This window comes from Brachyistius frenatus, unplaced genomic scaffold, assembly GCF_029030835.1.
Source record: "Brachyistius frenatus isolate BFR_SWC_R1_liver_20210118 unplaced genomic scaffold, ASM2903083v1 Contig_57, whole genome shotgun sequence".
Taxonomy (NCBI): domain Eukaryota; kingdom Metazoa; phylum Chordata; class Actinopteri; family Embiotocidae; genus Brachyistius; species Brachyistius frenatus.
In genome coordinates, this window is record NW_027210656.1 from 313274 (window position 1) to 457418 (window position 144145).

Sequence of the window (144145 nt, forward strand, 5' to 3'; positions counted from 1 at the left end):
GCCTCAGATAATTACAGTATACATACCTGTCCAGCTCGCTTGCATAAGATTTTGTTAATGCTCAACAACATGCTTAACACACTACAAATCACAACACGTTTGTACTCCTGCAACCTGTTGCCCTGAGCACCTCTTGCGCCTCGTACGGTTATTGGAAGCGTGAGACTGGGAGTGTTTGCAGCATTTTACGAAGCCATGGAGACGAGTGTCAGGAAGCATCCCTCCATGAAACCAACAGCAGGTTTTATGAAATTTAGTACTGGAGATAATGACTGAGACCTGAGAGTCCACTAAATCATCTATCCCGAGGCCAATTGGGGGGGGGGAAATGCTTGCGTTACTTCCTGGTGATTTCTCAGAAGCACAGACAACACAGCAGCAAAGCAAAACACAGCTGATGGTTCTTTCATTTTTCCTGCTGTTGTGTTGACTATAAAAGAAAGTAAGCCCAGGAGCAAAGTGTGACCTTGAGAGAATATGCTCAGTGTGTGTGTGTGTGTGTGTGTGTGTGTGTGTGTGTGTGTGTGTGTGTGTGTGTGTGTGTGTGTGTGTGTGTGTGTGTGTGTGTGTGTGTGTGTGTGTGTGTGTGACAGAGAGAGAGAGAGAGATAGAGAGAAAAAGAGAAAATATGTCTATGCCTGTAGGTCAGGCGTCCTTCAGTGTGCAAAAGTATAAAAATGACTTGCCACTGTAGGACCTACTCGGGTTCAGACCCACATGACATTACAACCTGCAAAACTGTGCTGATGGCTTGTACGTGCATGTGCCGCACAATACAAGAGCTGCAAGGTGAAAGGTGATTTGTGATCACAAAATATACTTCGGGTTCAGCAACGTGTTCCAAGTCATGTGTTTGTTCTGCTCTGTTTTGCCATGTATTTGCTCATGTTACAGTGTGTTACTTTAAATGAGTTATTTTGTGATGCAAGCCGTATTGATTTGAAGAAACTGCTTCTGTAACAAGCAGTTCGGGGAAGACTTTGAAATGAGTGTATTTGTAACCTTCTCTGACCAATTCTGAGAAACAGAAACAAGTAGGACAATAGAAATTTAATCTGCACCGGTTACATAAAGGTGCATGTACAGTACTTCATGCCGGGTTGTGCATGCGTCTTTTTATAACAGATTTATCGTCTGCTTCAAATCCGTACAGGGCAGTTTTTACTTCCCCAACCGAAGCTGTCGTTTAAAAAGTGAGGCACATCAAGGCACAATGCATCAGGATGACAAAAGAAAATAAAAAACTGGGCTACAATTTCAAAACATATCCCCCAAATCCATCAGCAGTGATGCAGGTATTCGCACACACAAGGTCAGAAGATATATTTTCTATCTCAGCATCAATATAACCACCTCTGATGCATATTCATGATAATATAGGTGGGTTAGTCCATAAAAATATGCTTATCTGTTGGGATATATTTTTCACCCTGTTATAAATAAATAAATTGAAAAATATCAAAAATACTGCCACAATAATTTAATGGCATGTCAGCATGGTGTTATTTAGATGCAAACAGCTTGCAAACACATGGGTGATAACAGTATTTTACTCTGAATGAGTTTGTCTGAACCATTTGCATACTGGTGCATGAGACACATCAACAAAACCAGATCTGTAACAAATAATACAATATTTTCTGCTTTTCACTCTTGCAGCTGTTCAAGGCCAAGTCAAGTCACGGCCACTCTAAATGATCAATAGAAAATTGCTGGTTGGCAACACTAACAACTCAAAAGTACTAGTTTTCACTGAAATTTCTGATCAGAAGCCAAGGAAACACTGTTATGAATGAATTGAAACACAGGGAAGAAGTAAATACGAAGGAAAACATCTAAGATTTCCATTCACAGCTTGCCAAGTCCTCCGCACAGCATTAGCTGACAGTAATATATAAAAATGAACATGCCACAGCCCACTGATAGCTGAAGGCATTCATAGCAGAGGTTTTCAGTGAAAACATCACTGTGAAATTGGATCATTCATTTATGCTACGCATATATCATTTGCGCTCAAAATTAAATTTTAAGACAACATAACACGGTTATGTCTCCCACACTGAGTCTCCATTATTCTATTACAGCCCATTTGCGAACACCTATTCATTTGGAAGATATGACTAACTTCATATTCACAATGATGTGACACCTGTCAGGGCAACCAATCATAAAATGAAGGTTTGTGCCTGAAGCTGACACTGTCACTAATGCTGCAATATGTTTGATATACGATAATGACTTGATTGTGTTGGGCCCGTCAAGGACTCCTCGCAACACGCTTAGAGCAGAGGTCGAAACCATAATTAGAATCTGGGAAGCTGACAGACTTGGTGTTAAACACTAACCTTGGATTGGAAAACCTGACACGTGCAGGGAAGGAGGTTGGGAACGTGAAGAAGGAAGGAGGGTAACACAAAAACAAAAAGCGAGTACAACACAGATCTTGATTATTTTTCCTTATTTTCTTACGAGTGAAAATGACTCTAGATTGTTTTCCAGTCTTCACTTTCTTTTTGTCTTCTTAGCTGTTTTTATCAAGCAGCACTGATTTGTTGTTGAAGATATGAGAGTCCCAGACATTGAAAAGATTACCCCAAAACTCATAATCCTTAAAATTTATACACTGCATTTTTTTCAAAGTAGCCATCACTTACTGTATCAGTAGCTTTCATTGTTAGTACGGTGCAGTCCACCATATCTGTGGTGGATTCAATTTATCTTTATTCACAGGAAATCATGTTAGCATTTATCAAATGTTACGAAATTGAACATTTACCAATTTAAGTTGCTAAAGCTAACTGAACATTTCAGACGGATGCAGCTACAGATTAAAGGTCTCCAGCTTGTGAAACAGTCCCCACAGAAAATGCAATGTATTTGCCACTAAGGTCAATGTGAACAGGGGTAAATCCTTTAAAAAATGAAAATTGAAAAAAAAAAAAAAAGAATCATAAAACAAGACATTTACTCCATGTTTTAGTCTGTATCAGTAATTATTGATGGGTGTCATGGGAGCCTTGCCTTTTATGTCATGGGAAGGGAGGAGGAGTATTCAACAGAACAGATCTTTTCTCAGCAGATGGATACAAACTCATATTTAGCAGAAACAACATTAGCTGATGGATTCCACATTCAAAAGCCAAGTATCAAAACCACATGCATTTCACATGTGCAAAAACTCATGTGACTACATACACACGTCATAGTGCACATGTGAATCATACCTTTTCCATCCATCCATTATCTATACCCGCTGTATCCTGAACAGGTCACAGTGCGGGTGGAACCTATCCCAGCTCACTATGGGCGAAGGCAGGGTTCACCCTGTACAGATAGTCAGTCCATCACAGGGGCAACACATGGAGACAGACAAAGACCATTCATGCACTCATTCATCACCCCTAAGGGCAATTTTTTTCAGAATCACCAATTAACCTGACATGCATGTGTTTGGATGGTGGGAGTTGGCCGGAGTACCCGGAGAGAACCCACGCAGGCACACGGACAACGTACTAACTCCACACAGAAAGTGCCACCCCGCAAGGATCCGTTTTTGCTTTGTGCAGATTCCCATGCGAAAACTTTTCCACATATTTCCCATGTTGTCATATGTTGCAACATGCGGTAAACATGTGTCGCACATGTGATCACGTGTCCCATGTGGAAAAGCTGGGAAACTCCGGTGTTTTTTTCTGTAAGGCCTGGCACAACGCTGCCTGACTAAACTGATGTCAAAAGAGCCACAGAGAGCTGCGGAAATATTCATTGTGTGAGGTTGTGCATGATGATGTGGACTGATTTTTACAAAGAAAGAAAAATAAAAAACAGTTTGAGTTTGTTAAATTTATATTAATCTCATTAGCAGTTGTCTGACTTGCGCACTGTAAAAAGATGAGACGTGAGGAAATCACCTGACCTATGTGTTTGACATTGAACAAGTAAATGGGCTTTTTTTTCCCAGCCTGTTGTGTCTCTAGAATATTGGCTAAATCTCAGGAGATTTTAGGGTATTAACAGTTATATCCTTGTGTTTTGTTGCTGGTTATGAGTCAAATACAGTATATTATGTTGCCCTGCTGTGAATTTTAGTCATAGTTGAAATGTTGCCTGTAAAAGCGAGATCTCGTTTAAACAATATACTGTACATTTAGGGCGTAAATCAGCTCTTGGCTGTCAACTTTCCTCCCTGACGCGTCATCATTTGTTCTCATCCATCGGTTTCTGAGTTCTCAGCGAGTTCACAAGGTAAATGATGAGACAGACGTGACAAACAGCCTCTGATATTGCAAAAGCACACTTTGTCATTTTACATGACACCTTACAAACGCTCTCTGTGTTATCTCCTGCTACCACAGAGGTACACTATTTCAACCTGCTGTTAATTGAATTCATAAAAGTATTTCACTTTGAAATGCGGAGCACATTGTGCCTCAGCTATCCCCCCGCGCCTCCGAGTTAAATTATTAACATGATTTAATGTAAGTCTATTTTTTTTTCCTGTTTGGGGAGTATTAAGAATGAGCTGTGCTGAAGGGGATGCTATTACTCTCTCTCCATCCTGTGAGGGCCAGCGGAGCAGGATTATATGATAAAATTATTTAACCTTCGGTCATAAAGCACATCAGTCCAGTGCATTTGTTTTGCCTCTAATGATGAATGCATCACATAAGAACTATAATTCTGATGGGGAAAAGAGAAAGTGTCATAGACACACACAAAAAAGCCCTGAAAATAGATGAAATACAGTTTAGCTGCATGTGTTGCATGATAAGAAAAGATGACTGCTGCAAATAGTCTCAGAGGGATTGTTCAGAAGTTTCCAAATTGCTTTCGTCAAACTGAAAAGACAACTGGTGAAAAATAGGAAATCAAATTGAGACTTTCTTTATATCGCCAAGAATCGGCAACTTTCAAAAGATTAAATTGAAGAAGACACTGGGTGAGTGCGGAAACACAAAATCTTTCAAATTATATATTAAACAGCTGTGCAGTATCAGACAAACTGTTAGATCCTCTTGAAAATTCACTCTCACTGCCTCACACAGGACTATACTGAAGCTCCAAATAATATACTGTATATTTTACAGACAAGCTTTTCATGTATTTGCTTTTTGGTCAGGTGTTGGGTGTTAAGCAGCCCTATTGTCTGTCCTGTATTAGTGTGTGTCCCATAGATGAACCTATCCTTAATCTCTCTGGAGGAATTGAAATAACAAATTCCCTCCGTAGGTAAATAGAAGGAAAAGTGGTCACATTATTACAACTCCTTTAAACCTAACCAGTGAACAGGATACAGGACAGTTATTTGGGCTTTATTTACCAAGCTACTGGAGTCAGAGCAGAATCTAATAGTCTTTATTTTCATATTTGTCAAACCCCCAGGCAACTGAAAACCCTGCAGTTTGGTATAAAGCACCGCAGTATTTAGTTCATTTTCAACGTACACAGCTGGTTTGTGGTGATTTAAAGCAGCTAAAATCAATACTTTAATGGTATGTTTTAAACGTGTGAAATGAAAGGACTCACGCATGTTTACATACGGGTAATTATAGCCTCCATGTTCAGCAAATAAAAGGCGTAAACAGCTAGCGGTAAGCTTAAAAAAAGTTAGCCATAGCACATGAACTTAAATGTTAACCTTTGTGCTTACACTGACCCCAAATGGACAAAAAAAAGCTTCTACTGCAGATGCAACACTGAATTCATCTTCTTAAAATTAAGTTTTATAACTGAATATATTTGTGGTATTTGTTTGACTAGATGACAGCGTACATAATGCTATAAGAGTTGATCAAACAAGAGTGGGGATCAGTAGGTGTCCACAGCTTGTTTGTGCCCCACTGCTTCCACATAGGTTAACATGCCTATGTTGATAAGGACTTGGCATAAAAGAGGCCTTCAGTGTCACCTTGTGTTGCACACTGAGGATGAACAACTAAATTACATAGAAGAACTACAAAAAAAAGGAACTCTGGTCTGTGGCTATAATTAAAGAGGAGAGCCGGGCTCAAACATCCCACGGTACGATTAAAAGCCAGGCTTTACTAAATAACTTGAAACAGTGGCTTTACTTTGATATTAATTCCCTCAAATATGACATTATGTGAAAATAAACAGAGTCAAGGCAAGTCCAGTTCTTCAGCTCATCAGTCCGTCTAACAAGACGAGTCTCTCTTACCCTGCTTGTAGAAAGGCTAATAAATGTTGGTGGGAAATAATTGGCCATTAAATAATCAAAGGTTGTTATTCCATCAAGCAAAACACTCCATCAACTTAATGAAGTGGTTCGCGAAATAAGTACAAAATAAGCAATTTTATTTATGAGCAGATTAAAACATGAGTCCTTCATTATTTCCCATTTTTACCGCCGCCTGGTTGTAATGTGTTACTCCCATCACAAGGTGGCGTTAATGCACCGAACTGCTGTCTGCCAGCTGCGAATGAAACACATGAGGAGAATAAGAACACATTGCTACCAGGCTGCAGAGCTCTGGAAGGTAAAACTTTGTGTGGCGCTGTCAAATTAGATGCCACTGTGAGAACAGCAGAAGTGAGTCTCTCCTTGGCGCTGACAGGCGATTCATTGTCATTTAGTTCAGAACGATTATCAAAGAGTATTTTTGCTTGAAATGCCCGTCACTAAACCTAAGTTTATGGAAATATTAAAACAGGGGATGCTCATCATCACGGTAACAATAATAAACACATTGTTAAGGTTACAGAAACGTTGATTGGTTTGACATCAGTCTCCCCTGTGGAAAATTCCAGTGTTTGGTTGATGCATCCATCCGCCCCAACCTCCTCTGTCTACAGTCTTTGTTAGCTGTATGCCACCTCACTTCATACTTTCTTCCTGTCATAATTACTACGGCCACTAGAGGACACAATTCAAATATACCGTAGTATAATTTGGACTATGACCTGCTTACATTAACAACAAATGGAGTTGTTGTTTTTTTTATGTGAGGAGAGTCTCGATTTTCTGTGAGCACGACAGCATACATTTTCACTTCTGGTATCGGCTTTTTTTTGTGAGGAAAAGAAAAATTGCTCACACCACCTTGGGAGTAGGAGGTTGGTAAAAGTGTGAGAATGACTGTCGGCAAAAACACCCCTAGAGGATGCAGTCTTGCAGATTTGCAAGACAATCGTGATATTCAAAAAGCAGAGACAGAGAAGGAGAGATTTTACACACTTAAAGCAACACATGCTCAGCAAAGTCCTGACAGCAGGACTTCTGGCGAACTCGGCGTACGATTGGCCATGGCCGCACGAAATCTGCTCAAGTTTATTTGTATCAAAAGAGGTGTGCTGCCGCTTGTCTGACTGATTGCCTTTAATGCCTGAGTAAGCTGTAAAACTCCCCATTGCAAGCCTCAACATTTTCCCAGCACCTTTGGGATGTTGTTTGAATTTCAGATGGCTGACAGTGAAATTGAACTGTTTGAAACATAAACAGGATTAAGCGATTTTTCTCCTTCAAAAAAGAAAGCAAAGATAACCCCCCGTTCATTCTCCTCGGCTGGTTCCGCACGATAACACGTGATTGATTTTGATTGTTTGATTATTTAATAATGCTACCTCACTGGAGTGACATAGTTACCTTGAGCAGTTAAAATGCCTTGCTGATTAGAAAGTACAAAGAAAAGGTAGATGATAAATTTGAATATATATTTTTTCATTAGGCCCTGTGTGCATAGTATAGTCGCTAACTCAAGTGACACTTGAGACGATGAATTCTTAATAAGATATATCTGATATTCCATCATATGCTTATATCCTTTTTAATATTGTTACATTTTATTTTTATATAGACAAGTTATTCTCTCAATGATACAGTAATAATAATATGTATTATGCATTACTGGACCTCCATGTCGGCTGCTTCCATGAGGTTTAATATTACGACCGTCAAAATTCAAGTTTACAAAGTTACTTTATAGGCCCACATTAATTTAGATACCATACTTATATACAAATGTATTACTTAACCACATGTGTTGTAACATGTTTTGTAAGTGTTACCAAAATGTTTGATTATAACTTCTAGAATAGAGCATCAAACACTGTCAAAATACTTCCCTCACGTTGCACCGTGTTCCTCACAACAAAAGACGCTAAGCAGGACCAGAAAGCTAAGCCTTTTCTTGGTTCACTGGAGCTCAATCTCCAGCTGTGGAGACGCTTCTGTACTAAAAATAATGTGCGCATACATTAATAGGAATTCACCCTTTTGTCAGAGACATTATCCTCATTTTATGTCAGACCTTATTTGTTTATCTGTCAGTGACTAAACATGATGAGTCGCTCCTGTTTTTCTGCTTTCAGTTTCCATCATCTCTCCTGCTCCTGCAATCCAAGCAGCACTCAGTAAGGACAAACACGGAATATATTTTGTCTCTGTGCCTCTGTTTGTGTAAAACTGTTGAAGTTTTGTCTTAGGATAGTTTGCAATTTGTATTAGATAGATTATCATCTTAAAAAATAGCATTTAGCCTTGTGATGCATCAAAACTACCTGCATGTAATATTCACTACATAACAACGTTACCATTATAATCCATGTAAAGAAGCTTCACATGCATCTTTGAAATCCACCGATTTCTTTTTCATGACCTCCCTTGTAGCATTTTGTGGATGCAATCTTAACTGACAAGCTCAACTGTTTTGCATGCAGGGTGGAAACATTAAAGACTGAGTTAATCCTCTCTGATTCCCTGCTGCTGTCACTCACACAGTCTGGGTAAAAGCCACAAAATGTTCCCGAATCAAATAACACGGCATCGTACCTTTGATCCGCTGTGTAATTTAAGACTAAAATACAGTAATACGCCGTCATTTGAAAGGATTTCAATTGTTTTTGTGGTAATCACCTAAGAGATTAACAGAAAAAAGGGGGCATAGGAGGAGGGGAGGTGGTGGGTTGGGGGGGGGGGAGGTATGTAGGGAGCCCTGCACTAGAACAAAGGGCCAATTAGGAAACAGTTCTTAGCCTGAAAGCACATGAAAGATTTGTTATTTACTGGTTAAACTGCCCACAATGTTAAAGGTGTAATATGTAAGATGCAAGTCCTGTCTTGTAATATCACTTGATACACCAAGAGGCGATAGTGAGTCATTGTAGCGTCCAGTCTAACCTCACTGTGACTGAGGTTGTTTTTTGTTTTTTTATTTAAAACAAATTTTAATAAATGATGACTTTTAACTTAGTTCGCAGTGGATAGATGAACAAAATGTCATTTGGTTGAACCTATAATTCTTGTTATACATTGATTATTTCTGTTTTTTTAGCAAAACCATGGTGCCAAGAAAACCGCCACACCAAAACCACATACTGATGCCATTTGGGATGTTTTTTGTAAAAGTGTGTGGTTATTGTAGCTGCACTAAAGATCTGTTTTTAAATGTCCAAAAGGTCAATACACCTGGTTTGTTTGCTACATAAAGCTGCCTCAGTTTGGTAGCTAAATGGCAAGTTAACTGAGCTTCAAACACCTATTGTATCTGGTCCGAACCAACAAACAGCTAACTTAACAGTTTAACCCTGTCAGCAACGTTATGCAATTGGTTACCTTAATATGCTATTGCATCATCGCCAACATTAGCTTTAATAGCTGTTTACTTATCAGTCTTGAAGAAAGCATTAAACTTCCCTCTTTTCGCATGTTAACTGCAGTCGACATTTGTGCGACACAATACGTAGACAATTTGGACATAAAGTCTTCTAATTCTTCCCATCCTGTGGATATTTGAAAATCATTTTTGAATATTTTAAACAAAAAAAATCTGCTGCACCTTCAAGCAGGCATTTTTTGGGTTAAAAAAAAATAATAAGAAAAAGAAGACGCAGGAGAGAAGAAGCAGAGTCGAAGGCATAAAGTTTGTTTTCTTACCCCTTGCTGAGCTCTCACTGTTATGTGATCAAGGTTCACATTTCAAAGTTCCTGTTGATTATTGTGTTGGTCATTAATCTGATAATTAATCATTTCAAATCTGTTGGGTGCAACTTCCCAATTAATTTGCCGGTAGCACTCTGTTGCAGCTCATTAGTATATCATGCTGCATTCCTTGCCAAATACACTGGTCCAATAAAACGATAACAAGCCTGTCTACATGGAAACACACCAATGTGATTTTGGCAAGTGTAGAACAGTAATGGAATAAAGTAATTTGGCTTGAACCAGGAGCTGAACCTGGTGTCCTTCTGTATATACACTAAAATTGCACTTAATTGCACAGTTGCAGTAAAATCTATATGATTAGAGTGATTAAATGCTTCATGGCACTAATCATAACTCTATTAAATGGATGGAGGCTATAGGATCATAAAGTGGATTCCTTTACATGTGTTTTACTTTACATGTCATGGCTGTGTTTGTGTGTGTGCTTTTTTCTTCTTCATACATACAGATATTCTACACAATTGATCAAAAGCAGATCAGTTTTGGGATTTCATCTAAGATCAACAATATATTTACTGTTCTACATTAATGAATAGACTGTAGAAATCTCTGGAATATAAAATACTGACAGTGTGTATTGCTATTTTTGTCATGCATCCTTTGTTTTTGTTTTTTAATGAGGACCCCAGTTCAGATTTAATTAATTGATTTGTCCATCGCCAAACTGCTGTTTGCAAAGTGTTCTCAAAGTCATCTGTCAGATCAGGAGGTGAAATCCATGCAGCCTTCACTTGTTTACAAATCGTTTGCCTGTTGATGTGCAAATAAATCAAAGTGAGAGATAACGTCAAAGTGATGTAGACTGCGCGCTGCTCGATATATCTTTTAAACGTGATTATTCAGCATCAGCTTAGGAAAGGACACAGACGAGTATCTTTACATATATGTGACATTTAAGTAAGTATATAATAACTTGGGCTGAAATAACATTTCTGTATTTCAGCTAATATGTTTGTGACATTAAATTATGATGTATTTGTTTACTTGTATTAATGATATTTATTGATTGCATTTACATAATAGCTGATGTTACACTGAGTACGGCCCCATCTTCGGCTCATTGTCTATCAACATTTACAGGAGTAGTTTAACATTTTTAGAAATATTTACTTACTTGTCGAAATTTCGATAACGATACTGATACATGTGATGTCAGCAGGCAGCAAGTTAGCTGAGCTGAAAATGAAGATATTGGAACACTGCTTGCCTGCCTTCGTCCAGGTCTAAACAAGATCTGCATGTTAAATTCAAACAAGGTGTAAAAATAACAGGTTTTTGTTGGTGGAATTTGTTACCTTTATGTCCAGATAACCATATATAATTTTGATTTTCCTTTTCTATAAATATAAAATATCCCATCATTTCCTGTATCACAAATTACAACTCTTGTCAAACAGCATTTTATGTCCATTAAATTAATAATGGTAAGTTCTGCTACAAAGGGAGGACTAACGGACAGTTACATTGAAAACCTAACGCGGTGAGGTGCAGGTTCAGTGACTATACCTGACATTTGTTTTGTTAAAGTAAGATATCTATAATTTAATGACCTTACTTAACTGCGACGCATATTTGGCGAAAGCCAAATCTCTTAGAAACAGAAATATACAGCACTATAGACAATCGGCAGCATGTATTATTCAAGGAATTCTCTGTTCCGTCTACTTTGTGCACACTGAATCTTCCTTCTCTTTCAGTCTCAACCCTGAAGTGTAACTCACAAGGGGCATGGTTTAGGATCTGGCTTCATTGTTTTGTAAACTTTAATTTGAACCATTCCTTTGTTTCCACCTAGAAGACGTGCAGAATCCGAGAACCGCAAAATAATAGAATGAACTAAGATCATCAACGACATCTTATATAACATTAAGACACGCCCACAAAATCACTGAAAAAAAAGTCTGCAAATGTATACATTTTACATACCATTCATCCTGCACGTAGTCATCTACATGTGCAGAATATCCATAACTGGCTCGTGTAACTGATGTTGGTGTGTGGACTGGAGTAGCCTGCAGCTTTACATTAAGCTATGCTAAAAGCTTGCAAATGATACGATCTGTTGTCTAACAGGCTGGCTTGTAAGGTGGCGTCTTGGTTCCTCATTTCCACCGAATCAATTCTAGAACCAGAACATCGGCAAATATAGCAGTCATGGACATAAAAATGAATTGTAGACTTTTACAATATATGTAGTTACAACTTAGTTATACTTTCCTGTGAACCACGAATATTAAATGGTACAAATACTATAGATCTGTTAATAAACACCTAAAATTATAACTTTACTATTATATTTGCCATTCATTTACTGATGATGAATACATTCAGTTCAAGTGCCACCCGCTTGGGTATATTTGAATTTCAATACTGGCTTAAAGGATATGAGTAGCATCACATACATGTTATAGTGTCTCTCCCAAAATGTGTATTTAATGTGTCATGATAACATAATAATTTGCCTACGTGCATATTTATTAGACAAATCAATACAGTAAGTAGTATATTTGAGTTGAAATTGCACAATATTTTATGTATTAAACCTCATTTAGACTACAGTGTTTGTATAATGCCCATTGTTTATACTGACATTTTATCCTGAGACTAAGTTTTCTCTTTAGTATTACATTACTAACAATTAATAAAAAGTACAGACAGCAATATCCCTGATTATGAAAGTGAAGATGGATGCATGCTCAGTCAAAATCCCTTTGAACTAACAATTGAAATAATGTACGGTCGCCTTCTTAGTCTGCTTTCTGTCCAATTATCTCTCCACACTTCTTCTCTATAACATCCTCACTTCCTCCCAGGGCCCACAAACTGAGTAACTCTTTGAAATGTCTAAATGTGGACTCGACGAAACATGCATCATCTTCATTGACCTTTAAAGACAAATCCTTCTGCGTGTTCGATGGCTAGAAGTGGTTCAATAGTCCCTCAGAGAGTGTGTCTCATGATGGCCAAAATCAATAAGCAGTTTTCGTACAACATTCATCTTGGAGTTTACGTTAGCCTAATCAGCAATAGAAAAATCACTGACTCTCTGTTCAACTCTCATAGGCCCCGCTCGGTAATAATTCTGTGTGCTAATGCTAATCTGTTATTTCGTGTGCTCTGGCATTTTCTGCTGCAGAGCGCCTGTTAATTGGTTGAGCTGCCCTGATGTTTGCTTATTAAAGCTATGGCTTTGGTCTTCCATCTCTTCTTCATGTCTTTAATTTTCACAGACCCTTTAACACACTCTGCGATTTGCATATCCGCGCAGCACTGTTAGGAGCCTTTTATGCAATCATCAATTTACGTTCTGTATGTTTCCTTAACCTTTTAAAAACACACCTATTTTTTAGGCCTCTGCTCGAAAATTGCATACCCATAATAAAAAGAGTATATCTCTGCAACCACAAGGTCGATTTGAATACTGTTGGTGTAATAATAAAGGGAACACTTGTGAGATGTGTTCAGATGTGGAAGTCTCAGTATATATGTCCATATTTTAAAAATAGTTTTGCTAAGTCTTCTCCCTGGCCCCCAATTGGAGGCCTCTAAGGCTTAAAAGGTTAAGGCGTGGACATATTATGACTGGAATAATTATTGGTCTTTGTGCAGTCAATTTACCTTCATGTATATTCACACATGTGCAGTTTATGTCTCTGTAATCATGAGGTGCACAAGGAATGTATTTGGTAATTGCTTTGGGTAATGTATGAAAAATTGGGTTCCATGAATATATTTCCTCCTGGCTACTATTTCTCATTAGACAGATGTTTACAGGGAAATTTTGCTTAGTGAATATAAAACCCAAAATAAAATTAAAATATTCTCCAGTGCATGTCTTCAATGAAAAGTGGCTACACGTTGCATTTTAAAGGAACGTGTCAGAGAAATCAGCCTCACCAGCGCTTGTCGACGACCGATGAAATTGAACAAGGTGGAAAACATGATTGGAAGCATCAGTGTTGCCGACAGAAAAACAAAAAACATTACTGAGAATGACGCTGCGGGACTGACTGTCTGCGCACCCAAGGATGGAGAACACAGAAAAATGATTTGATCTGGCGGAGATGCACTGAGACTACCGCATCTGCATGATTATTCCAAAGAATGATTCACGCTTTTTACTTGCTTATTTACATCTACATTTCTATATCGTCTGATCTCTTTGCCATGGTACCATCAGCATTGGGCCTTTCACCGATGTCCAGCGCAAGGAGCCACAAAATTTCAGTTTTCAATCAGCTCTTAATCATTGACGCTAGTAGTGGACCAGCGATATGTCTCCTAGAGCATCTCGAATGGCTCCTACGGTCACGGACCCACACATGATCGATGCCTCCTGCTCTGTTCCTGTCGCAGAGGCTGAGCAAAGGTAATAACCAGACCATGACCCCTCTCAAAGACCTTTCCTTTTGTCTTGAACACCTCCTAATCCCGCAAACAGTCAGACCCCAGCATCCACACACACAGGGAAGAAATACAGTACATTCACAAACATACACCCCCATCCTCTGACAAATCAGAGCTGTGAGTCAGCTATTGGAAATGTGGCAACTAAGGCAAACACTTGATATGCAGGCATCTGCTTTGTGGCTTATCTCTACTGCTCAACTGTGCAGAGCAATTGCTGCTTGGCTGGCCCAGCAAAAAAGCTTTCTCTTTTCTTTTCATTTCCCTTTCCCTCATCACTTTCTCTGCCCTCTCTCTCTCTCTCTGCTTGCCTATGGCTTCACTGCTCTTAATTGCTATTTTGGAAAGACATCATTGGAATCATTTCCAATTATGTCAATTGCAATCAAATGGATGATTCAACCTTAATCTGAAAGATGGTCCAGTGCCATTCCAAATTGTGTTAGCTTTTAGGAAGTGTTGCTGATAGGAGGATGAGGGCAGGATCTAAAGCGTGCAGGGTGGGGAAAGAAAACTTCCTGATCTGAAGTACAACAGACACACCAAGGGGATATAAAACCAGACGTAAACCAGACAAATTATACAAAATATACAAGTCTTTATCTCACTACATTACATATGGTCACTAATATGCATTGGATTTAATGGTCTTGACCTACTCAAGGTTTTCTTGAAATCACATTCTATTTTTCTTTTTTCTTTGCCATTTTCTCATATTGATAGAATTTCTGCAATGCCTTTTTGACTTTGGACTTTGGGGAATACGAATACAGAACCGTCGCACTGTTTTCCGTCGGGGGAAGTTGTCGGCTGTATAACAATGTTTCTTTAACATAATAGCGTTTGTCTTTTGTGGCATGCGAGCTGCTTGTTCTGTCTGACGACTGAAATATGATGATTTCTGGTTCAACCACAGGTCAGACTCTGTTTACCAGACTCAGTCACTTCAGTTTTCTATACACTACGTTCTTGCACACACACCAGAGGTTCCATCTTATTGCAGTAGCCTATTTTTCATACATTGAGCTGAAACTGAGCTCTGTAAAGTAAAGAGGAGCTGCAGATTCAGGTGATAATTCTATGATAAGTGTTTTTATAAAAATATCAATTATAGCCACTTAATGGGCCCACATTGGTAAAATGTTTAAACGTCATTTTTTGACATAATCATAACCCCTATTTCAGCCATTGTTTCCCCAATTCATTATCAATCATTTTTTACACATAACTTTTAGGGTAAAATATATTGCATCCTGTAACACTTCTTCACCGGCTTCGAATGTTAGCAGCCCATTAAATAGTCGTTTTCCGGTGTCATCTGGATTATAGATATGACTCATAAAGGCCTCCTCCACATTATAGTCAGGTCAATAGGCTGTTATCAACGACCTAGTTGGCAACAGGCATACTGGACCTTTATTGCCATGGTAACAACAATAAAAAACAAGTGGCTGCCATTAGTTACATGATTACAGTTTGGTTTGGTTTAGGCACCAACTTGGTTAGGTTTGGGAAAAGATCATGGCTTATGTTAAAATAAGTGTGTTACTTATGTATGTACATCACATAAGTTGTATTACGAATGTTACAGATGTTAAATTAGCAACGCAAGTTAAATCAAGTCCGTGTTGACATCTGTTTTCATGAACAGCAGTCTCTTGGGTGAAAGTCTTGTCTTTGATTCATCCAACAGCCAGCGACCTCCTCCCACTGGGCACTTTCGCACTTTTGCTCAACGTTTGCTCAGCCACTCTGAAGGGCGGACCGATCAGATACCAGTAGTGGTGGTTAAGTGCGATGACGTTGAAGTCAAGTGTTTTTTTCCCAAATGTAGTTGCAGCTGATAAGTCTTGGCGCATACCGATTGTTTAAATACAGCTCAAATACTCTCAAAATTAACCCGAGCGCCAAGCCCAAGCAGGATGCAACAACTGCAAACAATTCCTTATAAAACATACCCAGACCCATGTAATCACACAATAAATTTGGGTCTGGAAACACCAGGCTAGTCGTAATTACCAGGGCCAATAGAGGCTGCATAGTAGGTGCAGTTGCCCAGTCTGAAGCATAATTATGTCAGTGATGACAACTGATAACAGCAATTTAACGTGAAGCTGTTAACTTTGAAATTGAGTGATCAGCTACTTTGTTAGAAAAACAACAGAAGAACAATTGGTGCATCTGTTTACAGCACAAACAAACTAACTGCTTTAAAAAAAAAAAAAAAAAAAGTCAGTCAATTAGAAGTGAAACCACATATGGCGCAAGTAATTTTCCACACAACAGCAGGGCACAGTAAATCTGGTTACAATGCTGAGGAGTGGGAGGGGAGCATTATTTGTTTCCTTTGAATCTCCTGTGCCTCGGTTAGCAATGTGAAGCCAGTATCGTATTGACAGTCTTTGTTAATACCAACACAAATTACTATATTGGTTAATGCATCCCAAGGATTGTAACTTTAATGACCTAGTTAAAATAAAATATATTTTGAATTCAAATCAGAGGATTACATGAAATTTGTGCTTTACGTTGGTTTGCTCTGCACATCATTTATAGTCAAGCTTTTATTCATTAGGACAATACAATGAAAGAAGTGCTTTACAAGCACTCGTGGTCTTCAGCTGGTTGCCTCTCCCTCTTTGATGGTGTAAGCATCAGAGAACCAGTTCTCTCATCCCATTGTGCATGGAGCAGATCTGAAATGTCATTGGGAGTGTAAATAATGATCAAGCTCAGGCAGTGGCTTAAATAAGAGATTAAAATATTAAAGTAAAGTAAACAAAAAAAAAGTTTACGGTTCTGCCTGCATGGGTGAGAAATGTTACATATCCAGAATCGATGGAAATCTGCACCAGTTTTGTAAAATGCATTCAAACTGCTAATTATTTAAAGGTCATAGGAAATAGGAGACCAACACCTCTGAGGACACAGGGGGGCTCTTGTACATTTGATACTTGGACTTCACATCTGTCATTTCAAATGAACTGCAAGTCAATGTAATTAAACTGTATTGAGTCAGAAATGAAAGGGATCATTGTAGGAACAGAACAAAAATCCACTCAGTACTTGTTCTGCACATAACTGTATTTGACAGCATGAAAGCAACCCATAATGTTTATAATTGGCCTTTGCCATGACATACAATAGGTCATTCATGAAAAGGAACTCCAGGGAAGCGGTGAAGAGCTGGCCATGACATATTAGCTCATGGCAAAGCAAAGATTTTCTGACAAGCTTAATGTAGGATGAGAAACACAATATTTCTTGCAATTATGTTTTTTTATTTTAACTGTCCGTGCCTCGAATTTCTATGTCATTTGATAATCGTCATGATGGTTCAGTAATTCACCCTCAGGTGTGACTGAATTCACTCTGGAGTATAACTGAATAATGCTATCATTATCATTAAATACCAGAAGTGAATTATTTTGTCGCCACTTTCTCAGCATAATTTCCAGCCTGCCTCAGGTCTATCTTAACCTCAATGTGGATTCATTCTTTTCTGCCTATGTACACTTTTTGTATAACCTTTGAATACCTTTCCTTTTATATTCCCCGGACCGTGTAACAAGGAGAAAGTAACAGACAAATGATAAGGACTATTTGTCAGTTATTCCCAGTTCACAGCCATCCTATTATTTTTTTATGAGGGCTTTTGACACATTGCCTTCTGCCCACATCTATCATTTAAGGTTTTCTTATGCTCTCCAGCAATAATCAGGCTGCTCGCACACACTATATATAGTTCATTCAATGTCGTGAAAGGACGGGAAGAGATATCCATAGTGTAAGCATAAAATGAAAGTGGCTGTTAAAGGTGGTGTTTCTTATGTAGCTCTATATAAAGACACTCAAACATGTTATCAAAACCACTCGTCGGGTCATAATATACTTCAAATTGAGCTTTAAAAGCCATCTACTTGTAAGGAATGTAATTAAAGCCCTCTCTCACTCCTCTACCTGCTCTCTCAATCTCTTTCTGTGTCTCTTACTTGATGTCTGTTACACTTTGAACCATTTGCAATGCTGCCTCTGATTACACATTCTGCTGTCATTATGTATGTTTAATGAAGAAATAGATTCACAGACACCATTAACTTCTCATACACGCCCAAATGTAGCTCTCCTAATTGCAATGAGGCTTAAATCACACTGTCTTAGGGTGGCAATTTACATACTTCCCCCTCTCACTGTCCATGGTGTACTATATAATACAGTTATCCACTGACTGTCAGACTAACAGTTGGTTCAGAGAAACAAGTGACATTGAGTACCTCTCTAAAATCAGATAGAGTGCCTTGGGGAGACTTTTAAGTGCATAGTGGCTGGCTGAAAAATTGTTTGTTGAAATGTGGTCAATATAACTGATGCCGTCATACCTAATGGAGCACATCTCATGTTTCACGTGACATTTGTCAACAAAAACACAATGAGGATTTTTTTTAAATGCAAAGATACGATGCATGGAGATTTACTTGAAGATAAATAAGCACGGCTTTTTGCTGCATATCAATCCACCTGCGCGGCGTCCATCCCATTTGACAGTGGTGGCATGAAATATGAGCGCGGTCCAACAGCCTGTGTGATTGATAATTGCTGTACGGTGGCTGCCTGCCTGCCAGCCATCTCCACTGTGGCCTGCCAATTCATCAGGCATCAGAGGGAGATTGGACTGATGACTAATATCTACATCGCCTGTGACAAAACCACAGCTATACTCTTTCAGACAGTACGCTACTTGCAAATCTGGCTTATTAGTGAGGTGGCAGTCCAGTGCTTCAACCTGGCATCAAATAATGATATAAAAGGGAAAGGGTTTGTTTGAAGTGCCTAACCCTTCGAAAACTTCAAAGGTGAAAGTAGCACGAATCACATCTTAAAGTTTTAGCTACTCTGTGTGCATTTTTTTTTAACATTTGCAACAAGCCTTTTAAAAACTGTATTCCTAAACATTTTGTCTCTACTCCTATATATTTGCAGGTGCTGACAGTCCCTTTCTACACACCCCTTGTGTTAATGAGGCAAGGATATGCTCACCCTCTCTGTCCGCTGCTGATTGACTTCCTATTTCCATCCCTCATTCTCAGATAGCGTCTGTTATTAGGCAAATGAGTTGCTGCTCTAGTGGGCTTTGCCATCAGATAGCCGTGACTGAAGGTTAATGACAGTGTTGTTCAATGGGGAAATAGGAGTTCAGGGGGGACCTCACCGAGCACGACGCCCTGCTTTGTACATGTGCCCCTTGACCCCGCCGGGTCTTGACTCCCTTAGGTGCACGGTCTGTGAGAGCAGGCGGCGCCAGATGCTTGATGCGTAACAGAAACAACGTCATTAATCAGGGCAGGTAAAGGTGTTCTTGGTTTACTTTTCACTTGTGTTGTTTATTACAGTAATGCAAACCGAGCGGCCAGGACGGCTGTCATGCAATACATTAGCTATCAGTCAAAGCTGAGGCACCCGAGAAGCAGAGGCTGACTCATATGTGCCTCAGGTTGTTTTAAATTGAACACCTTGCTAGACTGTAATTTACAACACAGTCTCACACAGTAAGTCCCAGGATTGTACTACTCATTATTTCCTTACGTTAGCTGTAATATTTTTGTGTAAAGATACATTGCTGCTGGCAATATGGTAATCGAGTGAGTGCTAAAGTATGTAGTGACAGGACACACTGACCTCAGAGCTGCGCTTGAAACGTGTTTTACACAGCACAAATGAATAGCAAACCCTGTTTGATTTACTGTTGCTACTCTGTGTAACTTTCCCTCTTGTACTAATGTATTATTTAACTCTATGCAAGTCCTTTGCATTGGTAAATCCACTTGCATCTGGTCTATAATTAGTTTTTCTGCTTTTCTCCGTCAAACCAACCAGCAGCTAAAAAATATTGCTTCTGTTTTTTGACAAGTCCAGAATCCGCACCAAAAATCTTTTGATTAAAGGTTAATTGCCACGTTTGAAAAGTCATTTGCCGGTCTTGAATGAATCCCTTCTTTGTCTCCTGTGTGCCAAACATCAAAAGAAGAAAAATAAGTAAATCCTAAGGGCTGGCAGTGCCAACAGACTTTGTGCTTGGCTTGGTGCCTGGTTTCAAGAGCAGATTCTTTCATTTGCAGCAGGCTTTCCTCACTCAACAGGGGGATAGCGTGGGGGATAAAGGTGGATGTTCCTGTAATACTCCAGAACATCACTCTTTTAATTTGAAATCTGGGTATTTTTTGTCACTTGTGTTTTTAGTTAAGAAAGATGGCAGCTGAGCGGCCTGATATACATTTTATTCAATTTGGTTATAACAGTGTAAACAAGAATTTAGGACGGTTCACGTGACTGTTTAGGTATTATTTACCCTCAAACTATATTAATCTCAGTATTTAAAACTCTGAGAGAAAAGCAAAACAGATGATGTTTCACTGTGGAGATTAGTGGTTACACTACAAAATACAGCTACCAGTAGAAAAGGTACATTCCAAGACCAATGTGTAAATATGTGGATATATAATAATGCACATATTATTAAAAGTGTCAATAATAGAGAATTTTAACAAATCATGGACTAGTTATTTTCCAAACCTCGAGTTTGCTATCGTATATCATTTCTCCAAACGTAACCTTTGTGATTGTGGGCAAATAGCTCAATTCTAAATCTCATCTGTCCACAGAACATGTTTCTACAGTGGCTCTGTCTCAGCAAAGTCAAAGTCAACTTTATTGTCAATTCACCATATGTACAAGACATACAGAGAGGTTGAAATATTGTTTTTCACAGTCCCACGGTGTGCAAAAATAATGCGTAGTTTTGTGATGAGGTTGCACGTAAGGTGTTTTTCTGATGATTCTTCTGCGTAGACCCTGTTTGTGCATCAATGCTGCATAGTGGTGCACCGCCATTCCTGTGCCAGCTACACCTTCTTGCAGCACCTTTGCAGACATAAGGGAGTCTGTCTGTCTGCCCAGCAGATGTGCAGTTTTATCTGAAAGATTTATTTGACTTGCAGAACTTGTCAGAACGGCTTGACTTCAATTTAATTTTATAGTGACATTTCAGTCAAGAGTCTTCGTGATACTGGCTGAAAATTCTACACAATGTTACAGCACAAGTGGAACCTACGTATGTTTACCATGGCTGTTCTGAGGTTTGAGGCTGACGAGGAACAAAAAAAAAAAAAAATCGAAAGAGCGGCATGAACAATTGCAGATGTGTTTACGTGCATGACTCTCTGCTCTGCAGGGGGACCAGGTTAGCGTCCACAAAAGGCTGGTGGAAAAGGGTGAATACTGACGCAGCTGCAGGTGTTGCTGCTGACACCAGAAATGGCTTCTGCGTCAAAGAGGCCGTTGTTCAGCTGAAAAAGAGCAAAACGAATTCTCTGTTCCTTTTGGCTCGCTTTCACACCGAACACAGCCATCAGTCAGCAACCATCCCAGTCATTTAAATTATACATTGGAGCTTTTTTTTTTCTGTAGCAGTGGGAGGAGGGAGACGAGGAGGAACATCTTCTGTTGGGCCTTGCATTGTGTTGAGAGGACATAGACATTGATTGCCAGTCAGAGATGAGCCTGCCAGTCAGTCCTCATCTCCATATCCTAGAGAGAGTTGGCAGTTCTAGTGTGACGAGAGCTTTTGCTCATTTCTAACACTCAGGTGCTGCTTTAGATCTGCAGATCATTGCTTTTATTTGGCATGCAGGGCCAAGTTTGCAAGCCACATTATTAATTACTTGCTTGCTGGTTAATTAGAACAGATTAATAGGTAAACCAATTAAAAATGTGACTGAATGCATGTTTACATAGCGCAATCAATAAAGCAGTTAATAAACAAAATTAGCAAAAACATTCATTCATTAATCAGTCAATTAATTATTCATTACTATGGCTTTGAGCACTGAATAATATGACAACATATGAAAGGAGTGTAAAATTAGTTTTGGAAACTAATATTGTCATTCTAATTTAACTATGCAAAACATATTCAGCAGTTATTTGTTCAAAGTTTCCTTTATTGGATAAATTATAATGTCCTGAAGTCTTTTCTGTTGCATTAGGAGTTTGATAGAAATAAATTAAGTGGCTGTCGAATATTTGCATTACACTGCATCTAAAAAGTCTTAAAGGGATAGAATAAAAAAGTGGTCACTGTGATAGAAAACACTTAACTGTGATGGAAGGTCTCCTACTGGAGAAAACGTGAATTATTTTACCTTTAAGGTTAGAATGTCAATCACACTTGAAAAAACCCCAAAAGATTTTATAATGCTTTGGAGCCCGTAACCATTTGTATCAAGTATGAACCTCAATTAGCATTCATACTTTATGCAAATTCACCTGTATGTGCATGTTCCTCTAATAGCCTAAAGATTAGGTTGTTGATAAAAGTAAAATATTTCGTTTTAATCAGGTCAGCTTTAATTTCTGTATTGGTTGTATTCAGCTAGTACCATCTCCGACTGGCTTCTTCTCTGTCCCAACGGCAGCTGCGGCAGAAAAAAAGCTGGAGGTAAAAGAGAACTTGCAGAGCGTTCCACTCTTCAACAATATGTCAGGTTATATTTCCAAAACGATTAGAATGACATCAAAATACGCTTGCGATCATACTGTTTCCATCCTTTCCAGCATGATCCTTATAAAAATCAAGCACACTCCAAGTAAATCTAAGTATAAGTCTCTTTCAGGTTGAAGTGCAAATTAAGAGCAATCTTCAGTGCAGCCTCTCACACCAAAAAATAAATAGAACATGAGAGGCTCACCTCAAACATGACTCATTGTGAGGTCTCCTATGAAACCACAAGTGCTTCATAAACCTGCTTGCTGTATTAAGGCTGAGCGTGTACATGTGTATCCCATAGATTACACGTGAATGTGGATTGTGATAGGATATTGGTGTTGTATTCCTCGAATGTCCTATGTTTTATCACTGTTGGACTTAACTACATCTACTAGATTTTGAGATGCATGGCAGCCTATTTATTGGGGTCAAATGCCCCATCTCGCAATGAAAATGCATTCATGCATCCACTCCAAAATGTAATGGAGCCCTCCTTGGCCCAAACTACACCCTTCCACCATGAATTTCATTTTTCATGAAAATCAGGCCGGTAGTTTCTCCGTAATCCTGCTGACAAACAAACAAACATAACAATACCTCTTTTGTAGCGGTAATACCTGAGATATGGCGATCATTGTTGGTAGAATCTTTAACTAAACTGTGTAGAAGTGGCACAAATGAACATATTTTTTCACTTAGGTTTGAGGTATGTCTTGGTATATTTAATAAGGTACAAGTAGCTGTTAAAAAAATGGATCTCGGAAGTTTTGACTCAAAATGTCTTGAAATGAGTGCTATGATTAAACCATTGCGGATACATTTTTACATCTTGTTACTAATCTCCATTTTGTTGTTTTTTGTATAACAGAGTTATGACTTAAAGACGCTACACAAGGGATGACATTTTAAATTGCATTTTCCTCTTTCAATTTGAAATTAATTACTTAGCTAAATGAGTTACTCCATTAGATTCTACACCTTGTTACTCAGCTATCTTTTATTGGCCATTTGATCAGTCATCATTGGTTCATTGGCTGGCTAACATTAAACAGACAGCATCCACAGACGGCGGAGTCTGCCCTTCAGAAGTGAGCCTTCTGCAAAAGAAAAGCCCCGGAGTAATGATTATGTCACAAGTTATTGCTCTATCTTCTTTGTTTCTTTTCTTCTGGCCTTTTCCAGATGAACTGAGTTTGCCAGCACAACATCCGTGCTTTGGCCCACAAGTTCAAACATTTCATCTCCCAGTGAGGAAGAGGAGCGGGCAATCAGACCCATAAATAAGCGAGACGCCCAAAACCAAAGGGAGCCAGGCTGCCTGTTTTGTCATTGCACTGGGTTCACAACAAGGTTGAGTGTTTATGTGGTCCATCATCCTGAAATAGCAGCGCTGTGGTGAGGATGTCCAGCAGTTTATACACCAAACATTACTGTGAGAATGCACATGCCACAGCCTGAAAATATCATCTGTAATGATTTATGTATAAGTTTCCGTGACAGCGTGTTTCTTGCTGTCAGAGTTGACCTATTTATCACGCCCACTGTGGGCAATAAATGATGTCTTGTATTATTAACGCTGTATCCAAAGGACAATTGTCACCCGTTGAAACCCACCATGGAGTGTTGTTCCCAATGCATAATTTATGCTGTGCAATTAGTGAGATCAAGCAAACTACTCTTGGCTTTTCCAAATGTCTGATACTTGGGTCTGCATCCTCCATGTAGACCAGATGTCACTATCAAATATGATAATCTGATGCAAGAAATGACTTGAAATCATAACATTTTCTTCCAAGTGATCATTTTAAAAGTGAACAGCTTTCAGCGTCTACTTTCAATCTCTGAAGCTGCACTTAAGGCCTTTCTCTTATCAAAACCAATATATTTTATAACTTGCAAGACTAATCAGTTTAATCCGTGTAATTCTTGTCCAGTTATTCTGAACTAAATAAGCTTCAGATCTTACAAACACCACTCTGTCAGACCAGAGTGACAGTACAGGGGTTCAACAAAGACTGAAGTAGAAAGTTAAGGCGGTGCATCACAAGGACAGGTTGAGCTTCGATTTGGCCCACTTCTGACTGACCTTTATTGCCAGTGTGCTGTATGTGTCTGTACAGCAGTGGCTGACTATGAGCTACAACAAAGCAAAGACAGAGGCCCTTGGGGATACAGACTCAGTATCATGAGGGTCATGGTTGACCAGAAGGAATTCTAGAACTCTTTATCACCATGGATGGGAAAGGACAGAGCAGGAGGTTGGACGCCTCAAACCACTCAATTTCTCCTGCCTGTCCTGCTCACATTTATTCTTTCATCTGCTCTATTCATTACTGGGGCCACTTAGGCTGCAGGTTCATTTTCATAGGATCATGGTTTTTGCATGGGATTGAGAGAAGGCACGATCATGGGAGCTAAACTTGTAGTGGTTGACTTTAGTCTTTAAATCTGCAGTAAGTGACTGAGCATTTGGAGACAGTGAAAACAAACTAACACTGACATACTGTGTCACTTTATACCGTCTGTTGTTATGGTGAACTTGTTAGGAAACAGTTGGTTGTTGACATATTGAGCAGATATAATACAACACTAGTATTCATCTGGGGTCTTATCTGTGTCCATCTGGCGAGTGCAAGTCCAATATTCATTCTCCTTTTGTGTTTTGCTCTGCACCTCCTGAGGGAAATATTTGGCTCTTTACCTGCTAAATGCTCCACTGTGTTCCCGAGCTAGTCTCTAACGTTTGTGTTTGTTGCTGAGCAGGCAGTGTATAATGGGTTTTTAGAACATTTTTGCTGAAAATAGCTGCCTAGAGTAAAAACCATACTGTGGGGGATGAGAGTGCATCAAAGGAGTACAGCCAGAAAACCAAAACAATGAGCTAAAATATGGTAAAATGCTCCACAGTGTATAGGGGAACTGGGCAATAGTTCTTAGGGGCTTATAGATATGTATTACTCCTCTGTGGTGCATAAGTACAAGTGACTTTTATGTTCAAGTAGTCATATGATACCGGTTCAAAAACAAAGAACAAATGATTTAGTTATTTTCTGCACGCAAATTATGGATGTTGAGACTACTTCATGATTTACTATCACTACTTAATAAAGACTGCTATAAGGAAGTGCCATCTTTTATAAATAGTCTCTGGCAGCACCAAATTTATGTTCTAACTTTGTGGAGGCTTCAGTACACAGTGTAATTTCATTTTGTGACAGCAGTGTATTCTGCACATACTGCATAGCAACCTGTCAAGCTTCTGATACCAAACAACATAAGAACATACTTACAGAAGGTACTGGAAGCCTCTCTACCTGCGACCCAGTCAAGCCTTTTCAGTATGACCCTTCTAAACAAAGAGGAAGCATTTTCCTTCTCGGCAGGTTGAAGTTCAAAATAAGAGCAATAGGTGGTCACTTTTATGAGAAAATATGTATCAATATTTCAATATTATTTTTTTCTGATGATGTTTTTCATTTCAGTACACCACCCCCTGCCATCATTATAATTACATTACAAGTATTAACATTTGATACCCCTCACAACAGAGGAATATTTGACTTTGTTATGATGTAAGCAGATATATTAATTCAGAATGCACTCTGTTTGAATGACTCAAATTCTTAAATACCCAAACAGTGACTTGATACAGGTTCAGTGATGAACTCAGAAACATGTCTTCTTTATACTTATCTATGTCAGATACGTGACAATATCTTACACCTGTCTCTCGTATATGATCATATCAAATTTGATCAGCTTTTTTCTTGTCAAGAAGAGAGAGCAGAGCAGAATAAGATGTTCAAAGCAAGAGACACATTTAATCAGCACTGCACTTATACACAAGGCTACTTTTCTTTTCAATTTTTTTCCACAAGTGATTTCATGAAGTCAATAATAAGATTCAATTTCCCACTACTTAAAAAGTTAATGTGGTCATAAATTCAAGTTATTTTTCAAAATACCTGAATAGTAACCTGATCTGGCTGTTGTCATTCTACTCAATTATCTTCACACATCCGTCCCTAAGGTCCCACTGAAATATCCAGCTTCAGGTACACTGTCTCAGCTGATCTTTTTGATTCAAACAACACATTTTCGATGACTTTAGACTTCTGGAAGTGAAGTAAAAACATGCTGCCTCTCTTTTTCACAAGCTCACAATGGAGAATCTTGAGTCATAGTTAATCTTGAATCATATTTCTGTCAGAGATTAGAATAATTTTACTCACATTGGTTATAATTCAGTGTATGAAATTACAAAAAGACATCTACAGATTAACTTTTGAATTAGGAGTTCCACAAGGCAGCGTTTTTTTTTTTTTTACTTTTTACTTTATACTTTACATTTATTGAAGTGAATTTGTGCCAGTGGGTTTTATAAGCAGTAGATATGTTTTATATAACACAGTTCATAGTTAAAGAAGGGAAAATTGAATTACCAGAACAATAGTGTTACATATTTGGGATGTTAACTGAGTCAGTATTTATTTAAGCAAACTTTATTTATTTATATTATTATATTATTATTATTATTATATTATTATTATATTTATTTATTTATTTAAGCAAACTTTTCTTTTTTGTGTTTTACATGAGCATCTGTGGCCACAGTATTGTCCAACCTCAAAAAGATACAGCACTACACATCATATCATTACCATATTTACTGCATTTTACCTGCTCTTGCAGGTCACAAAAAAAAGTTGATTGCAGCCTTACTTACTTATTTTCAGACTAAGTTTAACCCAATAACTTAGAGACATTTTCAGGAGATTGCAAAATCATGTATGGCAATTTCATGGCTGTTGTATTTTCTGTGAAGCTACATTTAATTAGAAATCATTTCAGTGTGAACAATATCAACAGCAAGTTCATTACAGGATTACAAATTGCATTTAGAAATCGTTTAACAAAAAATGCTTATTTGATACTTCATTCCAGGTTAATTTTTGATAGATGGAAAACTATCATCATTATTCCAGGCAATAATCAGAATTTATGTGTCTCCATTGTCTGATTGTTTTACACACTCATTATTTCTAACAACCCAAAAACAACACAGGTGACTCGAGACACATGATTAGTGGGAAAGTAAGAGCAGATTGTGAAGTTAAAAGTGTGTTGTGTGTGTTGAGTGATGAGTTCTATTAGTTAGTCAGTTACAGGAACATCTGAATGAACAGCACAAGAATAAAGAAAGCTATTTATCATTTAGAGCTACAACTAAGTAGGTAATAATGGAAAAAAAAAATCATGCATCTTAAAATTGACTGAGGGATGGTAACATGTCCTATTTCAGTATGTTGTCACCTCTGATTTAATAGTGGTTTTAACTGGGATTGTGGTTAAATGATTGAATGAGTTGGTAAATACCATTAAAATAATCTCCATATTGGAGTGGACTGTGATTCTTTATTAATTATCAGCTTCATCCATCTCTTCTGACCCTCTCTCCAGTTGCTCCCTAGTTTCACAGGAACCTCTTTATCCTATTGATTTCTCATTAAACATGAAATTGCAGTGCTTCCGCAGAGTTTTCTTTTTCTTTTTTTCCCTGTTTGTACTGTTATTCTCTGACGATTTTAGTTTGTAATGAGTTCTTACTTCAAGGTAAAATGGTTACTCACCTCAGACCTTTACATCTGCGGTTTGATTCAGTTTCACTCCTGACCCTTTTTGTTTTCGAGTGTGTGTGCACTGAAGAGAAAATAAGCAGTGAAAGCGGGAAGACAGGAAGGAGATGGAAAGCTAACCTCAAATATACACTCTCAGCCACTGAGACATTGTGCCTTGCGGTTAGCGGACAGCTATGAGTCAGCCGTCATAATGACTGCAGACCTTCAAACCTCCACAGCACTGAGGTGTTTGTAACCTAGCTACCTACTGGACCACAGTGTGTGTCATTTGTTTGAGGCTGCAAGTCCAAATGACTTATTTAAAAAAAAAAAAAAAAGAAAAAAAAAAAAGGAAATAAGCAATAACATCTCATCAGAGCTGTTACATTCTATCAAAAACTGAAACGACCTAATACCTCGCATTTCTAATACTCCTCATAACAAAACATTACTGATGCACTAAATTCCACATACTGTAGGGTATAGCCATCTTAATACCAGGAATTTGGTCGTTGGTACCAACACTGTTGAAATCCACAATACCAAAACTAATTAAATCGCTGAAATGAATGTTTGGTTATTAACAGAAACTCTTATTTAAAAAAGAAAAACTGCTGCAAATAAGTTTTTAATATTGACCTTTTGACTTTACTTGGTGGTAGACTATTCATGGATATACGGACAGGTAATGAGGAGAGGAGAGAGGGGAATGACATGCAGCAAATTTCTAGATGACTTCAAGTCAAACCACGGACGTTGCAGTTTTTTTGTGGTATAAACCTTCGGTTATTGAGTGTCCCGTGTTTGCAGCAGTTTTTCTTTTTTAAACAGACTGAACTGTAATGATGTTAGCCGACAAATGTTCTGAGCATCACCCAAGACTCATTTTGTGTTTTTGCTACACAGCTAACATTAGCACTCGTGAACGTTGTGTGTGGAGCATTGCCACAACATATGCAGTTGTTGCAGCTCTCGAACAAGAACAGTAGTGTTTCAGGAAATCAACATTCTGACATGGTGTTCATGTTAAGTGTCCCTGCATCCCTGTATACAGATCAGAAAGTCTGACTTTGAGGTTCTCAGATAAGTTTGAAGGGTTCCTTCTTTTTGTTTAAAATAATCTGGGACACTGTTTGCAATCTGGCTTTTGGTTGTCGAGAACGTTTCTCTGATCATCCAACTCAAACGCAAAATATCTCCATATCTAACTCTAATTCCATCTTTTTTTTTCTCCACAAGCTAAAGTGGACCTGTTGCTGTATCTACGCTGTCCGCTGCCACATGTTATTGTATCTCCAGAATCTATGGCATCCATCATGCCTTCGGTACCTTAAATATACAGAAAAGCACAGAAAAGCAGGTACTGTCAGGGTCTCTGAATTTTGGCATTGACTTGATACTGTAGTATCAGTTCTTGTGATATTCCTACTAACAGGCTGAATAATGTGATGTACTGGTGCATATGTGCAGCAGAAGATGCTTAATAAACCTGAGGTGATAGATAAATGCATGTAGCATTTAGACTTCTCCATAATTTCCACTACTTGGTGGTGTGTATGTATAAATTGATTTGTATAAAATAAGCCCTGTGTGTGTGTGTGTGTGTGTGTGTGTGTGTGTGTGTGTGTGTGTGTGTGTGTGTGTGTACGCATGTAAGGGCTTCCACATCAAGTCCTTTGACCCCAATAGTTTGAGTTTGTAAGTGTTATGAGGTGGGTGTTTTTCCAGGACCCAAATGCAAGCTCACAGACTCGAGGTATAAGTTCCAAAAATACAGTCTTTATTGTCCAAAAAATAAACAAACAAAAAACTACAAACCAAAAGGTGGCACCGAGCGTGTCCACTTTACGTCCAGTCGGGAGGGCAACTCAACCGACAGCTCCAGGGGGACACGGGTAACAGGGCAGCCGGCAGACCAGCGGAAGGGACGGCGTCAACAATCTTCCAAGCCGGGAGGGCAACTCCACCGACTGGTGGTTTTGACGGGGATATCCGCAGGAGACACAGAGGCCGGAGGAATGGGAACAGGAACAGGACTGACAGAGAGCTGACGGGGAGCAGACGGAAGACGGACGGGTGGCTAACAAAAATGCACCGACAACCAGAGTTGTGCAGGGGCAGGTTACATATAGTCTGGGGAGGTGATCAGGGAGATGCAGCACACCTGCAGGTGGTGATCAGGGGTGAGTGGCTGCATCTGCTGGGACTGGTGAGGGGCGTGGCCACGGGAGGTGAGTGGCGTGGCCACAGACAAAGACAGGGGACACAGGAGGAGAGGTGATCGGGGGCAAAACGGAGGACAAAATTGAACTCCTGACAGTAAGGCTGTTGAAGACAACACAAAGGACTGCAGAGGTAATAAATACTCGAAGGAAATGTGGGCGGGCACTTTCAAACAGAAATGTGTGACAGAACAAGCTCTCGACAGCTCAATTTCAGCTTTAATTTGTTTCCCGCATGGTCATATCTATAGTGTACAGGCGTTCTTTTCTCCATCCGCTCCTATAACCAGACAACTTTATTAACAACAAGCAATGTTATTTGAAAAGCGTCAACTCAAAATTGGAGCATCTTTATTTGCCGGAGGCAGAAAAACAGACCACAGATGGGTGTACCTCTGTCATAACTTCTGATTGCTGTTTCAGCTGCCATATCTGCTTTAAATCAGATATTCCTCTTTGTTGCTCAGTGGAACAATTAAAGGACATCCTTACTACTTTTTATTATTACTATAATCACATATTCCTCATCACGCATAAAAGTGGCGGGGCAGAAGGAAGCCTGTGCCCGAGGGGGATATGTTCAACCTCCTGGACATTAACAGTGGCTTGTTGGCTGCAAATGACAGCCGAGCGCTGTTTTTCAAGGCTGTCATGGCTGGAGATGCAGGGTGCTTTTTAATATGCATGGACTCACTAATTACAGCCCTCTTACTCTAATGATGTGGCCTTGAGACCGGCATGCAGAGAAATGGGCTCACATATGCATACACACACGTTTGCTCTCTTTGACACACACAAGTCACAAAAACACAACCCAGTCTGTTTAACTTTGAATCAATCTGAGGACCCCCTTGAGCAAATCGGTTTGCGAGTGGAAATTTGAGATGGTGGTGCGGAGGATGGCACAGCACATATGCCATAACAGATCAAATATGACACCAGCACAGTAAGAATAATTAAGAAAACAAAATGTGATGACATAAAAAGTCGATGTACCTTTGGAGATATCAGCAAAGAGATCCTGACAGATGCACACTGAGCCAAAATTACTAAAATACACAAGCCATGAACATGCCCAGAGTAAATTATAATGTCAATTGGCAGATCAAATGGGTAATTTTGGTTTTGGTCCCTGAGGTTCTCATGCTGTTTCTCCTCCAAAGCTTGCAGCAGGACACAGACTGGGGAGGTTGCCTAGCACACTGTCACCCAGTGTCAGTGAGTAATCCGAAGTCTTTCCCCCTGCCTCCCTAATCAACCAACTATTACACCGCTGTCTGCAGCTCTCCGGGAAAACACTGCCACCGCTCACATGTGCATTCAACCCTTTCTGTACACACACAATCGTTTATCTGCCCTGCGTCACCATTCAACAGTGCGAGCACAAAAACTACACACACCTCCCACAATACCTTTGTTTCTGTGGCTCTTTCTCACACATGAGCACGCAAAAGCAAACACGCTCTCTGGCACTTTCCAAAGGCACTGTAGGAGCTCGCTGTGGTAGAGACTTTAAACACATGGAGGCAAAATATCCTGTTTTGAGCCAGGGCAGACTGACACAAACCCACAGTGACACTCTTTGATGAAGCTCCAGCTGAAATTTAGAAAACATATCTCAGCACAAAATGCTGCACATTCAGAAGCTGCCCCTGTGTCGTGGGAAGTGTTTGCATTGTGGTTGTGAAATGCAAATTAATAATTCACACAAGATGTGTTTGCTTGTGTGTTTGCATAACCATGAATTGTGCTGGATTAGTTTACGGAGGGGCAAGCCTTTTAATAAAAAAAAAAAAAAATGTTTTATAGAGGTATTGTACGAAGATGTACTTGCAATTCCCCTGAGAGAGCTCTGGTTGAAATTGAAAGCAAAGCATCCAAATTGTTCCTCGGCCCTCAGCAGGGCCTCTGCTCCTGAAATTCCACAGCTCCGTGCCGCACCGTGGCTAGCAGAGTGGGAGATTACAGCATTGTGTATGCTTTCTGAAGCCGTATCTTCACCCTGCTCCGCGGGTGGTTTTCACACCCACAAAATGGATCAATTATCCAGTCACAGACACCCATCCACACCACTCTCACACAATTAACTGAGCCTGACACATGACAAGAGGACTGGATGATTTGGGAGCAGCTTCCACAGTCATAAAATCGATCTAAATGGATGCCCTTTCAACCCTCTCCAAAAATAACAAATCTGTCGTTTTGTTTTTTCCTGTTTTACTCCAGCCCGACTTCAGCTACAGCACAGCCCATCTGTGGCTGTCTCAGCAGCACGGGCAGTAGTCCCTTAACTTGAGCAAATGCAGGAACTCCAGACAGTTTGGACTTAATTAGACGCGACTAAATCTCCACACAGTTGTTTGTACGGTCTCCAGCACTGACCCAATTGGCAAAGTCAAATTTGCAACAAAGCGTTACGCTCTGAATGTGAATGCCCCCTGTGGTTGTGCTCATGTGGCTGACATAAAACACGATGTTGCTTTAATTGCTGTTTTGTTCTGTGCTGAGATGTAGAGGACATGCAGGCGGGGACACATTTCATAGGCTAATGCTTAGACAGTGTCATGTTTTGCTAAAATTCCTACTCGACCCACTATAATCACAAGTTGGTTTTTTTTCTGTAAACAAACAGCAAAAGAGCGGGGTAAATGCTTTTATGAAAGACACTGAGAAGAGCCAGCATGACAGTGTAAGTCTAAATAAGTAAACGCACGCCCACACAGACAGACATAAGGATTAGTGTTGAGTAATAAAGCATTACCGACGCATTACTTGTAACTTAGCCCAGCTCATCAAAGGTCCCTTTAAACAACTGCAAATCCTCCCGACCCACAAGTCACATATTTTCTATTTCACATGTAGTTCAACAAACACCTGAGCCACAGTAAAAAAAAAAAAAAAAAGAAGGTATTTACCGACCAACAATAGCTTAACAACAGCCCCAGTGACTGTACACCACACTCCAGAGATCCTGTCCTCACAGTAAAGCCACAAGGTTAGACACACACATATATAAAATAAAAACCTCCCTCTCAGGCCCACGTGGGGGAGGGGTTTAAGGGTTCTGCTCAGTATCTAGCTGTTCCTCAGTCTGTGCCCTTCTGGAAAGAGACCTCAGATGTGCTCCCGAAAAACTTCTCTCATTTTTGGGGATCCCAGCCACTAACGCTTTAACTCCCACTGAGACCATTCTGGATTTCATCTTTTCACATCTGTTCCACTTGTTCCTTCAACCCCTGGTGCTTCTCAATCTGCTCATATTCATTCTTCCTGATGTAACTGACATATCTATCACAACTGCCGTCGTCTGCTCCTTATTAAACACCACTATGTCTGGTTGGTTTGCCGGCAGCTGCTTGTCAATCTGGAACTTGAAGTCCTCCAAGATTTTCTCTCTCCATCACTCACATGCATGTTCCATTGGGAACCGGGGACTTCCAACCCATCACAAATGGTCCTGTGCACTTTCCCAGTCACTTATGGCTCTGAGCTCTCATCTTGCTTCTTACCCATCTACTATGTGCTGGACTGTCTCAGGCATCTTCGCACAGCCTGCAGATTGGCTCGTGTCTGCTGTGGTAGACCCATGACTATATGGATCTGATGTTTCGGACCTGTTCTTGTGATGCCACGATCGGATCCTCTGTGCTGTCCTTTAGCCTTTAGCCTAGCCACTGGCAGGATTTCTTGATGGCAGCCACTTCCTCTATTTGCCGATGGCAACATGAACAAGGACAGAAGATATAGATAAACGATAGGTAGGTAGGTTGACCGATCTGTACACAGATTGTGGGGGACAAAGAGTGGAAAAAAATCTGAACACACTCACGAGCTGTAATTGTGACTGTTTGCTGTTGGTGAACGTATAAACCTATGTGACAGTAAAATCAGCTCTCTATGTAATGACGTGATCTTTTTTTCCCTGACTTTTATTGTAAGTACAGCATGTGGCTGCTACTCTAAATTGCTTGAAGTTGCCTTTCTCAGCCTTTTGTAAAGCTTTTGTATTTTTGTTGTTTTTCAGCTGGCTTACTCTTTTTTTAAGTGATCATTTGCATTCAGCTGGTTTTGTTCAGAGGAGTGAACTTGACTTATGAGACTGGGGCCAAGGTTTAGTTAGTTGTTCACAACCCCGAAAGCATTGGTTGGCTGATTGTTAAACCACATCACCTTATTTTCTCATCCTTTTTGTTACATAAAGAAGATACAACATCTGGATGGAGAGACATTGGAGCAGTTTAAAGACACCATTAAAGGAACTGTGCTCGGAAGCGAAGGTAATGCAACATTATTTTTGCTGTTTAATCGTGAGTAAAACCGCGTAATTACTTTTTTAGTAATGTGTAATTAATTGCCTCAAGTTTACAAACAATGATAAGTATACACATAAACTCGTCAGCAGACAAACAAACACCTCTGATATATCGTTGTACCTTTCAACCCTGATTTTGCCGGCAAAGGTAAACAGCTTGCAGTCATCCATCGTGCAGCCCACCATGAACTCATGTGTGCTTGCGTCTGTGTGAAGGTAATGAAAAGAACGAGCGGGAAAGACGGGGAGAGAGAAAACTCCTTGGCGAAGGACGAAGCTGCCTCAGCACTCTGGAACTCCAACAACCTCAACCAGGTAACCTCATCACGCTTGGGGGTGATCATCACGCTGCACAAACAGGAATAACAATATTGGCTTTACTACATTCAATGATCCTTACATGAATTTATAAATGACATAGTCACATGATGGCAATTACTTTGGGACAAACTTTTTAGAACAACTCACATTTCCATTAGCATATGTTCAGCCAGACATTTTATTGCCTCCCTCGATTTTTTTTTATTGCTCCAGCAGATGTTCTAGTGGCTATCATCAAAGAGATTTATGCAAGCTGATTACAGCCAAAGAGTCCCCAGAACTGAATAAACATATTCAGGCCGGAAATGGACCCAGGCTCCTTCTGTACCGAAATAAAGTCTTGTCTTCTTTGGTCTGTAGTTTATACTCCATGCGAAAAGAGACTGGTTAAGGTCTGGGTAAGTGAAAATATTAGAAATCTTGCTCAAAACTGTGTGCTGCTCTTTAAAAGTAGACCTTATAATCTTAAAATCAACTGTATTATGTACAAGACCTTGTATTTTTCTGTGTCGTTAAAATGCAAAACAGTCAAATTTGACCAGTTGGCTCTCTTTTCTGCATACAATGAACAACAGCACTATTATAATCACAGAGCAAATAAAGGTCAACCGTGACATCAAGGAAACAACTTTTTGGTTGCATTTTGATGATTTATTAACTTTATTCCAAATCGGACTACTCCAGCAGTGTTTACTCACTCTATGTACTGTAACTCCCAGCAATCCAGCAATTAAGATGGCAGCAAACTATTTGTCTTGAACTGCACTTCAGTCTCCAACATATACAACTCCTGACTCTATTTATGATGTCTACAGGGAACAGGGCAATTCATACGGCAGCTTTAATTCACTCTGGGGTCAAAAAACTCACATAGGCTATCAATCAGTTACTGACGACAAATTATCAATACTTGACAAAAAAATATGCTGCATTAAAACCTAAGAAGTTGGATAGAACTGGAAGTTGATACATTTCCAGCAGACCTCAACATTTAAACCATAATATATTTTGTGTAAATTCTTAACTAATAATAATAATAATAATAATCTGAATATTCAGTGACGTCAAGATTGGAGAGTTTGTGTATCAGCTTATTCTCATTCCAGGGCATCAAATATTGCCGTTTTGTCAAAACCACTGGCGTCTCAGAGACACCTCCAAGATGCCCTTCGGCTTTGGTGTTGTGATCTCCTGATTTCAATGAGTTAGAGTGAGTTGTATGAAGAATGAGAGAGTCTGAATATGGATGAGGCCGGAGGTTTTTTAATGGTTGGTTTTGAACGCAATCAGGAGAACAGTGTTCATCCATGTGAATGCAAAAGTCAACATGGACTTATTTTTAATAGTGAACATATGTAAACTTAGGTGACATATTTAACTTGTGTAACACACATGTGTAACTTATGTGATGTACATAGATTATTAAATTATTTTGACCCAAATCTAACTACTACTAATACGTAGTTTGACTCCTCACCACAGGGCACCATGTGTGTATATGAGACACCAGCAGTATTTGAGGCCCAGGGAATGAGAACAGGTTGGTGTGTACGCCTGCCTAAATGTGTGTGTATATTTCCACAGGTTCTGTTGTGTCCTGGTGTACCTGCTGGCAATGTTGGAGTCCGTGACTGTGAACAGCTTGGGCCAAAAGTAGCAGCTGACAATGTAATGTGCTTGTTTCCCCTCTATGCCCGCACTGCTGAAGGCAATGAATTAAGCAGAAAATAAGCTTCTTGTCTATTAGTGAACATTTAATTAGAAACTTTTGACTGCATGTTTTTCCAAATAAGCACACAGTCCCAAATGGCCTGTGCAGACCAGGGGCCTGACCTGTCTATCAGTATTCAACTACTGGAAACATTCAAGTCTTAAATTACAGCAATTCTTTACCAACAGACATCACAGAGGACCACGAAGTCTGCTGCTGTTGTCTCCTGTGTTCGGAGTTATTAACATGAAGGACTGAGAAAACAGAGGCAGTCCAAATCAGCAATTGACAAATAACCTTTTACATTAATTTAGGGCCAACTCTTAAATCAAATTGGAATAGTAAATACCTCACGCTGTATTGCTGTCATGAGTGTGAAATACGTGCAGCACTGGGTCATTGACTTAATGGATTCTGCTCTGAAACCAGAAGGAATTCTACAGTAGTATGATAATCAGTGAGGATGGAAGGGCGTTTGTATGAAGTCATATTTTTAATTCCCTCACATTAAGTCATAAAATGGAGGAAACCTTTTAGTCAAGTACTGCTGCTTTTTTAAAACACTTTCGACTTCCCAGTGAATTTGGGAACATAGATTGCAGGTGCTAGGCAAGACTCAATGGTGATTATAGTTTGAAATAATAGATCTATTTTTAACAATTTATATTAAGGAATTTTCTTTTTAAAAAAAAAAGGCTTTTATTGTTAGTTTATCAAACAAGAGTGACGCCATTTTCAGAAAGCTGAATAGGATTTCTTTACATTAAAAGCACAATTATAAATTGTTTCCACTTAACTGCTCAGATGTTCATTAGTTGTCTGATGTGTGGGTTTTACAACATAAACGTTTTGTTCCAACATCAGAGTACCCACTGAGCAATTAATGTCTCCTATTAGCGAGCAAAAATCGTATCTGTTACTGACACAGCACTATCCCCCTCCGGTCCGAGGGGATTCAGTTGCTTTCATGATGAGCTTTTGTTGAATGCTAAAAAGATTGATTAAAACACCAGAATTAAATGTCTCGCAGAACCACTTAAAACATTGATTTTCTGAAGGTCGGTTTAAGGGAACTTCTGTCATCATTGATTATTTGTCTATTCCAATATGTTGATTATTTCACTTGATTTGAAGCTTGAGTGTGATGACAACTCACCAGTGAAATTCCAGTTGTGAAATTAGACTCATCGAATTTGCACACGAAATAGCAATAACAGTCAAGCTGTTGGCAAAATATGGTTTTGGTAAAAGGATGGTCAAATTTAAATTTTTAGGGTCTCAAAAAATGTAAGTAGCGTAGTAATTGTGAGCCGGACACTATGTATAATAGCTGTACTTACAGTAGTAATGCCAAACCAAAAAGTAGATAATTAACTACATTATTTTGTGAGCTTGAAATGGGATATCAAGCTCATGTTTGCCAAACGCACTCTTTCTCTTGTAACTTAGGAAGTGAAAACACTTTGAAAATATAAACATTAAACCAATAAATAAAATCTAATTAACATGTAATTATTTTGTTTGTTAAATGCATTTTTCCCTGATTACATTGCAGTTTATGACTTGCCCTAAAGTACAAAAACAAAGCTGCTCCTGCTTCATCACATTGTAGACGTTCGCCTCGAACAGCTTTAATCCAAAAATCCCAAATCAGTTATCTTGTGCTTTCGTCTACCTCTGTATGAGATCGACGACCGGTTGTTACAAAGATTATTGAATATTTTGAGTGTGAATGTAGCACTGTCACCACTGTAAACTCCATACTTCCTGTTCAGGATATAAGCAAAGAGGGGGGGGGGGGTAAGCAACCAGCACTGTTACTGTTTGGAATTTTCAATCTGTTTTTTAATATGCTGCAGCACATATGTCTATTTGTATTTAACTGCAGTGAAGCTCATGAATGTACAAACACAAGTCCACACACACACACACACACACACACACACACACACACACACACACACACACACACACACACACAAGCAAAAGTTGGGTCTGAGTTGGTATGGGCTTGTGAAGTGCCTTCTACTCCCTGTGGTCTCCTGCTGGCTAAGCCTCTGTTAATTTCACTAACCACCTTGGCCCATCTTCTCTACAGCCATCATTAATCATCTCTTTCTTCTCCTTCCCTTTCCTCTTCTCTCCTCTACCCTACTCTCTACCCTTCCCCCACACCCTCTCCTTCATTTCCCTACTCCACACTACCGCCGCTCTTCTGCTCCTTAGTGCTCCAGCATTTGTGTAAGAGCTGCAGTGATTAGATAACGCCAATAGGACTAATGGCGAGAACGCAATAAAGTTGACAAAGAATCTACTACATACAAGTACACAGATAATGAGCTGCTGCACTGTTAACAGTAAAGTGCTGTAAACCAACTACATCAGGAATGTAATCTATTTTAAAAGGCTGCAGACTAAAATGTTGACCACTGCACATTGTGTCAATGTTAGCTGCCAGCCTCTTTCTTACAGAATAAAATAAATGACAATACACACTAACATAATGTTTTTTTTTCTCATATTATGGTCTCAAATTGTAGCAGTCAGCTCTTGCAATGAAACAGGCTGGCGTACACTGAATTAAACTAGACATTCAAAACAATTTACCACTTTTAATGACATAATTGTCTTTCGTTCATTCTGAAAAAAATAAATGGGAATATGATGTGAAATCTGTTATTTTTTTATGAGAGATCACAGGGAAATGATTCTTACCAGCATGTTTTGAAGTGTACATGGCTTGAGATTCGGGCAATATGGCAAGAGCCCCCTCAGATGAATTATTTAAGTGCCATATTGCAACATTTGGACAGTCCCATGATTCACTCATTGATCCATATGCTGCCATTTCCTTTTGTTTCTTGCTAAAATAAATCTTGCTCTTCATATTCACTATTACGTTGCATTGTTTTTAGCCAATGTGAAGGCACCCAGAGAATATTTGACCACCTCCATCAGCTCATCATCTGTCTATCTACCAAACATGCAGTTTAATGTAGCAAACAAACCAGGTGTCTTGGACAATTAAAAACAGATCTCAGGAAATGACAACACAAATTGTACCAAAAACATTCCAAATGGTGTCGATATATGGTTTTGTTGTGGCTTGTTTTCTTGCTGTTGTCTTGCTAAAACCACAGAAAAGCAAGCCACATTGTAAACATAGATTTAACTAAATCCCTTTTTTGGTCGTTCCACTACTGGATCCATACAATCTACAATCATCAGTTATAGAACTTCTCAGTTGGAAATGCAAGAATACGCCAACTTGGGCCTAACTGCTGAAACTCTGAGAACCGGACACAGGGCAGACTGAACTATCGCCTCTTAACGCACCAATCGGTATTACAAGACGGAACTTAAATCTGACACATTTCTCCTCTTAGGTTAGGGAGAGATTGGGGTTTTGGTGCAGTATCGAAACAAACATGACTTGAATCATGAGACATGGTCTGTTCACTTTATTAATATTTAACCTGCTGCAAAAACCTCACCACATGTGAGAGTGCAAACTCTGATGTCTATGCTCCTTCACTCATAAAAATTTATTCCAGGACTCAGTGAAGACAGAATAAATTACATTTGCCTTCAATTGTATTTGACACAAAGTAATGTATTAGGTTAGTATGTGACAACCAGGGGTCAGAACATTTCATTGATAATAAACTACAGTAAAAGACATTCAACATCAACCAGAATAGTAGAGAATCGAATTTTATCCTTTGTGTTTTAGGTTAGATTTTGATTTTTCTGGTCCAACCAAGCAGCAACCAACCATGAGGCGTCACTCTGGTTTGTGAACTGCCATTCTTAAGCCTATTAAGTTGCCAGCATCTTGTCATTTTAGAGTCGGAAGTTCCCATATTTGGACAAAGTGAGAAGCGAGTGGTGAATCGGACTCAATCTGATTGGGAACCTGAGGACACGCCCACCGATAGCAGAAACCTGACTGCATATCAGGCGTGTCAATCAAACATGCCCCCAAACGTACCTCTTTCTGAGGCCAAATATTAGATTAATGATAGATTAATGGTATTGCAGTTTAAGGCATTTCAGCATTGGCTTTAGTATTGAGACCCGTAAGGTACGTCCACTTTGATGTTGTACAGTCGATGAGTCCAACCATTGTGAACACGCCAGCACAATGCATTTGTTTCTAACAAATAGACATACTGTTCGTAATGAATACTGGATATTTCATGGACACATATGGAATTTATGCATTTTTAAATAATTTTGCTTACATAAACGCAAGTAGCATAAAAGATTAACATGACATCTACAATAGAAAGAGAAAATTGTCTTTTACCTCTGCACCATCTACTGTACGAGTTCAGATATCCTTCCCCACAAAATCAAACGTGAGATTTAACTTCAAAGTTTGTATAAAACTTTATTTCCTCTTTCATTGAGACAAAATCGTTTATTCTATTGTATACATTAATAGCTGTCCTGTGCCCCAGAAAACTGACTTTGTCACACATCAGTGGTTTGACTACACATGTCATTGAACGGCTTCAGACCTTTTCACATCACACAGCTTCTACTCCAGCAGTGCCTGTAAAAAAGATGAATAAGCTCTTGTTGGCGAGTCAGGTCATCTTTTATAACTGTTTCTTACATTTTTACTTTTCATGTCCAATTTTTGCTTTGAATGAAATTAAAATGGCAAAGGTTATACATCGAATTGAAAAAAAACTAAAAATCGGATTTGAGTTTGCAAAAAAAAAAGTGGATGATCGCTGCAGTGGCTAGATTTAATTTTTGATTTCTGATTCGAGTCATTTTTTTCTTCTTCAAAACAAAATTCCTCTATTTCATTCTGACTTACTTCCCCAAAGAAAATAAATACTTCACTGTGACATTTTCAACAACAACATCATTGACTGCAGTATAACCAAGTGAAATGTAGCAGGCGCAAACACTGTGGTAACTGACACTGTGGAAATGGAGCAGGGATGTTTAAGGGTGAGAGGATCTCAGCAGCCCCGCTCTGTCTTCAAACACTGGGGCAAATACAAAAGGTCATCTCTCCCCACTACACAGAGCCCACCTGGCATTTCTGCAGAAATGATCTCTCTCCATGCCAGTTTTCTCTGTAAACACAGCATGAGGATGGATTATATTTTTACCATTAAACAGTTGGGAGTGAAGAAGTGTGAATAGTAAAAAATAAAATAAAATACATATTTGTAATGGTTATTAACAGAATGACCTCAACGCATTATTTTAGCTGACACTAAAACCTTTCCCAATTTTGCAGTTTTGATGCAGTTTGCAATTATAGCAGGGACAAATGTACCACTCAAGATTTGTCATTTTAAAACAATGGGTCTTCAATTTCTTAAAAAAGTAAACAAAAGCTGGCTTCTTAGTACTAACTAATGACCACAGATTTCGTAGCTAACTAATCTAAAGTAATGTAAATGCTAAAAGTCATTAAGTGGGACAAAAAAAAAATCTCTCTTTAGCTGATTTTTTAACTGACTTTCCAGTATTTTTTTTAATTTTTTTTTAAAGGAGTCTATACTGTGCACTTAATGGGTACATACTCTGAGTAAATATGACAAATAAGGCTATCAGTATAACCAGTTAATGATCCATGTACAAAATATGTCTAGTATATATCACAAATTGTAACTAGAATTTGAATAAAAAATAGAATTGGTTCTAACCCTCAGCTCATTGGTTACTGGAGAAAACAGTAGTACAATGTTCATTTTTACATGAGAAGAAATTTGGAGGTTGGGGAATGTGCTCGCTTTTTGAGTTTTATCAAAGCACACTTTTGCATTCTCTTGTACTAATTTGCTGTCTGACAATAGTTTTGGCGTTACCTCACAATACTTTTCTTCCTCTGATTCAACGTGACCTCTCTGTATATATCCTCCAGTCCAGGACGTGTTTTTTTAATTTTTATTTATTTTTATTTTTTTAACATACCTTTTAATCCCACAAAATAATGTCATTACCTAACGACATGCCCCATGTTTTTGGAATTAGTTGGTGCTAGATTGGACATGTGTTCTAAACTCTAAGCTGATGTGATTGGTTGTAAAGTGTACACTGCTGTGATAGGGTGTTTCGCCTTCGGTCAACTGGCTTTTAACCTCAACCCTTTACCTAACCTTAATCTCCCACAAATTTACAACCAATCACAGTCCAAGCATCCCTCCTGCTGATCCAATCTCGCACCAGCCTTTGCAAATAACACCAGGTTATGACATTGATGACTGTAACGCCCCCAACTGGTGCTATTACCCACAGAGTGTCACTCCACAGTGTCCATGGCACACCCCCTCCCCCTCCCCCACCAAGTGACTAATGAGGTCAAATGACAAATTACACAGTCTGTTTAACCAAAAGGGGCTCTGGACTTCATTCAGAGAGCAGACTGCAGAGAGTTGGCCAGTGTTGTATAAAGCAAATAATGGCTGCCTTCATGTCTGATTGTATGGACAGGAGGGTGGAGTGAAAAGCTTTCAGAGGAAACACAAAAACAAAAGGATTTGCTGAGAGTTGGTAAAAATAATAGCACACATAACTCCTCTCAATACTATAACTGTAGCAGAAATCTGCAGACCAGGCGTAGCAATTCAGCAGATATTTAGGTTCATAGACAGTGCAGCTGCCCCTCTTGGGCTGAAATTAATTGCTGGATGGATAAAGCCACTGTGATTGACAGATGAGTTGCAGCACTGAAGAGACGTGAGAGAGATGAATGTGGAGCAGTTCAAAGTGAAATTAGCACTGAGTGCTTGGAATTCCTCAAAAGAAAGTTTGCTGGAACCAAACAGTCTGAGTTTATTGTGGAAAATCAACAGACCAGTATCAACAACAGAGGGTGAGGTGTAGGTGGTGCAGGTGTTGCAGGTGTTCAGGCTCTTGTTTTTTTTCTAACTGTGTGTTTACGCGTTGACATTGAAAACCCGTCAGTACATAAACAACTATGCAAACATGGACTAATAAGCATTGTGTTGTGATCGGTGCTGTTGTTTTAACCCACATTTGTACAGTCCAGGGGCCTCATTTATAAAACATTGCGTGGGATCCATACTAAAAGTGTACGTGCGCACAAAAAGCAGAAAACAGTGTGCGGCAAAAAATATTTTGATTTATAAAACAGTGCGCACGCACGCACACCTGCACGCAATGTTCCCTTTACAAATCACAATCCACGCTGAAATGTGCGCGTGTAGATCCGCCGCATCCCGCCTTCGACACGCCCACGTTCAACCATCAATGGTCAATGCAAAGCACGCTATAAAGGTTGATGCATATCAGTGGTTCTTTGGTGAATCCTGTAAACAACGGAGAGGAAAACCTGGAAATAGAATTTGTCCGACACAGAACTGGTGTTTGTGGACGAGGTGGAGGATAGGTGTTGCTGCTGCAGTGATAGAAGTTCCACCGCAATGTCTCCATGGCAACATGAGAATGTTAATGATTAAGTGGACCCATGTCCAAATAAGATGTGATATGAAGTGAAATTAAATGTGTGAGAGGCTTCGTTATACGTATCAAGTTGTCTGTCACATTTCATTTCGACAATCTGGCTTCAATTCACCACCTCACCGTCTGTGTTGCCAAGTTTCCCCGTCTCCAAAACGTACAGACGGGTCAGAGTTTGCTTACAGGTGCACACAATTTACCTTCGAGTTTGATTTCATAAATCCAGACTTTTGCGTGGAGAGTCATGGACGCCTTTTTCGGGCCCCGTTTTGTGCATCCGCAATGGTTATAAATGAGGCCACAGGTTATTGCTGCTGTGTCCTTGCATTTCAACATATTAACTCTCAGGTCATACAGCTCATGTTGCCACCATCTGTAAATGCAATTGTGTGCAGAGATAACAAAGCATGTTTGAACTTCTGGATGTTCTGTATCATATCTGCATTTGTTGAACACATAATGAAAAAGGAAATGAAGCACCAGTTGCGCTTCGTTTCTGTGGCCCTGCATCATAATTACAATCATTCTAAAGTGATTACAGCCTTTTCCAACCATACGGTAAACATTTCAGCTGACGTATGCTTACTGTGTCATGAACATTTAATTTGGTAAAAATAATCATTATTTGCACTGTTAATTTGATATATCTAAAATGTTGAGCTTAAACAATTAGTTTAAAATTAAAACAGCAAAAAACTTTCGATGATTGAAAGGTGTTTCTACTGTATGTCATTTCTTTAAGAAAAACATAATAACTCACTAGACTGTGTCATGATCTCAAATGATTTGATCAGTTTTCTTTTCTGCACTTCAGTTTGTGTCCTGCTTTAGTGTTTGAAAGTTACTTTTGCTGTGGTTTGAACCTGTCTTCTGTTCTTTATTTTCAGTCGGCCGTTTCCTGTTTTATTTTGAAAGTCTGTGTGCTTTTGTGTCAGCTCCCTGTGTTCACCTGTGGTTCTCCCTCTGTCTCTCTCTCCCTGCTGTTACCTGCCTGCCACTCCCACCTCACCTGCTTTCTGTTCCCTAATCGGCCCCAGCGGCACTCACTTTCCGATCACCTCCATCAGTCTTCCCGTGGTTTTCTTTTCCCCCCTTGTCAGTTTGCGTTGAGTCCAGTTTGTCTGCCGTGACTGTTTTCCTCGTGTCGCCTGCTTAAACTACCTGCCTTTTCTCGTCTGTGGATTTTAGTTAGTTTCTCAGTAAGTTCATTTGTATCTGTACATTGTTCGGTTATCTTTTGTTACTTTGGTTAAACCTTCGAGCTGAGTTTTACCAGCCCCAGCTTGGTTTGCTTTTTGTTGTTTTGGTTTTGTTACGGCTCTGTTCCTTTGTAGGTTTGATAAATCTTTTCTTTAACTTTGAGCCTAGCGTTTGGGTCCAGCCTTTACCTCAACCCTAATAGATTGGACTTTTCAAAAACAAACTATATTGCTGTTTTTTTTGTTATTGTTGTTGTTCTCGGTTATAGTAAATTGAATAGATTTTGGTTTTGGACCTGTGAATGGATTTGAAGACATTACCTTTTAATTTGGGAAATCATGATGGTAATTTGCTCTATTCTCTTATGCCTTATAGAACAAATCAATTATTGATTAATCTGTAAAATATGCATTTGATTAATGAAAATACCAGTTTTTTGCAACAATGGTATAATGTCATTCCATTATACTAGGATTATTCTTTTAAGTAAGAGTTGTACAAGTAGCAAAAAGCCCTGCTTTCATTTCCACAAAGTCAAAGACTGCTTTGTTGTCAAACAGATACAGAGAAGGCGCCCTTTGGTGTTTGTGCTGTGACCACCAGATTCAAAGAGTGCAAGGCTTTTCCCGAGGAGACCTGTGTTCATGTTAGTGAGAGAGCAAAAGTCAACGCGGACTTATTTTAAGTAGCACAAGTAAGTGAACATGCATAACATAACTTGGGTGATGTATGTAACTTGACTTATGAAAATAACACTTATTTTGACGTAAACCTAATTGACTCCCTGGCAAACTACATCTTGCCTGTATCTGAGATGTCACCAGGTTTTGACAAGACGGCAGTATTTCACATCACGGGAATGAGAACTGTCTGCAAATGTGGATTTGGGGATTTTTGTATCCAATACAATTTATTTTAACCAAGTTGCATCTGATTTTTCACACTTATTCACCTACCTTATTTTGCATGATTTAAAATGATCTCATACTTTTTTGAGACAGCAACTGGAAGGACATTCCAAACTAACAAAAGCAACTCGACACTAATGAAGCCACAGATAGGTTATGAGCTATCATCTAATGGATTTATTTCCCCACTGGCTCCAGGTGCAGGACCAGGATAAAGGCAGTCTATCACCAGAGACCCAGACAGCTAAATGTAGCATGTAGCTGTCAGGTTGGACCAGCTGACTGTCACCGGCTTGAAGACGAGGCCTGTTAACTCGCTCTCCTCTTGAACATAGGCTACTATATGCTATTTCTCTCCTATACATATTACTTTGCGTGTGGATTACAACTGCCACGAAAACTTTCTGCTTCAAAGTTGTTGTTTTTTAAGTTTGCAGGACTGTTGTCGCATCAGATTTTTGAGTATCTGATTCACAAACCGAATTAACAATGCCATTCAACGACTGCCGGCAACTCCAGGATGCAAACAGAAGCATTGCTCACCTCAAAGAAGATCTCTGCACACTGTCCGATGAACTAAAACAGGAGGACATTCTTCTGACCAGTTTCATGGACACTGCCTCAACCAAGGCAAAAAAAGTTAGCTGCGATGAGGTCAGCTGTTTCCGACACCATCCTGTGGGACATTTTGGTGCGAACCCTACCGTCCTCAACCCCAAACTGCCAGGCCGCTTTGACTGAAGTGGCAGTTAGGCCCCGATTGCCCACCCAGCCAAAACCCAGCCGTATTGGGCCGCACTACGGAGGCCTCATGGAGGCCATCGGCTGCTACCACAGATGTGCCGAGGGCAACCGCTGCTCCTGCAACGGCATCTGGCTCCTCGCTGCCATCTACGCGGCCTTCGTCCACTCAAGAACATCGGGTTACCGGGTTACTAGGGTGCTTCCGAGGACTGCGGCTGCAGGAAGAGACCCTCGAGGAGATGCAATCAACGTGGCCACCTTGCCTTATTGTGGGCTCAACCATGGTCCGAGATGTTTGCACGGAAATCTTTTGTTATTCTGGAGCACAGGTTCTCCATATTAATTCAGCTCTCCCTGAACTATACAGAACAACCCATGCACATCTTCACTTGTCACACATGTTGGATCCAATGACATTAAGTGACAACAATCTGAAAAGTTGAAGGATGACCTCAATACTCTAATTGACACTGTGTTGGAGTCTGGTAAACAATGTATTATCTCAGGATCCCTGTTCTCTCCACAGTTCGGAGATGTGAAATTCAGCCGACTGCACCAGCTGCACATCTGGCTCAAAAGAAGTTGCTGTGAGACGGGAATTCCTTTTGTGGATAATTTCACTGTTTTCTGGAAACGACCTGACCTTTTTGCACGGGATGGCCTTCATCTCAAAAGAGAAGGTAAACAGTTGTTTTCCTACAAAACAGAAGTCACACTGAAGTCCTGCAAACCGACAGAAACATGACATCCACGTCACATGGGAATTGGTTGAGGCTCAGTAACATCGCAGCGTCAATCCATAAGATTTGCGACCGATTCCCATCACACTTCTACATTTGCCAATGCACCTATCCTCATTCCAGTTATTATCAGCTGTCACCATAACACAAAGAAATACCGGGCAAGTCTTCACAAAAGTTCAGTCACAGTAATGTGACTCCGATCCCTCTTGTCAGGAAACACAACTTAGTGACAGTCTATCTGACACAGACGGACCACCGTGAAGATCAAACTCGAGCCGATAAAGTTAGTGCTTCTGAACGTTAGGTCCCTCTCCAGCAAGACATTTTATATTCATGATTTTATTTCAGAAAATGGTCTTACCTTTCTATTTTTAACTGAAACCTGGCTCATTTATCCTGAGTCAGCTTCTTTGATGGAATCCTCTTCTCCTAATTTTACCTTTTTTATACTCCAATAGGGAAAACAAAAGAGAGGGTGGGATAGCTTCCATTTTCTCCGGTAATTTTACCTGTAGGAGCTGCTCTGGATCTTGTCACTTTTCTCAATCTCGTTTGAGAGAAGTGACACCCGCGTTGACGGAAATACTCTCAATTTAGTCTTTACTAAGGGTATTGATGTTGACATTTCATCCATTTCAAAGATCCCGCTCTGATCGTTTTTGCGTTTAAAAATTCTTCTTTTTTTTTTTTTTTTTAAACCCTTGTAATTTCTTATCTTATTGTTCTGTTTTATATGCCCGCCAATTTGTTTGGATCTTCGCTTTTTATGTGTGTATGTTGCTCCGACGTGAAGCACTTTGGACTACAGGCTTGTGTGAAAGGTGCTATATAAATAAAGATGAGTTGAGTTAAAGAGCAGCTCAGAATTTCCCCGTGGTTGATACGACCCTTTCTTGTAACTGGGTCCTGCTTAATGAGCTACAAGATACCTTGAATGACAAATAAATTGCTTTTTTTGGGGGGCGGGGGGTAACACGCTCCTCACTCCTCACTGCATCACTAATAAGGTTAATTTGAGTCCCACTAGGCAGGAGGCATTAGCCTAAGTGTTTATCTGCTTTAGCACTGTCCCGTTGGACTGACAAAAAGAACCAGTGCTGGTCGTGTCATTAGAATGACACTAAATAGAAGGTGAAAGCCCAGTTTCAAATGAACAGGATGCAAGCAGGAATTGTTTTGTTTCTGCAACAGAATAATGTGTTTGTTATGACTGTATGTTTTGTATGTTTTAAGTGAAGCTCATGAGCCTGTATGTTTGGGAGGAAAAGAGGACTTGAACTGTAATTTAACTTATGAAAAAAGCAATCAGACCTGTGCACGTGTAATGAATTTCTCTGTTGATCTGTCTGTTTAGTTGTGTGTGTGCTGTAACAAGAATGTATGTTTCTCAGCCTGGATGTCCCATTTCCCCAAACTGATTAGAATTACAAATTTAGGTGAGGCCAACACAGCACAATAGTTATCTCCGGCCAAATGATAGACTTCCTTAATTAAAAATGGCAGACTTTGAGACTGCTGTTGAATGAATTATTTCTCTGCGATTCTCCCGCTGCCTCAGTGCTGCTCCGTCAAAGAGACAGTTTATGTAGCTAAACTGGAGGCTGCTGTTAAATTCACCAGGGCTACTCTTGCATACAGTGGGCCAGATAAGCCTCATTTGAATAATTCCCATATAGCCCTGCTGCTTTATCTCTGAGTTTACCCATCAGAAATGTGTGTTGTTGTGCTTATAAAGTCGTCAGACGATGCAGCACCACTGTTAATCAATAACAAGCTTTGGGCACTGCATTGTATTTTGGTGCTGATATTACTGACATCCCTTCAGACTGTATGATCTATAATAGGCTTTGCCTTTGGAGAGAAATTGACATTTTTAAAATCTTTTCAGCCACACACTTTTTGTTGTGTTTGTGAACTTTTGGAGAAAGCAAGAGTGAGCTCCACTACGCTGCGGGTTTCTGGCTTCAAGGGAGTTTATTGTACAGCAGCAAGAAAAAGTGAGTGGCTAAGCTTCAGTTCATGTGTAGGGGGGTCTAAATCCCAAGTCCATTAAATCACTCTATATAACAGATTAGCAGGAGCCTATTAGTTGAATAGAGTTGAGATTTCCCACTCCCACACGTGTTCTCGAAGCCTGTGTGGCACCTTCAGAGTGTGCATCACCTGCTATAAAACCAAACTCTTTTAGAGTAGTGACTAACAGGCCAGTCTCTGGGACAGGATGTAATTAAGAGGCAGATAGAGACCATTGTAAGTCTTTATCTTGGAAATCTCAGGAGGGTTTTTGCTCTAGAAAGAGGGAGGCAGAACAGCAAAAAGGCAAAGTTATACTCAAATCTGTCATATTGCTATAGATTTTTACAAAACCACCCCCTATTTTTAACAGTTTGTTTTTAAACTGTCGAGCCAACACAAACCGGTAACATTAACATACGCACAGAGTAACTGAGTCCAAGACTGCCTCTGCAGCAGGAGTATCTGAAGATGGATATTGTCTGCTGGGTGCCAAGACTATTTTTGGGAGCCCGAGCCCCTGAGTTGTCCCTGGGCACCCTCTGATCAGCTTTGTCATCAGGTGTGAGAGCGACTACACACTCAGAGTGTGGATACATCAAGACACACACGTCAGTAAAAGTAGTGGGTCTTTGTCACTTTTTTGAGGAAAAAAAACAAGATAGAAAAGTGCAGTTTCTCTGCCGACATCATTTTACCTCAGTGTTGTGTAAGAAATTGGAAACATGGAGGGGAATTTCTAAGATAGTTACCCATGTGAACTGTTAAGTGGGTTGTTATATTCTGCGGGACTATTAATGTGTTTTAAGATGCATCCCAAATACAGCAGAGAGGCAGGAGTTGTAGATTGTTTAAGTAAAACACGAAATGATTTGAGCCTCTATTTGTTTGTGGATGACAGCTCCGTATTTCTCCAGTCTATTTCACTCTGCTGGTTTTCCATGTTTGATCGGGCTGATAGCACATGTATGCGTTTTCACTTGTTTATTCCATTTCCTATCTCTTTGCTTTTTCTGCTTACCTTTCCATTTTCGTTGCGCGGCAGATGCGCGAGCTGAAATTAATTCTGCAGCGCTGCTTTATTGTTGAAAGATCCACACATAGACACACACACACACACACACACACACACACTAGTGCTTCCTCACTTTTGTGCGTGTACATGTAGCCTGTGTGTGTGGATGAAGTCGTGTCCTGGAGAAGTTTTGAATGCGTGCGTCAAAAGTACGTGAGGATTGTGGCGCATTGGACGGCTGTAGTCAGAGCTGAATGAACGGGAGGAGGAGGGAGATCATACATTAACTCCTGCTGGCTGCGGGGACTCTCCACTTGACAGAAGCCAAGGCAGAGGCACACACTCACAACAACACTGACAGCTTTTTGAGAAACACAGGGACGACAAATGAAATCCAAACGAAAATCCACTTAATTTTCTTTTTTCTTTTTTTGGACAACCTCTTTGTTTTTCTGGAAGATTTTTACGCAGCGCAAGAGTAAAGAAAACGCCGCAGAGATGAGTGTTGCGTGGTTTTACGTGCTCCTGAAGGATCCCGTCTCCTGATAAAGGGACCAAAGAGGACAAAACAAGGCTGTCCATGATATTTTACAAAAGAAGATCGCAAAGGTGGAGCGATTAGAGAAGGGCTGATGAAGGGACTATTAATCCTTTCAGTGCACCAAAAGCACCAAAGGGTATTAGAAACGTTTGGATGGAAATCGGGCGAGTGTTTGGAACTGTTTTTGGTTTTATATGAAACTGGTGATTAGTTACTGTGACACATCTGAAAGGATTTTTATTTTTATTTTTATTTTTTATCTCACTTAAGATTTCAATAAGGAGTATTTTTTTTTTTTTCATTTAAAACCGAAAGGCTGTGGCATGAGCGGTTTCTCGGTGTGAATCCTCAGAAACTCTCATCTCTATCTTTGTTTTTCCTCTTCAAGTATTCCTAAATCTAAATGGAATTAGTTGAGTCTGAAGCCGTTTGTGAAAGGAACAGACATGGTACATGGGCACAGCTTCCATCACGGTAAGACATCCGTATTCATCAGCTGAAGCACACTTGCTCAAAAGCGCTTATTGCTTGCCTTACCCCAACGCCAAGGGAGTATAATAATCCTTTAATCAGTTTAGAGGGACTCTAAATATCAGAGCAACAGATCAAACTGAAAATAGGAATAGAATAGTGATGACTTGAGGGGGAGGGGGGGGGACAAATGTGATGAGTTGTTACACACTGCATCCTTCAACCTGTAAACTCACTCTTGAAGGTCACAATGTAAGTTCTCTTAGTTTTTTTATTATTATTCTCCAGTTTTATTATTGGCAGGTAATTCTCCTGTGATTTGAGAGAATGTATGATGTAGGTGTTTCTGTTGTCCATTTTTATCATTTTAAAAATCATGTTTAAAGGGTTTGGGTAAAGCTTATAGCCAGAGGTATAGTAAAGCTTGTAGGTTTGTATGTTCTGAGCAATGTCATTATTATTTCAGGTATTTTACTATTTTATTTATTTATTCATTATTTTATTTTTTTATTCTTCAAGCTAAAACTCGGAACAGGTTGAGCATTAGCACAACACTGATGAATAATGTTTCTTGCTGACTCAAACCTCAGCTAAAGAGAGAATAAGAGAAAAACAAGGCACTAATGTCACAGTTCTTCAATAAATAATATTTATCTTTCTGTTCTTACAGTTGTTGCAAGTCTTCTCATACTTGGGTTGTCTGGAGCAACAAAGAAGGACACGGCAGGTACTCTCCATCACCAAGAATGTCTGTTCAACCTAAATGTCCTCTCTTTTAAGCTTTAATCTTTTGACTTTTCCTTTTTATGTATTTTTTTTTAGTGAAAAACAATTCTGGGGTGAAGCCTGCAGGTCAATGTGGAACGTGGGTGAAAGAACCAGAAGGAGGGATCTTCACTTCCCCCAATTACCCAAGCAAATATCCCCCAGACACAGAGTGTGTTTACATCCTTGAAGGTACATTTTCTCCTTTAAACACTGCAGCGTTTAAAAAAAACAAGGTGATTGAGGTATTTTTTCTCAGCGAAAGCATCTCTGTAGTTCTCCTGAGGGGAAAATCACAGTAACTACTCAGTAAATGATGAGATGTATTGGTTATTAGATATCAAGGGGACAATTCTGTGGTTTCTTTCTATTTTTTTTTTCCAAGTAAGAAGATCATGTAATGTGATTAAAATATTACTGAAGTGAATTGGAGCTAACAATTCTGGTGCTATAGAAATGAATTGACTAACAGACAGGATTGGAGGTGGGTATTGAGTGTGTGGGCGTGCTGATAATAAAACAATTTGAATGTACATCAATGAAAGCATGGCTGACTTTTTACTCCATGCGTTTTGCTAGTTGGTAATTATTTTCATTGTATCTTCCAGCTCCCCCTCGACAGTGCATCGATCTACACTTTGAGGAGAACTATTCAATCGAGTCCTCTTGGGAATGTAAATTTGACAACATCGAGGTTCGGGATGGACCCTTTGCCTTCTCCCCAATGCTCGGACGCTACTGCGGTCAGCACAGCCCGCCTGATATCAGGAGTAGCGGCCGATATCTGTGGATAAAATTTGTTACAGATGGCGAACTGGAAGCGGTGGGATTTTCAGCAAGTTACAACTTTACTGCAGGTATGTTGTGTTGTTTTTTTTTTAGTTGCTGTTGTGCCTTCTGTCAATTCATTTCTTTCTTTGTAAGCATATACTTTCTTGCTCTTACAGCGAGGCTTCAAATGAATAACAAGCATCATCCAGGGAGCTTGGCCTTGCGGGAGCCTCTTGCAGTTTTATTGATTGTCTGTCTGCACACAGCCACTATTTCCATTTGCGATATAGTGTCATTGGCAGGGACACTCTTGTGACTGGTTAGCCTGTTGTTTCTTTTCTCTCTATATTTGGACTGATGTAGAAGAGTATCATCATCACATCTCCTCAGTTTGTAGGGAGCAGCTCACTCATCTGTACTGTTGAACACAACCGTTGTGATTATAGTTGCGTGTAAAACCTTGGTTTTCTTTATTTGCCTCATCTTCGGTTGGTATCCCATTACGGAAACAGCGTGAGGGTTGATGACAAAGAATCAGGGCATAACAATGATTTAATATTCCTTCATCCACACTTGACTGGGTTTAATAGCACTGTCAACTTTTTTTTTAGTGTGTTTGAGGCTTGAAAGGCACGGAGCCAGGAAACATGAAGGGTACGCCAGTTTCTCTTCACATCCACCACACCTTCAGGGGCATTTTACCTTTGGATATTGTTGCGTATGTCATTGTTTATAGGAAGAACACGTACGTGGTACATCGACCTTTCATCCGAAAAACATGCTATTAGTTGCAGGGTAGTTAAAAGAGGAGCATCGAGGTGACTAGGTGCTGTAGTTTTATCAGTGGCAATGAAATCTGGTGATGAATATAATTAAGGCCTTGCAAAACTTTATCAAGGTAATCACAGTGTAAGTCGAGGATTACACTGTCAAATCTGATATTTTTTATATAATTCAGAAAGCAGCTGGAAAGGAAAAATAAAATAAAGTGCAGGAAAACTAATACTTAAATCGAAACAAATTTCCAGAGTGTCAGACATGGTTATATTCCTTAAGAGTCTGTCTGCTGAGGCATGAACCTCTTAATATTTATCTGTGCTTTAAACATCAATTGCTCTCTCAACTTCACTTTAAGTTTTCCTCTTTAGAAATGGCCTCGTGATATTTCTGATGTGTTATTTGGTGCTCTCCAGCAGCATGGTCAGTTGAGTGGCGCTTACTAGGTGATGATATGATGGGTGGCACTTCAGTTCAGAATAACTAAGCAACTGTTGAATGAATAGTTCAACATTTTGGGAATTACTTACGCTTACTGAAACTTCTACTCAGAATTACATAAAATAAGAACATCAATACCACTCTTGCCTTTTTAGAATTGCAATGAAGCTCCTGACTGTAGTTAGCTTTGCTTAGCATAATGACAGGGCATAAGAGGAAACAGCTGCTGCAAAGTGTTTGTCAAGCAACAGAAGGTATCAAAATCTTTCCACCACCACATTAACAGATGTGTTCAAACAGAAAGTTTTCACTCTGCACCTTTAAAAATTTTTTTTTTTTTTTTTAATTTAATTTAATTTTTTTGTACAAATCAGACGTTTTGTGTAGTCTGTGTTGATTCCCATTGTTAACTTTAAGCTGCATTAGCAAGAAATGCACACCCCCACCCTGGGTATGACAGTGAGTGTGTCAGCTCAGCTTCTGATCGATCCCAGAACTCGTTTGTTCCCGTTGTTTCCCTCGGCTTTCTCTCCTCCTTTCCTCTCGTCTCTGTATATTGATGCGGTAGCCCGGGGGTGAGCACTAATTTTGCTCAAGGGGGAACACTTCCATTTCATGCTGACGCATCTTCACACCACGCTAATCTTTCCCATCACGTCATTCTGTTGACTTTGCAAGCCGTCGCGCAGCATCCGTAATTCGGCTTGTGTGTGTGTCTTTGTCTCCACACACCAAAAAGTTCTCTGATTCACACATTGAGTTTTTGTTTTTTGTTTAGAACAACCAAAGTTTGGTGGCTAATCTTCTGAGCTAACGAGCTGCTTCGTATTTACCATACAGAGAGGCATGTCGGTCTTTTGATCTCTTGACAAGAAAGCAAATAAACTCCAAAGTTTCAAAATGTCAAATGTTTTCTTTTATCATAAATGACAGCATTAAATTATTGTATTTTTATGTTGGCATCTACAGTATATTTTCTTTAAGGTTTGATTTTGATTGAGTTTGCAATCTAATTCCTAATGCAGTAAAGGTAGTCAAAACTGTCTTTCTTAATATGTATCAAGAAACATTTTATATTAATGCAGTTGAGATCAAGACTAACTTCCAAAAATGCTCAAAAAATAGAAGTACGTATGAAGGATCTTTTCTTTTTTTTTCTTTTTTTTTCTATCTTACCCATACAGTCACAGATACAGAATCCAGAGCACTTTTCTTGCAAATGTGCAGTTTGAGTATTGTTTCTTCTTCCTGCTTCTCTCGGGAGTCTCATTGAAATTTTGCTAAGAGGAAAAAAAAAAAAGAAGAAGCTTTGCCTCTTGACTTGATAGGAAATATCTGTGGCATATGATTTACATAATTAAAGAAGATAAAAGTCTTGAATTCACTTGACTTGATACCCTGAAATCTGGTTTTGTGAATAATGTCTCACATCTGCAGCTGCTCTGCTAACTAAGCTAATTCACACGACCCTCCTCTGATGAATGGGAGTGGAGGAGCAACAAAGGTGACATGAATCAGCTCCTCTTACTCTCTTTCCTCAGTCATTTAAGTAGCAGAGAGATAAAAGAAAAAAGAAAAGAAAAGAAAAACACCTCCTCTGCCTCTTTTCACATTCAGAGAGGCGGGCCACTGATGACTAATGCAGCCAGTGAAAGAAGAACCAGTAACCAGAATAATATCTAGTGTGAGATCAGATATTGATGTACTTCGACGAGGCATATAAAGTATGCAGATGTATTCAGTCATAAATGTGACATCAGAGGAAGTAAGAGAAGCTGGTGTAACAGACACTCGAGATTAAAACGGTGACTAAATGAACTCGGCTGCCCCCAGTGATGTGATGCACAATTTATCTGTCTAAGAAATTACACCCAGATGCCTCGTACTCTGCCTCTTCTTGCATCACAGAATGTTTACAGATGTTTTACAGTCTCTTTTTTTTTTATTCAAGTCTGCAAAAGATGGCATAGATTACTTTTTTACAAGAGGATGAAGTAGAAAAAAATGTGTATTAGAAAATCATGTGTTCATCATCTGTTTCCTATTAAAGTAATTACAGTTACAAAGACACACTTTTAGGGTTTCTTAAAATTAACAGGCCGTGGCAAAGCTGCATGTGTGACTCATTTTAGTAACCTGACAAACTAAACACACCTTTCACTGTGAATATATATGTCTGCTCTACCACATATATAGATGAATTGTAGCCACTACTCGTACAGATGCTGTCCAAATGACCTGCGCTCACGTCTGCTCTATTATACTTAAAGGAGTGGTGTGTAGGATTGAGTGACCTCTAGTGGTGAGGTTGCAGATTGCAACCAGATGATTTCCCCTCGCCTCACCTGGCGTGTAACATAATCTACGGAGGCTGTAAAACACAAGACCCTCTCCAGAGCCCGTGTTTGGTTTGTCACTTCTGGGCTACTGTAAAAACATGGGAGTGCAACATGGTGGCCTCCATGGAAGAGGACCCACTCCCGAGGTAGATGAAGGGCTCATAAATAATTCTTACGTCTAGGTGATGATACACCAATGAAAACATAATTATGAAGACTGTATTCAATTTCTGCAAATACATTCCTGTAAATTCTACACTGAACCTTAAAAGGGACAACTGGACATTTTGGTCTCTTTTTTTGTTGTTGCTTTCTTGGTGACAGATGAGAGGATTGATGCTCCTATTGTTTCTGAACGGTAAAGTTAAAGCCAGAACCTGGTTATTTTAACATGGCATAAAGATAGGAATCAGCCGGAAATGACTCTCCTGGCTCCTACCACACTTTACAAAACCTCCTTTTCAGCACTTCTAAAGCTCACTAACTCCAAGAAGTTACCCGTCTTTACACTAAGCTAACTGAGGTTAGTTTCATATTTAAGGCACAGGCGTTAAAGTGGCATTGATTGCATTATCCAAATCTTGGCAAGAGAAAAAGAAAATACGCTTTATAATCAAGATAAAAAAAACTATTACTCGAAGTGGATATGAAATGAATGTATCCCAATACTGCTTTGAAACGGCATGCAAAGCTACTGTTAGTGTATAACAGAAGTCGTCGTATTCTACTGCTCAACAAACAAGTCCGTATATAAAAGGCTGTTCAGTCAAACCAACCGCAACAAAAGTGCTCTGGGACAGGACTGGAAGCCTCGGACCGGTGAGAAAAGACTGGTTTTCATTTTCTGTTGTTTCATCCTCTTCTTTTTCATTATTCTACCCAAATATATTTGTGAAGGAACAATAATTTAGTTATGAATATAGTGGAAAAATGTGAAGGTGTGATATAGAGCCATTGTCTGGGTCCTAATTTCTGTAGCATGCTGATACGAATGGAGCTCAGGTTTAATGACTAAAGATTCAGCTGTCTGACATCAAAGCTTGCGCAATAATAAGATTGTTATTGCCTCCCCTGGATTCACGTCATTTCTGGAGGTCAGCAACAAAGCAAACGTGCTACATTGTGGCGGGCGACCTTGTGGTTATGTCATATAATATAAAAGTGCAAGGGGAAGAGTTGAATACAGCGAGTGCAGCAGGGGGAATTATAGAGTGGAGGGACCATGGTGAGTGTATTTCTGCGTATATGTGTGCGTTCGAGGCGGTCGAGGGATTTGAGCAGCATCCTGCTATTCAGGTCGTCCTAGGGTGCCGTGACCTTAGACCCTTGTGGACTGGTAGATTAAGTGGTGTTTCAGCACCTTAAGCCAAAGCCAGAGCAAATAAAAGCTGCAAGTTCTCCTCTTCCTGCTCCCTGATCAATGGTTGTTTGCAGAGCCAAGGCCTTGTCCCGAGGCAGATGCTGCTATATGGACAGGGTTTGTGAGATGTTTCTGCGCTGCTTCATGAAATTGGCATCCCGAATTAGATTAATTTAATTTTGAATTTATGTATTTTGCTATAGTGTATTTTTAAAAAATATATATTTTAATAATTATCCTTTGAACTTGATTCTAACATTTGCAATTTAAATATGTAAATTATAGAAATATGTGCCTATAACATGACTATAAAACTAATATTCATCATTGTGGAAAATATGCATCCCTGGAACAACAAAATGGTCAGAAAGCCTTCTATGTTACCTTTAGTAGCACTGCTGCTTAATGTTTTCTGCTATTTAGAATTCAGGCCATGACTGATCATCACGATGACACTGATTGATCAAAGTGCTTTAAAGCCCAACCAGGCTCTAACTGGGCTGATGATCATTTTGAAATGAGTCAAATGGCATTTAGGATTATAGCTGGAATAGGATATATGGGGCTATCATAAAGGAGGCAGGGTCATGGAATTGAACCTAGATGGGCTCAAACTGGAAAATTGGAAATTGAACCGTGGAGATCGACTCGTCGCTCTTGGAAGGAACGGACTACGGCAGCATCATTGCTGGGGCTGGACAAAAAAGTTCAGCAACTCCCCAGTTTCACATCTGCCTCCAAAGGCATTTGCCGGTGGCATTGCCCGACATTTAAATGTTTGAATCGCATTTTGTTTAATTGCAGCCACTGAATTCTCAGAATTAAATTTCTAAAGACACTGACATTCACCAGACTGGCAGAGAGAAGCATATAATAATTTGTGATCATTGTCATTTACTGTATTTTAAGTTAAGACACCTCATGCTCACATATGTAGGTGCTGTGATGAGACAGGGTTTTTTTTAGGGAGTTTGGCCAAACTGTGCCAATAGGGAGAGGTTGAAAGTTAGATTTCAGGCTTTATTGAGGGCATGCAGGTGTTTCATGGACTATTAAATTCTGGGGAAATGAGCAATAGAAAAGGTCAAACATGTATAACTCTAAACAACCATTTTGACAGACCTTTTTATTCCAGTAAATGGAGATTCACCATTTTCTATTTCACTTGATAAATTGGCACTATTTGACAACAAAAGTTGCAGGTGGGAAATAATAGTTGCCATCATTGAGGTCTGGACTGGTAATGTTCCCCTGGTAACCAATTTTTTTCCGCACTACATACTGGATGGATTGGGCTTTTCAGTATCTAAAAGGAAAGGGGATGATGGATTTTACCCATCACCTACAGTGGTGTGAAAAAGTGTTTGCCCCCTTCCTGATTTCTTATTTTTTTTGCATGTTTGTCACATTTAAATGTTTCAGATCATCAAACACAAGTAAACACAAAATGCAGTTTTTAAAGGAAGTTTTTTATTATTAAGGGAGAAAAAAAATCCAAACCCACATGGCCCTGTGTGAAAAAGTGTTTTGCCCCCTAAACCTAATAACTGGTTGGGCCACCCTTCGCAGCAACAACTGCAATCAAGCGTCTGCGATAACTTGCAATGAGTCTTTTACAGCGCTGTGGAGGAATTTTGGCCGACTCATCTTTACAGAGTTGTTGTAATTCAGCCACATTGGAGAGTTTTCCAGCACGAACCGCCTTTTTAAGGTCATGCCACAGCTTCTCAATAGGATTCAGGTCAGGACTTTGACTAGGCCACTCCAAAGTCTTCATTTTGTTTTTCTTCAGCCATTCAGAGGTGGACTTGCTGGTGTGTTTTGGATCATTGTCCTGCTGCAGAACCCAAGTTGGCTTCAGCTTTAGGTCACGAACAGATGGCCGGACATTCTCCTTCAGGATGTTTTGGTAGACAGTAGAATTCATAGTTCCATTTATCACAGCAAGTCTTCCAGGTCCTGAAGCAGCAAAACAGCCCCAGGCCATCACACTACCACCACCATATTTTACTGTTGGTATGATGTTCTTTTTCTGAAATGCGGTGTTACTTTTACGCCAGATGTAATGGGACACACACCTTCCAAAAAGTTCAACTTTTGTCTTGTCAGTCAACAGAGTATTTTCCCAAAAGTCTTGGGGATCATCAAGATGTTTTCTGGTAAAAATGAGACGAGCCTTAATGTTCTTTTTGCTCAGCGGTGGTTTTCATCTTGGAACTCTGCCATGCAGGCCATTTTTGCCCAGTCTCTTTCTTATGGTGGAGTTATGAACACTGACCTTAACTGAGGCAAGTGAGACCTGTAGTTCTTTGGATGTTGTTGTGGGGTCTTTTGTGACCTCTCGGATGAGTCGTCGCTGCGCTCTTGGGGTAATTTTGGTCGGCCGGCCACTCCTGGGAAGGTTCACCACTGTTCCATGTTTTCTCCATTTGTAGATAATGGCTCTCACTGTGGTTCGCTGGAGTCCCAAAGCTTTAGAAATGGCTTTAGAACCTTTTCCAGACTGATAGATCTCAATTACTTTCTTTCTCATTTGTTCCTGAATTTCTTTGGATCTCGGCATGATGTCTAGCTTTTGAGGATCTTTTGGTCTACTTCACTTTGTCAGGCAGGTCCTATTTAAATGATTTCTTGATTGAGAACAGGTGTGGCAGTAATCAGGCCTGGGTGTGGCTAGAGAAATTGAACTCAGGTGTGATAAACCACAGTTAAGTTGTTTTAACAGGAGGGGGCAAACACTTTTTCACACAGGACCATGTGGGTTTGGATTTTTTTTTTTCTCCCTTAATAATAAAAACCTTCATTTAAAAACTGCATTTTTGTGTTTACTTGTGTTATCTTTGACTAATATTTAAATTTGTTTGATGATATGAAACATGTAAGTGTGACAGACATGCAAAACAAATTGGAAATCAGGAAGGGGCAAACACTTTTTCACACCACTGTATTTCTGGTGAGAAATCCAGAATGTCATCCAGTTTCAGAATGATAACACTTAATTTAAATAGATTTAATTCTTGTAGTGAAAACTGGGCTTGTGAGAAGTAGTCCAGCTTTTTTCTTTTGATACCTTCTGACACAAATCCAATGAAAACATTGTCAAAACTTAGTCCCATGCTGGTATAGCACCTGAGGCAGTGGGAGTAAAATTTCATTTTCTGTGGCCCAGAATTGGTTGGGTTTCAGATTCACAGAGGAGCGCAGAGCAAAGGTAGAAATGGATAATCTCCTGTGGTGCATTTTCCGGTGTTCTCTTAAGAGCTCAGTGTGTTTGCCTGAATGAGCTGCTTGCATATAGGCACTCCTAATAAATTACCTCCCGCCCCCAAAATAAAATAAAATAAAAAGATCTTCTTTCCAATGTTTTGCTCCAATGCTCACTGCCATTACTGCTCCCTACAGTGTAAGTCACACTCTCTGGGAGTTCTCTCCTTGATTATTCGGGCTGCCTACTGTTTCTCTTGATTGTTATGGGTCTATCTCTTGTCTGTGAGGAAAACGTGAAGGTGTACATTACCCACATGTGTAATAATGTGTCCTCAAAGCAATGTTATCAGGGCTTTGGCAAAGAGAAAATACCATCGCTGTGATGGGAGAATAGGCTCCCCAGTGTGTTTTTTTCCTGTGGGCTCTGCATTTTTGAGTTCTGGCTGCCAACTCCAATCTCATTTCATGAAGAACCGCCCGTGCTCATACTGTATGTGGTGAAGAAGAATGACAGGTGGTACGTTTGAGCACAGCTGAAGACACCCTTCTCTCCACACTGTTTTTAGCAAAAGGAGATGGATGGAACGAGTTATCATTCCAGGCACACCTCTTGCAGCTGTGGAAGAGGTCGTTCATACCCTCACTCTCCTCACTCGTCTGTTTTTTCACCTAATACTACCTCTTTTCTGCTCTCCCATCTTTTCTATTCTTCATTGGTCCATGCTTTATGCAAGTCACACCAGATTCATATAAAGGTGGAGCAGATATCGATCTACACTCGCACACGTGCTCTGCGCTTCTGAAAAATCACGTACGCAAAGTCCACCATACGTGTCTGCATTTATTAAGATCTCTAATTTATTAAGATCGGGAGCTGACTTTGGATATTTCACTTAAACACTGTTTTTAGAGTTGTGGTGGCCAAGATTATTGTGGGTGTCACATGATTAAGATAATTTGGCTAAACTATCAGCCTGTCTGATCATCTGAGAGCTTATGTAACTCATGTTGTCAAACTTCTTTGTAGTGATGTTGCCATGTTTCCAGATCTGACCTATTGCTTGGTTAGCTCAATGTTAATTGATATAAATGATGGTCTAAACCATAACAGAGAAACCCAAGTTGTAACTGTTCAAATAGGAATTTTCCTTTAAGCATAAATCAGCTGATAAGGCCAAGCAATGCAAGCAAACCATCTTCACAAAGCTGATATTTGAATGGGAGAGTCTTAAAGAGAGGAAATATGCCATGATTTATGGTGCATCATCCACTTTTAATAATTCTCCCCATGTAGAAGTTTAGCTTCTAAACAGTTCAGAGACAGGAGTCGGTGGTACAAATGATGAAGGGTGCTCCGATCATCGCCATTGATTGCGATCAGCCGATATTAGCGCTAAAAAGTTTGATAGTCTGTCTCCAAAAAGGCCGATCACATGACGTAAAACTGTCCGCGCACGGCTAAATGGCTTCACCAGTCTGGAGGTTGCTATGGTTTAAGTTTTGTCTCTAAGAGAGAAAGTGGAATATGTTGCGCAATGTTGCCTGCCAATAAATAAACATTTGTCAATTAATGATACTTTATCATTTCTTCGGTGTTATTAAGAATAGTTGAATAAATAAATAATGCTTCACAATAAATGCAAAGTTTCAAATAAACCCGATGATCTGTATCGGCTGATACTGCTTCAAGTGATCGGTCATCGGAGCCCCCTTACAAGTGATCAACACCTCTTGAAAGCTAATGGCGAGCTAACGGACAACTTAATGCAACAACTGACAACAAGCTGGCCGGCTTGGTGGACTGTCATTTCGGACTGGCGCTGACACGTTAGCGGTTAGCTTGCCAGCGAGTGCAGTTCACCTGCTAGACTTGCAAATAGTCGCTTCATCACAAAGCTTGTCAAACTGCATTCTTTGCAAAAGGTGAGATGAATTGGCTGTTCCATTTTGCGGTGTGACTGAGACTTCATTCTGTTCTTTTGTCCTACTCCGCTCTTCTCCCATCCATTGCTGTGATATCACACCTTGCTCCTTGTGGCTCAGCAGAGGAGTCCAGGCACAGAGTGCTCACCCAGCTTATCAGACAACAAGCCTTCACTCAGGGGACATCCAGTCAGAGTTTATCGCTCCGGTGGAACTTAACTCACTATCACGCCGGATAGCTGATATTTACGTCCTCTGGCTGCTTTCAGACGCTCGTAGCCAATTACCCTGCAGATCAATCAGTGGCTCAGTCTGCCTCCTGCTTCCATCCTCTGTGGCTTTTTTTTTTTTTTTTTTTTAGCCAGGCCTGCTGTTCAGCTACAGATGCTGTGGGGGTCAGGGCACTGCTCCGTTGTAGCTGGAAGTCAGCAGTAATGTAAACCATGCTGGGTGTGGAGGTCAAATTGTGGCCTGGTTTGAGGATCGGAGTGTAGGGTGTGTGTATATGTGTATTCACTGTAAACACACAGCATTTGTATCAAGGCCCTTGTATACATGCAGTATGCTGAACCATATGTAGCTATTTGTGTGTATGTGTTTTTGTCTACACTATGCGTCTCTTGGCTGCTTTTTTTTTCCCAACCCCTGTGTCCTTCCTGTGCTACATCCACAATGGAGTGATCTATTGTGTATTCACACAGTGGTTGCTACACATGCTGCATATGGTCATTGCGCTCCGAGCTGCATTAGAAATGAGCTTGATTGTTGTAAATCCGTTTTTCTTTTTTTTTTTGGTCCCTTGCTTTGTACGCACAACAGATCGCCTTGGGCTCTTTGTTTCATTAGCCTATAACTGTGGTGGATCCTTGGCTGTCATGCTGCGAGCCCGGCTCTCTCCATTATGTATTAGGCAGCAATGAGATTGAGCTGTGTGCGCTATCTGTGCACACGTTAGGGCCTCAACCTGTCGAAAACGTCTTAGAGAATGATTCTCTTAAGAATTGATTTAAAAGGTCTTTTCATTTTTGGAGGGTGAATGAGTTTTGTTTGTTCATCGTTCCTGATTTGTACCTCTGATTTCAGAGGACATCCCAGAGCAGATTGCTTTCCATGCTTGACGGGTTTTACTTTTGTTTTCATCCTCCCATCAGTATAAGGACGTATCCTTAGGGAGCTCACATATTAACATACAGGGATGCAAAGTCCAATAAAGTTCTCAAAATGAGTATGAATGATGAATGCTCTCTTTTCATTATCTACACCCTTTCCCCCAACGTTTTTGTACATCTTGTTTGTCAATGGCTTGAACTCCACATTTCCATCTTATCATCTAAGAGCAAATGTCTGATTTTAAAGGGACCTAAATCACATTTGACATCAGGGTAATCTAATAGGTAATGGCAGGCTTTTGTTTTGCTGCTGGGAGAATGATGGCAACATTCAACAATGAAGGAGAGCAAGACTGTGATGGGATTAAGAAATGTGGAGTTGTCAGTAATCCTCACAACATTTCTGAATAATAAAAAACAGTTGTGGATTCAAGCGGACGACCAACGCAATATGTAATATTCGCTTATCGGAAACGACAAGGACATGAATTTATGGTACGTTTCGTGGAAGAATAGTGCAGATAGGGTCATATACCAGCTATCCCATTGTACTTACTGTTGGGACTGGGTTGGAGGTTTAATGCATATCATTACCGTTTGATAGGCTTATAGAAAAGCCATGACAAGTGGTTTACGCTTTACAACTGACTGTAATTCTACGGCTCGTCTCAGTCCCACGTGGTTTATTTATTCTACGGTTTCCCAAGTTCATCTGAGGATAAATACGAAGCACAAATACCCAGTATTATAACAATGGGGAAAAAAATTAAAGCAGAATGCAGTAGTCTGTATCGGCCTGTATCTGTGCTGGGTTTGGAGTGGTGATTGAACTGATGCCTCATCAGCAGCTCATTCATAACCCTAATAGCATAATTTTTAAGCAGGCCAATGCAACATTTTCCTTAAAAGACCTGCTTGGTTCACCTGACTTCCCCTGTTTTCCCACACATCTGTTTGGAGGATTGCTACTGCACCCACAGGATCCATTACATGAGCTGGTAGGCTGCGGAACAGCTCCTACAGGAAAAGACCAGGTTGAATTTGAACGTTTATTGCTTGATGTCCTCAAGGTTTGTGTGACATTTGGCTTTCTGGAGGTGTGAAACAGATTGGAAGACGTTCCGACGCAGTTGTTTCAGTTCACTTTCTGTCATTTTGCTGAAAGTGTGAAGCATTTGATTGGCTCTGAATGCTTTAGTCGCAGAGGCTGAGAGAAGTGTCAGGATGATAGCGCAACAAACACAACCATGTCTTTAGCAAGTTGTTGGTTTCCATCAACTTTTCTCGCACATTTCATCTGCTCTCATCCGTTTTAAAGCTCAAATTGCTCACCCATCTAAGATTATTGAGACGCAGGGGGTTGTGAGAGCATTTTATTCCCTCCTCAGACCTATGATTGTACACCAGTGGAGTCCAGCAAGTCAATTAAGACCATCTTCTTCCAGTGAACGACTCGAGTCTTTCTGGCAGATTGCCGAGAGCAAGGACCTGGAAAAGTCAGGAAGTCGATCATGTGTGTTGCTCTCTCAAACAAACACTAACAGCCTACTGAACAGTGCGGCCTTACTGGCATTTCATTTTCCATTTGGCAAGCTCGATTAATCACAGCACTCCTATACAATGCGACGCACATGGCCACCCGCCGCTGCTGGCTCTCATTATTCCCAACACAGGAAAATGTACTTCTAGGAAAAAGTGAGGTAGATAAAGAGCAAGAAGAACACTACAGAACCTATACGACTGCACATACTATATGTATGAGTGATAAAAGTAACAGGTACAACAGAGGAAGAAAAGAAAGAGGGATTCAGCGATCCAGAGAAAGATTTGGATCGCTATGAATAGGTTACGGCCACGCTGTGAGGAAGACTGATAAAAGATTGGGGCTGCTCCATGTCCCCTCAAGGCTCTGCTTCTATCTGAATATTCATTGAGCTGACACTGGCTTTTCTCACCACCGTCTATAAAAGGATGCCAATTGGCTTTTACCTTGTGGCTTCTAATAAGCCTCTGTGCCTAACATGCATACAAATGAGTGTTCATAATACACAAACACGCGCAGCTGTTCCTCACGTGCAGCCTGTGCCGTAACAGTTTGTTTCTGGATGTTTAAATTGCTGTGCATAAAATTAAAAAAAAAAAAATGCATTCAATAATATTTTTCTCTGTGACAGTTGCTTGGCTTCATATCTCCAGGAAAGCAATTGAGACTTGCTGACTTTATCTTCTTTCATGCATGCATTCTGATTGTTTATTCATTCTGTATGATGAAATGTCTGATCTGACGCAGGGGGATAAACTTGTTTTAGGAAATCCTTCAGTTTGTCAAAAAGTAGATTAGTCATCCATTCAGCACATTTATTTAATTTTTATTTAGTTATGATCCCATACAGTCACGTTTACAATGAAACAACTTGTCTCATATTACACAGGACAGAAGAAATCTTTAATTCTGAGCCTGAATCTGAAAATCTAATCCCTGCAGTTACAACGTCTTTCTGTGTAAACAATGGAAGTACTTAATCAGACGTCATTGCGCATATGTATATAGTCATATCCCTCCAAACACAAAATTGCTCTTATTTATGTGTCCCAACATGCAGAGAGGACATTTTTCATCCCAGAGTCGAGTCAATCTGGATTTTAGCTTGGGGGGGGCGGGGGGGACTACTCAAATCTGTATGCTGCTCCTAATCCCTGCGCACAAACACAGACATACACTCTGGACCTCCACCGAGCGGCTACATCTGAACCCTCAGATCAAAAAATCCTTTTCATTTTGTACGCCGGTTCATTTGTACCCTGGCAGTAAAAACAGGCATGTTTGCAAATAAGAGGAGAGCGTGGAAGAGGAATACAACGTGAACTCGCTTTATCTTTATGTGCAATACACATACAGTGCAGTGCTGCACACATTTTGTCCAGATCCCACCAAATACTTATTCATAACCAATCTCATGTACATTGTACAATCTAAAATATTCAGGCATAATCCTTTTACGGCTCTTGTGGTAAGATGTAGAATTCAAGTGAGATTGAAATCACTGTCCTTTCCCGAGATAACTGTGTGCCACAAGGACATAATTTTCTTTTTCTTAAATTAGAAAAGATGAGGTGGAATCTGCAGAGCTCGGCTGAAATTTTTTGTCACCCTCTGGGCAACACTTTATCTCAGAGTATTTTAAAAGTCTGCCAACTTTACCTTGTGATTTAGTTGATATTTCACAGCCTCTCTGTAAATCTGTCTCTTTGGTAAAGAAGGGTGAAATACAGTATGTGTTTGGATGCTGCATTGGTGATTCATAACACAGGGAAGTAGTTTGCCTTTGTGAAAAATGAACTTCACTCGTCATGTTGGGGACCTTTGACTTACTTGAATACTGTACTCTTACTTCCCCTGCTAAAATTACTTGAAAACATACATTCTGCCCCACGCACAAAGCATAATTTTTTGTATTTCTAATCACACATCACAGCCACATGCCTTCCAATCATCACAGCACCATGAGGAAAGAGGGCTTGAAACAGCATCACAAGGTCACACATTAGATGGAGAAATAAAGAAAAGTGTGGGGGTGGGAGATGGGATTAGATTTAAAGCCTCCTTAAAAAAAAAAAAAAAAAAAAATCCTCATTGTGTGTTTATAGTTTACAGGAGAGATTGACTGTGATCAGGAGGGAAGTCTGAGTCATTGATTTTTATCATGCTCAGCCTCTGAAGAGCGAGGCTTTGTGGAAACTTAGATTGTGGTAGAAAGAGCTCAGCGAAAATGCTTAAATTGAGTGTGTGGAGAGGAGGGCTTTGGTGTGGCTTAAATATTCATTTGCTGGTGGCACTGGCTCTGGAGTAAGGTTTTAGCTCCTAGCGGTGGATCTCTTGACACACTATTTGTCAAACATCTGTGATTTAGCCCTTTCGGCTGAAGCAAAGCTGATTTAAAAAAAGAAAAACGAAAAAAATATGTGGTTTGAGTGCTGAGTTGCAAAGCTTTTATTATTTTCCAGTTAAGAATGAGGAAGGTGTTTTTGGTGTAAAACATTGACTTGTTGATAAAGATGTTTGCCTCGGTTATAAGTGGTGTGTTGGTAGGTGGGTTCTTTGCTGTTTATAGCTTGAGTGAGATTTTGCGCATAACATATGTCATATAGTGGTGAATCCTGATTGTTTGAAAGGTTGCTCCAATTGTTTCAAAATTTAAATAAATCTGACCAAAAATGTCCATTAGGATGCAACAGCTAGGAAGAATCCTCAGTGAAGCATGGTCAGACCACAAAGTAAATTTGGGTCTGGTATTACCAGGCTAGCTATTTGACACTAACCCTCACTGGCTTCCCAGCACACCTGTGTCCACCTCCACCTACAGTATGTTGGTTGAAATGCAAAGCCCAGCTTCAGGTACCGCTTCTTTGGACTGTGCCCTGAGTGTCTGTGATGCCCATTTGCCAGCACTACACCACCTCATAAAGCTTTATTTGAAGGTTAAATCCATAACTTTCTGCTCAAAGTGGGCTTTTTCCAGCAGGAAAGGTAATTGTACCGATGTTGCAATGATAGGATTTGCAGTAATGAAGGCGGTTGTTCGGATGGTCATTAGGGCTTACACTGTAGATGTGCATTTGAATCAGCCTGTGCTACAACATAGCTTAACATAGCTGTCCAACCATGTTGAATTTAATCTCCTCCACTGTACAAATGGCTGTACTGTCTTAATGATATATTAATTAAACAACACTGCAGATACCGGCTTTAAAGGTTAAGTGTGTCTTAACCAGGAGAAACAGCAGCAAAGGGAGTCTTGTTTCCTTAACAGTGTTGTGTTGAATTTCTCTTGGCACAGCTTGTGTTTTGTCACTTTGAAATCTCTTTTGGGTGTTCTCTGTGCAGTTTTGATTGGGACTGGGTTTTTCATTTCATTTAATGTGATAGGGATTTCATCAGCTGGAGGCAACAGTTTGCCGGGGGTTAAGATGTGTGAAACAGCAAGAATTATTGTATTTTCCTCCCCTAAACTAACAGATGGGATTATGGGAGAGGCATTAAACCCTGAAAGACAAAAGAGTTTACATGAGTGCAGGACATGTAAACCAATGTGTCCTTCTTCTGTGCCAAAGGTTTATTACATGTGTTATAGCAGAGGGGCAGTGAGTACGAAATCATTTCATCCCACCTCTGTCACTGCACCTTTTTTTTTTTTTTTTTTTAACTTTGCCGTAACTCAGCCGGCATAATTAACCATCGCACCTAAGAGCAGTGTTTCATTACATTGGAGTGAGATCTTTATTTGATCCTACTCTTTTTAGCACATTTCCCTGTTAATACCCCTTCTGATGTCTGATTAACACTCTCACAGTAATGTGCCTACAACCCCCACCCACACACATACACACTCACACACCCTCTATCAGACACAAAAAGCCAATTTGAGAAAATTAAAAATCTTTAAAAAGGATGTTGTTATCTCGCCCTTTTCCAACGGACATTTTTATGTAACTCAATTGATGCATGACTGCTTCCATTAACTTCTGATCCCTAAGTTGGTATAAATACTCTTTTCAATTTAGATAGTGATGAGCGGTGAATGGGCCGTTGCGTTGGCGTGCACATAGAGTGCCGACCTCCGCCAGACTTCTTGACGAATCATTCGCTCTTTTATGATTAAGCTGATGTTACTGCTGCAGCTGTGCCTTTACAATCACAGAAAAAAGATGTCTCCAGTGACACAGATATACATCTCTTAATCTTTCATGGTGAATACAGGCCTGAAATTGCACATGTAAATCTTTTGTAACACATCCATGTGTCATTATCAGATTTTTTTTTTGTCACTCTCATTGTCAGTCATCTCAATCAATTTGCCTTTCCTTTCTGTAAGCACTTTTATCTTCTCTCTTGTCCACTACTTCACTCACTTCCCCGGGTTTTATGCAGTGTCAGAGCAACCTTGTATTTTTGCCCTCGAACCCATTCCTCTGAGGCTCATAGCCTGTAAGTGTTTGCGAGAAAGAGAGAGGGAGAGATAACGACACCCTAATGGGGTTTATCAAAGTCAGCCTGAATACTCTAACAGTCTGGGCCTGAACATCAAAGCCTGCTCTCCAATCCACTGCCAACTACTCTGGGCATCCATCAAACACCCAGGCAGGGGAAAGCCTAAATTGACTAAATTGGTTGACGGAAATGTTTGTATTGTAAGGACAGATACTCTGATGACGGTCTAATCCCGGCCTGTCAGTGTGACTGTGAATAAACGTGACATTTTGGGGAGTTAGCTCGCAGGTGTCGCAAGAAGCTCTTTTCTGTTTGAAACCGTGTGAAAGAGTCGAGGAGCAGCCGCCCTCATCGGCAGAAAATGCCAGTATGGTGTAAGGTCTGCTCCAACATACTTTATGACATGTTATCGATTCAAGAGAAGATGAAAGGAAATGCTGTGTGATTTAATTTCTCATTCAGGGATCTTAATTCCCCCTGACACGCATTGAGAAACAGACGGTCCTTTTGATTGCAGTGAATCTGACCAACAGGGTTATTCTCTCTGGGAGATCAGAGTGTTTCTCCCCATTTTTATTAGACTTCAAAGGTTACATACAGAAATAAATGCAGTGCATATACAGTATATATATTCATCTTCTTGATAGCTATGGACACACTTTAATCCATCATAAATCTGTATGTTTGTGTGTGTGAGGCTGTCTATTCTGAGAGTCAACGCAAAGCGATGTTTGCATACTTTCCTGGCATTGACAAATGAAACTCTACTTTTATAATAAAAAATTTAAAAAAAACACTGATGCTTTGCGCAGTAAAGCCACATAAGGGGTGGAAATACATTATGTGAATTGCACTTTTTCATCTCCAGGGGTCAGACAAACAGATATTTGTATAAAGCTGATCATGCTTTACTTGGTATTGCATGGTGACAGATCATCGCCTCAGCAGCCATATTTTGCCACTTTTAAATGGAGTTTTCTAGTTAACGTTGGGCACCAAATTGAAATGGATTTTGATATGATTCTGCTGCTCAGTGAGATTACAATCCCCCTTCTGGGATGTATTTATGGCCATAAAGTAGTGAAAGGAGTGTTAGAGATGAGATAAAGGAACCACATATTGACCATGTGCTTCAGTTTGTGGTTAAGTGCAATCTGTCTTAATTAGTGAAAAGGATTTCCAAAAAGAGCTTACTAATTAACATATTCAAGGTCCGTCTACATTAAACCTATTTCATGCATGTTTTTGAGTGGTCTGTGTCACGCTCATGTGACCGAACAAATAGGCTCCTATTTTAATCAGATAAACTGGCTTGTATTTTAGTTGCACTATATAATAATATACTTTATTATTAGTTTTCTGAGGCTTCCTCCAGTAGAATTGAATTGATTGAGTCGAGTTAACCATCTCCACGATTTCCATCATAGAAAGTTGAACCTGTTGAATGTGCTTGATAGAGTGCAATGTTGTGTAAAAGCTGATAAACTGTTACACAGGAAACTGGAGGAGTCCTTAAATAGATATTCTGTGGACCATGAATGTCTGTAGAAAATTCTGTAACAATTCATCCAAGAGTTGTTAAGATATTTCAGTCTATTAGAACTAGGCCGACAGGCTGATGTTAACCAATTGCAAATATGTTGCTGTTGGGGCATGCATGTGCCAATAAATGACCAAAAAATGGCAGAACAGAAGTGCCAACCTACAATTGAAAAACTTTGTAAACTGGGCCTCCATTACATAGTTAGTCCACCAGATCATTGGCGAGTGGACTTTTTACTTGTAAACTGTTTCACTCAATATACATTATGTACATTAAAAAAAAAAAAAAAAAAATTATTCTAAGGGATCTGCATTGCTAATTTAAGATAAAACCATAAAATGACTATTTACCAATATGGTATATTGCTATCAGATTTGTAAAACTCTTATTTAAACAAAACTCTGATAACAGCATGCTTTTGACAAATCCAGTATCAGTCAGACTGTCTCAACCAAACGGGTATATCGACTGACAGATACACGGACATCCCAGGCTGCTAGCATCACTAAAAGTTGTAGACGAACATCCTCATCCACAAATTCACCTCTAATTCACGTATCATTCCTATCAAAATGTAGCTACATACAATAGGTGCAATGTAAGCACAATTGCAATGGCCAATGCGGAAGTAACACACACACCAGTGTGCACCTGCACCTTAACTGTATAGTTATTGATTGCTCCTCTCTATTTTGCTGAGACAGATGCTGTTTCTCCCAGGATGGTACTAGACCACTTGGCTGGTAGCTGGTTTCTTGCTAGAAAGCTATTCTTCATTGCAGGGACACACACACAGACACACACACACACACACACACACACACACACACACACACACACACACACACACACACACACACACACACACACACACACACACACACACACACACACACCCATACACACACCCATACACACCCTCACCTCAATTCGTCACATCACTACTAATCACCTGCCTCTCTCCTCTGAATGTAGACAGCTTGCAGTCCTTCACGTTTGTCGTTTTTCCCCCATCTCTCTTTCTGTGCTTCTGTCAGGCACTGTTTTGCCTCTTCCCCATCACTGGCTTTTTCCATTCTTCGATACTATTTAATAGCCTGCATTCTTTCACTTCCCTCCATCCCTCCAACCCTCCAACCCTCTAACCCCTTCCCTTTTTCCTACTCCAAAACCCTTCTTTGTCTCTGTCTCTCTTCTTATCCCCATTTCTCGACAGTCAGGGCCAATTTTTCTCGCCCGTGTCAGTCTTTGTGCTTCAGCCTGTTATTGGTGTCATTGTGTAGTGGACAGGATCTACCCTGCCTCTGTCTCTTAGCACCACGCTGGGCGACGCACTGACTGTGTCATACTAGATGATTTACCAAGCTGCTGCACGGCTTGTCTTCCTTCTGACCGTGACACTGGTATTTCATTTTAGTCAAGAAGCACATAACATGACTGATGTATTATGTTCCATTATTGATAAATCTGTCTATTATTTTTTTTAATTCCACAGAGTGAATGGATTTTGTTTTAAGATATTCAGAATGAAAGAGGCACATGTTGCACACTAGCCTGGCAGCGCCGACTATCGCTGACAGCTTCAGGTTTTTTTGCTGGTAACTCGCCTCGTATTAGCGTTTGCACAGCGGACCAATCAACGACCAGTTTCAATGGTTAAGGGCAATGTCCCGCCCCTCCTTCACTGTGATTGGACAGCTGGTGACAGTGACAAGCGCAGCGTTAACATTTTTCAACTCCCGGTGATTGAAAAAAAAGTTAAACGTTCAGCATTCAGCATAGAATAAATGCTCAGCACCTCATCAAGCTGTTGGTTCATTAAAAACTATTTTTTAAATACGCTGTGCTCAGGAACAAATGCTCAAGTGGACACGGCCCCTGGTAGTTGCAGCGGTGGCAGACTGTTGGCCGGTTTTGGCGGCCGCTGATTGGTTCAAATTAACCTGAGGTCTGCGTCCAGTAGGATGGAACGACTGCAAATGATTCCCTATGGAGCATGACCAGACCACATTTTACTTCTGAATCCTTTTGGATTCATTTTCAGGGGACAGAGTGTTTCATTAGTTGACTAAACGTTGCAGCTCTAAACTGAATACAATGCAAGTGGAAAAACATGGATTTTGACACTTTCGTGACAGGTTTTAATACCCGTATCCTTATATTTAAAACAATGACTAATAAGCTATTATGATCAACAGGGCAAAGCTGTAAAACATGGATAATGGGAAAAGCAATTTTTCGTTCTATATTTTGTTTACTCATGATAATCCAGACCAAACAACTTTCATTGTAAACAACAGGCAGAAAAACACGGATTTGTAAATGCTTCAGGACAAAAAAGTGTATTTAAATGTAAGTGCTTTATATCCTATTTTCATTTCTATTATGCACTGACGACCTGTATAGAATGTTTATACTGCAGTATCCAGAGTTGCACTCAGCAGTTCTTCTGAAAGATCTCCCACCAGGATGGGAGTTGCTGATTGCTTGGCATACTTTTGACAAGCACATACAGACTCAGGTGTAGCTTTCACTTGGTTCAGCAAGGTGCTACTGAGCACTGCTGGGTCTTTGACATATTTGTGTTATTTAGCTCAACCAGTCCCATGATTTATGACAAATATATATTTTGTTGAAAGTCGGCAGCACTGCCAGCAGGTTTATAACACGGGAGCTTGTTGGACAGCTGATGAGTGAAAACTCAGACTTTCTTTTAACATTAGACTACCTTAGAAATTAAGCTTCGTGATAATACAGTTGTTCACACTGAGCAAACAAAAATCTGCCTAATGCAGAAAAAGTGTTCTGAAGGTGTACATGGATTTTAATGAAGTGATAAAACTACAGTACACATTTCATTGTTGTTTTATTTTTAAACAATTTAACTTCTTTAACTCCCTCCTAAAAAGTACTTGTTGAACTTGAGCACTGATTGGGAAGTAAATGATGATGTAGACGCCCTTCTTGTCCCCAGAAGGCTCCGTTGTTTTTTAACAAGTGAACTGTGACCTGTTGAATAATTTGGTTGTGGGAACCACAGTTGGAGAAGCTTAACCAGCAGTAATCTCCTCATCTGGCTGTGTCAAGTACAAGTGGGCTTCCTTTCACTCATTCGTTGGCATCCATCAAAAATAGATAGAACTATTTTTATCTTGGCATATGTGAAATAATGCATGTGAGGAAAGGATAATGAATGATCATAGCAGGTGTCAGAAGTATTCCGGTTTAAAGCCTTGGGGCTGAGGGAAAATTGGACAGAATCTTGTTGCGTTTATTTATTCATGCTCAAATATGGCAGACATGTAGCAAAAGCTACGTTGCGGCACAGCCTTCCTGCTGCTTAGACCCTTACAGCAAGTGCTGAGAGCTAGAGCTTGCCTAGCTTCCTGTTGCCTTCTTTTTGTGCTGGTGGCGGGCGAGCGTCCCATTGCCAAGTAGGCCTTATCCTTCCTTAAAGCAGCATTTATTTTTTGGGGGAAAAAAGAGCACCGTCACTGCTGTTAAATGAGGATGGAGAATGTTTTAACTCCTTCAAACTCCAATTTTGCTATTTTTAGTTTAACAGTGACTCTCAAAGGAGTTTTACCTTTTTAAATGAGTAACGTTACTTCTCAACGACACACTTGTCAAGACCACAAGTTTTACTTGAGTGTGTTTCTCCAAGCTCAAATGAATTCTCATTAGAAAAATGCACAATCCCAGAAATCAGTACCTCTTACTTGAGTAGTGACTGTTAACAGATTTGAATTTCCAATGATGGTTTGAGGTATATCTGCCTCATTTGAATTTATGAATTATAAAAAATTTCCGAGAAAGCCCAAAGAGGAAAAACATTTCAGTTGTACTTAACCTATTTGCTTTTTTTCTCCTGGAAAATAGCTGCACTTTTTTTCATTGTACATCGTACCACTTGAAGTATTACACGCAGTGAGGAGATGCTGTCACAGAAACTGCATCAGTCTCTTTCCCCTGTTATCTCGCTAGTGGAGGTCCAGCGAGGGGGACAAAGTGTTCCTGTGTGTGTTTTCAGCAGAGTTTGGGAGGAAACTTTAAACTTCAAGCTGCAGGGTGTTATTCTCCCTTGTGGCAGCAAAAGGAGTTGGGGATGCATTTAATAGACACTCGCACTAAAATGCAAGCCTTTACTGTGCCTTTATGTATACAGCTGCAGTATAGTACTTATAGACAAATGGACACACACCAATTAAATGCAATGCTGCTTTTAAATGTTTTCTGACAAAGCTAGTCATGCAAACTCGTAAAAAAAAATACTGATATATCGTTGTTGATTTAAAATATGTGGCATTCTGGGATGAAAATGTTATATAGTGAAAGGGTACTCGTATCATTGTCATATCTATATGGCCTGTTGGACGTCATTGGTGTGGAAGACATGTGGAACAGTAATGTAGATCTATAAAACACTCGATCTAAACTGCTGAGCAGATGGTAGTTTGCCACAGCAGTAAACTCAAAGGACTTCATGCAAGTTAGCACGTGCAGCCAGTTCCAGTATAGAGGAGTCTAAGTGGTTTTAGAGGTCATTTGGAAGCCTTGTTGTCGATATAATCTGCTCTACAGCTTCAATTCAACTTTACTGTTCCCCATCACGGTCATATATCAGACAGCATGAAGTATGTGACCGCAGTCAAAAGGCTTGGGCTGAAAATATCTTACAAATGAAGGCATCGCTGGCTGAGAATTGCAGACAGAAAGGTGTAAGATGGTTGAGCTCCAAGTTATTCACACAGACACAGGAGGAACGATCTGAGGGACATAATTACTATACTGCTATAAAATGTGATGAAGATAAACTAGATGACTTCATTTGAATTGAAAAGCACATGTTACTTCCAAACTTTGGGTCATTTTTACATTTATTCTAATCGTGTCAACTGTGTGTATATAATGCAAACGACTCAAATATCATTGCCTGCCATTCAGCCACTTGCCATCATCATGGCTGACAGTATTAAATCAAAGCTAACCTGCTGAGTCGTTGACCACCGGTGGCACTGTGGAGCAGCGTTTTATTGAATGAGTGTCCGTGTGTTTTTTATTGTGCGCGTACACGAGGACAAACATGCGCACATGCAGAGGATTCGTATCCTGCTCTTGTTTGTCTACTGCTTTACTGATCGGCATCAGGTGGCATTAGAGTGCCGACATTGACATAATGCGGCAACAAAGCCAGTGAAAGAAAAAAGCGCAAAAAATAAAATTATGAAATAATAATACATCTAATGCAATAATAAACGTGAAGCAGTCATTTTTGCTCATGTTTTGCAAAGAATAAAATGTCACTCAACATTTTACTTAAAATCTATTTTAGTAATTTAGAAACGCTACATGTAAACATAATTTGTTTTCTACACACAAAAAAACAACTCTACAGGGCACAACAAGCTCTTTCAGTTTGGAAACAAGCTATTATTAATAGATGAGGACAATATTTTACAGCACATCTTCGATTTCGGTCGATTTCCACTGACTCTCAAAACAATATACAGTATATGAGTGTTTTAAGCGCGCTCTATAGGAATACAAAGACATCACCACCGGACATTTGTTGTCATGGTAACATTAATAAACATGTGGAGTTTGGAACTTCTGGAGCTGCCCTTTAATTAGTTATTTTAGGAATAAAAGTCATGGTTTGGGTTAAAATAACGACATTTCTTACATTACGTACTTAACCTACGACCTCATGGGTAACATTTCCGTTTTATCCACCAACCACCCCACACTCTTTACAGTCCGTCACCTGGCTTCCTCCTTTGCTCCCACCATAATTACTTTGACCACTAGCGGCCGCAATAAACGCAAATATAGCTCGCTTTGACACCCTTCAACAATCGACCAGTGTTGTCGTTTTCTGTGTGAGGACAGGTTCACGTTGATATTCAATTAACTTTGTATGTGAGTATCTATTCCATTTAGTTGATGTTTACATCATTTCAATTACATTGTTTTCTGTGGTAACTTTACTTTGCCGCACTAAATCTTGCATACAGTTTGCACAGAGGTTCAAGTGTATGTTCTTTGCTTCCACTCAAGCTTGGTGTCCTGAGACAGATGTCACCCTACTTACAGGGCAACACTCAGCATCCCTGATGCACAGTGATGTGAGGCATGCCTGTGACATGTTGAAATTATGCAGACCTCCGGGTCTGAGTCTGGTGTTTGTAATTCTGGGCTGTCATCATTCTCATGAGTCTAACACTACTGACCTTAGACCTTCACAATGACAGCAGAGCAGAGAGACAGCAGACCTAAAAACCTACACTGAAGCTGTTTAGGTCAAACACATGAACTCCGGGATATGGAGCTCTGATGTTAAAACAGTAACCAACACAATATACCCCCCGTTGGACACTCAATCTGATGGGTGAAAATGTTGACAGCGTGTCATACAATGGTGCAATGACTGTCTGTCTGGCATTTTCAACTCCAAAATGATGGGCAAAGGTAGAAAGATGGAGGAGAGGGAGAGGAAGAGAGGCTTTCCTAACCCCTCTCTGTTCTGCACCATGGGATAGAGAGCACAAGCAGAGAGAGGTTGACAGGACAGAAAAGAGAAAGGTTGGCATGTTGACAGCTGCAATCTCTCTTCCTCTCTCACAAACACATTCACAACTATGCAAATGTATACATCAACAGAAGAAGGCTGATTTTAATATTAAAGAGGCATCTGTGTAAGAGGTCTCACTCCCTTTGTACTATCTAACTTTAGTCAGAGGTCTGGCATGTGGCTCTTCTAATCATTATTTGTTTGAAAAAAAAAACAAACAAAAAACACTAGGTGCCCTGTCAAACCTATCACCTTGACAAGTGAACTATGACATTAGGTTTTTGGATGCAGAGTGTGCCAGCAGTTCCCCGAGGAGCACTGCTAAAATATTTCAGCTCGATAATATTAAAAGTGAACCGCTGGAGCTGATAGAGGGCAAAGCCATCAAAAGTACATAGCATCCATGGAGAGGATCCAGCAACGATTTTTTTTATTTTTTTTATATTGTTTTCAAGATTAAAATCAACCAAACCTTTACAGCAATATTGTGGATGATAAAGGAGTAGTTTGTGTTGTTTTGTGGCTGACAGTGGTTTTAAAGAAATCCCCAAAATGCTTAAAAGCAAAATATGGCTCAAAGGACAATTATATATCGTCCTATTAGGAAATGCCTCCACAGAAAAGGCTGTAGTAAAAAGTTCTGCAATCTTATATCTTTGAGAAAAGAGACTGTTCTATCAATATCCACTTAAACAGTTTCTCGCCTTTTATCTATCCAAGACCGAGGTATTTCAGTGGGGTGCCATCGGGTGGGGAGCTGTGGTTTACAATAGAGATTGGGAAAAAGACAGACTACTGTAGAAGGGCTACATAAAAATTAAACGGGGTATGAATAAGGTCCAAAAGGAACAGAGTTACACTCAGTCATTAGACCTTTTCCCCCTTTCCTCCCAATCCACCAAGTCCTCCGAGTGTCCGGCCTTGGCATCGTTACATTTCATGGACATCCTCAGCACAAGGGACACATATAGATTAGCCCTCAAGGACAGTCTCACACTGAGCCCATTGGTACTGACTGATTATAGATTCAGCTTGACTGTTCAGCTCCCGCTTCAACTAAGGATATCAGTTGCAGGGGACAATTCCACTGGATAGTGGGCTTTCTGAAGTCGCAGTTGAGATTAGAGTAAATATTTCATCAAATGCTATCACCGTTGTCCTGCATAAACTTTAATTCACTATTTACCCCTTTTGACAAGGGCTTTTCTTTTTCATTAATACTCCACTTTACATTCGTATGCAGTTCTAAAGTTTTCCTCCTGCCTGTGAACTGCTTACTACCAGCAGCCTTGTCCTGTTTGCACTCTGCAGCTCCAATTCAAAGTAACTGCAAAGTACTTGGTGACTTGCGAATTTTAGGGCTTCACATTCTATCAGAAGGTGGCAGTAATGCTGTTTTTCGACTGTCATTACACAACAAATGGAAGAGAAGAAGAACACGTCGCTACCAGACCCAGGTGAAACGTGCCTGGAGATGTGAGATTAGGTGCTGCGGTACAAACATGCAATGGCTACTAGAGCCATTAAAAAGCTCTGTGTGCAACTCCTTCAACTTTGGTTTGAAACAGTATTTTAGCTTGAAAGTCCTAACACTGTAGTCATTGGGATTTATTTTCTGGGCAACATGGATATCTGTACCAAATTCAGTTTTAGAGATATTACAGTCTGGACCAAATTGGAAGTCAGATTACAGGGTCAGCATCAGGTCAGACCATCTTAAGAAGATGATATAAGACCGGTGTTCTTGCCAACATCCGACCTGCATTGTAACGCATACCTTTTCCTTATACACGAGCGTTCTGCATAACACTGGTGATGTGCTAACTAATTGTTAAAACGAGAGAATTTTGTTGTTGTTGTTTTTGTGTTAGTGCTGATCAGACTAACACTGGTGCGGGATGGATGTGATTGTGGCTACAGTGTGAGCTCTGGCAGCGCTCCAGTCTTATTAGAAGGCATTTGAGGGGCTTTGGTCGCCTGTAATGATGAGCCCATCACATAAGATGTTTCCATATGGGAGCATGTCAGAGCAGCCATAAAAGCAATGACAGCACACAGCACAACAAAATGGAACATCTGGACTCTCAAAGCAGTGGGACGCATGCAAATCTTGAATACACACAAGCAGCCACGTAATTAATATGTGCGTTTCACATCCAGGCATTTAGACACACAAACACAGGTCGCGGCATCAACTCTCCCTGCTGGGTCTGTTAACGACAGTCTGATCGACCACGACGCCGTAACAACCTCATATCTCACCCTGTCCTCTCTATGAAATCCGTCAGCGCTGACAGCGATCAGTCATGTAAGGGTGTAATGAAATCTGGTGTGTGCCACTCAAGCATCTCTGCCCTGTCGCATGCCGATGGCGAGAGTGGGTGTGAGGAGAAAATGGACACAGTGGTACGGGGGGGTGGCTTTGAGTTGATACTTCATCAGTAGCTCTGTGTGCACGCAGATATTTGCTACTTTGCCAACTGGGACTTAATCAAGTGTCACTGCAGTGAGTAGAGTGAAGGCATATTTATGTCTGCAAACCTATTTGTGTCGGTTTGATAAAGTGGGGGGATTTAACACCTTGTTTAGTTGTAGTGTATAAATCTCAGTCTTTTTTTAATTGATTTAAAGGAACAGTTCGACATTTGGGGGAAATACACATATTCGATTTCTTGTCTGTACAGTAGATATTAAGCTCCAGCCAGCAGCTGATAATCTTGTTGGCAGATTTGGACAGAGCCAGGCCAGTCCCCTTTCCTGTTTTCATGCTATGCTTATGCAATGTTAAGCTAACAGGCTGCTGATGGTAGCTTCACCTTTAACAGACAGACATGGCAGTGGTTTTGATCTTCTCATCCAACTCTTGAGGGGGGGGGGGGGGGGGATGTATGAACATTTTTCCCAAAATGTCAAATTATTGCTTTAATTGGGATGTTTGTGAGCTTTGCAAGCTAGTTCCGATATCTACCTTTCCAACATCTGTTAAACAATCGATCCCTTACGCAGCTACAAAACTAATTAAATCCGCTTTCACTCTTTGCATAAAACTCCAGGCAACTGTATTTGTCATGCGTGTTTACAGTGTGCAATGAGGTGTACACAGGCTTTGAAGTGCTGATATATCACTACTGTGTTATTGATTATTGGCTTTCAGTGAGATGGCAGTAAAGGCAGATAAAAGCAGCGTAACCATGGCTGTAAAAGTGCTGAGCTTTTAGACGTGGATCTGTATGACAGAAGAACTGACAGGTAATCAAACATTGTGATCTGCTCTGCTCCACTGCAAGTCCAGTGCTTTAATCAGCTTTTTACACACAGTGGTGGTGGCTGCAAAAGACAACCCAAACAACATGCGCTATATGTATATTTTGCTTGCAAGACACCTGCGAGATTGTCCAAACAAGTCCTTGTTAGGATTAAACAAGCATTAAGTAGCCATGGAAAATGTGGGACTTTGGCAGGGACAATAAATGAGCTGTTAGTAAACACAAACACAAACACAGTAAAAACACCCCAAGTGAATCTACATCACATGATGGATGCATGCTTGAGTGCTTGCTGTTGCTCTAAACCTGCCATCACTGGCACCTGCCGGGCACAACAAGGTGAAAAAAAAAAAAAGAGTTGTCCAGCCTTTTCCTGCCTTTACCATCACTTCACTTTTTGACCTTTTTATACCATTATTAACCTTAAAAAGGTATAAAATGCAAATAATGGAGAGGTTCAAATTACTGAACTATTAAGGTGGATGAATTTCTAAAGCAAGTCCCATTTCAGTCCAAATTCAAGACTTTTCAGTTCTTTCATTGTTCCCCGATTGCTGGTAAAATGAAGTCTAACACTGCGGTCACCCTCCATTACCCTCTAGTCTGCTCTGCTGGGAGTTGTTTGGAACAGTAAAACCTGAGGTTTCAATGAGCCCATGGAAATGTAATTTCTATTAGTATGTAACTACAGTACCATCCCACCCTCCACCTCTATCCCTCCCTCTCTCTCTCTCTGTTGATTGCATTTACTTATTTAGATGTAATGGCTATGGCTTAAAAATATGCTATGCAGCAAGGAAGGCACTCAGGCTGGATATTTGCCGTCATTATGTTTAACCACTCTGGGTAATTACTTGCTCGGTAATTTCATGCGATTTCATACCTAATGTGACATTTTGGGAGAAGGGAGACAGAACCTATGATGTACACAAAGTGAATTTTCTTTCTCCAAATAGCACCCAGTGAAATGAGAGTTCTGGGGAATGTGTGCAGTTTGCTGCCACTCACTCTGTCAAGATGTGTATTTTGCTGACTGGTGTAAACATTTTCTGGCTGTTATGGCCTTAGTGCACAATCAGGGTGGGTTGGCTGTTAAATTTGTGAGGCTTAAGTGTTGTAGAGAGAGACAGACGGTGAGAGCAAGGCAGAGTAGGAGGAAGACAATGGCTCACAGTTTAGTCCTGCAACAATGAGTATGGTATATTACTTTTATTATGAGCTTATGACTTTGTAGAGAGGAAATTAATCCAACTGAATCCAATTCAGAGTGATTAAACATACCTTTATTGTTTTTTAATAAATTATTATGTAACCGTACATAGGGAGAAAATTAATCCAGTTGAGTTTGATCAAATGTTGAATGAAATAACAAGAGGGTGAAAAACAGCCTTATGTGTCCCCGTAAAGCTGCTGTGTCCAAAACTGGTTGAAGAGACACCAGTCCTGCTTCGATTATCCTCCGGGCTCAGTGGGGAGAGGCTCAGTTAAATGTACCACAGGTAGACCGCAGTGCTGAATGTTTTCATTCTGGTGCAGCCAATTTAACATGCGGTGTATCCCAGCAGACAGGGGTCAAAGGAAGGCAGATCGAAGCTGGCGGGTTCGTGCATGTCGGGGTCTAGCAGCCGGGCTTCATCTTTCCCCATGATGCTCACTTGGCCTGGTTACCCATAGTGTTGTTGTTGTCAGAGAGGCCAGTGTTCTGGCGTAATGAAAAGCAGTGTGTCCTTGGTGACAACAGGAAGCAGCGACTTGAAGCACTAATGTTTTAAAAAGTCGCGGTGGCTATTAGTGGCTGCTGGAAAAATCCCTCAAAGGTCTCTTTAGACCTTACTTTCTATCCAGGGGATGCTATTAATGAGAAATGTTGAAGAGAGGTGGGACTAATGGTGTAGCAGGGATCTATAAGCAACACACAACATGCTAGCCCTAATTTGATGCAGTGTGATACAAAGCAAAAGTCCTAGTTGTATTCAGCACTGCTATAATCAATATTTTTTTATATCAATAAATACGACTTGTTGTATCCAGTTGTTTGTAGCAAGAACCCATAGATTCGGTGTCTCCACTGAGATCTTTTAGCATCTTTCAGCTCTTGTTTTGTTTACATGCCGCTAGCTCCTGTTTTCAGTCAAAAAAATAAAGCTTCAAAATTCTACTCTAAACTCTGTGCCCAGCACCAAAAAGCTGACAGATAAAGCTAGCAACTAGCTGTTGTGCAAAGCAGAGCATTTATCAACTAGAAAAAGAGGTGGTGGAGAGCAAAGTAGAGCTAAAAACTGTGAGAATTGGACATTGGATATTACTCAGGTGGCCAGAATCGAAATGATGCTAATATAGTTCTGTGTCTGCTGAATGTGTAAATAGGTAAGCCGTTGCTAAGTTCAACTTTAAAATATGTCAGTGGTGCATTTTTATGCTTCCCCCAAGTGGCCAAGGAAGATCAGCGTTAATGTAAGAAAGAAGCAATGAAAGAGTTATTTAGCAGTGTAAGGTTTGGGGGCCTCTTAAAGGACACTCTTTTTTTTTTAATAAGCTATTAAAATCATTGCAGAAGGGCACAACATTTAGTTATGGTAAATGGGTAAAGCAAAACAAACCCTGGATGCAACATTTTCTAAACTTAATAGTCTATTTTCCAAAACTTTCCATGCAGCTATCGCATACTGATGATATCGCCAGGGTTTCTCAGACTTGACAAAAGCTCCTCCAGAGAGCACACAGACCACATTACATAACAGTTTGCCTCCCCATGAGTCTCTTTGATGTGTACAGTCAGTGGAGAACCCCTTTAAACGTTCTAACTGGTTGCAAAAATACGCAGCATGTGTTTTTAAATGGCTTCCTTTGCTGGTCTCAGTAATTCATTTTAAATATGCATCAATTTATTCACCACTTGTGCAAAAAGTCTTGCAGTAATGTGGTATTGAAATTCATAAAAGTGGGTTTTCACTGCCAAAGTTAGTCTAATTCAATTATTGTTCTTTATTATGCAAATATAAAACATCTGCGAAACATTCACTGTTTTTTCAAGTGCTTAGTGTTCATAGTCTCTTCTAGACCACTGCTCAAAAATGTGTCACTCTGTGGTGTGTCATTTTCGTGGACTGGTAAAGTGCAATCCACACTGCCAGCCATGTTTGTAGAAAGAGCTCTTAGATGCAGATGGTGTAGTCGGTGTAGTAGCCCGTGTGTTGTATGGATTATGTTCTCCGAGGGAACATGAATGTTGGAGATGTATGCAGCATGGATGGCACTGGTGATTGTTACCAAACCTGTAGATCTTATAGCTTGCCTGCCTTTTTGTCTAATGACCAGTTCCCTTTAGAGCTCCTGGCAAGCTGTACAGCTGCACTGGTGGTGTAATATTCTTAATGCGGCTGGAAATCCTATTATGCTCTTTTTTTTTTTTTTTGGTCGGAGACTTCCTCTCTTACAGATTTAAATGTCGTCTCCCACCTTCACTGCTATTCCCCATCACTTGTCTTATATGTTTGCCTCCTCACTGACTCAGACTTTATTTAAAGGCTACTATTGCACACAATTCTACCTTGAAATCAAATTATTTCTAATCCTAAACCATGTTGCCATAAATGTTACTGCACTAACATGCCAAACAATTTGTTCAGCACTCCTCCCTTAAATGCACTTGTGTTTGTATTGGCTACCAGCTAAAGTGTGTTTGCCTGCAGTTTATCAGCCCACTGGGTCAAATTGTAGCCTGTTGTTGGCATAGAAGAGTCGGCGAGCCATTGATTCCCCCCTGGGTCCTCTGGAGAAGATGCAGAGCGGCAGTGAAAATTGAAACAGGAGTCTGCTACCTCTCATAATTCCATGACAGTGAAATGAAACACTATCTCAAGAAAGCAATCAGACTCTCAAATTACCTTTCTTGGGGGGCATTGTTTGCAGATCAGCAGAACTATCCTCGCTGTGTCCCTTTGTGTCAGTGTATCTCTCTCTCTCTCTCACCCTCTCTCCCTGCCTCTCAGACACTGTGCGCAGTAATGAGTGGCAGAGTGGCGATGTTGTGTTGATTTATTGCATGGTCGCCCAAATGGAACCTGGATGGAATGTGTCTGTCATTGGGACGTTCACTTAGATAGAAACACCTGTGATGCCTAGGGACAACTAACTGCTCCATCAGGAATGGGTTCCATCAGCGTACCTTACACACACACACACACACACACACACACACACACACACACACACACACACACACACACACACACACACACACACACACACACACACACACACACACACACACACACACACACACACAATAGTTTACACGAATACACAATTCATTTCAACAGAACTAAAAACTAAATTTGTGCTCTGACAAACCTGCAAAGTCATTCGCACAAATCTGCTCATCATCAGATCGCCACACACACAGTATACCTGAGGTGTAGTGCTCGACATAATCCATGTCTAGCACTGTGTGTTACAGTGGAAGAAAGATTTGAGGACTTTTTTAAGCATCAATTTGATGCAGCAGAAGTAAAAAAATATATATATTTGTTTTCCCTGCATATCCCTTTCCTTTGTTATAATGATGATGATATTGATGGCACATTGCCTACATTATCCACAATATAATTATCTCTATGAATCTAATTGTTTCAATATTGACTCGGGTATAGTATGCTTGTGACATTACTGGAAGCAGTTTATCAGATTATGTGCAGATCTCTCTGGAGCCACGTAAAATTGTATACACTTGTACACATTAATAATTGAATTGTTCTTTTCTGTTCAATATATGCTACAATTGTAGTACAATCCTAATCCTAATTTAATAATACACACAGATTTTATGAAGATGAAAGGCCACTTATTGGCAGTAGTGTTTGGCTTTGCCACTAGAGTAAATCCATCATGTTAATGTCAATAGATGCTCATCGAAATACCGTTGGTTGAATATTAGAAGTTAAGCGCCTTGAGTTGGTGGTGCTAATTTTCTATTTGTGTACCTTTTAAAGTTTAAAACATAGCAGAAGAAGGCGGCAGGATGCAATGATGATGATGAGATGATGTCAATAAAAAGAGCGTCAAACTTCAAACGGTGCAAAATGACATGGAAATGACATCTCCTGTTTCATCCAGCTGTTTGAAGAGATATGAATGATGCAAGCTGATGATGATCGTGCTCAAATAATTGTGATCAGGGGATTATTATGTAATAAATGTGACAGGCTTATGCACAACTACAAATATGAAGCCAACACCGCAAAGCCCATTGTTAAACTCTGTTAAAGAGAAAGCACTGTCTGCCAATGATTGCATAACACTACACCAGCAGTCCCTGCACCGCAGCATTTTGCAGGTGTTGGTGATCACTGCCATTCAGACCAGGAGATCCTGTCTCCTACAGAGTATGTTTCTATACAACAAATTTGAAACAGAAAACACATTTTGAACCCCTTGGATTACATTTTCTATCGCATAGTTATGTTTTGGCACTGACAGCACTTGGTTAAAGTCTGGGAAACATTATGGTTTGTTTAATACAGAAAAAGTCCACAGTGACTTGTTACATGTGTACCATTAATTCAAACCATGATCTTTCCCTAACCTTAGTCAGAGTGCTTTTGCTGGTCTACAGGCAGGAGTCGGGATGTAAACCCCTTCTCTGGTATGACACCCTGCGCTTTGGCTGCCCACCATCTACCCCAACCTCCAGTTGATTCCGTTCATGCACGAGAATCTTCATTTATTCAAAACAAAGCACTTAAAAGCTCCATAGCATAACCACCTACGACACCACGAGGCCACTGCAGTATGCCAGTGCTTAACAACACATACACACACGTATTCACACAGGAAGGGGGGCATTGTTTTCAAGGTGCTGGAGTAATGTTGATTCAGAATCAGCTTTGTGTCCTTGATTTCCAGGTGCATTTTGGGAAGGAGGGAGGGAGGCAGGAAGGAGGAGAGCAGTTAGCAGCTTGATCAGTGGAAGAGATGGAGGAAAATGTGCACACACACACACACACACACACACACACACACACACACACACACACACACACACACACACACACACACACACACACACACACACACACACACACATGGAGCTATGGGTACAAACAAACACCCAGTCATAAACAGATTTCTCAAATCCATCACTGTGAATAAAGGTGCAGAATGAAGTGAAACTCCATCCCAGTGACCAAATTCCCTGCTGTCCTCTCAAAGCAAAAATCTTCATGGACACTTTTATTTAATGTGGCATATGCGCTGGCAGAGTATACAGTAGCTAACTGCAGTATGCACCAAACACCTAATACTAGATGTGTTGCAGGAGCAAAGCAGAGAGGGAAAAGAGATGAATGAACGAATAAACGAGCAGATTAATAAACAAATAAGAGGTTTGCGCCGATATGCTCAATGGTTTGGAGAGAAGAATGGCATTACAATCAATGCAATGAAAATGAACTAAGAAAGTAAATGAGCAAAACACACAATTAAAAACATTCCAACGCATATATGTATTTTTATAATTCAATATTAAAGTGGTTTGCAGCAATAATTCCCAACCGGTAGTGCTTATACATCAAGGGGGGCCTCTGCAGTTGTTAAGGGCTCCAAGAAAAGATGGCAGAGTAGCTCAACTAAATGATAAAGATTTATATTAACATCCATAAAATGTGTTAACTGTAACGCTGGGATATTAGAAAACCCATTAAGTAGTTGGCAAGTGAGATGATGATACAAGTTATGATGGAAACAGATGGTGAGCTAGAAGTAATGGGTGAATGTTTACAATTATTATTATTTCCAGATTAGTGTCACTCTTAGTTGTGATATGACTCATGAACTCAACACTGACACTTCAACTGTATTGAAATTATAATTACTATTGGGAATGTGATGGGTGGTGTTCATGAAGAGGTAGTGCAGCTCATGTGACAGGGCTGTGGGGATATGCAAGACAAAGTAAAAGCTTTGGATACACTGGTTTATACAGAAATAAACCAAATGACCCCAGGAGGCATGTTTGCCCTGCTGAGGTGTCCTTGAGCAAGACACTGTGTCCCTATCCACTTCCAGAGCTTTTCTATAGCTGCCTCCCTTATGGCGATCAATAATGTATCATGTGAATCTTTAGTCCACACACAAGGACAGAGATCTCACTGTTCTTGTAATTTATATGCCTCTGAAAATACTGTTTCGTCCTCAAAGTGCTGACAGAGGATCTCATTTTTTAAAAACTGATATTTCTGGATAACTGAGCAGCTCCACAAGAACATACTGGGGTTAAGTGGTTTGCACAAGGGCACTTGAGCCATTGATGGTTGAGGTAGGGGTGGAGATTTTTCAGTAGTTTTTTTACCCTGGAGAATTTTCCTGTTTAAAAGCTCGCCTCACTGTGTTAGAGAACATACTTTACATTCAGAGGTCATGGGCAGTCTTTCTGTATGAATGTAAAACAGAGTGAGTTAAACTTCCCGGGATAATTAACAGAAAAAAAGTCATATCACTTTGTGCACCATAAGCACTAGACACTTCTCTGCAGACTAGCTCAGTGCAGTTCTTAGCAGGATCGCTGGAGTGTAGCTGGTGGTGCTCGTGGCGTGGCATTGGGGTACACATCAGTGCTAATCGCTGGTCGGGGCACAGACCCAGCTCACTGGCCATGACACCCAGGGTGTGGTGAATCCTATCAGTCCCCGGCAGATCCTGTGGCCTCCTTTTTTTTCTACAGCCACTGTTCTGTGTAGTTGGGTTGTCATCCGCAGGGTCAACAAAGCAGAGTTGAGTGTGTATTAGCTATATGGCTAATCTTTACAGCACCGTTTCATCAAAAAGAGCTCTTCACAATGGCTTTTTTTTTTTTGCTCGGGCAAACAGTTTGGTACGTATGTTTGTTTTGGGAGTTAAATCGCTAGAATGAAAAAGGCACTAAAAACAGGAAACTGACAGAGACCGTTGCCTTTGCCAGAGCTGTTCTTTAGCTGTGATTGAAAGGGCTGGAAATGATCAAGCTGTGAAAAGTATTTCCTTTTCTATCCCTTTCTCTGTGTCGCTGCCTTTACCTTTTCCTCTGTCTGTCTCTTGAACTCCATCCACAGCTGTGCCTGGTGTGATTAATGGCAGCCATTCATTAACTTGATCAACCACTTTAGAAGAGATTATTAATCAGATGCTTATTTAAATGTCACCGCTGAGCAGCTGAAAGGAAATGAGGCCACTGGGAAATTGAGTTTTTGTGTGTGGGCTGCTTGTCTTTGTGTGTCTGTGCGCGTGCGCGCGTGCATGCGTGTGCTGCATGTTTACTCCTGAAATATTGCCCCAACTGATAAACATGATCTCATTCATATGGTGTTTTACATCCACTCGGCGCAGCAGCTAATACTGAAGGGATATGTCGCAATGGAGCCTAATGTTTAATTCCAAATGAGACGGATTGTGTCTCATTAATAAAACATTGTGTTATGCCTGTATTATGAAGAGCAACACAATACTTATGGGATTGTACAGTTATTAGAAATTTACATCTTCTGACAGCTCTGCAGGGCGATGTTTCATTCCTGTGTGTGTGAGCCTAAAATATATATATATAAAGAACATTTACACAGCCAACGGGGCTGATCAGGACCTACTCATCATTATTTTAAGAATTTTTTAATACAAATTCCTAATGATTATTTTTGGGTCAGGATTTACCAATGCCACCCTGCTAGTAGTATAAACAAGTTTTTTTTAAGAAATATAACATGCAAATTCAAGCTTATGTTTGCAAGTTGTGCATGTTTGCTTCTTGGGGCAATTGCACCTTCAGGCAAGATCGTACGTTTTTGTGCAGCAACACATTTTCTGTTCTTCAGGCTTTGTGCTACAGCAGTTTGAAATAAAATAATGCATTAAATAACTACATTAAAGTCTCTGATCAATTAGTAAGATTGTGTCAATATAGGAACAACAGCATGGGACCAGATGCTTGTATTTTCCCTGGATATGCTGTTTCAGTCTTTTGCTTGTTGTGGGGGTCTCTTTGCCTTCAGTCTGATCAGCAAGTGGAATTTTGCTCAATCAGATAAAGATGTGATGTTGAGAATATTCCACTTATTTGATCTGAAAGACTCTTGTGTTTCTTTGGCCGTATGTTTATGATCAGTTAGTTTTGGTGTATTTGGCTGAATTTATAATAATAATAATAAACTTTATTTGTATAGCACCTTTCATACAAGAAATGCAGCTAAAAGTGCTTCACAGCAAGAGAATTACATGCAGTGTTCCACACAAAAACAGACACAAAGGAACACCCAAAAATACAGAAAAGAAACGAGATAAAACAGATAAAACGCGTAAGAAACAGATAACGTGCATAAATTAAATACAAGTGGCCTTGATTTGGGACGTTCTCTAGGATTAAATTTATGATATGAAGTAGCGTAAAAAGCAGTTGTAGCAGTTGTACGTCTTATGCACTTTTTCTAGAACTTTCCTTCACACAGTCTATCATATTACCCAGTAATACTCTAGAGATGAAATCTCCTTTTCTGCTGTGGTATAAGTAAATTATTTAAGGTAGACTCGTCAGTGTACCTCCAGGTTTCTGCTAAACCTTGGTTAAAAACTCACATCCTGTTTGTACACTACTAAAATTCCCTTTTCCCATAGGTATGTCTTTTTAAATTTTATCAAAATATATAGTCAAAATATAAAATGAGCCATATGCATTTCAAAGCCACAGAAATTCAGGTGCATGGCAGGTGCAAGAGAGCTTCAACATTTGCTAGTTACAGGCTAACGTAAAGAGATATGTTTTTAGCTTTCTTTTAAAAGTATTAACTGAGCAGCTTCCCTGATATTTACAGGTAGTTTGTTCCACAGCTTTGGAGCGTAGCTGACAAAAGCTGAATCCCCAATTTTCTTTCGGCTGAACCTCCAATAAACCAGCAGCAGATGATCTCAGTGTTTTTGAAGGCTCATAGTTCCCCAGAGAGTTAGTGATGTAACTCTGTCTGAGCCCATTCAGATCTTTGAATTTAAGCACAGATAACGTTCCTGTATACCTTTTGCATTCATCCTGTTGCTTCTGTCAGGAGTGAACTCAACAATAGTGTATCGGTTCCATTGGTCATACATGCCCAAACCATAAGAGGCAACATTTTAGTAGATGAGAAATGCTTCCACACTTTACTCTACAGGTTTCATTTTGTATGCATTTGCAAATTGAAACCTGGCCTTACTGGTTTTGAGGTTTATCTGTTTGCATCTTCTATCCTCTGAGGTTGTGGTCATGAAGTCATCTGCCGCGGTTGACAAGGCAACATGTATGCAGTACATCCTGGAGCGTATTCTTGACTTGCTGTCATAAAGTTGTTTTTTTTTCCCTATAATACAAATGATTACCTGCTCATCGATGAGACTTGACAACCCAACTATAGACTTTGCTTCTCTCACACACAACTCTACCTAAGTCTAAAATGTATCTTAAATCTCTTAATCACATCACATGTGAGGTCTTTTGCGCATGAACTAATGCTACAAACAACAGCGGTGTCCCTTTTAGAATCTACATGTCCGATTACTTTTAAGTGTCTAATCTTTGGACCCTGAGGGCTCGATCTAAATTCGGGCACAAAGCGCAATGCAAGTGTCATTGTTAGTTTCATATCAACACACTTGTCATTTTGCCGTCTAGCAGCCCTGTTGTTTAAATAGAAGATGTACTTGTGCCCATTGGAGCAGTCATGGGTGTGTTGGTCAACAATCTATCTTAAGTCAAGTGGCATTATTTTAAGTGTGCATTATTAAGATGTGATATGCCCCGACATAGGTGGATGCACAACACATGTATACTCACACACACAAAGACATGCAGCATCGCACATGAAAAAGATTCAAAATGGAGAGAATACAGTTTGAAAGATTCATATTGTGGACATCAATCAGCTTAATCTCAATCAGTTTCCTCTGCAGAGAAGCGTTCTTTCCTACTACTTGGCAAATCTGCCGTAATAATGTCAATCTGCCAAAGTGCAAGCGCACCTGGCTTTTAAAGCGAATGACTGATTGGTTTATTTAATGTTTTGACCAAATCACACCTATTAATAGACAGGAGACTAAGTAAAACCTCATTGAACCATATGCCTTATTTTGCGCTCAGATTATCTACCGTTAAACTACCAAAACGGGATTTGAACGTAACAAAAATACACTGGGCTTTAGCCTTAAGATTCAGACTAAAATATAGCCCAATGTGTTAAAAGGGCTTCATCTAGAACACAATTTTCTTTTAAGATTGACATAAATTCACGAAAATTAAAGATGAGACTTGTATCCATTATGTGTTGAAAGAGTCTGAAGAACGAGCAATGTGCAACTGTCGAAATATTTACCCTCTGCATTGTAGCTCTGTCTCTGTCTAGCACTGTTTTTATATAAATGTGTATCCTCATTGCACACAGACATAGTTTAATCATTTGGTCAGGATTATATTTTGGAGGTTTTTTCCTCTTCAAGTAGCTCAATATGTGCATGTAAAGTGCATGTAGGACAACTTAAAGTCTGTGTCGTGGGCTTTAAAGTGAGCATTTCTGCGTTGCAAAGGGTAAATACAATAAGCCCCAAAAGATTATACTCTTAGTCGAGCTTTATGAAGAGAGGAGGGGGTGTGGCCATGTGTGGATGTGCTCTGAATTGTGCTCAGGCAAAAGCATTAATACAATGCAGTCCAGAGAGCAGGCAGCAAAGAGAAGCTGCTGTGAACACAATGGTATCAGAGAGCACACATATTCTGCATGTCAACAAGGTGTGATGAAATGTGTGCTCACTGTGGCGTGTTAGGTATTAATTACGACATGTATCTTTAATGTCGCAACATACAGTTATGTTATTTAAGTTTAATATTCACACTAATAAAGTATTGCTAGTGTGGCTGAGCTGAGGCATCCAGCTTAAAATTAACAGGGTTAAATTGTCTGCTGTGAAAAGAGTGCACATACTTTTTATGTAGTTCATCAATCATTTTATCAATCCATGTAACTGATTGAATCGATTAATCAGGAAGGACAGAGAAGGAGAGGAGATGATGGATGGCGGTAGTGATGGAATGTATCTGATTGAAATGCAGGAGCTGGAGACTAAAAAGGTCAAGGGTCGCACTTGAGGCATTTATTGGCATTGCAGCCTGTGAGTAGGACCTTTGTTGCCATGTTAAGTATACCCTTTATCTAAGGTGCATGAACGTGTGTGTGTGTGTGTGTGTGTGTGTGTGTGTGTGTGTGTGTGTGTGTGTGTGTGTGTGTGTGTGTGTGTGTGTGTGTGTGTGTGTGTGTGTGTGTGTGTGTGTGTGTGTGTGCGCGTGCGTGCGTAGCTCTGTACATGCATGTATTCCTCTTGGGTTGCTTGGCCCTGAGATCGTGGTCGGGTAAGTGCTGCCAAAGCCCAATAATAAATCTCTGCCGCAACCAGCATACATGACCTGAAGGTCACTGTTTCATTAACTGTCTTCCACTTTGGTTTTCTCATCCCTCACGTCTGTCTGTTTCCCGGCCTGCCCAGCTGTCCACTACACTACACCCAAAGATGCTCTGAAAGGCAACACATACATGGATAAATGGGGATGCTTCAAGGAATAGTTTGACATGTTGGGAAATATGCTGATTAGCTTGGATGAGCTCTAGAGGGGAAGGTCAATACCACTCTCCTATATGTCTGTTAAATATCAAGCTGGAGCATCAGTTGTTACCACGGTGAGGCTGCCAAGTAACCAGTGGCGGCTCCAGGAAATTATTGCACCCATCCCAAAAATAATCCATCTCATAAACCCCCTGTAAAACCACTTGCGTATAATTATTCTTATGCTTGTAAACAGAGGACATACTGCTGTTTAGGTGTTTTGTTACCTTTTGACTGTTTTCCCATGTTCCATTCTTAATACTAAGCTGAGATAACATCTCCGAGCTATAACTCTTCATTTGTCAAACCCAACTTCCTGCTAATCATTCAGGAATCGTTCAGCTGGTAGCTGGTCATTTTACTGGTTCTATCTTTTTGATGTGAATATTTGTTTATTTTTTGGCCTTTTTTTGTGGCTAATTTGATTTCCAAGGTGTTTTGATTGTTGGTTGGACAAAACAAGCAAAATAGTCATGTCAGCTTGAGTCTTGGGAAACTATGATATGCATTTGTCACTCATTTCTGCCATTTTATAAACTGTAATTGATTAGTTGAGGAAATAATCGACCGACTTGATCTCTAAAATGATCTGAATTGGTTATAAAATACACATTCACTCGTGTCCATACACTTAAAAGTCACATTTAACAATGAGTGAAATTAATATTGTCTGGCATCTGTCTGGAAAAATAAAAGGCTGGACAGCTTTGATTCACTTCTTTGGGAAATAATAGAGAATGCCAGTAAATGCCAGTTTGTTTTTTTGGAAAAAAAATGACTTCTTGTGTTGAAGTACAAAACTCCTGTCACTGGTTTTCCTGAAGCAAAGTGGCAGAGTGGGTGGATTTGTTTGAACTGTACAAGAAAAGTATTGCTTCCCGCAAAAGAAAGAAAAAAAAGTTGTTCACTACCACTTAACTGTCCAAAGCCAGAGGAGCCACTTTTAAAATTGCACGATATTCCCTATTCAGCTTTTTATAGATTGAATCATTTTGAGCCTTAGTTGAAAGCAACAATTAATCAGGAGGGAAGTGTTGTAAAAGCCTCAAGAGAAACTCCAGAGTACACTCTTAGCACGTCTCCTGACTGCTTTTGTGTTCTCGTGAATGTTTTAGGCTGCCGTTCAGAGAGGGTTTTCTGCATCCTTGGAAGATTTGTCGCAGGTATTCAACAGGCTCTCCTTCTTTTTTTTTTTTTGCCAAGGGCAGGTTAACATCTTCTGAATCCCCACTAAAACACAGCTGAAATCAGGCCAAGAATCTCTCTTCTTTGATTATAGGTCTTAGGCAGTGAGTGTCATCATCAAACACATTGAATGCTCATGCTCCTTCATCCACTGCTTCATTCCCTTTTTTTCTTCTGGTGTTCTGTCAGCAGGCTTGCATCGTTCCCAGGTATATGGAAAGAGCTCCTTGAGTCCGGTGTACACACACTAAACCTCTGACTCATGTCTAGACAGAAAAAATAGGCCATACATACAGACACAAAAAAATGGTGACATTTAGGCCAGGTGTTCATGCTGTGCAATCAGACCTCATTTTCCACACTGGGCTCAGTCAGTGGTAGCCATGTCTCGGTTTGGCCAGGAACAATCAGATTTAATATGAAGCCTTTTTTGTGTTTCCTATTTGCACGGGCTCTGTACTCAATTGAATGCAGCCTAGAGATTAAAGCTAAAATGGGATCAGCAGGGATGTATTTCATGGTATGGAGGGTTTTACTTCAGAGACAATGCTGTAGGTAATGGCATGGGGATGAGGCAATATGTGGTGCCATTATAGTAGAACGCTAGCTCAGAAAAATGGTCTTAACAATGGTTATCCTGTGGCTACCTTAATAGGTTAAATGTGTATCGCCTTATATATCTTGCTAAAAAGTGAGACTGAACTGTTTGCAATAATCACATAGTCATAAAACTATTAGTTTGTTTGTAAAATTGAATTCTGGTTACAATTTATATTTAGTTCCAAGTCATGTATGCTTTACAAGGCTGCGTATTTAAAATTCTGTGAGACAGTGATGGACAAAACACACACAAACCTCCCTGCACAACACACACAGCAATGACTATGTGAGATTGTTTAAGAGTCAATTTCTGTCTTGTGTGAAGTCATCTGAAGAGCGATATTGAATCTTTGGGGATCAGAGACGAAACTGTGATGTTGCACTAGCAGGAGGAGGTAACACACCTCGGTGAGACTGGGACTGTTGATGTAATTTTTTGCAACATTATACAGGAAAAAAACTGCTTAAAACCTTTTGCTTCAAGCTGACTTTCAAAACTTTACCCGACACTTCCCTTATCGTATCCAGCTAGCAAAATGTATTGCTTTTACTCGTAAGTATTTTTTTTTGCTCTGAGTGTTTAAAAATGTGTTAAAAGTTTAAATTTATTGTCCTATATTGTCTGTTAAAATTTTCTGAAACTTTTCTTGAGGATATTAAGGTTTTTGCTCTTTCATTTATCTCAGTTATGCTACAGTTCTGTTCTTTCTGACACTGCTGAATGGAGTAAAGACAAGACTTCAATTTAAACAAGCTCAGTGGCGGTTTTACACATATTTAATACGTCAGTACAAACAACATTATCCCTGCTGTACTTTTTTTGAGTTATATATTCTTTTTGTGGGGCCAACCAGGGTTATGACCACATTTAATTTTAGTTTGAAAAGGTCAACCTGTGTTATTGGATTGAATGTTGGCCAAATAGCCCTGGTCTGACCTTGGTTATTGTTTTAATTTGGTTTGTATTACATTGTCATCTAGACTGTAAGTAAATACAGACGTGGCAGTGACCTTATTGTCATGGCTGCATAATTGGACTGGCTGTCACGCCTCCCAAAAACAACAGCTGTCCTGGTTTCGAACCAATGGTTTTTACAGCTGCTTCGAACTAGCAAAATGTATCTGGTGTTATATTTACTAAACATAAGTGCACCAAATTACAGTAAAACACAGCTGCAAATTTGACAAATTAAAATGTTTAATAGAACCCCAAGAGAGCAGCGAGTGCATAAGAGTTTAACCTTGATCTTCCAAATTTAACTGCAAAGCGTTTATTGCCAGTAATTCAGGTCAATGTCTTCTTTTGACCGATGCAGTTTTAATGGAGGCATTTTATATAATATTAGAGGAGTAGGGATACTGTGATGAAGTTATTGTAATGTTCATAGTTTTTGAGTCAAATATTCCTTTAGTTATTGCTTTAATAATTTAATTTGATCTTGTTTAAAGTTTGGTGAGTTTCAGAACTGAAAGAAAATTGTAAATACTTTGGAACGCACTTTTTTTTTTCATTGTGTAGACATGTTGTGTTTGGTGGTGAATGGAGAAGGCTTGAATCAAAGTTTATCCTAACGTGAATGGTCTGGTAGGAGGTTTAACCAGCAATTTGTATTTCGTTCTTTGGGTTTAACTACGATTTGTAAGATTAATTGGAGGGATTTTGTGAATGCATAGTGTAAAGGTCTTCAAAAAGTGCCACAATCATTCATACGCTTTGGACTAATATCACAACAACCTTCTGCAGGACACTCCAAACAAGAAGAAGTAACTGCATTTAAAAATGCCAAAATAATGCAGTGAGCAGCGATTTGTAGTCTTTGCAGGAAGTTCCTAAGCATGTTGTTACACCTGGTTGTTTTTGCCTCTGTGAGATTTTGTAATCATGTATTAAAAATGAATGCCCCCATTTCCCCGTCGCCCCGCTTCTGCTCTCTTCTCAGATCCAGACTTTGCGGACTTGGGAGTACCCCCACCTCTGCCCTGTAGGTATACTCCCTCTCTCTCTCTTTCTGCCTCAGTTTCTTCCAGTCTCTCTTTCTGTCTCACTTGTGTTTACATTCACTCCTTTTCTCAGAGCTCTAGTTGTCTCACTAAACCCTATTTATACCGTATTCCTTCTCGTGACACACATATTATGCTTTTTTTTTAATGTGTGTGTATGTGTTCCATATTTGTGAGTCCATGTTTGTCTTCATGAACTGTACATGTGTGGATATGTGTTGCATGCGTGTGTTTGTGTGTGTGTTTATGCTTATGTGTGTGTTTCAGTCTGTCAGTATGACATGGTTGGTCCAGACGGTATCGTTGAGTCTCATCAGATCACCAGAGACGGGAAGGCTGGCGCCGCCGAGGCCGTCGACTGTAAATGGTACATCCGCGCTCCGCCGCGCTCCAAGGTGAGTGACATAAGCTACGCTCCCAGCCAACTGTAAATTCGATTTAAAGCCAAATTTTGAAATGTCACATGAAATAACGTGGAAATTCAAATGTGCTCCCATCAGTTGGGTGGATGACAGCACAACAGAGTTACATCATCAGCCTGTTGTTCAGATGACAAATACCGTATGCCTTCATTACTATTGCTTGTTGAAATGTTCAGCTTCTACTGAGATTTTTTTTTGTCTTATTAATTAGCCGTTTCCATTCAGTATTTCTTCAAACTTGCAGCCAGATCAGAGCTTGCATCAAGAAGCTTTGATATTGCATTTGTCTGCAGCTGTCAGCAGTATCCTGAGGCGAGTGTTTGTGGCTGCGGGGAGACCTGTTCCCCCCGCTAGGGTCAGACAGATAGGCAGAAGGGTTTACTCGGGGTCAGGCCCATTTTTTTAATCAGCGAGTTGTTGCCAAGAGGAATAGAGGGATGGAAGGAGAAGGAAAGAGATAGAAGGAGAGGGAAGGAGGAGGAGGGGGAAGTGCGGATAGACCGGTCAGACAGAGAGAGACAGGGCGCGTTAGTGCTGATGAAATAGTGTTGCCATGCAGTTTGACCCTGAGGCCTGCAACAGCCTATATTTGTTTTCTCCGCCAGTGTTTGATACGCAACTCTGCATGCATATACAAATACAGACGTGCATACACAATCATACACATGCACACCTTTGCTCCAATCCCTATTACACACTAGACGTGATTCCTTATCTACCAGAGGTACCTGTGCCGCATTAATGCTACGGGATTAAAAGTTTCCTGAGGGTAGAGCAGCAGTGCAGGAAAAGGCCACGTTTTACCAATGTTGCAACCACACATATGAGTCTATATGATCCTATACGCACATACAAAGTCCAGTCGAGGACTGTAGTAAATCTTCTGCTCAAATAGTGTTGGCCCTCCTCTGGGTGCAATAGCGAGGTTTGATTTAGTAGAATAAGGCCAAATTTCTACTTAGACTTTTATGGCTAGAACAGTTATTTCAAGGACAGGAAGTATTATGAGGTCTGCATTTTAGGGATTTTTTTTTTTAAAGGATTGGTTACATTTATAATATAGTCATTGTAAATGGTGAGGTTTAATAGACCTATGTTTTACATTACAATGGCTTTAGGATTGTCATAAAGAAAGCTGGTTTAACATTTTCATTCAGACATTTTAGCATATTTGAGAATGTATTTAAGATTCAGATTGGAAAACCCTTCTTTAATCATAATACTGACATTTCTTATTGAGAAAATTTACACATGAAAGAGTGACTTACTGTACAAAATGTCCAAATGTTAGTGGGATTAATTATTCTGAATCTGTGCCTTATTCAGAGTGAGATAAGGCAGCTCCAATTTCAGCCACTATTTGTTTCACTAAATCAGTGCTTTTTATAGTTCTTCCCTTTTTGTGGCCACCATAGAGACCTTTTTAGAGTTATGCTGTACACATTAGGAAAGCTAAATCGTGCTTCATCCCCGATGAAAATAGTGATTAGATTCATAGTATTTTTTCACACAGGTTTTTCATACTCAGCTGCAGGCTCTTATACTATACACACACGATGTGACTGGCTGATAACATTGGTGTGACTGTGATTCATGGCCACGGCAGTTATTCTTATCTGGCATATTCTTCGGGTCGCATATTTTCTGCTAATGCCCTTGTTTCCCTTCAGAAGTGACCTTCGGATTCAGCTGCTTTAAATCCAAAGGCCACAGGAACTATTGGACTTCAAATCCACCTCCAGATTGTCTTTCAATCATTAGCAATCATGTGGAGCCATACAATAAGTGTTACATGGAAACTGGTATGAGGAGAGACCCTGGTTCTTATTGAAGGTTACGGATCGATTAAAAAAAAAAGTTGCATTCATTTCTTAGTCCCACTAAGTGGAGTGCGTAAGTCACTTATGACATTGCAGGCACAGCACCAAAGAGGACCATAAGTCAGTTTTGTGTGCGTCACATGCACGTGTGTGTGTGTGTGTGTGTGGGGGGGGGGGGCTAAGGATGTGCATGAAAAAGCGACAGAGCAAGCGAGCCTGGCAGCATGATGGATTTTACTTGGTTTGAATGAATGTCATATTTCGCCCCACAGAAGTGCCTCAAAGGGCAAGTCGTGGGCCAAAGGCTGACAGTCATTGGCACTGATGGACAAGACGGCAAATAACATTTTTACTACAAATCTATCTTCAGAGCCACACAGTCCCGAAATTCTCACCTGCGCTGCAACTGTTCACACTTTGTTCCACGTGAAATATATAAAACCTGCAGCATCTCTCTTTGTCTGCTTTGGTTCCTCACTCCCAGACTCACACACATGTATGCTCACATGTTACTGCAGTGGAGGTGCATAGACTGCCATCACCTCCATCCCCATTGCTGTGTATGTGCATGCATGAGGTTGCGATGAATGCAGGGGCAGTGCGTTCATTTCCCCATGCTGATACAGTGCTGCACTGTACCCAGTGTGCCAGAAACAGCAGAGATAATGACATCCTATACCGGAGGCTCTAATTAGACTGCACTGGAGCACTCCAGAGAGAAGGGAGAAGAAGGGGGTACAGAGGAGGAGGAAGAGCGTGAAAGGAGGGGATGAGGGAAGATATACTTAATAATGCATTTTATCGAAGAGCTTAATGTATGGGGACGCAGATGGCAGATGGCAGAGAGAGGGATGGCGTGGAAGGTGAGGGAAGGGGAGACTGACTGAAAGAAATACCTGCCAGTAAGCAGTGGATATCTATGTGTAGTTGCCAGAAGTGACAGTACTGCACCAAATTCAATGCCATGATGTTACAAAAAGTGACCTTTCAAATACATGTATGTACAATAATACCTAACTAAGGAGTTCATTTGGAAGGATAAAGAGACAATCAATGTTTCAATGACAAGAATTGGACACTAAATTTACAAAACTGTCAACCAGTGTCTGTTTTTCTAGTCACTTTTTTTTTTTTTTACTGTTTGGACAGCTGACATAATTCTGCTGACAGCTGTTAGTGAAGTTTTGAGTAATATTTTCAGATACCTCATCATTTTTCTACACACCATTAGATTTTTTTTTTCCCACCACATCTGACTGCATTGACCCTCTGCATCCTTTCATGAAGATAATGGTCAAAATATGGACATTCATTCTGACTGTAATGAACAGCACGTGCTGTCAGAGGCACCTTTTAGCAACGGGGGAGAACATGTTCTTCCCCGGTCAGTGGTGGATTCTGCATCATTATTGGGCACTGCAATCACTGAAGAGGCAGCCTATTTTCCTGCTGGAGCCAATCTCTGGCCTTACAAATTGGTGATTATATCTATCTGATCCATTGCTGTGATTTGGCTTTGTGATGCCATCTGCACTCGGATTTGTCTTCATCATCGGTCAGTTGGAGTTTGTCAAAAGGAGTCGCAGTGAAAACAGCATCAAAAGCTTTTACTACGTATTTTTCTATTTTTCCTGGTTTGCATTTGTCCCATAATGAGGCCCTCTTGTTTACCCACCAGTCAGTGCAAACAGTAACTGTGTCTGTCAGGCAGTGAATTTGTGTGCGACCGCAGATACTACAAAGAATTTCAGTTATGTTTCCAGGTGCAAAACTCACCAAGAGGCGCATGAGAGAAATGGAGACAAAAATTCAGCCTGCGACACCAAAAAAAATATTTAGATATTTTAGTGAAAAGGTCCAAGATCGTAACGTGGTAATCTTTTACAGCACAAAAGAGCGTAGGTAGCATTTGTAGCGTTTTTATTCCTCTCATTACATCTGAGTTGAGTCAGATAAGCCACATATGGTCTGAAATCACACAGCATGTAATACACTGCAATACGTTACAGCAGTGCTTTGAGCTGGTCAGCATGCCAATGCTCAAAATGTCAGTTATAGCATGTTGATGTAAAACAGGCAACATGTTTACCATCACGGCTTAGCCTGTTAGCATGCTAATAAGCACTAAACACAAAGTACAGCTGAGGCTGGCCGGGGTTGTCCTTAGTTTTTAAGTATTTGATCATTAACCCAAATCTCAGAACAACAAATGTATGTACACAATTTATGCCAATCAATCCGGTAGATGTTAAAATATTTCACGTGATTAGTAAATCCATTCATGGTTAACTGAGTTATCCTCACGTGTAAACACAATTTTATGACGGGACATCAGTCTCTGGACGCAAAGTAAACAAAACCAGCCAACACCACCAACGTCATGCACCCAACCAGAAACGGTTATAATGGTCACAATGGGGAGGATTATACTCTTTAATTACTGAACTTCATTTCTTTTATTATCCATTAGCATCCTACGCAAAAAACTTAATGTTCATTTTATCAATAATGTTTTTGCATTTGCAATTAGTCTCCCCTGACTGAAATAAGTTTTATTGGTTACAGATGGCTGGTTTTAATGCATTCTTTTAGCTGCGGGTGGCAAACTTCATGTCTAATGTGCCCGCTACTCGCTGACGATGAGATGACTGGGCCAAGAGTCCTAATTAACAGACTTATTGGTGCTTTTTCCAATTATTTGCCTCTTGAACTCTAAAAAATTTTTTACACAAATTTGGCTGAGAGCACCTAACCTTAACCTTGACCATAACCTTAACAATTCTACATTAAATTTGACATCTTGGCAATCTGTCATTTGGACTGGAGCCATCATCCACCCATTACAACTACTTTGGTGTTAGTGAAAGGGATTTCTGACAGTTTCCTTTAATCCTGTGCTTCCAGTGTTTTGAAAAACGGATCTTCGCAACATTGCTTCGCTACAATGTCAAGTGATGTTTCTCTCAGATCACTGTACCATCCACCCCGCTGAGAGACCAAATTTTAAGCACATATATTTTCAATCTCAAGCTGTCAATCATATTTAAAGGCACTGCACTGGAAATCTATGTAGCATCAATAAGACCACAACAGCTAAAGAAATGTCTTCAGAGCCTCTTACATCTTCCAGATCTACCTCCAGGGATTAAGACATTAATATCAATACAAATCCATACATACTGAAGGACAGATTCATTTTAGGAAAGTCACATACTCCCCATGCGCTGCATATACTGCATTCATCTTCTCACTGTGAAGCCTGCATAGAAATTTAACAGCACTTCATTCCACTATTACATTATGGCAAAAAAGAATGCCCTGTTTCTGGTGACAAAGCCAATTCAGCCAACAGCGTGGCTGAATATGAAGATCTTTTATGAGATGGGAGATTTTTGACATCAATCCGAGACCTTAGGGGAACCGGCTAACTTGTTTTCCCTCTACGATCCGTTTCACTTGTCATGTTGTTGAAGCCGAGTTGACATTGCAAGCTCCATTATGCTTATCCATCTGCAGCTTTCGTCTTTGGCCATTTAAAGCGGCACGTTTCGCTGTCACAGTTCGGGAGTGGTTCGCTCATTGACCGTAATGATGGCGAGTGCCGTGCACAGCGAACCAGAACCGTCACTGTGATTGGGCGATCTCGGGCTGATGAATGAGTGACAGACAATGATGCAGAGGCAATCAGGAAGTGCAGAATAGCTACTGTGAAAAGTCAAGGTGGATAGCAAGGTGGATAATTTCCTTTAACTAGGGATTGTTAGGAAGATAAAATAGTGCATCGACTGTATATGTCACAGTTTACTTGATAATTATTTAAACATAAGGCAAGTCTGTCATACACTGAACATGTTTGAAATTCAAAGAACTTTTAGACCAATGGAGTCCAAAGTAAGTTGGTGACATTTTCTTTCTTGAACATTCGAGTTTGGGTAAAATGTCCAAGGTCTCCTCAAAGTTGAACAAGGTTGTAGGTTTCGTGTAATGCTTTATCTCAACAGATATGGATAATGAGTCGATAGCTAATAGACTCTGTCTGTCTTTGAGTCCTCATTTGATATGCGTATATAATGACTTTGTACTAGCTGCAGTCTGTCAGTCTTATTTCATTACAGGGCTTCTATATCGAGCGCTGGGATAATGAGTAAGATGCACAGGCAATAATAGGAAGAAGCTGAAATCGTATTTGCTCACTCTTCTCTCCTTTGTTTTGTTCACTTGGTTCCTTTGTCATGTCCAAATGTTTCACCATCCTTTAGTTTTCCTCTCTTGATATTTTTCTCCTTGTTTCTCTTCTCCTCTCTGCCTTCTTTCATTGGACAGATCTACCTGCGTTTTCTCGACTATGAGATGGCAAATTCCAACGAATGCAAGCGCAACTTTGTGGCCGTGTATGATGGTGGCAGGTGGGACTTTTTGACATCTTATTTTGATATACAGATCACTGTTACTGCACATTGTTGTTTTAGGCCTTTTATGTGGTAAACATGACCATATATTTATAATCACAAGAAATCAGAGGTTTTGACTTAGTCCGAGTGTGTTCATCTCAGGTTAGTCTCACATGATCTACTCTGTATGGCAGTTAATCAGATTTCTCTTCCCTTTACTTCTGTGTCAGTTTCACAAATCACAACATATCATTGACAATTCCGAGTCCAGATGTAATTCAAATAGTTTTCGTGAGTTAAAGGGAACATGCTTATTGCTTGTCTTGATAAACTTTGGATGGAGAGATTGATACCACTCTCATGTCTATACGATAAATGTGGGCAGCCTAAAGACTGGAAACAGCATCCAGCTGATAAATAGTTTTGCACGTAATCAAAAAAATGTCAACCTTAATTTTTTTTGTTTAGTTACTGAGCTTTACAGGTGCTGGTGGGTGGATTTTGTTACCTGTGGACAGAGCCAGGCTAGCTGCCCCCCCCCCCTTTGTTTCCAGTCTTCTTCATAAGCTAAGCTAAGCTAACCAGCTGCAGGTTGTAGCTCCACATTTTGGACAGACATGAGAGTTGTATTGATCTTCTTATCTGACTCTGTGAGCCACTTTCTTCCCACACACTTATCACTGACAAGTCTCTTCGTATAAATAACTTACTTTTCATCTCACGATAATGACATATTAAAATCCAGAGTAAATAAGACAATATTTGATACACTGAGATAAGCATAGAATTGAATTATTATCTACAATAGCAGGCAAATATGAGCGCAACAGTCTAGCTTGTTATCTTGAGATATCCAGAATATTAAGTTGTGATCACGCGATAACAGGCCAGAAAAAATATGAGCCACCGTGGCTGCTCTGAGATTGTGTTCAACAATGTGGATCATTGAGATGCACAGCGAATGCCCGTGTTACATGATAATGAAATACACATTCTTATCTCTACCTGTCACGTCGCAGTTCGGTGGAAGACCTGAAGAGCAAGTTCTGCTCCACGGTGGCCAACGACATCATGCTGGTTTCCACGCTGGGAGTCATCCGGATGTGGGCAGACGAGGCCAGCCGCAAGAGTCGCTTCCGCATACTCTTCACAACCTACCACGAACGTAAGAGAGAGTCAGAAAACATTCATGCACATGCACTGCTCTATGCTGACGTTTACTGCAATATGACCTCTGTACAGAGGGAAAGCAATTAGCTTTATTCAACAGACCACTACTCCATGAAAACGACGCTGATGCCAAAGTAAAACAGGACATGACTTTAGTGGTAGCCATTAAAGGAAGATGGAGGTGCAGTGACCACATTTATGGCAAGTTATGTCACAAGTGCATCATAGGAAAGGTGCTGTCAGAGGTTTCCATTTAGTTTTATGACCATTTAAACAGCAGCAAGCAGAGAACCAAGGAGCAGGATTTCCATTATTGGGGAATGTTGCCTGTGGCTGATTGTGAATATGACAGTAAGGGTGGATTTGAGCTTTGCCACACTACCGCAGGTGGGGCATCTGCAGTAGCTCAGTCATTTTTGTGAAAACGCAAAGAGATAAAGAGTGAGACAGAGCCTGAGCCAAAAGAATATCAGGATGAGCAACAGTATGTTTGCATCTACCCGTTTTCTTTGAGCCAAACACCTGGGAGAGATTAAAATGCATGCACACACGCACGCTCACACACACACACACACACACACACACACACACACACACACACACACACACACACACACACACACACACACACGCACACACGCACGCACACACTTCCTCTTCCTCTTCCTCATTCGCTGACGTCTCATTGATGAAGCTCGTAGTTTGACAGGGGGCTGCAGAGGGCATTCTTTGTACAAGTGATGTAAATGAAGAGGGTCTGAGGCTTCGTGAGCATACAGTATGTCAGTGTCAATCAGCAAAGATACCAATTCAGTGTGCTAATAAACGTTGCATTTGCATTTTCAGAACTTGAGGAGGATCTTTCTGAATGCGGAAGTTCTGCCAAAATATTCTCTATAAAATTATTCAAATACAAAAATAATATTACATTTTTTAACTTAAAAGTTTATAGTTCCAGTGGAATTTCAAAAGTATTCTGAACCATTGAGATTACGGCTATTAAGAGGAAATAACGATTTTGGACAAAGTCATTTACCAAAAATGGTGATTTAAAGATGAATAAACCTCAAAAGCGTGAAGTCTAATCTTTTGATGATCTTTTCAACCTGTCTGCGTCAGTTATAAGCGTTTATTTTAGCAATAAGATAGTCTCAGTGCCAATAGCTAGATCAGTATAGGCGACAACACTAGCAGCAGAGTTGTTTGTGTTGTGAAGTCCCTTTTGTAAGGCCTTTTCACCGAGCAGAGCCAGGATGTGCTGTTGCCGGGGCAACGCCTCTGCCTAAGTCACTCAGGCGATCCCCCAGCCAGACCTTAGCCTTTGGAGCAGCATCCACCAGAGTCTCAGCAGCACTGCATCAAGTCTGTCAACAGTGAATGCACAGATGTACCAGAGATCTGGAAAGCAGACGCAGCAGAAGAAGTAATTCAGTCCAGTCTGCGGTCTTTACTCACTTGTGCAGCGCCACTAGTTTCACTGTACTTCGTTGGTGCCAGGAGAGTGATTCAATTATTGCAATATGCGTCATTTGTTGCTGTACAAACTATATTAAATGACTTGTGTACAACATGTAATAAGGTGAAACTCGTGTTCGGTACACCTGCTGTAGGTGTGCGTTAATAGTCCTGTACTTGATAGTTTTGACAAATATCGACTTGTGTGAACTTTCCCTTATCTGCATAAAACACCATTTTTTTAAATGTATTTCTAATTACAATTTAGGAAACCGAGTAGAAACAAATAACAATACAACATTTTGCAAGATCACTAGAAAGCAAATTATCTTAATGACTCACTTAAGTAAACAAGTTTCCACATGACATTTGTATGATCAAGTTCTAAAAGAAGAATCCGCCCCAAACAACCCAGTGTAAGCCTAAAAGTACCCGTATTTAATGTTTAATGTACCTATTCAGGCATCTTTCATTCAGTCCTCATTTATTTACATATGTTTTGTCTTTGTTGCATTGAAATATATTAATTAAATGTTCCCATCAAAGTTTCTCTTGACTTAACTGACTTGTTATGATTATTTATACTAAATACTATTCTAGTAAGAAGAGAAGTGGTTTCTTCTCCTCCAGTGTGAAGAGAAGAGTCCCTCTCACCAAACATTGGACTATGTCAGCAGACTTAAAATTATAGTCTTAGTAGAGACACTGTGAAAAAAGCACAATGCTGTGGTAATCCAAAGAGGATGCCAAAGTAAAGCAAAAAGTGCTCAGAGCAAAGAAGTCCAGTTGATATGAGAGAAAACATTTAAGGTGGTAATCGGAAAAGAGGTTCTACTGTACAATAAATGCACTGTGTCTTAAAAAAAATACACAAAGTTATTTAATTAACATCCCGAGGTGAAAACAAGATGCTACTACAAGTGTGTGACTCTGTTCCATGTGCACACAGATGACTTTGCAGCTTAAAGGGCAGTTTTTACAAAAAGTGTTCCCGATCCATAGCAGATCCTATAAGCTTTTGCATATATGTTTTGCATGCTGGTTCCCACTGGAGCCCGTGGCTCCAAGAGAACCATTCACAGCTGCTGACTCCCAGCAAGTTGCTCCAACAGGGAGTGAAAGGTTCCCAAACGCAAACATCTACCTTTATTATCTGTGCAGCATTCACACCCGCTGATACTACCGATCTTGTCCTGTTTCCAGCTTCGCACACACACTTGCCCCGTCCTGCAAGGCATAACTACAGTGTACAAATGGGAAGTAAAAGAAAGTGAAACCTATCTTTACCCAAGAAGCAATTATGTCTTTGTGATAAATGTGCTTGTGTGACATCTCAGCTGTCAGCATTGTTACGCCTCATCCGCAACCCGTCTGCAGGGTTGCAGATGGAAATTTGCTCTGGCTTCACTACACACATCACTTCGCGTTTCTTGTGAAGCTTCTCTACTGTATGCATGAAAGCATTTGAGACCAACACAGTATGCTAATGTCTGTTAGCATATGGATCTTTGTCTTGGATAAGATTATATCATCTGTATGCACTTGTTATCATGGTTGCTTTGCGATTAAGAAGAACGCTGTAGGGAAATTGTAGCATTGTAAAGCCACTTACGTAAGCAAGTACTAGAATGAATGGTTGGACGAACAGATGGTTTGCATCTGCACTCAACGATGTGTGATTTAGTTATTAGTTAACAGTAAATGAAACTTAGTTAACTTGCTAACAACGCTGAATTGTATGCCCAGTATTTTCGCATTAAAATCTACAGTATAGCTACTTTAACATATTACATTTCTGATTAACATGCTGAGGTCTAACAGGATTTTTACTAAGAATACAAAACAAACTGCAAGTGCTGACTAAAATACTATACAGATAAGATGAAAGCAAATATGTAAATCACTGTGACAGACCAAATTAAAGCAGACTCAACACTTGTATTAATAATTAGGGGGCTTCAAGTGCATTCATAAAAAGATGTGCCTTTATTCAGGATTCTAAAGTGGTGACAGATCTGACAGTGAGGGGTACACTGTTGAATAGTTTGAGAGCAGCAATGAACTGGGTAGAGTTACTACAATTATTATCAACCATATTGTTAAAAAGATAGATATTTATGTCAATAAATTAAAAAAAATATAGACTTAAAAAGTGTCTGAAGTCACAAAAAGTAACTTTATGGGTGACAAACAAGAATCAGGTTGGCACTGACTAATATCCCAAATTAGAGATTAGATTTCAGGTGTTGGCGCGAAAAAAATCATTGCAAAAATATGTACAACAGACATATCATCTTTATCTCATGGAAATAGCACATCTACACTCTACAACCACACAAAATACAGAACTACAGTGGTTATTTGATTTAAAAATATTCATAATAACCATGTGTTGCTTATAGCACTTCACTGCAGAAGCCTCTTTGCTGGTGCAGGCTGCTCTGCAGAGACACCCAGACTATTTTCATCAGCCACTCATTAAGGAGTTAATTTATGCTCCCGGCAGCGACTGTGAACGCGTCTGTGTGGGCAAAAGGGCACTTTTATTACAGAATGTCTTGAAATTAATTTTGCAGGAGATTAGTGCGGATCGCGCTCCTTATAACGTGTGCGCTCACCCTGTGGTAAACGGAGGAGGAAGGAGGGTTCAGTAGCAAAAGGAGAAGGACTGGGCTCCCTCTGGTGGCGGTTTACGAAAAGTAACTGTTACAGATTTGCCAGGAGATTGTACTGTATGACAAAAGAAACAGAGGTGGTGGTGGTGTGTGTGGGGGGGGGGGGGGGTGTAAGAACAGAAGTATTAGAACACACACACACACACACACACACACACACACACACACACACACACACACACACACACACACACACACACACACACACACACACACACACACACACACAGGGAGGCAATATGAGTCAGGAAATGCTGGCAAAGGCCCAGGCAGGATGGGTTACAGAGGGAGATAGAGATAAGTCACTCTAATTTGGGGTGTTATTATTCACTTGGGATGAGAGCTGGGATGAAAACAGCCATACATCACTGTGGTAACACTGTCAAACAGTCCCCAGCTCTGCCATACCACTGGCAAGCAGCTTTAGCCCCAGTGCCAGAGTTGTGTGTGAGTGGGGAGAGAATGAGAGATAAAGAGAGACAATGAGAGACATGTGAGACACGAGGGACGGACATTTCCAAACTAAACCGAGCCATCCATTACAAGTTGGACATGTTCACAGGTCAGTGTTGATGAGGACATTTTGGAACGTTCAAGAATTGAAGGTGATCTCAGAATTATTCTAACCGCCACAAAGACCGTGTGCATAGTGGGTAGTATTTATGCAAACGCGTAATAATTGCCATTGTTGAATGGAGTCTTTGTTCCGCTGTGATAGAATATGACTACATTCACACAAGTCTTACACTAAATTAGACTATTGGTATTATTATTCTCTGCTGCTGTATGTTATAGCTCTACACTGGTGCACTCGCTCTGTTGCTCACACTTGAAATGCAACTGCAATAATAACACAATAACACATCTTTATCTTAAAATAAAGTTAAATACACCCTCAAATATCAACAGTTTTATAAATCAACTGTATTCCTAAATGAATTACAATAAAACATCTTCACCGCACTTGTATAACTCGGTTTGGGGCTCCAATTGAACAATGCCAAAAAAAAACTATCTCATGGTGTGACTGTATTTCTGGGCTCCGCTGTATGTTAGCTTTAGTTTAGCGTGCCAATGTTCTTCACTGTGATTGACAGCTGAAAGCAATGAATTGATCATTCAGCTGGATCATACATTAGAATGATTGGTTGTTAAGAGCAAGGGCACCTTGGCTTTAAATTATGTCCTGCTACAGCTACGTATATATGACAACAGAGCCTGTAACATTACCACACTGCTTTTACGACTATGTTCTCCTGATGGATGATTCTAACTCGGGGGTACCCAGCCTTTTTTTGAGAGAGAGATACTCTGAGAAAATAAAAGTGTCCGACACTGTAAAATTTATTCACATAGCTGAGCTCTACCAAACCATCTGAATAAGCTTATTTTATGCAAACAATAGCAAATAGTAACATACAATAACATACCCAACCAGTAACACACTACCAGTAGGTCGTGAGCTACCGGGTAGCTACTGGTTGGAGACCCCTGGTCTAACTCGTACTGTCGTCATAGGAAGGTACAGACGTAGGATGTCTCAGACAGGTCGCCCTGGGAGGGCAGGTGTTGCAATGGATTCGCGTGTTTTAGGACATGCTTATGTTTGTGGACGGGTTGTTGATTTTGTTGACAGACGTTTCCTCACCATGGACAAATAAACAGCATATGGCATAAACAGAAATGATTTGTTTTGGGTTTGTGTGCAGATAATTGTGAAATGTCATGGCAGTCTCCCCAGACACACACACACATATACAGGACACACATACGCATTACAAGAAATTCAATCATATCCACAAGTTGTCTCTGCAAACGTTTGAAGCGGAGAGTGAGGATGAAAATTCATGAAGAACAGATGGGTTGAGGGGAAACGGGTCTGATTTGAGTAATGCCCATCCAAATTTATTTCCTCAAAATCTGGCACACTGCTCAGCTCTACTTCAAATACTGGTTTGTACAGTAGCATATCCAAGCGTCCCTCAGATTTGCTGTTGTTAAGGATGGGAATTTCATGCAAAATTAGTTTTAACTTCTTGCTCAGCTCTTTCTTTGAGCAAAGAAAGCTAAATGTTTCAGTTAAGATAAAGCGATACTACAGAAGATGTCTGTAATTTCTTCTCTTTTATGATAAGAAGCTCTTAGTGTGGTAACTGTGTGCTCTCTCCTTTTGCAGCTCCATGTGATGCAGATGCCTTCTTCTGTCATAGTAACATGTGCATAAACACAACACTGGTGTGTAATGGAATGCAGAACTGTGTCTACCCCTGGGATGAGAACCAATGTAAAGGTGAGATGCTACATTTAACCTCAGTCATTTGCTCCTGTGGCCCCTCATTTGTATGTTTTTAAACACTAGTTGCAGCATTTTACACTGAGAAACTATGAGTGTTTCAGCACCATGGACAGTGACAGAGAGAAACTGCTCCCAATAGCACCTTTTCCACTGCTGGTACCAATGAAATATTTTTTGGTTTTCAATCAGGCAAAAGTTGTGGATAGTACCTGGTACTATTTTTGGTATCACCTCTGTTGAGGATCGAAGTGAGCTGAGCCAATACTAAAAGATGATGTAAAAACATTGCAGACCACTGATGGGTCAGAGAGAATCTTCACAATCACTGTGTCACCGTTTGCATGCATAAACTTGCCAATCTTAACTAGTCAAGCTTCTATAGTGGCCACAATTGTTTTTGTTAAGTCACTGAACTACTCAGTAAATGTCCACAAAAACACACCGTGGTCAAAAAAGGTGTTTGCGGTTTGTATCGCTTAGAAAATGACATCACAGCAGTTTAATATGCCGTTGCTATAGTGACGACATCGCATCAGCTGTGAAAAACGAAATCCAGAGAAGGCATCTAGTACCAAATGCAGGTAGAGTTGAGCAGAGTAGAGCCGGTGCCGGCCGGCAGTGGAAAGGGGTGTTACTGAATGTGACACAGTTACACAGTTTTACAGTTAAGTTTCTAGTGTGTAGTTAGTTGGCATTTAAGGCATTGATTAATCATTTGCTTTCAATCATCACTAACAGCATGAAACCATGCACCATTTAAATTATTGCATCTATAAATTGTGACAGCCTGCAGTGTAGCAGAAAGTGTTGTACATGCCATTAACACAACTTTTTCTATTCCACTGAGCAAATTTTGAGGGTACATTCATAATTCAGACATGAATGTCTGAGTGGCTCGGGAAAAAATGTAGTTCATTGATACACAGTTGTGAAATTCTACTCTGATGCAAACTATGTCTGAAATCTTGATGTCGCTCACTCAAGAGTCATTTATTAAATAATGATAAACTAATTTATATGTAAGACCCTAAGAGTAAAACCCGAATAGGCACAAATTTGAATTCACCCTTGTTTCGGTCCAGGCTGATGTCAGAGAACTGGACTCTTGTGGAAATGTTCTGCTATAATGTTGTTGTTGTTTTTTCTGTTCCTTGAAGGCATCCTTATTTGACCCTGTTTACTTGCCGTTACACAAAGAAGCTGCATTGTGTTCCCTGATTTTGAGATACTGCCAATTTATTTATTTCCTCCGAAGCTCAATCACTTATTTCACTCAGAATTTAAAGCCACTGGATCCATACATTGATCCCAAGTGTCTTGGTACTGGCAGCTCCATAATTTACTCCTCTGAATTGAGACTTTCTCTTTGCAACATCTTAATGTTTGACGCCATTCCAGTAATTAGCTGAGATGTGTGCAATCAGGGAATAAGCAGTTTTTTTCTCTGCGTTATATTGCTCATTAAAAGGTCCTTTGTTAATTGACCTTTCATGACCCATCAATGTATTCTAATACATAAGAAGAACTCTACTTTAACTCCCCTGAGCTAAATTGATGGCATCAATTAGGCAAATCCTGCATGACCTATTCCTCACTCAGACGATGATACCTTTCCACCCTACAGTTTGAGTTTGAAATTGTGCAGAACTCAGCAAGAAGAGGCCATGTTTCTCCGCCCGTTACTCTGTCTTCCTCCTAATCTCCGCTCTAGTAATGCATAGGGTCCACATTTGTCCTCATTAGTGGTAAAATGTCAAGTTTTATTCCTCCCTCCTTTACACGTCTGAATGTAACCATTTACTGTCACAGGAGCTCGGAGCGCTGCTAAACAAGTTTATCCAGTATTTAAATGTCACCGAGTTGCTCTCTACACATTGGCTGTCTGTTCTTCTCTTTGTTGATTTCTTTGTGACAAACTGACTATAGCTGTGACCCAATATAACCTTTTTGTTCATCTGTTTGATGGCTCATATAAGTCACGGCCTTAATCTTGCACATGGTAGGGTCCATTTGTTTGGAGCTATTATCTTACGAGCTACAATTACTCCCTCTGTGCCATTGCTATGGGAATACATAGGTTGGGGTTATAGGGACCCGGAAAAATGGCAGCATCCTCACCAGTAGTCGATCCATGTTAACAGACATGCAAATACAGTTACTTCTAACTTTGGCAAAGGTTATCTACCTTAGATAATAAATTTAACTGGACTTGACGCTTAGAAGTTAAAAGTGAAGAACGTTAACTTCCACTCTGATACAGTAGTATCCAACACCAGCTTCTACAACATCGAGAAATATCATCTAGTGTTTGTGCTAGTTGGACTTTTTTATTAACATAACCTGCAAAATATTGGAGTAAGAAATCCCCTTATCCTTGGAAGTAAAGCTGGGTTAACTATTGTCAACTTACATTTATAATTCATTTGATAAACTTTTGCCCTTGTAATCTTGGAGAAAAAAAAAACACTACCCAAATGCTTGACACACCTGCCATGCTACAGTTGCTATGACTAGTCAAGTGATGTGATAGTAATGATAATCTTCATAAGTCTAGTAAGACATCTTTCAGGGTCGTATTGTCAAATATTGACAAATTTGCCCCCTCTTCTTCTGCTTTTCTTACACTTTTTAGAAAATCAGAAGGCTAACATCCTGGACAACCTGAATAACACAAACGGGACCATCATTGGTGTCACCTGTTGCATCGTCCTCATCCTCCTCATCGTCTCCGTCATTGTCCAGATCAAGCAGCCACGTAAAAAGTACATCTTGCGGCGTGAGGACTTTGACCCCACCATGTTCCAGGAGGTCTTTGAGCCCCCTCACTATGAGCTGTGCACTTTACGGAGTGCCACCACACCCACAGCGGCCTCAGCAGATTTAGTCGACCTGGCGGAAGACTTTGACAACTACCACGCCCTTCGCCGTGCCTCCTCACGCTGCGTCCATGATCACCACTGTGGCTCCTCCTCCAATCCCGGCTCCGCGCACATATCCCAGCTGTCGCTCAGTGGACGAGGAAGCCGTGGTAACTTAAGCGCCCGTGATGCAGCGGCTGCCGCTCTGCTCACTGACCTTCCACAGCCATCCATGGCAGTGCGGCCCTTGTTGCCATCCACAGGAAACCGCAGGAGCATCTTGGTCATGAAGCACAGCTACTCACAAGAGGCAGCAGACAATGGATGCGACCTGGACGACGACCTGGAAGAAGTTCCCACCACCAGCCACCGGCTTTCACGCCACGAAAAGGCAGTACAGCGGTCAGTATCCATAGATTTCTGATGAGGGAAGAACAACAACCCTAGAGTTAACTATGGGGATGTTTGAAATGTGTGAGAGATTTACATTTATTTTTCTGTTCATCTCATTTTAACTTTGTTCTTCCTCCTCTCATTATTTTTTTTAAGATTACGATAACCTTCATTTTTGCACTGATGCTTGTTATTTCCCCCTTTTTCTACCATTAAAAAACATTCATAAAGGGCTAAATTACAATGGACAAATATGTCCCCATCTTGCATGCTCACCTTTGAACATGTCAAGTGCCCCCAGCTAGCTTTCCATGAATGGTAATTTATAGCTTACTAACTATAAACTCGACTGTGCTTTGAGGTTTGTCAGAGATCTTTTGGACCTCATTTTAGCAGATGCTAATTCAGTAATCCAGTAGTCCAGTTTTGACTGTGAACACAAGGGCTTGAATCGGTGCCTCATAGAGATGACTAATTTCAATGACATGAATGCAAAATTATTATAAAATACGCATTTGTATTCATAACTGTAAAAAAAAAAAAAAAATAGATGAATTATATTCTACGTAGAGTTGCTAAACTTTTTGGCATGAACAAGATTTTCTATAAAAAGAGTATTTTACTGTGTACTTGCACCTTGACTGCTTGAAAAGCAACTGTATATGTTTACAAAAAGCACTATGTGAAGGTAACCGAGTACAAGTTTTTGCTAGAAATACTTTAAAAATGCAACATTTTCCTGCATGCACTTTCTATGTGCTCTTTCCAGAGTGTTCCTGACTGTATTCATTTTCTACAACTCTGCATGCAAGGCTCTTAGTGGCTATCGAAGCACTAATGAATTTTATTGCTGTGATGTAGCACAATATGCATTCTGACCTCTCTATGCAAAAGGAGTTTGATATTAAATGAAAGAGCCGTGACATTTCAGGTTCTGCCTCATTGGCTCTTTGAGCAAACATGAATCAGAGTACAACACAACTAGGGTCTAAGAGACAATCTCAAGGTAAGCACCCTTATCCAACGATCAACATCTTTATATGTTGTTGTGTAGTCATCATTTGCCCAGTTAGTATATACTTTTATGTAAGTTATTTTTCCTTTTCTGTAATTTTTGCGCAAGATTATATTTGATATTAAGTTGTTTGTTTTTTGTTTTTTGTTTTTTTTATTGTTCATTTTCACCAAGATGGTTTTCTTGCTTGCAGCCATCTTGCCCTCTTAGTGAGTTTGTTTGAAGTCTTTGTGATGCTCAAGTTTACTGTATGTCCTCTTTCCTTGGTGACATACATTATATCCCTCAGTGGATATTCATCGGCATGGACTTTTCACATCATCTTTAGTTGGCGCTGTTATCAGTTAATATGTCTAACACCTTCACATTTCTCCTAGTAGACCTACAGCAAATCATTTATATCATTAATGTGAAAAAACTTGTTAAGTCCACATAAAAGCACAAAAATGAAAGCAGACGTCATCTCAGATGTCTTCATTATATTACATCAGTGAAATTATTTGCACACACTAAAGAAAGCAAATTGAGAGAATTTAAATATCCTATTAATCTTTACACATTACACAGTTACATAGAAATCCTCTAGATTTGCATGATTTCTGTCAGTAGTAGTATTTGATTTTGTGTTTGGTTAATTGTGAAGCATAGTGTTAATGCCTGTGTGTAACATTTCATGTGTACATGCTCCATGACTGCTTTCATGAAGTTGCAAAAAGCACAAGAGAAAATAACAAATGAGATGCATACATTTGAGATGTATAGAATTGTTGTGAATAAATGTTTTAATTTCATTGATCTTTGAAAGTTTAATTTGGTAAAAATGCAAAGAGAACTACACAAAGTCATGCTGGTCATGCTTGCAACTTCATGCCTGCACATACTGGAGCTGTCACATAAAGTGCTACCCATTGTTTTGTCTTTAAGTATGAAAAATGTGCTGTCCTGATGTGTGTGTGTGTCTGCTTATGTTCTACATTATGTCACATTGTCCCCATCATGTAGACTTCTTGAGAATAGTGCAATCCTGGATCAGTACGAACGGGCGTCACTGACATATGAAAAAGCGGAGCGGAGATTTACACCAGCATGATGATGATGATGATGATGATGATGATGATGATGATGATGATGATGATGATGATGAAGGGACACTTTGACGAGGATACTGAATGTATATTCATGTGCAAAGATGAACACAAAGGACTAGATGGCAATACTTGGAAGTGGGAAGGTTTTGAAAATGAGTCAGCCCTGTGCTCCACATACTGTAGTCAATCCAGATGTTTTGTCTCATTGTAAAGATATGGACCTTTACAATCAACATGATTACTGAACTTCAGATTTGGGACATCAGTCAGAAACATATCTGTCATTGTCACCGATTCCTCACTGATAAAATTAATGTGATCAAACATCTTCAAGTTCATTTTTAAGCATGTATTTTTCAAAATTAGTGGCATACCTATTAATTTAATAGCAAATTATAAATGCTTGCAGTTTGTCAAATCTAGAAAGATTTATTTTAGCGTAAATTGGAGTTAAACTCAACTAATTACTAACCTACTCTAATTTAATAAATTTCGAAATAACCCAAAGCAGTTTAATTTGGATTATAATTCAAGGCCAAGTTATATGGCTTGTGCATGCTTCTTCTATATCCATTAAAAGCAAACATACTAACATCAAAATAAATATTAAAAGTACCCATCTACTAATACATAAGTCATATAGGCAGAAGATGTGGTTTAAAAATATCTTCAAAATGAATTAATTGAATTAATTGCATGTTGTTGCTTAGCTAAACCATTACAAAGCAAATCAATTTACAACATATTAATTTTAACTCTTAACTTCTGTTTGAATATGTTGACAAACCTTTTGACATGCATTTTGATTTAAGAAAGAATACTTGCTTTTTTTGGCAATCATATTTACTTTAAGTCTGTTTGACTTCTAACTCTCTTTTACTGTAGGAGCTTAATATCTTTGTATGAAAACAGACTTTTATACTACGGTAAACTGAAAGGATGACAGTTTTTACAGTTAGCTCTAATTATCTTTCAGGGCTGATTTTACTGATGCTTTATAAAATAAATAACAATGAAGCTTCACATTTTTTTCTTTGTTTTATTGGTTTTTGGTCAGTAGTTCCTCTGTCCACATTGTGTGTCCTCAAACTGTCACCGCACACCATCCACGTCTCATAATCGTACGATTGTTTTTAAAGTTGCTCTGTTTGCTGTGACTGATTTGCTTCAGAGGAAAACCAGACCCAAACCAAAACGATTTCGTAAAATTCCATCAGTTCTTGACAATTTAAATAATTCCAGTTTAATCACGGCATCTGACGGAAAAGTTAACTTGACGTTTGTCCTGATGAGATTTATCTTTTATACACACTGTAGAAGGGAAGGATCAGCCTTGCTCTATAATACTACTGCTGGCAAGCTGGCTTTGTAAGAAAAACAACCTGCATTACGATAAAGTGAGATCAGCACCTCTGAGCACAATGACATCAACACAAATAATTCACACATGCTTGTGTATCTTTTTTTCTTACACTCCATCACTGTCTGCGTACCTATTGTTTTCTTACTGTGACAATTTTAATGCATCTATGTGTACATTATTTTTCTGTGTTCACTGTCATGTCTGTATAGTTTACATCCATGCACTCTTTTCCTTCCATATACAGTCATACACCGACATATATTCCTGCAAATACTGAATAAAATTGTTTTCTTTTCTGTACACACATTGCGCTGGTTGTTCTGTGTGTTGTCTCCCTGCTTCACGATTGTGTCAAATCTTTATTTTAAAAATGTTCATCACAGCTGGCACACAAATACTCATCCATTTCTCGGTCTGTCTTTCTCTTCTTTACTCTTTCTCTAAACACACACACACACACACACACACACACACACACACACACACACACACACACACAAAAAGTCACAAACTCATCTGCCAGTTTATAGATGGAGGCGGACGTGCCGCTAATTAAGTAAGTCTGAATCAATTCGATCACAAGCAGGCCAGGCAGCACATGAGAAAAGTGGGGGGCCCATAACAGACTTAAAAGTAATAGTGTTTTCATTTCTCTGCAGATACATCAGACAGATGCATCATTCGTCTGCATCTTGCCAAGTTTGACAGCATTCGGAGCTAAGGTTTCTCTCCCATGTGCATCTTGAGTGAACTGTTGCCCTGAGCAACTTTACCGACGTAGTGTTGTGATGAGAAAAAAAAATATTAAAAAAAAAACGGTTTGTGATGTATGCATCAAGTTTGTCTTCTTTGCTTTGGACTACAAAGGTGCATTTTCTCCAACCTGAGCTCCACACCTAGGAGGGTTGATGAGCCATGGAGCGCTGATAATTTCAGAAACAAGACTGAACGTTTCTTTCTTTTTTGGAAAAATACAGTACCTTTAATGTAGAGTTGTTCATGGAGAAAAAAAAAACAGAATCAGGTTTTTTTTAAATCATTTTTGTGTAACCATCACAATATTAAATTGCATATTTCAGCTGCTGATTTCACACATTCCTATTTTGATGTCATGTCTTTACAGTACAGAATCAAGTTGTTTTTATATCAAAACAGCAACTGAAAGGTACTGTTGAGAAGACAGACCAGGATGTATGACATAAAGTGATATTACACTTTATCAATGGGTGCATACATGATTCTACTGGCCCATTAACTAAACTTAATTTATTCCCAATTTTACTGATACTTTTACTTATTTGTTTTTCTGTCTTACTCTTTGTCAAAAGTCATTGCATTGTGGTGTTTTTTTAAAAACCATTTGCATATTTATTTGATAACGCATTAAAAAAAAAATGCTGGACCGAATGTTTTCAATAAACTAATGTTTACTGATTTTATTGTGATGACTTATTTTAACAGTGTTAAGTCAAACTTTCCATTCTATTTTCATCAGGATCATGTTTTTTTCTGGGAATTTGTGAGTTTAACCATTTTCAATGAAAATAATGAATAAATTACGAAATTATTAAAATAGAATCATTATCAAAATGATTCCATCACAAGTCATCAAATTCAGGGACCAAACAAGGGGCAATATGAAGAAGTCAAACAAGTCCAAGTCCTCTAGAATTACTTTACGGGCATTGATAGCTGATGATCTGATAGTAAGCATACACAACATATACACAAACATCACACAACAGAAGCTAAACACCGGGAGTTTACAAAGCCAGATTTATTAAATATCTTAACAATAAGAGTTTCATCCACTAGAATATTAAGAATTCACAGACAAATCAAGGACACCTACGGACTGTTCTCGGGTTCAGAACAAAACATGATGAGGCAACATGTAATACTGCTCATATCTCAGGAAACTGCAGTTAATACGTTTTAACTGGGTCAGGCCTCAGTTAACTTTAATGTTACTTTTGGGAGGAGATAACTATCGTCTGTCAAAAAGTTAAAAAAAAAATTCTTAACAAATGCACATGTAAAACAGAACGTGGAAAAAGAGTAACAATTTTTTTAAATTGTTGGAACAAACTGAGATTTGTATTACTCCTATGCATGTCTTACTTTTTTATTTGACTGGGATCTTGGACAGGGGATGTTTAGGGGTAGAAAGCAGGTCAACATTATGTGCCACACAGAAGTGGCAAACAACATATGAAAGGTTAATTTAAGATGTAGCTCAGTAGCACTGCACTAGGTTATTAGGGCATGAGCACCGATGGTGCGAAAGCCCGATTGTTCTTCGAGGAATTATTATTCCGCGTTATTAGTATTCTCCATAAACAACTGCATTTTTGGAGGCTTTATCATATTCAGAAACTCATGGAAGTTGGTACACGTGTCACTCCCGGCGAAAAATTTCATATTTTAGTGGAGTCGCAAATGGGCATGGCCAAATGGTTCACTAGCGCCCCCTAAACAGATGCCCCGCTGGCTACGTTTACCTACATACACAAAATCCAGTGGACGCGTATCACACCGAGATGTACAAAAAAATTCAAATGCACCTTTATGTCAACTCAACAGGAAGTCCACCATTTTGAATTTAGTCGCCATTTTTGGCGATTCACACATGTTGTACTTTAACAAACTCCTCTTACAGATTTTGTTGGACCGACTTGAAATTTTGTCAGCGCACTCTTAACATGTTTGGAAATAAAATGTATCAAAATAATTAGTTTTCATCGATTGGTGTGCCCGTGGCGTGGCAGCCAAAAAGTGACGTTGTCTTTTGGCATGTCGTCCAAAAAGTGACTCAAAAATGACTTTTGGGTCACTTTTTGCTTTAGTATGACTTTTTTTTCATAATTTAGATGACATGCTATAGTACGATTTTTTTACCTAGAATATTTTACCTGTTGAGTTAATGAGACTGCGGTTGAGTCACTGGAAAGCTCTGAGTGAACTCTGTGAAACACTTTCTCCGCCACGACTTGCTCATCAGTGCTGAAGATAGTCCAGCGGTCTATGACGCCGTTTCAGAGCTGGAAATGACCTCATGAGGGTTCGAGCCCTGCAGGTAATCCACATGGTTCACGCAGGAGGAGGGCAAGTCCCCCTAAAGGTAAGCCACACGGTTCACAAAGGGCAACTCCCTCTAAGGGGAAGCCACATGTGTATCACTTCTGGGTCACTTTTTGGCCGCCACGGGCACACCGATTGACGCAAATAAATTCTTTTGATAACTTTTATTTCCAAACATGTTAAGAGTGCACTGACTAAATTTCAAGTCGGTCCGACAAAATCTGTAAGAAGAGTTTGTTCAAGTTTGCGGTGTAAGTGCAATCATACTAATACCTAACCAAAAGTCAAAACAATACTAAACCAAATCCTAATACCATTCAAAAACTCAAACAAAAATAAAAATCAATAATAAAAAATAAAGTGTGTCTACATCTTCTTGGCCCGAATTACCACAAACATTATCCCCTAAAATCCCATTCGTACATTTTAATGCTATAGTATGACTTCTTTTTTTTTTAATCATATTTCGGATGAGATGCTATAGTATGACACAGCGGTCCAGTGGTTAGAGCAGTTGCCTCACAGTGAGAAGTAACTGGGTTTGATCCCCACTTGAGGTATGCATGTTAGATAAAAAAAAAAGAAGTCAGCATCCTCATGTTGACTTGGTGAAGACGCACTTGCAAGTCTCTGAGGGTTAAATGTACCAGTTGTGTATGAAATGTGCTGTAGAAAAAAAAAAACGTACTTTGCCTTGATGCTCCTTCTTCATCTTCTCTTTGTTACATCTGGGTGCTCTCAGCAACTAACTTCCTGCTCTTGACCTGCTCGCCTGCAGGCAAAGAGTCGACTGATTAACATGTTTATTACAGTCTCTGCTGCTGGCACTTCTGTAGATTCTGATCCACTGGTTTTGCCTCTTCTTGAAGGCTTCTCAATGAAATCCGAATTTGCTCCACCATTTCCATCGGTTGTAGCGCCTGTTTGTGGTCACTTCAGGAACTTTGACCGGTCGATCTGACCTAAATGTAATTTCAAGCCGCAATGAAAACTTGGAACCGAAGATCCATTATTAACTACGTACAGAAATGAAAATATCAACAACAGCAGCAAAATATGAACACAACCAATAAAAATCAAACAAAATGTATGTATTTCTTAATTTATTTAACTTATTACTTTTTAAACACGATTTCTTTATTTGTATTTCTGATGTGGAGGTCCTCTGCAATCAACCAGGAGGTGCTTGCAAAAATCCATTATTTGCTGTTTGCTCCATGAGTCTAAAACTCTGTTAATTTTACAAACAACTAATAATAAAAACAACGATTGTCTTATTACGTGAAGGTGTGCACTTTATGGTTTAAAAAAAAAAAAAAAGCAAGTGACGTTCCGATGACGCAACTGTAAGGGCGAGTGACGACAAACGTATGCGCCACAGGAACCCAAAACGACTGATTTGACAGCACCGTTGCAAAAGTCGGTTCGAGTACGTTGGCGTTTTCCGTTGTCCATTCATATCGTATAATAAGTCACGTGTATATAATTATACCCCACGTTAGGTTGATTACTGTTGTTGTTGCTTTAATAGTTTTAGCTGGCTTTCGATCGCGCTAAAGAACAAACTAACTCGGCTTGCGAGCCGTAATCATAATCATGGCGTACACGCAGATTTTGGGAGCCCTGCACCGACACGTCCAACACACGGCGACACGGGTCTCCGTGCAGAAATGCAAACTCGCCCGGGTCAGTCTGCTCATCCGCACACACGGGACGGTGTCGGCGGTGTCCAGACTGACCTTCCGCACAGGAGTCGAGGCCCCTTCGTCTGTCCTGAGCTGCTTTATTCAAGCGCAGCGGAGCGTTTCTCTCACAGCCAGAAATAAAAGCAGCCCGGAGGAAAGAGCCAAGTCGGTCTCCAGGTATCAAAGTGGGAGCCCAAAGCCTTCAGCAGCGCAAAAAGGTATGCGGGACAACACACGTGCAGGTATTTAGAGGGTTGTCCCGTCGCGGTACGTTTACCTGCACGGTAAGCTGTTACCCACTTTAAATTTAGACTTGCATTTTTTTTTTTTTTCTTCTGTCTGCACACTCAAGCCACAACATACTTAAAGTATGAATAGCCATCGATTCTTCCAGTATTTTATGCACTAATTTACTTGTTTTACTATTTATAGAGTGAATCTGAAAAGTTGTCATCACAAGTGTCTATGTGGTCCAAGACCCAGTTTTTTTTTTTTTTTTTTTACTGAATAAATCAAGGTCCTTTTCTCATTTGCGAGACCACAGGCAAAAAAAAAAAAATGTGTTGGTTGTAACATATTCAGAAGTTACGGTTGACTTGACTGCCCAATAAACCCCAAGCTCAATGTCTTCCAGTGAAAGACGCTGGCAGAGACTTCACCTACTTGATAGTTGTACTCGTCGGGCTTGGAGTAACAGGTGAGTACAACCACAAGAGTCGCCCTCACTAGCACGCCAATTTATTATCTTGTTTCATATCAAATGACAAATACAGGCACTAATATGTTGTGTGTGTGTGTGTGTGTGTGTGTGTGTGTGTGTGTGTGTGTGTGTGTGTGTGTGTGTGTGTGTGTGTGTGTGTGTGTGTCCTAGGCGGGCTGCTATATGTGGTGTTCCAGGAGCTGTTTTCTTCCTCCAGTCCAAATAAAGTTTATGGGAAAGCCTTTGACAAAGTCCGGTTACACCCAGAGGTGAGAATGAGATCTAAATATTATGATGGTCTTAAAACAGCATGTGAGTGGACATTATATTTGCATACGGTAAAGTTAAATGGATTTACTGTGTGGCAGTGATGTGTCTCCGAAACAATATCACAATATTCCAGGGTATTTGAAAAATCATCATCATTAATTTCTAGAACGTACAGTTGCCAACAAAATAAAGTGTTGTGGTTTTATACAAACAAACAAACTACATATTACTTTGGTTTGTTTTACATCTGATCTTTTCTAACCAAACGACAGAAGGCTCTCGGAGCCGAGTCCTCCACTGTGCAGCCGCTTTCAGCCACGCTTGTTGTTGCTGTGCATAAGTCACGAATGTAACGGTATGACATCGACCAGTCGTAATATTGCCATTATCGTTAAAAAAATTATACTTAATAGTAATGTGAACAATGCGATATGGCGGATACTGTTGCATTTTGTCTCGGAGCTACTCTGACAGTTGAGTTAAACCTAAGTCTTGCAGGTCATCGACTGAAAATTGTAATTCTCAAAACCATTTTCTATTCATTGAAAACGTAGGTGATTGGTGCATTTGGCGAGCCAATCAAGTGTTACGGCGAGGCCACCCGTCGAGGAAGGAGGCAGCAAGTCAGGTAGTAATTATTGTCACTGTGTCTGAGTGAATACAACTAAAAAACTTCCTTTGTTGCACATTTGAGATTTGACTAAGTTGCTATGTGTCACGTGTGATGGTTCTACTGGTTATAGTGTTTTTATTTATTTGTTTTATTTCTGTGTTTCCACCTCAGTCATCAGGAGTACCTGAAGGATGGACTGAAGCATATGAGACTTAAGTTTTACATTGAAGGCTCAGAGCCAGGCCTAAAAGGAACAGTACACTCAGAATCAAAAGAGGTTGTTTTTTTTTTTTTTAAATCTAAATCATCAGGCAGCCTATAAAATACATGCGCTTACCAAAGGCCAGTAAAAGCAGTACTCTTCAAATGAAGCTGTCCTAATACCAGTGATTTGTAGGCAAGTAATTTAATGTGACAGTAAAGATGACCATTTCTTGTTATTGTCTGCCAGGTTGAGAAGGTGTTTAATCATCCAGTTTCCTTGTTGTCATTTTACAGAGTCCTGAAACTGGAAAATACGGGTTTCGTTACATATTTGTGGAAGTAGACACCTACCCCAGACGGACCATCATTGTGGAAGACAACAGATAAGGAAGATAATGGCCACTCGGGCGTGTCATTTCACTGACTCAGCATTGTATAAATGTGGATAATGTGTCTCTAAAAGGCAAGATGGTGTTGGTAGACAAAAAGGTAAAGATTTTAATTTATAATTGTTTTGTCAAACATCAATAATTAGGACTGATTTAAACTTTGACACAACAATATAGCAGTCCGCATTTGGTGGAGAGATTTAAAAAGCACAGTATTTTTCACAGACAAAAAAAAAAACATTTGACTCGTGTACTCAAATGCAAATTGATTTTTTTTTTTTTTGACTAAAAGATCAGAGGTGAAATCTTGAAGAAAGTTGTTGCTTTTAAATTGTAATAAAAAACGCTGTCCCATCTTTTGCACAGGAACAGAAATGCATCAGAAACCTGCATCAGTGTTTTCTTGTTTACTAAGAGTGAAACTGCAGATGCCATTATGATCTCAGCTTCATTGAATTGAAAATGAACATTGGCAGTTATTTTACCAACTTTAATACCAAAAAAAAAAAAATCGTAGTTTTTTTTTAATGAGATATGTCAAGTTTGCTGTAGCTTGCTTTAAAAAACGGTGACCACTAGATGGAGTCAAAGACTCGTAACGGGAAGGAGTTCATAGATTTGTCACTGTGTTTTGATTATATTTTGGGAGGTGAAACCAAGCAACTGACTTTGAAAACTGTAATAACTGAATATCTAATTTTGAACAATGAACACCAAGGTTAATTAGGGATAATTTGATTCTAACTCAATACACTTTATTTATTGTTTATTCACTGTTCTTTCGATAAGATAGAAAACACTTTACTGATTCACACAGGGGGGAAATTAACCTCTTAAAAACACAAAAGTGGAATAAAAAGTTGTTGTATTGGACCCGTCAGTGGTTTTAATGTGGTTGATGTATTTGCTCCCATTTGTCCGTCGGACTTTTGCTACCTTCCATGACCCTCGGAAATATTAAAACTTAAATTGGACCTCAATGAGTCTCAATAGCAGTGAACTTCGACTTACCACTTTTTATTGCTTTTTTTTGTTTTGTTTCTATACTGCCACCGACATGTGCGAGTTTTAGGGAGTCGAATATTATATTATTACTTACAATGTAGGGGGAGGAGGGGGCTATACTCTTCTGTAAATTAAAAAAATAAAGCATGAAACCTACTGGGTTAGATAGCCTTTTCATTTTTTGCAATGGCAACACGAAATAAGCTCTGCGCTGCTTGATTTTAAACAACTATCATCAAAGCGCCATTTTGATCTAACAATAGCCCCAGCAGCACTTCGACGGAGGGGGGGGGACACACAAAAAAACCCGATTAATTGTAATATTATTGTCTGCGTGAGGGGGAGCAGTTTACGGGAAGCCTTGAACGCAGCACTCGTACAAACACCGCCCACTGTGAAACCAAAGGCAGCATTGAACGGAGAAGCTCGGTCAGTCGGCGCCGGCGAGAAGTCTGTAAGACTTACTTTTAGTTTCTTCAAAGTGAACTTAACAAGTTGCTCGTGAAACAATCTCAGTGTTATATAACACTCGTAAGGTTTGCTGACAAAGTAGGTCCGTTTCAGTCGACGTTTTTCCCGCTCGCGCCGCCGGTAAACGGGAGTAACGGCTGTTGTTGTTGTTGATGTTGTGGCCTTGCTACGCGATAGCCGCGCTAAGATAGCTTTAGCCTCATCTGGCTCCCGGAGCTCCTTTTCGCATCATTTTCTCCCCCCCCCTCCTCCCGAAACGGCGAGGGACATGGCCCACGTGGACAGCTAAGTCGCTAAGTCGAGTTGTCGCTTTTAAAGTGAGTTAACCTTTCTTGTTCTTGCTTTTTGTGAAGTCAGGCAGCTGGTTTGGACCGGAGGAGCTGTCGGTGCTAAACTGAACCATCTGTTTTAAATTACAGAAAGTGCCTAACCTCTCTGAGCTTGCTGGCTATTATACGTTATTAAATTAAACAATGAAATTAATGTTGCTGCTTAGTTAACAATTATTTGAATACGTTGCTGTTGTTTTTTGTTTTCAGGGAAAGTCGTGTTTCTGGCCAGGAACAGCAAGTTACTCCTCAGCTATGAGACTTCCCTCCCAGTGATTCCCACCTCACTAAAATGGAGCTGTATTGGTACATGTGAGTATAAATAACACAGCTTTATAGTTCCTTCTTTTTTTCTTTTTTATTAAAAAAATACATCAAAATAAATTAGTTTTTGTTTCAAACTGTTTTCTCATCGTCCGTGCCCCTTTTTTTTTTTTTTTTTCCCCAGAGTTGTTATCATATTCATCATCATAAAGATCTTCTTCTATGTGTGCTGGTACCGGTCCAGACAGAGGCAGCTGGCAGCATACCTGAGCAACCCACGCAATGCTCAGATAGTCATTGTTGGAGGAAGGGCCTACCTTCATCAGATGTGCGAGAGACAGAGTGTAAGTGCAGATCCTCATTTCCACATAAATACTTCCTACATCTGAAATGCATAAACCGGCTGTCATCATGGTTTGCCTTACTTTTTTTATATATATATATATATATATATATATAAAGAGAATCTCTTCCCGTAGGCTGAAAGACATGAGTATGGCACACCGAGTGAGAGACAGTCAGAAAAGGTCACGGTTGTGCTACATTTTGCAGAGGAGTTGTTTTGCTGTCTCTCAAAAAGGCGTGCGGTTTTCACTCAGTCACTTTTACATCGATAGCCTACATTTCACTTTCAGTGACAGACTGAAAGTTTGTGGTTAAGCTTTAATAGGTTCATGGTTTCTGGTTTGCATGTACTCGCCGCTTACATTTCTCTGTTCGGTTTGTTCGACCTTGTTGACAGAGGTCTGTTCGGGCAGGTCGTCACTTATGACAGTTGTGCGAGTCCACTGTTTCTTGTGAAATTTCAACCGTGCATGTGGGAACTTTACTGTGCAAATATCCTCAGTAAAACACAGAAAGAAAGTCTGGTGTAGACTGATTTGAAGACAGCGGTGTAAGCCCCTTAGACGGTCTCCTAATTTCTCAAGATTTTATTCGTTTTAATTTTCACTAACTGATTTTTTTTTTTTTTTAGTTTTTTCTAGAAATCCTAGTATTTACTGTCACTTGTCTCCTGTAAATAATAATATATATTGGAGAATAGGTTTTGTATCTTCTTATATTTAATTCCGTTATGATTAGTTGTGCTGCTCATTTGATCATTGGGATGACCTTCATAGTTATCTTTCTGTTTGGTTTTATGGATTTTTACATTGTGGTGAAACACGTGCTTTTAATGCTTATTTTGAAACTGGTTGCAAACTGCAGGCTTCTCTTTCATTGTCCCCTTCAAAAGCTACCTGAATGTCATTTTTATTTCTGTTGATGTTTTCAGTGATATATCCAGAACAGTAATGCCTTTCCTCAACATCAGTTTGTATGCAGTCTTTTCTGTGGGCCACGCCACACGTTCAGGCATAATTGTGGTGCTTTCCCCAGAAGCTGTCAACGTCTCTGCCTCTCTCAACCACCTGGAAACAGTCAGACATGATTCAGAACTTTCCCAAATATTCAGTGAATCATACAAGATAGCCTTCTAACTAATTTCTCACTCCTGACCACTTTATCCACTTCTTAGTTATTGGAAAAGATGCTGCGTGAATGACGGATACAAACACATTTTCTATCTGAATTAAAAGTCCGTGAAGTCGTTTCATCTGTGCCAGCTTTTGAGTTATTTATTATTATTGCAGTTGCAAAAGTATTTTTAGGGTTGTTTGGATTATTTGTGCAACAGGAAATGCCCCATTTGTTGAAAAAATGATGCAGAGCTTCGGCTTTTGGCCACGGCTTCCCCTTCACCAGCTATGAGATTCTGTTATCTGAACTGTTTGTCTGATTTGAGAGAACATTCCGTCCAGCATAAGATTGCCATTCTTGGTGTGTTACCGGACACACACACACACACACACACACACACACACACACACACACACACACACACACACACACACACACACACACACACACACACACACATATATATATGTGTATATATATTAGTCCCTGATCTCTCTTTGGTTCGCAACTCTTCCTGTTTGCTCCCCCTTTTTCTCCTACACCTTTCCCTCTTCTCTTCTCATCCTCTCCCCCTTGTTCCCTCTGGTGTCTCGAGTGTATAATGTTCCCTGTTTAGATTTTAATGGAATGTGCAGCAGGGAGGCCCCACAGTCATCCATTACCTGGTACCCTGAAAGTTTTCTGAAACGATGCCAAGACGACTCTGGTCTTGGGTCTAAATGATGACATATCGCTTGCTTAAACTTCTTGGACAATCTTGTTCACCGCTACCACTGCAGTCATGACTAAAAACGTAAAGGCCCTGGAGAGAAATGGAGGTGATGGTTTCTAGATTAGTAGGCTTCATCTTTAATTAGTTTTGGTCCGGGTCTTTGGGACTACATAAACAGTTGCTGTGTTTTTTTTTTTTTTTTTTTTTTTTTTTTTTTTAAAGTGGTACCCAATACCAGGGCTGTGGTCTGGTACTGGAGCATGGGATGTACAGCTGGGGTACAAGGATCCAATTTGATTTGGAAAAAACCTGTCACAATAATTATGTGTCTTTATTGTCTCTCACAGGTAATTTGTACGATATTTACCTTGAACTTTTAGTGGTCTGTCTGTGCTGCATCATTCCTCATCGTTTCCTCACGCCCACGACAACAGGATGGTAACTTTGAACTAATTAAGACATCAGTCTGCAAGGTCCTCAGTCTTTATTCACTGACTTACCTGCTTCACCTGTATATACACCTTCTCTATGTTACCGAACCAGACAGCTAAAATGGAAAAAACACAAAGCGTTTAAGAGAGTTTCAGAGATTCTTTGGACAAAGTAGAAGTGATTTTTGTCCATCTGTTTTTTATTTTAAAGGAACTGAATTTGAATATGATATTAATACTGCAACAATCTGCTTTTTATATAAAGTTAATTTTAAAAGACGGCTGCCGTTTATATTGATGAGATGAACTGACAGACGTCCTCGCGTCTGCGTAGAGCGTACATTATTTTAAAGAGGGTTCAAATAGTTAATTGGGTTTGGGGTGAAAGCGGTTTATGTTGGTCACTTCTGTGTTTAAAAACACGCACAGAAACACAGAAAAGAGTTGTGAGAGGGTTCGTAATGAAGAAATCTGTCCCGCTGTTCTTCAAGAAGATTATCTTGCTGTTTGCTTTGTGATGTTTGTTCTTTGGTGTTTTTAGATTTGTGCTGGCCAATCTTGGCCTGAAGCGAGGAGTTTAAAAGGAAGGTTCATTGGAGAAGCACGGGCATAAATCCAATATTATCATAACCAGCAGCAATCTTATCTCTAGAGATGTGTACACTAAAACCAGCCCTGTTAGTATCCGAACAGCATTCGCACTGTTGACATTTGTGCTTTTGATTTTAGCCAATAGATTTGACTGTCAAAACTGCCATTTTATTTTATTGCATATGTGCATGTATGCCTCATATGTATGCACACTTTTGTAATTTTATTAGCGTCTACTTTTGTGTGTATCATGAACTGTGTATTTCCTTCATCCTGTAGCAAACATCCGTGTGGCCTAGTTGGTATGGTGTCCAGGATGACCTGTCGATAGAAGAGCCCTCCACAGTCCTGCCACCAGCTGCATCCTTCTCCCACTTGGACATGCCACCACCATATGAGGCCGTCTCTGGAGGTAGCATTAGCACACACTCTTAGACACTAGAATAAATCATCTTTGTTCATTAAGCTGATCCACATGTGAACCAGGAAGCCTGCTTCATTCTCTTTTTTTTTTTTTTTTTTTTTTTACTTCTTCATTCATAACTTCCTCTCTGTAACAATTTTTGGCTGCTGCCCTCTTACAAATGTTGTCTCAGTTGTAAGTTTAACATGTAAAAGCCGGTAACTTTCTGGTTCACAGCACCCAGTCATGTATAACCAGATATTTGATTGGTGCAAAGGCTTTACTGAAGTCTTATTGTAGATACCTATGTTGTCAGTTTTAATCGTGCAGAGATGAGTCACACTGGGTTATTAGCACCTCCGCAGCATTCAACTGTGTATGTCAAACATGCTCGATTGCCTTCCCCACAGTAACTGCATTTACATCGAATCGCTCCCACGTTGTGGGGCAGGCGTTGGTGGGAAAGTCCGCTTTGGTTTGTGACGAAACTTTCTGTGTGGTCGCTGTATTTGCGCAGTTTCATATACGGTGGTGCACAGCGCAGGTCACTGAAAGAGGAAACTTTGTGGTGGAAGTGGCTTTGTCAGATACATGCTGTATGTGAAAGTAAAAAAAGAGAAGACAACTGCCTCATTTTAGATCAACTCTAAATAGTCTTCCAGTATCAGAAACACAAGCAGCCGAAGCTGACCAATCAGTGGCCGCGGTCTCCTCGCAGCATGTCCCGAGTTGCTTTTGCTTCGATGGGTAGTTCCATTTTCGAAGAGACACTTCAGCTTCGGCAAAGCTTCAGAGCCTACGACGGTACTTAAATGCAGTTTACTATCGTAGACTTCAGTACTTTTCTCATCTTATTCAATCGAGTTCAGTTGCTTGGGTGCGCACACGGAGTACTTTGTTTATTCGTACATCCCTTTATAAAGTCAGAGTACACTGTGTCACTAACTTAATCAAAATGAAACCATCGACCTCAAGGATTTCTTTTTATATCAGTGGCTTGTGTCTACTGCTCATGTTCCAGTTAAGTCTGGAGTAAACTCGTTTCTCTTTGCTGGCTCTTAAGGGACTAAAAACCTGCGGTCTCCTGTAGGGGTGGAATGATTCACAGAGTTGAAGGTTCACATCGCGGTTCTGTGGTCATGATCTCATTTCAGCTGCGTATATTTTTGGCAAATTGTTGGGGTAGGGCATTGCCAGTGTCAACAGTTTCATTTCCTTTGCAAAAAAGTCAACATCTTTTTGCTGTAGCAAAAGAGCGCAAACAAAGATCATAAAGAACATAAATGTTCTTTATTATTAAATGTTAATGACCAGTAGGCATCAAAGAGATGTTCCCCTAGTGTCACACTTGGGTAGCTCTCAGTAGCCCTGCAGGTCCACGCATCTGTAGAAGCTGTGTTGGACGTATTTGACAATTCCTCAATGTGCATGTTCATAAAGTTCAGCAATTTCTGCACTGCTGAAGTGTTAGCTGGGGGGGGGGGTATCATACTGTGGCTCAGGTACTTTATCATATACTGAAATCCCGCATCCTCCACTGACTGAATATCTTTTTCCATGAACGGCCCCGAAGCTTGCCCTGCCTACAAGGCTATTTCAAAGCTGCAGGGAAAAGGTGTTGCTCTTTCCTACCCGGCTGTTGTTGCACTGTCACGAGACTCACCGGCGTGAGGACCTCTTAAACGGCTCAATGGTTGGAAGTATTGCGACAAGCGTAAGCAACACATGTTGCGCTGTGCCGGCGCACAGTCGCCGTTGTATCCACCACTTCCTGTCGTCATGGTCACAACTCTTAACCCGCTGTGCTCCCATACAGCAGACCACAACTATGCTGGTTTGACTGGCTTGTTGGTGCAACACTACGGATGCTTTGAGAGCCATCGAATCGTTCCCACCTCTTGAGTTTCTTCATTCTATGTTCCCACGACATGCCTTCGTTCTTTGCTCTGAACAGGGCTGTAAATATTCTCAACCTTCTGCGCATTTCACACGACTGGCTACAGATTCATGTTTTCTGACTGCGGGTTTGTGAGTTTATTGATGCGGTCATAAGGCAACCACTCGGGGCGGGAAATCTTTGCATCAAGTTTCACAGCGTCGTCCTCTTCAGCAAAAGGCATCTCATTTGATCTGAAGTGCTCGTTCAGTCTGACAGCAGGATGTGGTTATAGCAGGTGGAAACTGTTACAGCTCGGGTCTAATTTCATCGTATAATGCTGCAGCTTCTATTTTGACCTCACAACTGATCTTTTTTTCTAATCCAAGATAACAGAGGGGTTTTCGGGGCTTCCTGGAATGCAACTATTTAAATTGTGCTGAAGCGTTGAGGTATAATAAGAAACCACACAAAATTGTGTCACCCTTTATTTCCGAATGTGTCTGCACAATTTAGCATTTTATCTTGATCAAATTCAAATTTAGACCATTTATGATAATGAAAACGTAATTTTCTCACGATACTAAACAACTGATAAGCGATGAGAGGGAGCTGCAAAACAGAAGACATGCCGCGCGCCGCTTTGGAAAACGATTACAGGAAATATTCAGGTGACTCCACTGCTCTGGGGATCCTCACTACAACTGGGTGTCCGTACATTTTTCTGCTCTTGCTCACCGTCTCTGTGTTTCCATGCTGGGTTTTAAAAAGCTTTTTTTTTTTTTTTTTTCACTGCACTAAATAGATGCATTTACATCAATTGAGAGTTTATCATAGTAGAATAACACGCACTTGTTATTCATTGACGCGGCTTAGTATTTGTTTGAATGCACAAGTCTCAGCGAGGGGGAATTATTGATAGATAAATACAATGTGGTATAGAGGGATGAATATCTTCTTTTTTTTCTTCTATTAATTCTATTCATATTAATCATATGCGACCCGTTGTTTTGGACATCTGATTAACTGGTGTCTTGTCTCTTCTTTTCAGAGGACGATCTGAAGCCCCCTCCCTACAGTGAGTGCGCCCAGGGCCTGGAGGCCGACGGCCCTCGTCCCTCCCATCACACTCCTCTCATATCTGACGGAGGAGACTCCATTAGCGCAAACGAAGCCCCGCCCCCTTACACACTGTCCCCTCCTACACAGATCAGTCAACAAGACGGCCCTGTAGGTCAGTGAGTCGGAGAGCAGGTCCAATTAATCAATTCCTGATACCAGTTTGCCTTTTTCCATGCACTGCCTTCCTACATTCAACCTCAGCGATCGTTGCCAGCCTAACTCTCATCACAAGAGCAAATGTTTATTTGGATGTTTGCGTGTGTGTGTATTGGCGGGGTTTTTTTTGTTTTGTTTTTTTAAAGAAACAAGTTGTGTTTCTACTTTTTATCGTTTTAAGAAATATGTGGTCACCCGATGAGTTTGGCGATAACGGACGGACATCCTCAGTCTGGGCCGCAGAGTCTGCCTCAAGGATGGTGATAACACCCTCGACCTTGTGAACCTGTGACATACAGACAAAACAAGAGACACGTCAAAGTGTACTTCTGTTTTACAAAGTTGTTTCCTGCTTTTTGTCCGAGGCCACTTCCTTTCGCAGAACTAAAATAATTGACTCGTTCTGAAAGCACATTTGGGGGAATGAGTGGACGCGAGACCGTTTTTGTTCTCGTGACTGTGGAGCAGAATATCTGGGACGTGTCTCCATCTTTGTGTGTCTGTATAGATATTGTTCTGAACACAGTGACTCATTCACGGTCTGTGATACAAAATTCATAGTGCAGAGTAGACCGTCTAATAATAACATTTTGGGGCACCTTGCGATGTAAATGTGCATAATTGTTTCAACTTCAAACTGTGTACTCGACGCTTCATTATTACTGCACTTGAGTGCTATTTGATAATTAATTCACTAATTGTCATAGATAATAACCCAATTATTGTAACTGGTTATGTTTACTATATTGTGGCGATTATACTGGGACATTAGGCAATTCAAGAGACTATTAGATCTGTGAATGGGAGTGAGTGAGGACAAGTAGAAAAGGGAAGTTGAAATAAAGGAACACTTTATAGCAGTAAAAAGAAAGATTTGCTGTGCAGTCGTGAATGACCACACATTTTTTTTGTAGCTAAATCCAGCTGTAAAATAATCAGATTTGTTATCTAGAATTGTATTGTTGCGCTGAAGGCATGCATTGAAAAAAATACGTTGATAAAGGTGTACTTAACCTTGAAAAATACTCACAGGGCTATGAGAAAAGGCTCAAAGTGTGTCACCAACAAAACTCAGTTATTCCATTTTCATTCTCAACAATTGTTACAAAATGAAGACTAACCAAAAAAGTTTTTTTTTATTATTTTTTTTAATTTTTTTTAACCACAGCTTCTGTTTCTTGTAACCTGTGTCAATCTGCCACAGGCTGGTAGATGTCAGCCAACTGTTGTTTATTTTTTTTTTTAGTTTTTCTTGAATAGTATTGCTTTGTGAAGGGTTTGTACTTTGCTTTTTGCTTTTTATTGCACTGCATCTCAGATAACCCGGAAATAACACTGTAAGAAAATGTTTCCAAATATTCCAGTTCCCGTGTTTGTTTAAGCGATGTCATGGTCCATGTACAGTTCCTGAAAATTAGGAAAGAAATTCAGATAGAAAAAGAAAATGAATGCTGTATTAATGTATTTGGGGATTTTGGGAAAGTATATAAAATGGGTTTTTTATAGAGAATCGGAGTTAAAAATGTGATGTGTTTTACAAATAATCCTTTGTATTGTGATGACAAATCTTTCATCACTGATGCCTTTGACCACATTTTCCATGTCGTTCTTACAGTTGCAACAGAGAGGCTCCAATGGTCCATGTATCTTTCAGTCATTTGATTTTCTTTCAGAAACGGGTGATTTAAAAAAACAAAGACCTCGGTCGATTCGATTTTTGTGTTTTAACTGGAAGTTAAAATGCAAATATGAAGCGTTTCCCTTTTTAAGTGTCAAAAAGAACTTTCAAGTGCTTTGATATTCCTTTTCAGTTTCATATTACAAGAAATTAAATCCTTAGAAAATCTAACTAGTTCCTTTTTCATCATGAACAAAGAAACACCTCATCTTTCCATTCAATTTAGCAAAAATCAAATAATTATTTGTGGGTTGGGTTTTTTTGCAATTTTTTGATACTTGATTTTTGAATGAAAATCAAATGACCAGAAGGTACCCAGACCTGCAAATCTGAATGTAGGCTTGAACTCGTTTCACATCACCAACATGGTGGCAGCATGACAATGATTGACCACCTAAACTTTAGTGTTAAAGGCTTCTTCTGTCAGGTACATCCTGATTGTTCACTTCACGTTCATTCCTGTGGTGGTTGACATGTCAGATCTCCACTTTGTAGCTTTGTGAGTTAAGGGGAATTAACTTGTTTTCTGATTGGGAGGAAATACATCTTCTGTATTAAATTGTTGTTGTATATAATATAGCACGTTTCATTGTCTTCTTTTACCTTGTGTTTCAAGCCTCTAAACTATAATTTAGAAGTACTGTTAAGTAGACACTGGTTCACACTAAGTTACAGGTTATTTATTTATAATGATACTTGATTATATTTTGATGTATACAAATTCTGTCTTTAGCTGATTAGCCTTAAGCTGCACTAAAGGGAATTGGCATTGCTCTATAGAGGGCTGGATATCTTGTATTGTATTGTATTCTCTAGTGTGGGTCAAGCTTCAGAAACACCCTACAATTTCCCATAATTCAGTTGTGTTTTTACAAACTCACTCCCTCCATAGGCAGAAAAGACATGAATTCAATAGGCTTGGGTTAAAAAAACAACAAAAAAAAAAAAGCATTATTTAAGGCTATTAAATTAACTACTTATCATTCAAGTGTAACGTGTCAAAAATTTAGACTCAGACAATAAGGTTATATAAACTAAATAACCGCCATAAAACATACGTTTTAACTGGTTCTTATAGACAACGGATAACTACAAAAAAAAAAAAAAAAATGGGAGTTGTGACTTTTCTCCTGCACTTGGAGGATTGCAAGTCATTTTCAGTTTTTTTAGGGTTCACGTTTGTTTTCACATCCACATTCATACTGAGCTCTTTCTAAAAACTTCAGACCGCGCTCTTTACGCTGACATGCAGTACAGAATAACGTTTTAAACACATATTTAAAGGGCACTAACGCAACCAGAACATTTTATACACTTAAGATCGACTCTTTCCCTTTTTTTGTATTAATGCAACTTTATATATCGTTGTTTACTATTAAGGTTTGAATGTAAATTGACTGATTGTAAGACGGCATTCAAAACAAGCAAAATGCAGTTTTGGTGGAGTTGAGTTAGATTTGAAATCAATACTTAAAAAAGATGTTACTGATTGCACGGTGTCAGTGCAGTCAAAGGTTGTCCATATTTAGTGTGTGCTGCCTGCTGTTTAATTTGCTGTGTGAAGAGCTTTGACAAATGAACTTGGTCCTCAGAAATGTGTGTAACGTGTTAATATCTACAAAACGGAGCTGCTCTGTCTTCTAGTGATGAAGACATCCTTTCCAAAAGTCATTTAGGCTGACTTCAGCTGAAACATGGAAAACGTTTTTGCACGTGACTTTACATTTTGATTTAGAGTGTGAACAGCAGTGTAAATATGCAGTGTAAATATGTGAACGTGTGTATTTCTTTGAGGCATGAACAAACCTACAGTGCGACACTAGAGAGCAGTGTTGCACCACTGTTGAGCTCAGCCACATGTTCCTGAGCAGCCTGCACCTGTTGCTGAGCCCACGTGCTGTGCGGCAAACAGGCAGCGCCGCTGCTTGACATCACCCCAGTGCAGATTGATGTCTTTTATCACACATTTAAGTGACAGAAAATTGCATTGACTTTTGTTCTGAAGTTTTGTACTTTTGATGGAAAAAATAATTGGGCTCGATCAAGATCAATTGTAGAGCCCTCTTGTGGAATGTATGCTCAAGGACATTCTTTTTTTTTTTTATATATATATACATATATATATATATCTTAGCCATTCAGCCGCTGCATCGCAAAGCTGCATACAAATAAGCTGAGCTGGAACCGTTCACAATGTATGTGCGCCTGATTATAGACATTTTTAGCAAGCAAAATATTTAATGTATCCGAAAAATCTGATAGGTGGGAACGTATGCAAGCAGCAAAAGAAAAAAATATATATATATTGTTGCGGTATACATATGTGTATTTTTAAAAGCAGTGTCAGTATGTAAAATGATTTTAAATGAAATCCATCCAAACGACAGCCTTCATTCACTGATTCATGTATTCATGCATGAGCGTCTACCTCGTAAATACAGTAAGATATTGTCATGCACTGGTTTTGCTTTAAGTAATTGATGTTTCCAGGGGAAATGTTTGCATTTTGGGAAGCAGGCAATAATCCATCATGTATACCGCTTTACTAATCATTATATCTCGCTATAAACAGCTGTGTAATGGATACAGCCCAAAACACTATGCTTTAAAATGCCCGAGGTCTTGAAGGCTATTTGAGAAACAGAATAGACGGCTCAATTACCCACCGTTGTCTGTCAAAGATATATTGTACTTCTACGCTGTGCAAATAGTTGCCGTTCCCATCAAGTGACACATATTTTGAGGTCGGTGTGTATTCAGTGTCTGTGGAAAAAGCTCCGTATTTTGAATTCGGCAGTAAAGCACATTCCAGGCATGGGTGAGGATGGATAAGATGTCAAAAGTACTTCTGTTATTGATTTCCCACCTCAAAGTTGTCTCAGATGGGGATACCCATCACTAGGTGTTGTTTTTTACACTGTATAAATGATCTTCTTGCTTCAAATTCATATTGTGTCCTCGTGCAACCACAGTGTATCATCACAGCCCACAACAGAGGGGAGTTAATGAGTTTTTTCAGGTCATTTAACTGCTAACAGAGTTCTTCCTTTCTCAGTCTGAACACCTTCATCACTCTTTACAGTTATGTCTTTTTTTTTTTTTTTTACTTGTTAATAATAGTTTGCATGATGCATGCAGAGCATATACAACTCTAAGGAACCACCTTGATTGTAATTATTTATGGAAAACAGTGTGAATAGCTTCAATTTTTTAGCAACCCTTCGGGCAAGTGACTGTCCTTTATTGGTCATATTTATTTCAAAATGGGTGCATTTAACTGTAAAGTGATCTATGCTTTTATCAGCTCCTGCAGCCTGTTTACAAAGAGGTTGGTCTCCTGCCATATGCATATTTTAGACTAAAAGTACATTGAATATGTTTTGGCAGTGCTTAAAATGAGTTCAGCTCGCAGTCTTGTGCAGTGGCAGTTTCACTTTGTGGGAAACCATAAATTGTTCCTTTGGTGTTTCACTGGCAAACAAAACCAAATTCATTGTTAATGTCTGTTTACTTCCCCAGTGAGAAATCTGACTTTTGAAAACCAGTGCTGGTTTCCTTTTTATTCTGCTCTATACTTCTACTGCAAGTGCAAATCAGCGCTACGTTTGACTGCATTTATTTGTCAGGTTTAGTTTTCAGGTTAATGTTTCACAAAACAAAACAAATAATGAGCTTCTAAAATATAATGCATTGTACCAGGGATTCACAGCCTTTGTGTCCCCTTGTGATTCCTTACAAAAACACAGCATCTAATTGGGGCCCCTTGTCATCTTGATGTAGATGTGAGTTGTTTGCACTTTCACCAAAGGAACATTTACCATGTGAACTTCACTGTTTAAGAGGTAATATTATCCAGTATTTTGCAAGCAAGTAAAATATTCCAAAAGTATTAGTACAAATTGGTGTCACAGAACTTAATTCTTTCTTCTATCCTACCCCATCAGTCACGTCATGACGCTTCAGATTTGTCTGTGACCTTTCCGAGGACACCTGACTGCTAAATTAGGAACAACTGCAGCTCCAAGTGGAACATATCAGTGGAAGGCTGCATCTGAATGTTTTTAGAGGCCATGCTTACCCAGCAGTTTTTTTTTTTAATTATTGTTATTATGAAATATTATTAATTGTTACAAGGCCACCGATTAGTGAAGAGAGAGGGTACTGGTCAAGGAAAAAGTCAGATCATGCCATGTTAGATGAAGGATAACAGGACAGTATTTCACCCTCATTAGAGTGCTTGCTTCACGTAGTGTTTTAAAACACTGCTGTCTGTATATTGGCTTTCATCTTCATCAAGTGTCGAAAGGATGATAAGCAAGGTGATCATTTCTCCTTGGCCTGCCACTATAGACATAATCTAGAGGGCAGGGATATGCCTGCTCCTGTGTCTCTGCGATGACAGGATAAGTGAGGATGTCTGAATGTCAGGAAGGGAGGATGAGCGCCTGGTGCAATGACACGCATGTGTCTGAGCATAATGATATGGTAGTCCTGATAGTGGGTTATTTAATTTTAAGAATTTATTATACCTGCTGGATATGATTATAATTAGGTTTCCTCAGGACCTGTTCTTGATGGCTGTAGCACTTATTAGTCCACTAAATGGCGCAGAGTTGTGCAAGCATTGCAGTCTTTCCCCGGAGGTAATTTGTTGGTAACTTGGAGCCAGTATGCTTTTGCATTTTTAATCCCAGAAAACTTCTCCAAATGGAAAGTTGTCATCCAGGCAAGTGAGTTTGTGACTTATACCCACCGCAGGCTTCATCTGCACAATGAAAGGTGAAAATTAGAAATTCTTTCCTCCTGGAGGACCAGCAGCTCCATAGCATTGGCTTGTGATACAAGCCATTCATCTCTAGCCTATTGCGGTTCCTTCAGCACTGTCAAACATCAGCTGAGAGCTAGTGCAGAAACTGCGAGGAAACATCTATCTTGCTTGCAGAAAAATAGTAATTCTTATCAGGATTCAGTGTTCCAAAGTGTTGCATTTGCCCTTCAGCGGATTGGAATTGACGTGACGTGCATTACTGACTTTGTTTGAAGCCGCATTGAGTCGAAGAGGTGTCAGCTCCTTGCAAACAATGTCTCTCCACTTGTGCAGTTTGTGGGAAAACTTAAAAGGTGCTTGTGCAGACCAGATCGAGTTTTTCCGGGAGCTGTCAATAAAGTGGGCAAAGAGGCGCAATACACAGAAGATCTGTGCTGAACAGGAAGGCAGAGAAAGCAGTGCAGGAAACAGCAAAGACAAGACCATTTGTAAATCCTCCTCAGCGGCCTGAATCCTGCTTCCCACCTTCGACCTTATGTTAATTTAGTCTTTTGCCTGCCGGGCCTCTTCGCTCACCTGCTCTCCCAAACAACAAAACCAACATCCGTCTGTAAAAAGACGCCTCCTGTCTGGTGCCAGAGGAACTGTTGTTCACGTTTATCAGCTTAGCAAGAATTTACATTTTAATTGAATCCTGATGTTTGAGCCAAACTATACTTGCTGAGTAACTGGAGCCCCTTCAGAGAAACAACTTACAGGCTTGAAGTGTGAGTCCACTGAAGATGACAGGCAGTCAGAGCCATTCACATTGACTATGCAGAATTCAACTTTGTGTGCCAAGATTGCTCATTTCTCCATCACCAGGAATATCCTTGGATTTTGTGTGTGTAGGAATATCACAAAACTACAGCTGGGCTTTGTGTGCGTGTATTTACAGATCAGTGTGTATGTATTTTAATGAGTTTGAATGTGCCAAGAGTTTTCATGCTTCCATTGCCAGGGATATACTTGGAATGTGTCTGTATAAACAGCAGGGAATGACATTTGGGCTCAAGGTGTGTGTGTGTGTGTGTGTGTGTGTGTGTGTGTGTGTGTGTGTGTGTGTGTGTGTGTGTGTGTGTGTGTGTGTGTGTGTGTGCATGTGCGCGTGTGCGTAGGTGTGTGCTTGTATGTGTATGTTTTCTCAGATCACTCATAGATCAGCGCTCAATCATACTAATTAGGATGGATGTGTCCACTCCTACACTGTCTTTGATGTGGCATGTTGGCTAACTGTGCTGATGTGTGAGATTCTCTCTAATAAGAAATTAGATAAAGGGATGTGATTCGTCAGCACCTGTCTTTATTTGGTCTATCCTTTACATATATTTTGAATATTACACTAGACACCATGGGGATGCAAGTTACGTGCCCCAGTTGATTTTTCACAATCTGGTGTGTAAATTGTGTTATTATACTTACTTTGTATTCATACAAATCTGTTGAGTTTATTTGAGGTCACTCCAGTTGTTAAGTGTGTGTGTTTGTCTTTTCCCGTCATCAAAATAGAGAAAATCATCTCTACCATATTTCAAATAAACTGCAGCTTTGCTTTATGTAAAATCAACTGCACTTCTTCAACAGCATTTAATTCTCAAGGCTCAAGTGAAAGGCTGCAATAAGGTCACATCTACAACTTTATGACAAACAAAGGATCTTCATCTTACTATATGTCGCAAAGAAAAACAGAAACATTGTAGAAACTGGAACTAGCCTGTAGTTTAGCTTGAAAAAAAAACTAAGAATGTGCAGAGACTGAAAACGGCTCTGTGAGGCTGGGTTTGGACACAGGGCTGCTCTGAGCTAAATTGAGACTTAAACATGCTAACATGCTCACAGTGACAATCAATCAATCAATCAGTTTATTTAAAGTGTAGAATCACCAAGCAACATTGGACCAAAACACTTTACAATTACAAAGAATTCAAAGACCACAATATTCAGGAAATGAATGAAATGATACAAATTAAGGTAAGACAACCACATTCACGTTAAAGAAATGTTAAACAACATGCAATGGTGGCTTACAAATGCATGGAAAGCAATGGAAAGTAAATGAGTAGTACTCATCACTGGAGGTCTCTCAGCAACCAAGGCCTATAGGGATGGTTCAGGGTCACCTACACCACCCCTGGCTATAAGATTTATCAAATATAAACGCTTTAAACATATCTTAAAAGTGTGTCTTAAGAGTGTCTGCTTCTCAAACTCAAACTGTAGCTGGTTACATAGGAGAGGTGCCTAATAGCTGAAATAAATAATGCTAAAATGGTGAGTG

General features: G+C 39.9%; 3 protein-coding genes across 9 annotated transcripts; all 3 read left to right on the forward strand.

Moving 5' to 3' along the window:
* The first annotated feature begins 52002 nt into the window (after positions 1–52002).
* neto1l (neuropilin (NRP) and tolloid (TLL)-like 1, like) lies at positions 52003–121044 on the forward strand. Of its 7 annotated transcripts, XR_011311193.1 has the most exons (13): positions 52003–52184; positions 52852–52908; positions 53004–53138; positions 53555–53803; positions 98613–98654; positions 98941–99068; positions 105239–105321; positions 106326–106471; positions 112783–112896; positions 115535–116162; positions 117085–117159; positions 120124–120175; positions 120279–121044. XR_011311193.1 is itself a non-coding variant. In XM_069705483.1 (12 exons), exons 1-11 carry the CDS (start codon positions 52157–52159, stop codon positions 117143–117145), a joined length of 1671 nt encoding a protein of 556 aa, XP_069561584.1. In that variant the 5' UTR covers positions 52003–52156; the 3' UTR covers positions 117146–117159; positions 120279–121044. The 7 variants fall into 7 exon arrangements, 6 of the variants coding, with proteins under 6 accessions (XP_069561584.1, XP_069561586.1, XP_069561585.1 ...); XM_069705483.1 differs by lacking the exon at positions 120124–120175; XM_069705485.1 differs by lacking the exon at positions 120279–121044 and having other exon boundaries at positions 120124–120272.
* A 3022-nt stretch (positions 121045–124066) lies between these two features.
* On the forward strand, positions 124067–126947 carry timm21 (translocase of inner mitochondrial membrane 21). The gene is made up of 6 exons (XM_069705490.1): positions 124067–124603; positions 125020–125082; positions 125257–125354; positions 125910–125983; positions 126140–126245; positions 126467–126947. The coding sequence occupies exons 1-6, from the start codon at positions 124297–124299 to the stop codon at positions 126557–126559; spliced, it is 741 nt and encodes a 246-aa protein (XP_069561591.1). The 5' UTR covers positions 124067–124296; the 3' UTR covers positions 126560–126947.
* A 947-nt stretch (positions 126948–127894) lies between these two features.
* On the forward strand, positions 127895–137637 carry LOC138624915 (uncharacterized). The gene is made up of 5 exons (XM_069705491.1): positions 127895–128354; positions 128577–128678; positions 128815–128974; positions 132105–132237; positions 135156–137637. The coding sequence occupies exons 2-5, from the start codon at positions 128659–128661 to the stop codon at positions 135344–135346; spliced, it is 504 nt and encodes a 167-aa protein (XP_069561592.1). The 5' UTR covers positions 127895–128354; positions 128577–128658; the 3' UTR covers positions 135347–137637.
* Positions 137638–144145: the final 6508 nt, after the last annotated feature.

Coding starts and splice junctions, on each gene's coding strand:
- LOC138624915 (XM_069705491.1), top strand. CDS start 128,659: ATGGAGCTGTATTGGTACAT. Junction 128,679..128,814: donor ATGGAGCTGTATTGGTACAT/GTGAGTATAAAT, acceptor TTTTTTCCCCAG/AGTTGTTATCATATTCATCA. Junction 132,238..135,155: donor ATATGAGGCCGTCTCTGGAG/GTAGCATTAGCA, acceptor TCTTCTTTTCAG/AGGACGATCTGAAGCCCCCT.
- neto1l (XM_069705483.1), top strand. CDS start 52,157: ATGGTACATGGGCACAGCTTCCATCACG. Junction 52,909..53,003: donor AACAAAGAAGGACACGGCAG/GTACTCTCCATC, acceptor ATTTTTTTTTAG/TGAAAAACAATTCTGGGGTG. Junction 106,472..112,782: donor CTTCACAACCTACCACGAAC/GTAAGAGAGAGT, acceptor CTCCTTTTGCAG/CTCCATGTGATGCAGATGCC.
- timm21 (XM_069705490.1), top strand. CDS start 124,297: ATGGCGTACACGCAGATTTTGGGAGCCCTGCACCGACACGTCCAACAC. Junction 125,083..125,256: donor CGTCGGGCTTGGAGTAACAG/GTGAGTACAACC, acceptor TGTGTGTCCTAG/GCGGGCTGCTATATGTGGTG. Junction 126,246..126,466: donor TACACTCAGAATCAAAAGAG/GTTGTTTTTTTT, acceptor GTCATTTTACAG/AGTCCTGAAACTGGAAAATA.